The sequence below is a fragment of the Mobula hypostoma genome, chromosome 6 (assembly GCF_963921235.1).
Source record: "Mobula hypostoma chromosome 6, sMobHyp1.1, whole genome shotgun sequence".
NCBI lineage: Eukaryota > Metazoa > Chordata > Chondrichthyes > Myliobatiformes > Myliobatidae > Mobula > Mobula hypostoma.
The window spans coordinates 27053907-27182165 of record NC_086102.1 but is presented as its reverse complement, the minus strand read 5'-3'; the positions used below and the strand labels follow the sequence as shown (position 1 = coordinate 27182165).

Below are 128259 nucleotides of genomic sequence, written 5' to 3'. Positions count from 1 at the left end.
GAAAAGCATGTCAGGAGATGGATACAAGAAAAATTCTATCAGTGGATATCCCTTGGAGTACATTTAAGTCAACCAACAAATGGAAAGAATATGACACAGGTGTAAATCTGCTTAGAGCAGGCCGTGCTCAAAAAATGAGTGACTGTGAGAAGGGGATTAGTGAGGGAGGCCACCAAGAGACCTATGACAACTCTGGAGGAGTTGCCAGCTTCAGTGGCTGAGATGGGAGAGACTGCACATACAACAACTATTGCCCGGGTGCTTCACCAGTTGTAGCTTTATGGGAGAGTGGCAAAGAGAAAGAGAAGATGAAAAAAAACCTCATGAAATCTTGACTAGAGTTTGCCAGAAGGCATGTGGGAGAATGAAGTCAGTTGGAAAAAGGTTCCATGGTCTGATGAAACCAAAATTGAGCCTTTTGGCCATCAGATTAAATGCTATCATCCGAAACAACAAAGTTGATGTCCTGGAGTGGCGAAGTCAGAGTCCAGTCCACAATCCGATTAGAATTTGTGGTTGGTCTTGAAAAGGCCTGTTCGATCATGATCCCTGTGCAATCTGACACAGCTTGAGCAGTTTTGTAAAGAAGAATGGGAAAAAATTGCAGTGTCCAGATGTGCAAAGCTGATAGAGACCTATCCACACAGACTCATGGCTGTAATGGATGCCAGAGTGGCATCTACTAAATAGGGGGTAAGTAATTAAGAAATCAATTATATTGTGTTTAATTGTAATAAATTTACACCTATTTGTAGAAATTTGTTTTCACTTTGATGTGAAAGAGTCTTTTGTGGTAATCAGTATCAAAGAAGCCAAATTAGGTCCACTGTGATTCAATGTTGTAAAACAATAAAACATGAAAACTTCCAAGCGTTGTTGATAGTTTTGATAGGCACTCTATGTTTGGACAGCAGCTGCTTAAGAAGGTAACTCTCCGTCTATTTCTCAGTGTTTGGATCCTAGTAAAGCAAGTGAATACAACTCCTTATGGGACTCATAAACAGAATCAGCTGACCCTCAATGCTCTCCTCAAAAAGCAGAATTTTGTTGTAAATTTAATTGTTATTGAATTCATACTATCCATTCTGCAATTAACAATGACAAATAATTTTAAGTCCTATGTTGAATTTTGGAATTTAAAGTTGCATGTATGTAGGAACTTGCCAAGAATATGAAATCAACTCTCCATCCTTTTGCTATAATATAATTTCAATCTGCCATACTCTGTTCTTGCTACTACCATCGGGAAGGAGGTACAGGAGCCTTAGGACCCACACCATTAGGTTTAGAAACATTTATTACCCTACAACCATCAGGCTCCTGAATCAGCGAGGACAACTTAGCTCACTGCAACACTGACTGGATTCCAAACCTATGGGCTCACTTTCAAGGACTCTGCAACTCATGTTCTCAATATTATTTGTTTATTTTTAATTTACACAATTTGTCTTCTTTTGCACATTGGTTGTTAATCAGGTCTTTGCTTATGTATTGTTCTTTTTTTATGCCTTGTGGTGTGTTGGGCTGAGTTTGTTTTCCGCTTCCTTAACATTTGCCTGTTTTATACGAGGCCAAGTTGCTGGCTCGGCGCTCAACCCAGCACGGATGGAAAGCATGCAAGGGAACAGCCAGATTCGAACCTGCGATGCCACAGCACCACCAGCCTTTGTTTATGCATGTTTTTTTTCATAGATTCTATTGTATTTCTTTATTGTTCCTGTAAATGCCTGCAAGAAAATGAATCTCACGGTCATATATGGTAACATACAGAATATAATTTTGATTTTTCAAAATAACACTTTGACTTTTTGACTTTGAGTTTGAAATAGAAAATGTCCCTGATATTTAATGGCACGGGAGGAATGATTAAATAAAAGAGGTTGCTGAGATAAGCTTTAAGAGGTGACTGATAAGCAAATATTTTATTCCCTTTGTTTTTTTCCCTTGTAACTATTCTTACAATTGTTTTCCAAATTTTCCATCCAGTATAAAATTTTCTTCTCAGTGTCTCTCCTTTTGAAATTGAGGAATGGGTTTTCAATTTACCCATCTGTTAAATGCTCTACTAACCGTAAGTATGAAGGGCTGTCTTTTTTATTAACCTTGAATGTACACTAGCTGTTTCACATTTGGTTTAATTAAATCATTTCCAAGCAGTTACTTAAAAATGACAAGTTGTTCAGCCACAAGAAATGCTTTGCAGTGCAAGGCTGACATTTGATTTTGTGCCTGTTAATTGCAAATTTTATGTAAGAGCAGGCAGGCTAGCATATACAACTTGAAATGAAAATGCCTTTCCATTAATGGCAAACTGGAAGATAGCTCAGTTTGGCTTGGAAATTCTATCATTTAGCTCAATGTTTACATGTGAGAAGAGTCTGAATTTCTCATAAGATATCCTTTAACTGGTTCAGGAGAGAAGGCATTAGATGTTCTTAGATTCAATGTGTTGAAAGCTGAAGATGGTAGATCTGGGACAGTAAGAATCCAGGGATATGAGCATTGTGCATGTTACAGGAGTGCCTCATTGAACAGCATTACAGGTGATTTTTACCTTACTCCTGCCTCCATAAGACTATAATATAGGAGCAGGATCAGCCCATTCAGCCCATCGAGTCTGCTCCATTATTCAATTGTGGCTTAATCATTTTTTCTTTTCTCAACTCTGTTCTCTTGCGGTCTCCCTGTCGCCCTTGACCTGCTTATCAATCAATAATCTATCAATCCCTACCTTAAATATATCCATAGAGTTCGCCTCCACATCTCCCTAGCTGAAGAAATTCCTCTTAATCTCAATTCTGACAAGACACCCCTTTATTCTGAAGCTGTGCCCTCGGATCCTGGACTCTCTTGCTACTGGAAGCATCCTCTCCAAATCCACTTTTTCTAGGCTTTTCAGTATTCAGTAGGTTTCAGTGAGATCCCCCTCCACCTCCCATCCTAAACTCCACTGAGTACCTGTCGAGAGCCATCAAACGCCCCTCATATGTTAAGCCTTTCATTCCCAGTATCTTTGTTGTGAACCTCCACTGGACCCTCTCGAAGGACAGCACATCCTTCTTTAGATATGGGGCTCAAAGTTGTCGCAATATTCAAAGAGTGGTCTGACCAGCACCTTTTAAAGCCTTGGCTGCACATCTTGTTTTTATATTTCTAGTCCTCTTGAAATGAAAACCAATATTGGATTGCCTTCCTTACTACCAACTCAACCTGTACGTTAAAGTTGAGGGAATCCTCAACTACGGTGCCCAAGGCCCTTTTCACCCCTGATTTATGAATGCTTCCCCATTTAGAACACTTTAATTCTTCCTGCCTAAGTGCATATCCTTACACTTCCCTAAGCTTTATTCTACCTCTCACTGCTTTGGCCATCTCCTAACCTGTCCATGTAGTTCCACATAGTCCCTGCCTCTGCAACGCTACCTGCCTCAGCGCCCATCTTTGTACTGTTTACAGTAATACAGCAGTGAAACAGGCCCTTCAGCCCAACTGATCTATACTGACCACAGCTGCTAGCCCCAGTTGCTGATTCAGCCCATTCCTCTAAGTCCCTCCTCTCCAGGTACCTATGAAATGTTGCAGTTGAACCCACCATGAAAATTTTCTTCGCCAGGTCATTCCAGATACTCACGACCTCGTCAACTTCTTTTAAAATCTCTTCCTGTTTATCGTGTATCTATACCCTCTAGTTTTGGACTCCCTAACCCTGGGGAAAGTATGATGGCCTTATCCAAACACCTGCTGATTTTATAAACTTCTGTGAGCTCACTTTTCATTCTCCTGATTTCCAGGAAATAACAATCCAGTGTGGCCAACCGCCCCCGATAATTCATGTCCTTTAATCCAAGCAACATCCTCATAAATTGTCTTCTATGCCTTCTCCAGCTTGACAATGTCTTTCCTAAAACAGGGTTAGCATACAGGTGTGGTCTCACTAATGACTTATATAATTGAACCATAATGTTCCTACTCCTAAACTCGTTAGCTTGACTGATGGAGACCAGTATGTTGAACATCATCTCCACCAACCCATCCACTTGTGCGGCCACTTTCCGCGAACTGCATTTCTACTCCCAGCTACCACTTTCTGAATATTTGACAGTGCCCTGCTATTCAGTGTATATGTCTACCCTGGTTTGAAAGCCCAAACTACATCGCCACACATTTAGCCATTGAAAATCATCCTCGGCCCATCTCTCTAACTGATCTGGAGTTCTTCATGATTTGTTGTAACCTACCTTCACTATCAACAAGACCTCCTAATTTAATAAATTAGCAAAATTCCTAATTATACCATGTACTTTCACATCCAAATCATTCATATACTTTGTGAATAAAAGAAGTCCCAACACCAAACTCTGGGTCACCCCACTAGTCACAGGTTACACCTTCAACCATCACTCTCTACTTCCCATCATCGATCCAATTTTGAACTCAGCTCGTTAGTTCCCCATGTATCCCATGCAACATAAGCTTCCTGATCAGCCTGCCATGTAGGACCCCGTCAAAGGCCTGACTAAAGTCCATAACACTGCATCCACTGTCCTATTTTCATCTATCCCCTTAAGTTACCACTTTGAAAAATTCCAAAAGATTAGTCTGACAACAGCTGTGCACAAAACCATGTTCACTATTGCTGATCAGGCTTTGACTACCCAATTGATGGTAGATCTTGTCCCTCATAAGTCCTTCCTGTAACTTCCCTACAAATGAAGATAGGTTCACTGGCCTATAATTCCTTGGCCTGTCCTTGCTACCCTTCTTAAACAATGAAACAACATTAGCTCTCCCTCTAGTCATCTGAGCTTTGTCAATGGTTAACAACGAAGGAAATAACTTAACAAGGGAAAAGGAGCTGGTGTCTTTCTGGCTAAACTCTTGCCGGGCTTCTAGCCCGGGTACAGGTATCGATGTTTCAATGACAAACTCTGTCATCTTTATCAGGGATGACTTTACAAGGGCGTCCCTTAAGAGGTCCACTTGGTCATGTCCTGGTTTTTGCCACCTTAGTGTGCTTTAAGGCTGAAAATACCTCCTTCCTTGTCATATGTATATAGAACATAGAATAGTACAGCACATTACAGGCCCTTCGGCCCACAATGTTGTGCCAACCCTCAAATCCTGCCTCCCATATAACCCCCCACCTTAAATTCCTCCATATACTGTACCTGCCTAGTAGTCTCTTAACCTTCTAGTGTATCTGCCTCCACCACTGACTCAGGCAGTACATTCCACGCACCAACCACTTTCTGAGTAAAAAAACCTTCCTCTAATATCCCCCTTGAACTTCCCACCCCTTACCTTAAAACCATGTCCTTTTGTGTTGAGCATTGGTGCCCTGGGGAAGAGGCACTGGCTATCCACTCTATCTATTCCTCTTAATATCTTGTACACCTCTATCATGTCTCCTCTCATCCTCCTTCTCTCCAAAGAGTAAAGCCCTAGCTCCCTTAATCTCTGATCATAATCCATACTCTCTAAACCAGGCAGCATCCTGGTAAATCTCCTCTGTATCCTTTCCAATATTCCAATATCTCACTACTTATTTCCCTCATTTCTTTGGCATCCATAATATTCTCCTAAGTAAACACGGAGGAGAAATTGACATTAGAAATCAGCCATCTCCTGCGTCTTCACCCACAGGCAGCCCTGATAATATTTAAGTGTCTCTCCCAAGGCATCCTTTTACTGTTAATATAACTGAAGACGCCGCTGGGATTATCTCGAACTCTGCCTGCCAACCCTACTTGTGTGCCTGCCAATGTCAGAACCACTCAGCACATCTACACGGAGCACTGCCACAAGAAAGCTCATTCACCATCAAAGACCCTCGCCATCCTCTCTTCTCTCTACTACTATCAGGTAGGACGGTAGGGATAACTTCACTCACCACAGCTCTGAACTGATTCTACGATTTACAGACTCACTTTCAAGGACTTTGCAACTCATTTTCTCAGAATTATTTTCGTATATTTGCACAATTTGTCTTCATAGTCATAGTCGTAGTCATAGTCATACTTTATTGATCCCGAGAGAAATTTGGTTTCGTTACAGTTGCACCAACCAAGAACGGAGTATAAATATAACAATATATTTATTCGTTTGGACATTGGCCATTTGACAGTCTTTGTTTATGTGTAGTTTTTTTTGTAAATTCTGTTGTATTTCTTTATTTTTCCATAAATATTTGCAAGAAAATGAATCTTGAGGTAGTATATGGTAACATGTACTTTGATAATAAATTTTACTTTGATATTGACATCTTACTTGCTTCTAATATTTTGAAATTATAACTTCTTTATCAGAATCAGGTTTATTAATCACTGATATATGTCGTGAAATTTGTGGCAGCAGTCCAGTCCAGACCAATTTTTAAAAATAACCGAAGTTACAATAAGAAATATATTAAAAAATAGTAGTGCAAAAAGAGAGTGATGTGGTGGGGTAGTGTTCATGGACAATTCATATATTTGACGGCTTATTTCACACCCTGCAGAAAATTCCCTCAAATTGTACGACTTCATACCAGTCTCTAAAATATGACATTAAATTGAACAGGTGGACACACATCAGTGCTTCTTGGATTTGATGTGATGAAAGTGATGATGTTGCTAAACGGCAGTGATTAGAGTTGTGCCGGTTGATTAAAGAGGCTTCTATTTCCAGTGTTCTTATTGCTTTGCTTTTGCATTGTCTGCTTTTATATTTATCTGTTACATGATCTGACCTAGTTCTCTTGTCTCATTCCTACACAAAGCCCAGATGCCTGCCCTATTGCTTATTGTATTTGTCTGTTGGAGCCCTCGCTGCTCCCCCTGGCGGCGGCGGCGGCGGCGGTGGCGGTGGCGGCAATTACTACAGTTGCATTGTGGGAAGTCCTAGGCCGCAGGCCGGACAACTACCATGGCGACCAACATCGAGGAGATTTTCCGCTCGTTTGTGGTGAAGAAGATCAAGGAGATCGAGGACGAGAAGCACCAGAGGTAACGGCGCGTCTGCTCGATAAATGACGTGGAGGTCAAGAAAGGAGGCGGCACAGTTTTCGGTGCCCCGGTTAGAGGAAGGTCCGCGCGGCCTCCGGTGGTGCGAGCAGACGGTGGCTGCTGCGCGCTACCCGGCCCCGGGCTGTGAGGGGGTAGGGGAGAGCTCAGCTGGTGCTGTTGTTGCTGGCGTTCGGGCCGACCAATCCTCTAGTGGTCCCGAAGCCTGGTGTTGGGTTGGGGAGCGAGCGCGGTGTTGGAGGAAGGTGCTGGTGGGGGGAAGAGTCCAGTGTTGAGGGTGGGGGGGGGGTAGCTGGCACTTTAGGAAAGCATGGGATGGATGATTTGAACACGAAATGTTCTGCAGATGCAACACTCAAGATGATGCAGGAACTCAGCAAGTCAGGCGGTATCTGTGGAGGGGAATAAACATGATAAAGGTCTTGGCTCGAAACATCAATTGTTTGTTTCCCTACAAAGACGCTGCCTGACGCCTGAGTACAGTAATTTGGCTGTCTAGGAGCTCAGGAGAAGGAGTTGGTTCAGGAGAATAACTTAAGAGCTCGGGTGAAAGCGAGGTTACTAGTGACAGCCTGCGATGATCCAGCAGCATTGTGGCAGTTGTTGGGCACCCAGGGCTAGAAATTTGTGGGGGTGAGCACATCCAAATGAGCTCGGAGGATTGGGGCTTTTTCGCCAGTCTGGTAGCCTTAGGACACACCAGGGCATGTGCAATGTGGGTAAAATCCAGTTCATTTGATAATCCTGGTTACTGACCAGTGGGACCCAGGCTATTGGCCTAGTGAGCATTGCCTATATACTACTTCAGTAAGCTCACTGCACAGCCCAGCCATTAAACTTAGAAGGTTGGAAAGCTGAGAGCAGCAAGCCAGAGGGCTCAACATGGAGCTCTTACCATTGAAATCTTAGCTGCTCAAGAGCCTGATGTATGGTACTGGAAAATGCTGCATGCAGTTTGAAAAGAACATCATTATAAAATGGCACTGACCAAGATATGTTTAAGTGCTGCTTGCTGTGTGAGCACGTGGCCAAGTGGTTAAGGCACTGGACTAGCTACCTGAAGGTCATGAGTTCGAGCCCCAGCCGAGGGAACGTGTTGTGTCCTTGAGCAAGGCACTTAATCACACATTGCTCTGCGACGACACTGGTGCCAAGCTGTATGGGTCCTAATGCCCTTCCCTTGGACAACACTGGTGTCGTGGAGAGGGGAGACTTGCAGCATGGGCAACTGCTGGTCTTCCATACAACCTTGAAGACTTTCCAGGCGCAGATCCATGGTCTCGCAAGACTAACGGATGCTGTGTGTCACTCAAGATTTCCAGCAATTGCAGAATTGCTTGTGTTTTTGATTATCTATGGGCCCATCTGATCTCCCTAGTCCAGAGATGATCAAAAACATGAGATTCTGCAATTGCTGGAAATCTTGAGCGACACATACACCCAGACTGCTGGTGGAACTCAGCAATTCAGGCAGCATTTATGGAGGGAAATAAACGGTTGATGTTTTAGAAACATAGAAACATAGAAAATAGGTGCAGGAGTAGGCCATTCGGCCCTTCGAGCCTGCACCGCCATTTATTATGATCATGGCTGATCATCCAACTCAGAACCCAGCCTTCCCTCCATACCCCCTGACCCCTGTAGCCACAAGGGCCATATCTAACTTCCTTTTAAACATAGCTAATGAACTGGCCTCAACAGTTTGCTGTGGCAGAGAATTCCACAGATTCACCACTCTCTGTGTGAAGAAGTTTTTCCTAACCTCGGTCCTAAAAGGCTTCCCCTCTATCCTCAAACTGTGACCCCTCGTTCTAGACCTCCCCAACATCGGGAACAATCTTCCTGCATCTAGCCTGTCCAATCCCTTTAGGATCTTATACGTTTCAATCAGATCCCCCCTCAATCTTCTAAATTCCAACGAGTACAAGCCCAGTTCATCCAGTCTTTCTTCATATGAAAGACCTGCCATCCCAGGAATCAATCTGGTGAACCTTCTTTGTACTCCCTCTATGGCAAAGATGTCTTTCCTCAGATTAGGGGACCAAAACTGCACACAATACTCCAGGTGTGGTCTCACCAAGGCCTTGTACAACTGCAGTAGTACCTCCCTGCTCCTGTACTCGAATCCTCTCGCTATAAATGCCAGCATACCGTTCGCCTTTTTCACCGCCTGCTGTACCTGCATGCCCACTTTCAATGACTGGTGTATAATGACACCCAGGTCTCGTTGCACCTCCCCTTTTCCTAATCGGCCACCATTCAGATAATAATCTGTTTTCCTATTTTTGCCACCAAAGTGGATAACTTCACATTTATCCACATTAAATTGCATCTGCCATGAGTTTGCCCACTCACCCAACCTATCCAAGTCACCCTGCATCCTCTTAGCATCCTCCTCACTGCTAACACTGCCACCCAGCTTCGTGTCATCCGCAAACTTGGAGATGCCGCATTTAATTCCCTCATCCAAGTCATTAATATATATTGTAAACAACTGGGGTCCCAGCACTGAGCCTTGCGGTACCCCACTAGTCACCGCCTGCCATTCTGAAAAGGTCCCGTTTATTCCCACTCTTTGCTTCCTGTCTGCTAACCAATTCTCCACCCACACCAATACCTTACCCCCAATACCGTGTGCTTTAAGTTTGCACACTAATCTCCTATGTGGGACCTTGTCAAAAGCCTTTTGAAAATCCAAATATACCACATCCACTGGTTCTCCCCTATCCACTCTACTAGTTACATCCTCAAAAAATTCTATGAGATTCGTCAGACATGATTTTCCTTTCACAAATCCATGCTGACTTTGTCCGATCATTTCACCGCTTTCCAAATGTGCTGTTATCACATCCTTGATAACTGACTCCAGCAGTTTCCCCACCACCGACGTTAGGCTAACCGGCCTATAATTCCCCGGTTTCTCTCTCCCTCCTTTTTTAAAAAGTGGGGTTACATTAGCCACCCTCCAATCCTCAGGAACTAGTCCAGAATCTAACGAGTTTTGAAAAATTATCACTAATGCATCCACTATTTCTTGGGCCACTTCCTTAAGCACTTTGTGACAAGATGAAGGGCAGATCATGTCTAACAAGCCTGATAGAGTTCTTTGAGGAGGTGACCAGGCATATAGATGAGGGTAGTGCAGTGGATGTGGTCTACATGGATTTTAGTAAGGCATTTGACAAGGTTCCACACGGTAGGCTTATTCAGAAAGTCAGAAGGCATGGGATCCAGGGAAGTTTGGCCAGGTGGATTCAGAATTGGCTTGCTTGCAGAAGGCAGAAGGTGGTGGTGGAGGGAGTATATTCAGATTGGAGGGTTGTGATTAGTGGTGTCCCACAAGGATCTGTTCTGGGACCTCTACTTTTCGTTATTTTTATTAACGACCTGGATGTGGGGGTAGAAGGGTGGGTTAGCAAGTTTGCAGACGACACTAAGGTTGGTGGTGGTGTAGATAGTGTAGAGGATTGTTGAAGACATTGATAGGATGCAGAAGTGGGCTGAGAAGTGGCAGATGGAGTTCAACCCGGAGAAGTGTGAGGTGGTACACTTTGGAAGGACAAACTCCAAGGCAGAGTACAAAATAAATGGCAGGATACTTGGTAGTGTGGAGGAGCAGAGGGATCTGGGGGTACATGTCCACAGATCCCTGAAAGTTGCCTCACAGGTAGATAGGGTAGTTAAGAAAGCATATGGAGTGTTAGCTTTCATAAGTCGAGGGATAAAGTTTAAGAGTCGCGATGTAATCATGCAGCTCTATAAACCTCTGGTTAGGCCACACTTGGAGTACTGTGTCCAGTTCTGGTCGCCTCACTATAGGAAGAATGTGGAAGCATTGGAAAGAGTATAGAGGAGATTTACCAGGATGCTGCCTGGTTTAGAGAGTATGGATTATGATCAGAGATTAAGGGAGTGCGTTCAGTGCATTCAACACCATCCGCCCTGCTCTGCTGGGGGAGAAGCTGACAGCGATGCAGGTGGATGCTTCCCTGGTATCATGGATTCTTGATTACCTGACTGGCAGACCACAGTGTGCTTGCAACACTGTGTGTCCGACAGAGTGATCAGCAGCACAGGGGACTGTCTTGTCTCCCTTTCTCTTCACCATTTACTCCTCGGACTTCAACAACTACTGCACAGAGTCTTGTCATCTTCAGAAGTTTTCGGATGACTCTGCCATAGTTGGATGCATCAGCAAGGGAGATGAGGTTGAGTGCAGGGCTATGGTAGGAAACTTTGTCACATGGTGTGAGCAGAATTATCTGCAGCTTAATGTGAAAAAGACTAAGGAGCTGGTGGTAGACCTGAGGAGATCTAAGGTACCGGTGACCCCTGTTTCCATCCAGGGGGTCAGTGTGGACATGGTGGAGGATTACAAGTACCTGGGGATACAAACACAATAAACTGGACTGGTCTAAGAATACTGAGGCTGTCTACAAGAAGGGTCAGAGCCGTCTCTATTTCCTGAGGAGACAGGTCCTTTAACATCTGCCGGATGATGCTGAGGATGTTCTACGAGTCTGTGGTGACCAGTGCTATCATGTTTGCTGTTGTGTGCTGGGGCAGCAGGCTGAGGGTAGCAGACATCAACAGAATCAACAAACTCATTCGTAAGGCCAGTGATGTTGTGGGGATGGAACTGGACTCTCTCACGGTGGTGTCTGAAAAGAGGATGCTGTCTAAGTTGCATGCTATCTTGGTCAATGTCTCCCATCCACTACATAATGTACTGGGTGGGCACAGGAGTACATTCAGCCAGAGACTCATTCCTCCGAGATGCAACACAGAGCGTCATAGGAAGTCATTCCTGCCTGTGGCCATCAAACTTTACAACTCCTCCCTTGGAGGGTCAAACACCCTGAGCCCATAGGCTGGTCCTGGACTTATTTCATAATTTACTGGCATAATTTACATATTACTATTTAACTATTCATGGTTCTATTACTATTTATTATTTATGGTGCAACTGTAACAAAAACCAATTTCCCCCGGGATCAATAAAGTATGACTATGACTATGAGCTAGGGCTTTACTTTTTGGAGAGAAGGAGGATGAGAGGAGACATGATAGAGGTGTACAAGATATTAAGAGGAATAGATAGAATGGATAGCCAGCGCCTCTTCCCCAGGGCACCACTGCTCAATACAAGAGGTCATGGCTTTAAGGTAAGGGGTGGGAAGTTCAAGGGGGATATTAGAGGAAGGTTTTTTACTCAGAGAGTGGTTGGTGTGTGGAATGCACTGCCTGAGTCATTGGTGGAGGCAGATACACTAGTGAAGTTTAAGAGACTACAAGACAGATATATGGAGGAATTTAAGGTGGAGGGTTATATGGGAGGCAGGGTTTGAGGGTCGGCACAACATTGTGGGCCGAAGGGCCTGTACTGTGCTGTACTATTCTATGTTCTATGCTTCATTCAGACCCTGAAGAAGGGTTCGGTCTGAAACATTGAGTATTTATTCATTTCCATAAATGCTGCTTGACCTGCTGAGTTCCTCCAGCATTTTGTATGTCTTGCAGCTGATGTACCCTGTTATCAGACCCTCCCCAAAAACTTATGATGCTAGTGATCTCTGAGGATCTAACCTGGTCCCAACATACTGATGCAACTGTACAGAAGGCAAGAAGCAACATCTCTATCATTAGGAGCTTGAAGAGATTTGGCTTGTCAACTAAAACACTCAGACTTCGACAGGTGCATCGTGGAGAGCATTCTGACAAGTTGCATCACCGTCTAGTATGGAGGGGGGTTGCTACTGAACAAGATCGAAAGAAGCCGCAGAAAGTTGTAAAATTAAGTTAGCCCCAGGCTGGCTGGTTGCGCAGTGACATCGGTGCCGGACCCAGGAGCAGAGGTTCCTGGGTTCGAAACCAGTCGGGTCCGCTCCCGAGTACGCTTTCCTTCCGTGCCGGGTTGAGTGACAAGATCGCAACTCGACCTCGTAAAATAAAGGGAGAATACTGTGAAAATGTCTCTGTGAGGAGTGGCACACCACACAGTCTCTCTCTGTTCCGTGCCTTGTAAAAAGCCATGAGGATGTTCTACGAGTCTGTGGTGGCCAGTGCGATCACGTTTGCTGTTGTGTGCTGGGGCAGCAGGCTGAGGGTTGCAGACACCAACAGAATCAACAGACTCATTCGTAAGGCCAGTGATGTTGTGGGGATGGAACTGGACTCTCTCACGGTGGTGTCTGAAAAGCGGATGCTGTCCAAGTTGCATGCCATCTTGGTCAATGTCTCCCATCCACTACATAATGTACTGGTTGGGCACAGGAGTACATTCAGCCAGAGACTCATTCCTCCGAGATGCAACACAGAGTGTCATAGGAAGTCATTCCTGCCTGTGGCCATCAAACTTTACAACTCCTCCCTTGGAGGGTCAGACACCCTTAGCCAATAGGCTGGTCCTGGACTTATTTCCTGGCATAATTTACATATTACTATTTAACTATTTATGGTTTTATTACTATGTATTACTTATGGTGCAACTGTAACGAAAACCAATTTCCCCCGGGATCAATAAAGTATGACTATGACTATGAAAAAGACATCATGCACGCACACAGGTGCACACACAAGACTCGCATGCACGCAAGCACACGCAAAAAAAAAAATAAGTTAGCTCCATCTTGGGTACTAGCCTCTGTAGATCCTCAGAAGAAAGGTGACGTCCATGATTAAGGACCCTCATCACCCAGGGCATGCCCTCTTCTCACTGTTACCATCAGGTAGGAGGTACAGAAACCTGAAGGCACACACTCAGTGAATCAGGAACAGCTTCTTCCCCTCTGCCATCCAATTCCTAAATGGACATTGAATCCATGAATACTACCTCACTTTTAAAAAAATACATATTATTTCTGTTTTTGCACTATTTTTAATCTATTCAATTTGCATATATTGATTTATTTCTTAGCTATATTATCATGCATTGCTTTGTACTGCTGCTGGTGGGCACATGGCCAAGTGGTTAAGGTATTGGACTAGCAACCTGAAGGTCGTGAGTTCGAGCCCCAGCCGAGGGAACGTGTTGTGTCCTTGAGCAAGGCACTTAATCACACATTGCTCTGCAATGACATTGGTGCCAAACTGTATGGGTCCTAATGCCCTTCCCTTGGACAACATCGGTGTCGTGGAGAGGGGAGACTTGTCAGGTGCAGATCCATGGTCTCGCAAGACTAACGGATGCTGCTGCTAAGTTAACAAATATCACGACACATGTTGGTGATAATAAACCTGATTCTGCAATCTTTCAACATCTGGTTTTATGGGTATTAATATAGTTGATGTAGTTACTGATACATTTATTCATGTTTCTTTTTTAGAATGGAATTGGCACTATAGCAGTCAGTATATTGCCTCACATGGTAACAAAAAACAATTGAGATTCGTGGTATTAATTGGAGGGGGTATGGTATAACTGCAACTGATGAGCTGTTAAAGTGTTGTGAGGATATTTCTAACACAATGAGTGGGCTAAAGCTATATTTAACTAACCAATGTATGTAAATATCAACTGATAAGACTGATATGGGAGAAGGAACAGTCTGTACAGGTTTTCTTTTTGTATGCTTTAGTTGGAGAAAGAACTACAAGGAAAATAAATTTCTGTATTAATATTTTTCACCCTGTAACTTTATTTTCACTAATTAAAGGGGCACGTGTTTGCTGCACTAATTATCGGGATCACATTTATTATCATTGACTTAATGCAAAGTCATAAAAATTAGTGTGATTTGGAAAATAGAGCGGCGGGGGGGGGGGAGTGAGGGAAAAGTAAGGTAGTGTTCATGGGCTGTTCATAAACCTGATGGCAGAGTTGCTGAAGCTGTTCCAAAGTCATTGAGTGTGAGTCTTCAGCCTGTCCTCCCAGAAACAGTAATGAGAAAAGGGCATGCCCAGGATAGTGAAGGTTCCTTAGTGATGCATGTAGACTTCTTGTGGCTCTGCTTCTTGAAGATATCCTCGGTGGTGGGGGTGGGGGCAGTTGTGCCTGTGATCGAGCTGCCTATAACCCTCCACAGGCTCTTGCGACCGTGTGCATTGGAGCCTCCGCGTCAGTCAGATTGCTCTCCACTATCCATCTGTAGAAATATTTGGTGACAAACTGAGTCTCCTCAAACTCCTAATGAAGTAGAGCTGCCAGTATGCCTTCTTCATGATTACGTCATTGTGTTGGTTCCAGGATAGATCCTCCGAGATGCTGACGCCCAGGAACTTGAAGCCGCTCACCCTTTCCACCACTGATCCCTCAATGAGGACTGGTGTGTGATCTGATATTTCCATCCTGAAGTCCACAATCAGTTCCTGGGTCTTGTTGTTGTTAATTGTGAGGTTATTCTTATGATACAACTCAACCAGTTGATCCTCCTCACCAACAACAATGGTATTATACTCATTTCCTTCTGTAGCAGTGTGGCAGAGGTTTGGAATTTGAACTTAATTAACATATTGGGACTTCAGTTAATACGTGGCTTCACGAGTTAGACGAAGTGAAGGATGAATGCTGCATTTGCTAGTAGAATATTAAGCTGTTGTTGGAGCTTGGTGGATTTTGTGGTAAATTAATCTGAGCTCTATTGTATATCTGATATAAAGATTATAATTTCTATTGTATACAATATAATACTGGGCATATAAATACACTTTGATCTAATTGTGTTTGTGTTTTGGTGAAATATTTTGCCCAACTTTCTTGCTGAGTGCTCTTGCTTTTCAAACTTACAGATTTAGAAGGCACTACTGAAGAAGGGGGACTTACTGGTAGTTTTTAAAGCAAGAAACATGACTAAACACTCTTTAATAACGCTTTTTCTGGGTGTTGGTCTTTTTTATAATTGGGTACTTTCTTGTTTCTTGCTTTGTGGCTGCCTGTAAGCAGACCAATCTCAAGGTTGTAGAATTTATACACATGTTTACAGATTGTTGACAATAAGTTTACCAGCTTTTCAGTGGCAATTTGCAAAAATCTTCAGTCCTGACGAAGGGTCCCGGCCCAAAACGTTGACTGTACCTCTTCCTATGGATGCTGCCTGACCTGCTGCGTTCACCAGCACTTTTTGTGTGTGTTACAAAATTTAGAGGTGATTTTCATCATAACATTTCCTGAAGTGAATCTACAATGTACATGTACAAGAAAACTAATATGTCTCTTCAGTGAGTCAAATTGACAAACCTTTACTGAGGCATGTGGAATCTAAAGCACATTATTCAATGTGAAGGAGAAATCTATAAAACAAATAAGAGAATGATGAGATTTAGAAATGGAAGAAGCAGACAAATGATTAACAATAATTAAAACTCTGAAGAAATAAGCTATTCATCTTTTAAAATTAACTTTTAGTACAGGGGCTCCATGGGTTACAAAGACCTAACTTAAAGGAATCAAACTTTATATAAATTCTCCACTAAAGTTTTGAAGAATATTTCAAGGTAGTATTTAAGAGTTTTGTGGTATTCATTAACAACTGGATGCAATATATATTTTATCAGATTATGGGGAGTGCTAGGGTGAATATTGAATGAATTATGGAAAGTGTATGTAGAGTGATGCGATATGGTTATCTTTAGGAAGTGGGCCATTCTGACTTGTGGAAGAATTGGAAAGGAAGCCTTTGCATAACCCAGGACTGCTTGCAATTGCAATGAGTACTTATAACATTGCATTAGTGTGGTTATCAAGTTACTATGTAACTTGTGGGCAAGTTCACACCTGTGTTTCATAAGCAAATTGACTAGTGAAGTACTGATGCATTGTCGAACTTAATGTTTTCATTTCTCTCCTATGTAAAACTATAACTGTGGATACTGGAAATTATTGCCTGATGTTTTTCCCCTCACAACACCCACACTTTCATCAATAGTTTTAGCATAAGATCCATGCTGACATACTTCAATAATGCTCTTTAAATGAATTATTATAAATTTGCCACTGTTAGTAATGAGACTTACTAATAATGTTTATAATTAATTAATAATGTTTGAGGTTACATTATTAATCCTACATATTAAAGTTAAAATATTGTATATTAAACTGGAAATAGTTCTTTAATGTGTTGGATACAGTGTTATATTGAGGAGAGAATAAAAGTGGAAATGATTTGAGAAAATGTGTCTAATTGTAAAGCTTCTGTCACTTTGGAAAGTGGCTCAAAATAAATTAATAGGTAGAGTTTGCAGATCTTGGTAGATTGGGTAGCACGATAATTATGCATTATTGTCGGTAGTTCAGTGTCATACAGTAGAGAATGTGAAGTAATAGGACAACACATTGGGATCTTTATTATTTCATTAAAGTGGAATGGACATTTGAAGTTTTCTTGCCAAGCTTATTTGAGTTGTTCATTTAATAGTGTAAATATCATCCCAAGTATATGAGTTGTCTTTGAGGAAGTTTAATAAAGCAATCTGTTCTTTTCTCATGATGGCTTGCAGTAAAGCTTTGGTTCACTGTACTTGATACGAGTGAGCATTTAATATTGTCGGTGGAATTGTATTTATCGAGCATAGCTGTTCTGTGTCTTCCCCCTTAAAAGAAAATTCAGCTTATTGCTGTTACACTTCATCTTGTTATTAGAAACAATAGTTTGCATTCATATTGTGCCTTCAACATAAGAAAACATCCGAAGGCTCTTCGTTGGAACATAATCAGAGAAATGTTGGCAGTGAGCAAAAGGAGTTATTAGGATAGGATGAATGACTAAAAACTTGGGCAAACAAGTAGAAAGTCTTAAAGAAAAGGAAGGATGCTAAAATAACATTTTGAAATGTAAAAAAAATAGCTTAATAGAAGAAGTAGCATATAGTTCTAAAATAACTTTGAAGCCCATTCAATTCCGTTGATGCAACACTATCTCTTGATATATGCTGTAAAGTTCCTAATCACCGCATAAAATCATTGTAACTTCAATGCAGTCCTGTTGGAAGGAGTTGGGTTTATAGAATCTGAAGGTTACCCTTCTGTGTTTCTTGTGCATGTGCATAAATGTACATGACTATTCCTTATTTACAAAGGGTTGAATTCCTGGAATATATAGTTGAATTGAATAGTTGGTACTAGTATTGGTGGGTGCAATGCGCTATTCTTTACAACAGAAAATGACTTCATAAATAGAAGTCTGCCCTAAAGAGCACCTGGCATTACAGCACCAACTTGTTTCTAAGTGGAAGAGTTCCTGAGCTAGTATATTTCTATTGAAGTTGCTGTTTCCCCATCACTTAGTGTTACTCACAGAAAAACACATTAAAATGGCACATGCGATAGTTACTGAATTCCAAGAGTTCCTGAATTAAGAGAAAGGATAGTAAGTTAGTTGTTAGTTGACAATTTGAGATCATAAGATATAGGAGCAGAATTAAGCTATTTGACCTATTGTGAATTTATTTTATGGCAATAAACCAGGGCCATGTTGGAAAAATAAAACTATGAAAATGAAGTTATAAACCATGGAGACTGTTGTATCCATTTCTCTTTGCAGAAACATACCTGAGGTGCTGAGTGTTTCACCTTCATTTTTGTTCTAGTTTTGTTTGAAACTGTAGCACTCAGTATATTAGCATTGATGAATCGACGCTTGATCAACATGCATTAAGGTAGCTACTGTATATAATCGTTCTTTTATACTTCATTTGCTAACTGTATGTTGGGGGAACTATCACAATTTGTTGAGCAAGACTTTTTCATTGACATCTGTGTCTCCATTATTTAAATTTGAGTAATGTTTAAACCATTTATCCATCTGCTATAATGTGACAACCTCCCCAAAGTGTGACAACCTCCCCAAAGTGTGACAACCTCCCCAAAGTGTGACATGACAAGTTCTTTCCAAAACCGAAAGTGCAAGACCTGTTACACATGCACAAGCTTTAGTTGTCTTTGCTGGAAAACAATCTGCATCAAACAATTCTGTCCTCACTTGAGATCCAAAGAAAATCACAGAAAATTGCAACAAAATTAAATCAATCGGTATTCGCAAGATGTCAAAGAATACAAATTCAATGGAAACTTCAGATCTTTCCAGGATATTAAAATTAAAGTGCCTTTATTCATGAAAAGGTTGATCTGAGCATCATTTTATGATTTTTTTTACCAGTGATAAGCCACATTGGATGTAAAGAATGAATATTATGTAATTTTTTTAACAAGGAATCATCTCAACAATACAGCAAGATCAAGAAATGGACAGTTGATTTTTGAGTTGAGACCCTTCATGTGGAGTCTGAATGAACGGTATTAACCCAGAGTGTCGAGTGTTAATTTCCCTCCACAGATGCCGACTGACCTGCTGAATTCCTCCACCAGTTTGGTTTTTTTTTGCTTTTAAATAATTTTGTCATAATAGTGATGTGAGATTTTGCCCATGGAAGTACTTGTAGATTTAAGTTGTATGTTATAGGTTTTTCTGTTTCCTTACTTTTCTAGTGGAAAGGTGACCAATGAGGCAAATGGTGAAGTTAAATTGGAGGTGGAGCCAAAGGAGACCGAAGTTGTGGCTGGAACCATTTTGGAGGCACAGATTGTAAACAATAGTGATCATGTGTTATCCAGCTTAAACGAAAAGCAAAGTGATAAGCCTGGTGAGTATCAATGTTCTTTCTCTTCTATTACTAAAAAGCATTATTAAGATTTAAGCAAGTGGATGCACCATACAATATTAAAATTCTGCCATTTTTTTAAAGATCTAATATTTCTTATGATTGAGGGACTGCCATTTAGATTAGATTAGATTCAACTTTATTGTCATTGTGCTGAGTACAGATACAAAGCCAATGAAATGTGTTAGCATCTGACCAGGAATGTAAAGAATAGTGTTATTTACAAAATAACTGCGAATAAAAAGTAAGTGGTACAGCACACAAATATAAAAGTACTGAGACAGTACAATATGGGTGCAATACTACTTAGTGCTGTGATGTGAGGTTCATCAGGGTGACAGCCTCAGGGAAGAAGCTCTTCCTGTGCGTGCTGGTACGAGAGCGGAAGCTCCTGTAGCGCCTACTGGATAGGAGGAGAGTAAAAAGTCCATGGTTAGGGTGAGATGCATCCTTGATAATGCTTTTCGCCCTGCCCAGGCAGCATTTGCTCCTCAGTCTCATGTATTTACCATGTAGTTATTAAGGTTGAAGTAGTTATATGCAAGTATTATCCAATACTTATATATGACTATGCTTTCTCAGCCCTATATTCCACTCACATGCTTATTTGGTTCTTTTAGGGGCACAACAGAATCTTGTCCACTATCCCCTTTAGTAGGGTATTAACCACTCACTGCCTAAAAAGTTACAGAAAGGAAAACTGTTCTTTTGCTGATTACTGTCATTCAACGCTTCCACTGTTTCATGACCCAATTAAAATTTTGCTCTCCTGACTTGCTCTTTCAAAGAGAACAATCTCAGCTTCCATAGTCAGTATTCATAAACTAAACTTTTTCGTTTCTTCAGATCTTCCTAATATATTTCTTCTACACCCACTGTAAGGTATGCACTAATGTGTTGTCTGGAACAGGACACAGTCCTCAAATGTGACAATAACATGCCAAAGATTTCCTGTGGACATAACAACAGTTCCACTTTATATTGTGCTTGTGTGCAAGACAATCCTGGATTTCCTATTAGATTTGACAGCAAGTATCTTCTGTATGAACACAAGGTTTGGGTAGATTTTTTTTCTTTGGGTCTCCATATTTATCCCTTTATTCAAACTGAATTGTGAACTTTAATGGATCTGACAGGCAGCATTGAATCTGTTTTGAAACCTGAACAGAAAAATTATCTTGTATTTCCAGTTGCACAGGATGAATGTAGGTGCTAATGATACAACCTACTTAATATTCTGGCAGATCTCCCATTCCCTCAACCATCCTCTTCTCAAGTGCAAGCTCATTGCATCACATCAACTTGCATCTTTCTGCATTTGAGAAAGATGAAGGATTTGCTGTCATATCTGACACTTTTTTCCCATCCTGATCCCAATTTGCATGATACGAATAAAGAAAAGTACTTGTATCTATCAGAAGAATTTTTACTAGTGATAAATAAAACCAATAATGAATTTATTTGTTACTAATCCAACTGGTACAAGGACAGTTCAGTATGTTGAAAACATTTAGTTTCAATTATTGTGGAATTTCTGTGGAATTCTGTCCATGAAAAATGCATAAACATGTTCTGATACATTTAAAATCTGTGCATTATTTTCTGATTCAAAGGAGATTTGATTTGTTAAGGTTTCAATTTGTACCTTGGCAGTTGTCTGTTTTTATTCTTTTTATTCAGATAATAAAGAGAATGTGACTGTGGACAGCACAACAACAGAACAAGTTAATTGCCCAGCTCTGGATAACAAAGAAGATGGTTCAGCTGCAGCTAAAAAGAGCAAAAAGCATAAACACAAGCATCACCACAAGCACAAAAGTAAGAAGAAAAAGAAAAAGAAGAGGAAAAAAGATAAGAAAAGAGACTCTAGGTCTCGGTCAAAATCTCAAATAAGTTTGAAGTCAGACTCTGACTTAAAATTACGGCCACAATCGCAATCAAAGTCCCCCTCCAAATCTCCTTTACACACTGAATGTAACAGCAGAGTGAGTGAAAATTGCTCCCTTTTGATGAAATCGGCTAATTTTGGGTCAAATAAAAATGCTGTTGCTGAAGCAATTGATGTGAATACAGTTGTACCAGTAAAAGTTGAGAAAGAATGCTTGCTGTCTGAAATTAAGTCATTCTCTCAAGACAATTGTAAGACAGATCAACATGCAAAAGAGAACTGTACTGTTGACACAAATAATGGTAATGAATCTGCTACTACTGGAAATATTTCTGAATTGTTGGCTGCACAATCAACCTGTGAACAAGACCAAACATCTAAATTGATTCATGATAGAAGTTCGAGCAATGAACAGTCTAAATCTAGTCAGATTGTTGAGGAAAATAATAAACGTGATCAACCTGAAGAAAGGAGAACTAAAAGAAGTCGGTCAAGATCTCTTTCAAAGTCATCAAAACATCACAAGTCCCAGTTGCACTCCCATTCTCATCATTCTCCTATAAGAAAATCCCGTGCCAGCTCAAGTAGTAGACATGAATCAAGAAGTTCCAGAAAAAGGCCATCACCAGCACGACATAGATCAAAGTCAACCTCGAGGGAACGAAAGAAGCACACAGAATCATCCCCAAAGTCTAAAAGGAAAGCATCTAGATCTCGTTCTATTACAAAAAAAGAACAACGGTCGAAGTCAAAATCTCGTTCTCCTTTACGGATACGCCACAAATCAAGATCAGACTCTTTGGCAAGGTCCCAATGTCAGTCTAAATCAATATCACGGCACCGTTCTAGGTCCAGTTCGCGTTCAAAACGCAGGAGTAGAACTCGTTCAGGATCTTCCCGGCGATCAAGATCCAGGGTAAAACGATCACACTCACCAAGACCCAAGTCAAGGTCCAAAGACCGGGTATGTCATCGATCAGCTTCCAGAGGATACCTCAGTCAGCTTGTGAGGACACGGAGATCACCTGATTGGCGAAGACGATCCAGATCTCCTTTAAGGAGAAGCACCAGCAGAACAGCTGAACGTCTCACAGATTTGGGTAAGAGGCAGCTTTTTTTTTGGAATACGTAAGATGTTTCATTCAGGCTACATTTTTTTAAGATAAGATAAAACTTGATTTATCCCAAAGAAAATTATTTTTGCAAGTTTGCTCAGTCAGAAATACATACTTTAAAATACAAAATGTAAGCATCGAGGTACGAAAGAAATACAAAAAGTGCATTAAAAAGTAATAGTGCAAAATACAGATGTGCAGTGAAATCATGTACTTAAGGAGAAGGAGTTGTAGTCTTACAGCCACAGGGAGAAAGTGGTGCACCTTGGTGAAACTGTTTGTCCAGTATTTCATGGAGAGGGTGAGAGGGGTTGTCTATAATGCTCCATAGCTTCTTCTGCATCATTCTCTCAGACACAACCACCAGGGAATCCAGTTACACCCCCAGAACGGAACCAGCCTTCCTAACGAGTTTATCGATCTCCTTGGTGTCAGCTGCTCTCACCCTGCTCCCCCAGAAGACCACAACACCGAATAGAATACTGGCCACCACTGATCTCGTAGAACATCTACAGCATGGTACTGCAGGAGCCTCCTTGGGAAGTACAGTGGGCTCTGTCCCTTCTTGTATAAAGCCCCAGTACTTTTAGTCCAGTTCAGTTGTCTAGGTGAGTTCCCAGGTATTTGTAGTCGTGGATGACTTCTACATCCTTTCCTTTGAGAGAGATGGAATGCAAAGTGTTTACACCCCCTGAAGTCCACTCCCAACTCCTTTGTCTTAGTGATGTTGAACTGCAGGTGATTCAGCCTATGTCACTCAACAAAGTTGTCCACTGCTTTTCTGTAGTCAGCCTCTTGACCCCGGCTGATAGAGCCCACAACTGCCGAATCATCGGAACACTTCTTCAGATGGCAGGATTCCAAGTTGTGCCTGAAGTCTGAGGTGTGGATGGTGAACAGGAAGGAGGCAGGACAGTTCCCTGATATGCCCCTCTGCTGCTAATCACAGTACCTGATACACAGCTCTGCAATCTCACATACTGGACAGGTAGTCTGTAATCCAGGACACTAGTAGGGCATCCACCTGCATCTCCATGAGCTTACTCCCTAGTAAAGCAGGTCGTATGGTGTTAAAAGCACTGGAGAAATCAAGGAACATGATTTTCACAGTGCTGCCTGGCTCATCCAGATGGGTGTAAGCTCCTGAAGCAGGAAGGTAATGGCATTCAACGATTATTGGCTGCAGATTCAGAATTAGGTTTAATATCACTGGTATATGCTGTGAAATTTGTTAACTTAGTGGCAGCAGAATATTACTATACATAATATTTTTTAAAAACTATAAATTACAATAAGAAATATATAAAAGTTAAATTGTTCAGAAAAAGGAAAAAAAATACCGAGGTTGTGTTCATGGGTTCATTGTTTGTTCAGAAATCTAATGGTGGATGGGAAGAAGCTGTTTCTGAAACATGGAGTGTGTGTCTTCAGGCTTCAGTAGTTCCTCTTTAAACAGCTATCAGAAATAAGCATGTTCTGGATGATGGGATGCTGCCTTCTTGAGGCATCGCCTTTTGAAGGTGGCCTCTACGCTGGAGAGGCTAGTGCCCATGATGGACCTGGTTGAGTTTTCTACTTCCTGCAGCTTTTCCTGATCCTGTGCAGTGCCCCTCCATATCAGATGGTGATGCAACCAATTAGAATGCTCTCCGCGGTACATCTGTAGAAATTTGTGTCTTCGGTGACATACCAAGTCTCCTCAAACGCCACTGTTCCTGTAGCTAAAAAGACCAAGGTAACGTGTCTGAACGACTGGTGTCTTGTCGCACTCACCTCAATAATAAGCAAATACTTCGAGAGGCTGGTCAAGGATTATACCTGCAGCATGCTACCACCCACACTGGACCCCTTACAATTCACCTACTGACACAACAATTAACAGATGACATAATAGCCACAGCTTTACACATTGTCCTTATACATCTGGAGACAAAGGATGCTTGTGTGAGAATGCTGTCCTTGGACTACAGTTCAGCAGTCAACACCATAATTCCCTCCAGGCTTGACAAGAAGCTCAGAGACCTCGGCCTTCACCCTGCCTTGCGTAGCTGGATCCTGGTTTTTCCTGTCAGATGGCAGGCAGGTGGTAAGAGTAGGTTCCCTCACCTTTGCCCCTTTGACCTTCAACACAGGTGCACCTCAGAGCTGTGTCCTAAGCCCCCTCCTTAGCTCTCTCTATACCCATGACGGTGTCGCCACTCACAGCTCCAAACTGCTCATTAAATTTGCTGACGACACTACACTGATTGGCCTAATCTCAAATAATAATGAGGCAACCTACAGAGAAGTCATCACCCTGACACAGTGGTGTCAAGAAAACAACCTCTCCCTCAATGGCACAGAAACAAAGGAGCTGGTTGTGGACTACAGGAGGAATGGAGGCAGGCTGACCCCTATTGGCATCAATGGATGTGGGGTTGAGAAGGTAAACAGCTTCAAGTTCCTTAGTATAAACATCACTGAGGATCTCACGTGGTCCGTACACGGCAGCTGTGTGGTAAAAAAGGCACAACAGCGCCTCTTTCACGTCAGACAGTTGAAGAAGTTTGGTATGGGCCCCCAAATACTAAGAATTTTCTAAAGGGGCACAATTGAGTGCATCCTGACTGGCTACATCATTGCTTGGTATGGGAATTGTACTTCCCTCAACTGCAGGACTCTGCAGAGAGTGGTGTGTGGCAGCCCAGCGCATCTATGGATATGAACTTCCCACTATTTAGGACAATTACAAAGACAGGTTTGCAAAAAGGGCCCGAAGGATCATTGGCGACCTGAGTCACCCCAACAAACAGTTCCAGCTGCTACCATCCGGGAAACGGTACCGCAGCGTAAAAGCCAAGACCAACAAGCTCTGGGACAGCTTCTTCACCAGACCATCAGACTGATAAATTCATGCTGATACAATTGTATTTCTATGTTATATTGATTGTCCTGTTGTACATACTATTTATTATAAACTACTATAAATTGCACTTTGCTCATTTAGACGGAGATGTAAGGTAAAGATTTTTACACCTCATGTATATGAAGGATATAAGTAATAAAGTCAGTTCAGTTCAACTGTCCTAACTTCTTCATAATTGCATCAGTATGTTGGACCCAGGCTAGATCTTCAAAGATGTTGACACCTCGGAACTTTAAATTGCTCACCCTTTTCACCTTAAGATTAGTTGGTTCTGTTGCCACATAGCTCCAGGGACCTGAACTATTGAACGGTCTGTGGAGTTTGGGGGAATGCAAGTGTTCCAAGGGCTGGGATAGATTGACTTACCATCACTTATACAGTGAAGTCTGGTTAATTGGGGCACATTGGGACTAGTACATTTTGTCCAATTAAATGGCTGCACCAATAGTTTCATAGAAGTAGTTAAAGGCTATAAAAAAAAAGATGGAACTACCATTTAACTAAGTAATATTATTTATTTAAATGAAATTTATGTATTTAAATAAAATACAGAAAAAATTAGAACACTAACAATACTACTACAGTACTATAAAACAGTATTAGTTCTTAAAATTAGTTCTTAAACGGAGGAACTCATCCAGTGTATGTTCCTGTGTTGATTGACTATAAATGAACAAAGTCAATGCAGACATCTAGTGCAGATAATTGATTCAGTGCTTTCTTTGAACCTGATAGTGTTTTGAGTTTGTAGCTATGAGAACCATTTGGCGTGGCCCAATTTTTTTTTAAGAAGGCTTGTTTCATCAGAATTGCAGATACCATCCGCACAAAATTTTTGAAGCATCAGGAAGTTTTATAGATTTCCATGTTTCTGCACTTACAGCATCACCATGTGCTTTCTTGAATTTAATGTGGTGCCAGTTTTCCCATCAAGCCAACCAACTATCTGTTACTTTAAAATCTTTGAGACCAGCTTCTTCTCTAGTTCTACTGACTTGTTTTGCTTTAACATTGGTCCACTCAGACAGACAGACAGACACACACACACACACACACACACACACACACACTTTATCCAGTTACAATGGAAAACTATTAAATGAGATCCTCTTCAACATCTGGATCTGTAGCTTTTCCATAGATGCTGCCTGGCCTGCTGAGTTCCTCCAGCACTTTGTGTGTGTTGCTTGGATTTCCAGCATCTGCATATTTTCTCTTGTTCATGATTGGATTACTACACTGCGAAGCCTCTTCCAGGGATGCTTATCCTGAAGAAGTTTAAATCTTCCCTTTGGTGGGAGTTCAATGAAACCCTCTCTCTCTTCTCCCCCTCTATGATCTCTGCGGCATCCTGACTCTTTGATCACATGTTCACCCAGATCTGCCACCACAGCCATGTATCCTTCCTGGGAACATGTCTTTGCTGCCAGCTTGTACCAGTCATTTTTTTTTCTCCAGTCTCGATGAAGGGTCTCGGCCCAAAACATCCACTGTACTCTCTTCCATAGATGCTGCCTGGCCTGCTGAGTTCCTCCATTTTGTGTGTGTTGCTTGGCTCTGTAGCTTCTTGCTTCTGTTTTTGGGGTGTTCCCTGTTATCCCTTGTGTAATGCCCTTTCTTCCTACAGCTCATCTTGCAGATGTATCAAGTGTGCAATTGTAGATCTCAGTTATCTTTGCTAGGTGACGATGAGTGGTGTTAGGTGGATAGTTTTTAATTTGTTCCAGTAGAGTAATTTTTTCGCCGAGTGTCAAATCTTTTCATGGCATTTTGGCAAGGGTCTGAAAGATTTTAATAAAAATACAAAATTATTAAAAATGACTGCACATTGAATCAGAGCCCATAACAGAAACATATGCAACTGTTTGTTCTAAGTGCGGTGCAGTGTCTAATGGCCTCATAAGTACACGTGACTGATGCTAGTTAGAAACAGTTTGATAAGTTTCCTGTCTCAATTAGTGGCATGGGGCTTCAAATAAACAAAGGGAATCTCGGCTATTTTCTTGATTGTTTTTGTTCCTTGAGTTGTCCCAAATAAGCGACTGCCCTGATTAACCGATGGCCCGATTAACCGATGGCCCAATTAACCAGAATCCACTGTATTAAGTGAGAATCCAGATAGATGTTTTGGCCAATTTACACTTTCAATTGCATGTGCAGCTCTATAGTAGACAGGTACATAAGCAACTTCCCTCCCCTGCAGATGTGTGAATTTCGATTTTCTTTTCCATATCCGAGTTTTTAGGACATATGTTTCGATTGACTAGTTTAGAAGAAATTGACTTGATGTTGCTTAGGTTGTCATTAGTAACAAGAGTTACTGGCATTCCAACATGTCTGGATTCAGTTGAATATCCCAGAGGTAATAGGGGATGGTATGGTTAACTCATAGTACCACTCGTAATTCTTGATCTAATAATAATATTGAACATTGATACCTAAAAATGGGATTAATATAGTTTGTGGTGTTAACGTGCTTTTTTGAAATCACAACATGATGAATTCTTCCACAGAAGCCTGATTTGGAGAAACACAGAATTAGAATGATTTTAAAAAAATAAACCAATGGGTATTTTTCCCCCTTTTGTACAGATAAAGCACAGTTGTTAGAGATAGCAAAAGCCAATGCTGCAGCCATGTGTGCCAAAGCTGGAATGCCTCTGCCAGCAAACCTGAAACCTGTTGTGCCTCTTGTTAAAGAAGTGATCACCAAAAAAAGGGGTTGTTCATCAATAGAAGAATTCACAGAGGTAAATATTTTGCTTTCTTTTTACTGTTTTCTGGCCACATAATGCCTTAGTTATTTGCACTTTTCCTAACTCCTGATACAGGCAGCTTGAGGCTTTAGAGATTTGGAAAACCATGAAGTACAAGATATTGGGAAGAATGTTATATTCATGACTTCCAAAGACCGTTCTGAGTCTGATCTTTGTTCTGTGTAACTATTTGAGATTAGGAACTCTGCACTCATTACCTAGACTTGTGTGTGTGGTATGACTAGAGTATAGGAAGGCATCTAGCTTTTGGGGAGAGGAGAAGGTTTAGCAACATAATCCTGGGAGTAATAGTAAGCCCATGGAAAGGATAATCTCATATTATGTACTTCAGCTGGAGCTTTGCCCAAATCTGCTTGGCTAAAAATGAATTTTATTCCTTGGTCCCTGTCTCTTGTAGGAAGGGAGAAGGAAGGCAAAAATAATCTCCAAATGACATTTGAACAACTGAAAACAACACTGGTTTTATTTTAGTATTCTAACATAGGCATTCTTAACTTCAGTAGTTTGTGAGACAAATTATGAAACTTAAAATCCAAGTTGGGAGAAAATGCTGCCTATGCATAGTATTCCCCCATCCTTCTCAGAAAAGTTGTTTAACAATATATCTCTATCAAATGGCACCTGAGCTTGAGCAATGGCAACAACCAGACAAAAGAAGTTCACAATCATATCAAAAGGTGCACAAGCTCTACATATGTGTGCTTTTGGAATTCTAAGTATTTATTAATATCTGTCAAAAAACCTCATTGAACCCTCTGATTAAATTTGTACGTATACCCTTTGAGATCAAATAGTAATTTTTTTCTGTATGCTTGGATTAATGGTCAAGATCTTGCTGGATTTTGCAGCAGTTCCATGGTGATCTGGCATTATTTGTCCACTTAATGGCAGGAAGTTTGCTACATTGTATGCAGACCTGATCACAAGTGCCAAACTTGTTGATGATTCTGGTGGTGAATCTAACACTACTCTTAGCTCTGAACTTGCAGGAATTTCTCCTGCATTGAAGTTGAGGAATCTTTTTATAGATGGAGTTGTAAACGCACCCATTTGAAAATAGATTTTGTCGTTTCATGAAGAAAGGTAAGAATAAAGTAAGTTACACTTTTTAATTGTGTTTTCAGGTAATCTTTATACATAAAGAACCATAGAAATGTACAGCCCAAACAGGCCCGTGATACATTTTGTCTGTGACTATCTTGCCTATACCATTTGCTGCATTAGGCCCATTTCCCTCTTCCTATCCAAGTAAATGCCCATGTCTTTCATGTGTTGCTTGGATTAAATTCGTATCAGTCATTACTTCTCAACTGTCCTATTGTATTTTTTAAACAACTTTCTTCGCTGTCTATGACTCCAATTTTCATGTCGTCTGCAAACTTTCTAATCATTTGCCCTTTATTGTTATTAGGTCATTTATATTTGCTTTTAAAGAAAGTGCAAAGGTCCCAGCACAGATCCCTGCATTAGACCACTTATTACAGATTTCTTTCACCTCTACCTTCTGTCAACCAGCCAAATGTTCACTATCATGCCTTGGATCCCTTGTGCCTTAACCTTCAGAGCCAGCCTACTATGCAGGATCAAACACAATATGGACAATATCCATATGGACAATATCTACCATGCTGCTTTCCTCCATCAACTAGATTATCACAGAAAAGATCAGATTTATAGGACTAACTTTTGAGTATTTTGGAGGAATTTTATTTTTAAAATGTACTTTTTTAATTGCTAACTGTTCTGAATGTCAAGGAAATTCAAAGGCATTGGGGAAAATTTGCAGCTTGATGAATGGTGAAATAAGTGGTGTGCCTTTGGTGCTGCTGTTATTGGAGATCTGAGCAGTTTGATGAACAGAACTCATCTTAGCCTTTCAGTATGACCCTGATTATATAATGCAGGCTTTGCTAGTTGGGAAGAGGGGGCTTTTGTCCACATGTACTCTTTATATGGAAGTTGGACATCAAAATCTGGGTCTATGTTTTTCTCACTCTGAGTCATACTTAATATAGCCATGAAAATACTAGATAGCTATTAGAAGGAACAATGGCTGTTTCCTTCTCTTCAAACTTCATTCTCCTCACCAATCTAGGGATAGAAGACTGCTCCTGGCAAATGCTGAGGTATTATTTTTGTGCTGAGTTCTCTGCAAACAATAAATGTAGCAATTGCTGGATTTGTTTGCAGAATAAACTTTAAATGCTTTTGCTCATGTTGAAGATTGTTTGATTTAGTTGTAGCATCTATATTGTGTGTTCATTCAATGTGTGTATTTGGATACTTCCTTCTCAGAAATGCAAGAAAATAGTCGAAAGCAGCGATGATAATGAATTGGGTAACAAACCACATCTCTCTGAAGAGGATGAACCATTCAGTAGTCAACCAATTAAAGTTAATGAACTGAAACCCATTTCTTTCAGCTTGAGTGTAAGTAATTTATGCATTAATGGAACCAAGTCATAGGTGGTTTAATTTGTGTTTTATTATTATCCAAGGGGTGTAATCAGCTTAGATGGATGCTCGACAGCTAAAAATAACATCAGTTTAGCACACAGCCATGCACAATTAGATCATGGGCTCAATTCTGAATCAGTGCTCAAGGAGGGTGTTCCCAGACAAGATAACAATTGGCTTTCTAATGATCGGTTTCTAAAGGTCTGTGTTATGTAATCAAAAATCAGTTTCCATCCTAATCATGTTTTCTGATTCCATTGGAAAGTGGACACAAAATGATAAGTAAAATCACAGCTTTTTATCTAGGTCTGCTGCCATCAATGGTTAATTGGCCAGCTCCTCCTTTAATGGAGTCAAATGTCATGAAGAATTTCATTAATGTACTTTAAGGCAGCAAGTGCCCTACCCTAGGAATAAATTTTCTGCAAAATATATAAGCTTAGAAAATTTAAGGTTATCATTTGACTGAATATTAATTTACTTTTTGAAAAGAGTTCCAGATTTCTGCTACCACTCTAGATAGAAACAATTCCTAACTTCTGAAAGGTCTGGGCCTACTTGTCCAATGCATAAAGTTTTTCCTCTGTCCATTATATCAGACCCCATCTTTGCAATGTGAAAATTGTAAATCAAATTGCCCCTTAAACATCTAAATTTGTTGCTTAGCTTTTGATTTACCTAACCTTTTTACCTTTCGTACTTTGGTGATTCTTATTACATACTTTGTCAACTTTTACTATTCAGTATATCTCGCCCAGTCTTATGGGCCTGTGCTAGTTACTGCTTTCTTAAATTTTTGGATTTTTCTTGCTTCTTGAATTATCCAGTGTTTTTCTGAAATTGAACCATTTGCTCTTTTTAAGATTATAGACTGTATCATGTTAAATTCTTTCATATACCCTCTCAAATGTTCTATTGTGGTTTTAGAGATTAGCAAATTCATCCAGAGTTCCATAGATAGTTTTGTTTCATGGAGGTCAGCCTCAAACCCCAGTTCCAAACTGTCTCCTGTTGTTTGTTTCCATTCAGACTCCACATTGATGTTGATTTGTATTAAAATTGGAATAGAGAATTTCACAATATATTTGGGATTGTGAACTAATCTTGGCTCACACTATGATAAATATGATATGTCCTGTTTCCTTGTTAGTTCTGTGAATAATGGGCTAGCTTAAACTGATGATTAGCTGAAGGCTCTGTGGGGACATATCACCTAGTTACTATATATTATTGGCTAATTCTGGGCTTCTACTCTTGCTCACTGCAGCATGGAGGTATAGAATGTGCTTTAAGTCAGATATGCTTGCATCTAATCTTTCAATTGTTACCTGGACTCTACAGAGTCTAGGAATGGTTTCTCATCAAGAGACTGGGAGCACTTTGTATCTGGTCCCCAATTTTTACCAAGCTGACATTTGTTTAAATATGATTGTAGATTTTCTTTAAAATGGTAAATGAAGCTAAGTGGTTTTTGTTCTATTATTTTAGCTAATAATCTTAATTAAACACTTTTTAAAAATTTTAATTTTTTTTGATTGTTTTCTGAATAGCCCTGATAGCGGATATTTAGAGTTGAGAAAAAAAATAACAGCATAAGCTGTCATAGGTTATCAGTATGGTCCACTACCTGAAATCGCGTTGATGCAAATGGCCCATTTAATTTTGCTGTGGCAAATTAGAAGCTACAAGGCCAATAAAAATGGTGAGAAGCTGGAGTAGTATGAGGATATACAGTATATCTGGATGCCCTGTCTCAATACTGTTGGAGCTTTTGTTTCAGAAAAGACGCAGTAAACAAACACCAGAAATACCCTTTTAGTTATAAGGTAGTGTTTTTTATTATAGTCTTTAGGAAATGTAACCTCTTTTACTTAACCCTGCCCCCTCTCCACCCTCTGCTAAAATCAAGCATACCTTTGCTACATGCATATTTTCTGCAATTGTGTATTCTTTCACTTCCACAATTACTGTTGGGGCCTGTGAGCATTGTATACTGGCCCAACTGTGCCATTTTATAAGGGTTGTGGCAGGTGCAACATGGGTAGAATTCAACATGTGAAATTCATTGAACTATGCAAGAAAATTTCAAAATTTACAGATCGATAACCTGTTGGTACTGAATTCTACAAAGGAAACCAACTCTGAGATTGGCTATTTGTTAAGTTTGAACTGATTTCTCTGATTATTTTAGAATTTACTGTTATGTGTTTGTCACACTTGTCACTTCCATTATAAAATCCTTTGCCATTCATATTTCAAATTAGATCTGCTAGCTTAAAGTTGCCACTTTGTGGGGCATTTCTTAGCTTTCTTTAGTTCAAGTGCTTGTTGTTCCTTAAACATTTTGGCATATAGTAATGCTTTCAAATAAACTATCAATAATTTATTTTAAATCTGAAGTTTTTTGATAAGATGATTCATTAATGCCACCTTCTTCTCTATGCCTCACTCTCAACCCACTTTCTTCAGTACTCCATTCCAAAACCATGCAGGCTTAAGGTTTCAATTTGAGTCCACCTAGCACAATCTCATGAGTGAAGGCTTGTGAGTTGGATGAGCTCTAATCTTAGTGGTTGGCAGTTATCAATACTCTGCCTATTTGCTTTTTTAATGTTGCTCCCCATCTACACATGGCAGAGCTAGTCAAAGTCCTGGATTAACACTTCTTGAATACATCTGAATTATGTGAAGCAGTAATGCACAGATACTTGCAATGCATTACTTTTTTATTTGACTGATTTCTAGTGGGTCTTTAAAAACAGTAAATGAAGATTTTAGTGACAATTGTCTTGGGGTTTAAAGCGGATATTTGAGAGATCTGTGAAAGATCTTTGTGGTCCAGGAAGATCTCGGCTGACTTCCAGTCCCTAGTAAATTAGCTCATTTCATTTGGAATGCCAGTGAGGTGTATATATAATAGATCAAAGTCCCAGGAATAAGAAAGGAAGCATGTTCACTATACACTTCACTGACTTGATCACTATCCTGTGACTCCTGTTGTTGTTTATGCCAAGTCCTGGGTACCTGTGCAGATTTGGTTACAGAAAATTATGTTAGCACTGTGAGAATATTGGTGGGAGGAATAAAACTTGTAATCTTGACTCAAAATTGTTTCTTAATATGTTTTTCTGCCATCCCCCAGACTTCTCTATTTAAACCATTGTCCAGCCACCCACAGTAGAAACCTTTTGCAGGTGCTATGTCTGCAGCAATGAAGATTGTGGTTCAAGCTTGGTTCCAGTGAGCACATTGAAATTCATTTTGATACTGAGTTGTGTAGTTTCAGAGAAATCCACCTGAAGCACCTGATACTCGTTGTTTACTTTTCTGAAAATACTCCTTCTAATATGACGGAGCAATGGATCGACTACTTCAGGCTTGTTTTCCTCAAGGTTGGAAAAAAAACATCCAAAACTGAACTCTTCTTCAGATGTTTTATGATACTTCCCATTTAAACCGGAATAAGTAGAAGTAGCTTATTCCAAAGACAAGAGTTGAAGTTGTCCCATGTTTCCCAGGAAGGATCAATGCAGATTCCTCCCTGTTTTGTAAGACACTGATGCAAAAAATATGGCATTGCACTTCAGCTAACCTCAGAAGAATTAAATTCATGTTCTTGGTAAAAGACATACTGCTTCAGCTAGAAACATTACATGATGTGATCTATAGTTTCCAGGTGTGTTTGTGCTTTATTCCTGCTGCTGGAGGAAAAAATTATTTTTTCATATTCTTCAATATGTAATACATCTTGGCAATTGTTTGATACTGCTAGCTTTTTTAGTTTTGTGTCTTTCATTCCAGAACATCATTTGCTGTCATCTCTGTAATAAAATTATTACACTAATATCTTGTGAATATAGTTTTAATTTTCTCACTCCTACCCCACCTCCTCAAAAGTGCTATTCCAGGTTGGTATGTAAACCACAAGTCAGCCATCATGGGTACATAAAGAGTTTGAGACCAGAAAAGGTCATTTTTCTTGAACAGCCCAATCCCAAGTTTGGAAGTTATACACCTTGATGTTACATCTACCTTGATGTATAGAGATGTTGGACCCTGTTTTGTTCCATCTAAGAATTTCAGTTTAGCGTAGAGCACACATGAAGATCAAATCTACAGTGTAGCTTGTTTGTTTGACCAGTTATCAATAGTTATGTTTACCCATTTCCTTTTAATTTTATCTGGATTAAAACTTATTTTTCATTCTCTCTTTTTGAACTAGCCATTTCTGAAGTTTTCACAATGAATCTGCCTTCAGTAAAATGTATCATGTCTTTCATTCTCTCAACTGCCTGGGTGCAGTTGTATCTAACTGATATGTTTTTCCTCAACTTGTTAAAGTTAAATATCCACTCAAGTTATTTAGCAGTAGACAGAATTTTAAATTGTTTATTTCTTTTTTAACTGCTAATGCTTCATTCATCTGTTTCTTTTTGAAAAGTGGCTTTAATATCATGCTTTCATTGTACACCTTCTGGGAGTATGATCGAGTTCCTATGAGGTATGTTCTCCACAGTAGAACTCGCTACATAAAGCTGCTTATTTTCTTCTCTCTCTAAAATCAATTTCTTCATTTTCCCCAACTTTTTCCTCTTAACTCTTTCTCCTGAAAAACAAGACTCAAGTTGTATCATAGCTGCACATTCTTTTTGTAGATGTGACTTTTACCATTTCTTCAAATCATTAGCCCAACTCCTAAGTCCAGTGCTTTATACAAGGAGCACTTGCATGGACAATAGGTTGTGGACTGCAGCTGTGCTGAGGTAATTACCGGTTACTATTACCAGCTCTGCCATTATCGGTGAGATAAACAAACTAAAATCCAGGGAGTACTTATGAGATGTCCTGCTGAATGCCACATTAGGTAATGTTCTTAGCTGTTGAATCATCAGAGACTGGCTATTTCATTTCACAATTGGAAGAATGTAGTCTCATTTCATATTAGTCTTCCACTAGAGTTTTAAAAAATCTTATCACAATTTCAAACTGATGAAGAATTTTTATTCTGGTGTTTAATAACCAAATACTGGAAAATTCCCATCTGGACAATCAGTATTATTACATGGTTGAAATTAGAACCTTGTTTCTACCCAATCTTTTTTTCCCAATTTCAGTCCTGAGAAGTTCTTTACACTTTTTCTTATTGTGCAAATAATAGGGATTTTCTTGGGCTTCCAATTTAAAATTGCATAAATCAGTTAAAGATCTTCAAATTTAAATTTTAGGGTAGATAACTCTGGGATCTTACTTAATATACTGACAATTGGTAAACTGGAAGGTGCTTAGAATTTGTGGGACACCAGCGGGTATTGTTCTCTTTGCAAGGCAGATAAAAACAACCAAAGGTTATCAAAGTATTAATTGAGTTTTACAGAATTGCAATTTTTTAAGTTAATTTTTTTTTATTTGTAAAGTTAATGTCCTCATGGCAGATATTTAAATATACTAAATGTATCAATGCATTCAAACATATTTGGGAAGTAGAAAAACAATGAATGTTGGTAATCTGGAATAAAAGCACACAATGCTGGAAAATCTCAATGGGTTAGATAGTATCTGTGGAGAATAAACAAAATTAACTTTTTAGGTCAATGAACTGACTTCATCCTGAGACATGACTTCGTTTCCCTCACCACAGGTACAGCTTGACCAGTGGAGTAGTTCCAGCACTTTCTGTTCTGAGACCACCGTGTTTGGCTGAATTTTGCGCTATTTCATATCTGAACGCAGAAAGGGGTAGTTTGTTTGACGATGGAAAACATCTACAGCAAGCTTGATTTCAGTCTTGCAGTATTTTTTGCATGCCTTTTTCAACAAGTTTCCGAATGTAGGGAACAAATTCAAAATGTTAATGTCCAACACATAGTTTTTAATTCTCAGCTTGTTCCTTCAGCATCCATAAGGAGTGAAACTAAAGTTTCAGTTTGATACATTTTCAGAGAATCAAAGGAAATTTTGAACAAATTTTATTGGCTTGAGTCATTAACTCAGTTTCATTTTCCACAGATGCTGACTGAATTGCTGAGTATATCCAGCACTTTGATTTTATCTCAGATTTCTGACATCTGTATTTTTTTTATTTTCAGATTAAGAACCCTTTTAATTTTATGAAATAAATTCTAATTTGGAAAGCATAATATGTGGTTCTTCAATTTCTGCATATCTGAGATGATTCCAATGCAAACAACGAATTGAGCAAGTACTGAGTTACATGGATTAAAAATGCTACACATGTATTTAATCCTCTAAACTATCAAGTAAACTTTTTAACAATATATTAAGAAAATCACGATTGTAATATTTTTGACAGTATTTATGTACATAATCCTTGCACAAATGATCAGTTCTTGTTAATAAATCAGCAATTTATTCCACATTTGTTCATTTCTACTGAATTTCTTGTTGCCTGATGATTTTTAGTATAGATCAATATTAATGATCTGCAAAAGCCATGATAGCATGGCAGTTTGCACAACGCTATTACAGCTCAGGGCTGTTTCAAAGTTCAGAGTTCTATTCTGGCGCTGTCTCTTAGGAGTTTGTAGTTTCTTCCTGTGAACCGTGTGTTTCCTCTGGGTGCTCTGGTTTCCTCCCACATTCCAAAGATGTACTGGCTAGTGGGTTAATTGGTCATTGTAAATTGTTCTATGATTAGGTTAGTGTTAAATAGGTGGGTTGCCAGGTGGTACGGTATGTTGGGCCAGAAAGGGCCTGTTCTGAGCTGTATCTCTGTCAAAAATAAAAGAGATGCACTTCAAATAAGGATTTTTCAAGAAAAGCAGTATCATTGGCAAATTGGTTGCACTCACAATGAAAAAGAAGAATACTGTGGAAATCTGAAGTGTAAACAAACTAAAAATACTCAACAGTTGAAATAACATTTGTGAGAAACAAACTTAATGTTAGATCTGAAATGGTAACTCTGCTTTTCTTGGCACCTGTGTCAGGCAGGGCAAATAGCACTTTCTGTTTCAATTGATAAACATGAGATTCTGCAGATACTGGCAATCTTGAGCAAAATACTTAAATGCCGGAGGAAGTCAGCAAGTGAGGCAGCATCTATGGGAGGTAATAAACAGTTGTCATTTCAGACCAAGAGTTGATGAAAGGTCTTGGCCCAAAATGTCAACTATTTATTCCCCTCCATAGATGCTGCCTGACTTGCTGACTTCCCCTGGCATTTAGGTGTTAGTCTCTTAGTTGTTGATTAGAAATAAGACTGCAATTATCTCTAATCGATAGAATAACACTTTGTCTTGACTGCAGTGAACTACCTCGGCCTTAGTTGAGGTAATGTTCTGGCTTAACCATGAAGCAATGTCATTTGTTTATTGGGAGTAAATTTCTAAGCTGTCTGTGAGAGTAAGCTAAGAACTAGCTAGCATAGCCTTAGATGGGTGGATCTTGCATAGTCTATGTGAATGGTGTAAAATCAGGTGGCCCACATGGAAATTGTAGCTAATTCAATGAATTGTGAAGACATTGGTGTTCATATTAAATGGTTGTGTTTTTCTTTGGGGTGGGGTGTGTGAGGAGAAAGATCTGCGGGATACTTTAGTAATACTGTTCTTTTTCTAATGTATGTCAGTGAATTTGATTACAAACTGATGAAGCACTTTTGCAAATGATACCTGTAGTGAAATGGAAGGAAGCCATTCTAATACTTTAGACTGACATGGGTAAAAACATAGGTAATTAAATTTTTATTGGAAATGGACAGTAGATTTTTCATGAATGGTTTTGAGTTTCAAATAGTTGGAATGGCTTAGGACTGATGTGAAAAATTAAAAAGGCATTTGTTGATTCCTAGCAGTCAGCATTCAATAATGTTTACTAGCATTGGTACAACATTAGAATAGAAATGAATGGAGTTGGGTATTTTAAATTGTGCAATTAACTGGTCAGCTGCAGATTGAAACTCAGCAAAATGGTTTCAAAACATGATGCTATCAACTTAACAGGATACGACTAAATTCACTGCATCATCAACACCTGGTCATCATCTGAAATTGAGCTTTAATTTTCACTTTTAATTCTATTCTCCCATATCTGCACTGATCCCATGATCATGCATGTAACAATACATTATACAGATCTAATGTATAGTAATCTGTGGTAAAGTGAGCTTCAGTTTTCGGTTCAAGCCTTGCTCCTGGACTTTCCATGATTTCTAGGCTGATACTGTGGCACAGCTAACTTTGCTGTGTTATTGGAGGCGAGTCTTTTGAATGAAACATTAAGTGTTGAGTCAATGTGTTCTGATGGAGGAAACGGATTCTATGGCACCATGAAGAAAATCAGGGAATATTCCCTGACTCCTGGTCAAAATTCATCCTTCATCCAGCATGATCAAGGAAATTAACTGTAATTTGTTGTTTGTTCAATGTTGTTAAACACAAGTAGAGATTAGCTGTTTGTTTTAAGGTAATAGGCTTTTCTTATCACATTATGAACAATTTATGAGATGTAAAATGGTCATTAAAGGTGCTGTTTAAATGCAAGTTCTCTCTTTATTAATAATAATCCACTCCACCTCAGTGTTTATTTTTACCTTAACATTGTTTAACTGCTTTCCTGGCTCATCCATGACATCCATATCTGTTGACTTTTCAAACTTTATTTTCAGATTCCTCTATAGCCTTGCCCAAAGCTATTTCTATAACTTCCTCCAGATCTATAAACTTTATGTTTTAAACTGACCTCTGGCACATAGCTAGGACTTGAAATATTCTGTATTTTTGGTTACTGTTTTACTTTGACAAAATAGGATATTCTTAGCCTTAAAAAAATAGCATTGATCTGATCTCCAAAATAAATTGCACCCAAAAAAAAAAGGAATTTAAATCTTAAACATTTTAAGTTCATTTATGGTTACATGTTCCTTTTGCTGTCACATTTAGTCTTACTGCCTCACGGACACTACTCTGGTCTCATCACTGATTAGTAAATTCTATCAGATAACCACAAACCCATTAATCTATAGTCATGTTTTGAAATGACCTTAAAATGTGTATAATAATTAGAACATTGCCATCCCAATTTTATTGTTAGGAAAATTATAAAAACAAATTCCCAGCAGGTCTTTGGAAATCAGTGACAACTGGAAAAATCAAGCTTAAGCTAATACCATTTGTAACGGTTCCACCAGCGGCTTTTCTTTGATTAGGCCCTGTGCACAGAGATTATTTTCCCCTCGTGATATTGAAATTCGTTTAATAGCATTATGAGGAAAAAATTATATGTAAAATTAATAGATCCAAGCTGATGCAGGATAAAAAATTAACTTTTTGTGGAAAACAGTAATATATCAATTACATATCCTACTTTCCTCAATGTACAGCTTCCATTCAGAGTTATGAATTGTGCGATGGAATTTGCAGTATTCTTCACCATAAAGCAAATCTCATTTTGCTGTTGTAAGAGTTGAGGAATTTCCTTAGCCAACGGACGATAAATTTGTGGAATGCATTGCCACAGATGATTGTGGAAACCAAGTGTTTGGGTATATTTAAGGCAGAGGTGGATAGGTTCGTGACAGAGTGTAAAAGGTTGTGGGGACAAGGCAGAAGAATGGGGATGAGGAGGGAAAATATATTGGCTATGATTGAATGATGGTCCAAATGATCCAATTCTGCCCTCATGGTCTTTAATCGATGAAGTAGCATTAAAAGGGGAGTATGTGTTGCACATGCATTGTTTTTAAAGACTGATTACTTAAATTGATAAAAGATTGCATAGTAGGGTTATCAAAAAGGTATGGACGAGATGAAGCATTAAAGGAGTTTTGAGAGGTTTTTTTTTACAGAGTTCCTGATTTCTGGAGCTTACTGTCAGGAGCTGGTGAAGTTAGAAACAATTACTAGGTTAAAGAGACCTAAAAAGGCAAGGCATAGAATGATACCAAATATAAGCAAATGGGACAATGGTAGGTGGGCAAAAATGTTGGCATGGACATGCGGAGTTAAAGTCTGTATTGTACATTCCTATAACTGAGATGATTTGGAGTTGCATGTGTTTGTAAGAACAATTTAACTTCTTAGGATGTACAGAAAATAGGCCTTAATTTCAGCTACAGGGACAAATCCAGTTTTGTCTCTCTATAGGCATGATTGCTACATATTATGCAACACCTATATTTCAACATGCTAACCCTCTCTCTCAGTCATCTGGTCAGACTGCATGACCTACAATCAGAAATGGATAAGCAGATTTTTTTTCAGCAAACACTGCAAAGACCAAAGTCTTTGCCTCGAACCCTGTAACCCACTATATTTCTTACCCCCAGTTTCAATTACCCTCATTGGTAACAGTTTGTAACTGGACCAAAATTTAACCTGTGACTTTGGAGTGCAAATCTGCAACATTACAAAGATATAGTATATCCAAAGCCCAACTTACTGTTGCTATGGTTTATTTGCTGCAGAAGCACATATCCATGCCTTCGTTACCTCTTAACTACATTACTGGATAGTCTCTTTTGTTACATTTGTTCATGTTTGACATCCTGTTAATCCAAGCCTATTGACTCACTGGAGAAGCAAGAGACTGCAGATGCTGAAAATGGAGTATCAAACAAGATACTAGAGGAACTTAGCAGTCCTCCCACTGATGCTGTCTGACCCACTGAGTTCCTCCAGCATTTGTATGTTGTACTTGCTGACTCACATTGGCTCTTAGTTAAGTTGCATTTTTATTTCAAATCTGTTATCTGTTCTTCCACATCCCCCCATACGTTATAAACCTGTCCTATCTCTAACCATTTCCAGCTCAACAACAGCCCTGAACATCATCTCTCCTGGATGATCAGCCATGATCACAGTGAATGGCGGTGCTGGCTCGAAGGGCCGAATTGCCTATTGTCTATTGTCCTTTAAATGTGGTATGTAGTTCATCCCTGAACTTGGTCATCTTCTGGAAAACAGCTGGAAAGGTTCCCAAGTTCTGGAATTTCCTTCCTAAACCTCAGTCACTATCTTCCTTTCTGCTCAAAATGCCCTGCTTTAATCGTCTCCTTCAGTGACTTGAGCACATTTTCTTTGATAGCATGAAATGCCTTGAGACATTTTACCACATAAAAATGTGCTATATAAGGGTAAGTCACTCTTACAAAAGGTACTATTATGTGACGGCATCTAGGATAGTGGGAATTGAGAAGTAAGATTTTTAGTCTGTAGTATTGATCTATTTGAAAGGAAAAAATGAACTCCATAATCAAAACACTCCTTAGTTTGGAATATTATTCCCATCAACACTTGGTTAAGCTTAGTTTAAAGGATATTGAGAGAGGAATAACACTCCATAATGTTATTGTAAATCTCTGCCATATTGACAACTCTTCAGAAGAATCTACAGGGCGGGGAGGGGATAGAAAGGTATGTTATGCCAGAGATGAATCAGCAATCTCATTTATCTGCATGAATTAGAAAACTACACAAAAGACCTAGCATAAATTGAATACCTTTAATTAGCGATGACAAAGTAAATGACCAGTCAAAATACACAAAATGCTGGATCAACTCAGCAGGTCAGGCAGCATCTATCGAGGGGAATAAACAGTCGGCTTTTTAGGCTGAGGCCTTTCCTCTTCATAGTTGCTGCCTGACCTGTTGAGTTCCTCCAGCATTTTGTGTGTGTTTCTCAAGATTTCCAGCATCTGCAGAATCTCTTTTGCTTGTAAAAGATCATTCATAACCTTAATGACTGGTGGAGTAAGCTTGAGAGGCCACATCACTTACTTCCCCTATTTCTTACTTCCATATAATTTTCATGAAAAAAAAATGTCCTGACATGTTCATGCTCCTTCAAGCAATAGACCAGCAGTAATTGCAGATGCATGCTGTTTGATGGGCCTGTCTTTGGCTGTTGGATTTAGTGCTTGGAGGGTTGTGCTTAATGAAAGATGCATGCTGTGCAGCTCCCTCTACAGGACGATCAGGAACTGCAGGAGGTCAGGCCCAATGGTCTAGAAATATGATTATTTTTGTTTACTTCAATGCTGTGGAAGTGAAAGTGACCTTTCTCAAGAATGGATCCTCTTGCATTCTCCCCTAATTTCACTGAGCAGTAAGTGATGTTTGTAAGCAAGATGCAACTTCAGCAGTAACACAATCAAAAGTTATAATTTTCTACAGAATACAATACTACTTTTGGACTAGTAGGAAAATTTGTCCACATTTTCCCAGAAATGACCAGTATTGAACTGTGCATCTCCAGTTGTGCCTCATATGGAGTTTTTAATCTTTGAACTCCCTACCCTCTCCCATATCCTGCTCTGCCAATCCACTTGTTTTAGTCCACCTCCATCAATCAACCCAGACCTAAATACCTGATCACTGACCTACCTAAAAATTTCAACCTTCACTCCCAATCTCCACCCATCCTGATCCTCGCATCCTCCAATACCTGGCCCCAGTCCTGGGAAATAATGCAATTCCAAAATTATGTTCTTTTACTGGTGCACCAATATTTCTGAGTTGAAGGATCTTCATAAGCAAGAAACCAGAACAAAGGAAAAAGCAAGATAGATTCATTGATTCAATGACAAAACATATAAACTTCACTTACTTGGGGCCTTTAGCTCCCAGTGGAGCGTAGGCCATCAATGACCTCCTGTTTCCATCATCCTCTGAAGTCAATGGTATGGTTTGAGTTCATCAATGTTTCTGTAATCCATTGTATCCACTGTAAAGGGGATTGGCCTACACCACTGGAGCCCTGTTTGCTGGCCTTACCTATTTCCACCTCTTATGACGGGGACATAGGGTTGGACTTAGAGAAGCAAAGCATATAAAGAAAACACAATATAAAGGAGCAAAAGACTGGATTAAGAAAGAAAAAGTCAAATATTAAAAAACACTACAATAATAAAAATCTAAAGGACTGAGGCTGCTAATTTGTAATAATTTGTCATGCCAGTAGGTTTGACAGATGGTAATCAGAACATCATGTTATTAAAATGGCTTCAAGTGACTTGACAACTTCTAGAGTGAGTTTAGCCTGTGCTTATAATGCAAGAACAGGACTTTCAAGTCACTCTGTGCATTGGAAAAGGAAGCTGATACCAGTGAAACAGAACAAATACAGCTTCTTAATAGTTTGGCTTGGACTGAGAATGAAAGCTTTGTACCTTGGTGACAAAACAAATCACAGTTAGGTTGGCTAAAAGTAGTTTGTCTTTGGTCCTTCATAATTTCTAATATTTGCTTTACAATGACCAGAAATGTATATGTTCTTTCTCAATGCAAATTGGACACAAGTTCTGAATTGTAAAGTATACTTCAATTCTAACAAAGAAGATCAATCACCTCAGGAATTATTTTCTAATTCTAAGTTTATTCATTGACATTCTTTCTTGCTGAACTGTCGATTATGAATAGAGAATAGATACCTCGTGTCTGTTTCCCATGTAGGGGTGTCTAAATCTAGAGAGTGTAAGTTTCAGTTGAGAGGGAGGAGATCTACAAGGAGTTTGTGGGGCAAAAATATTCACACAGATGGGTTGAGTTGCTAGAGGAGGTGGTGGAGGCAGGAACAGTAACAATATTTAAGGTGCATCTCGACAGATACTTAAATAAGTAAGTCATAGGGGGATACTGAATTAATCAGGCAAGTGGAATTAGTATGGATAGGTATGATGGTTGGCATAGATCCAGTGGGCTAAAGGGATTTTTCTATGTACAACTCTATGATTCCATGACCCTAACATCAAACATTTTTAGTCAAAGAGTGCACCCATTTTTATGGTTATACTGTATAACCAAAGTTTGCTGAGTAAAATTTTAATCTGTTATTGAAAATTCACCTTGTTGTGTTGATTCTTCATTTGGAAGAAAACCCCTTGAGGCATTTTTGCAATACTCATATTGTCTGTCATGTTGAAAAGTGAAATAAAATCAGAAAGTGCAGCTTGCGGTAAGATAGGGTGAAACTGGATTAACATTTTCCAGCATAAGTTGTTACAACAAAATTTTAAGACTCTTTCCCTGCCTCTAACTGAGCAGATGGTGCCTGACCTTCTAAATAGGCCAATATTTTCTGCTTTTATATTAAACTAAACAATTTCTAATTACAACAAACTTCTACACGAACATCGGCCCACAGTAATCTGAGAATGTCTCAGTTCGGAGTCAAAATCTGACTCTGATGATCCTTCAAGGTGGGGTTAATCCTAGTTCTTCAACCCTGCTGAAATGGAGTTGACATTAGTATCCACATTAGAGTGCCTCTGTTTAGAAGAAGGTTGCTCAATGTGCTGTTTAAATTAGTGTTGACTGTCCCTTTGTTAGCAGAATGCCACAGTGAAGCCAACAGCAAAAACCCAGGTGGCTCTAACAAAGGAGTTTCCAGTTTCCTCTGGTTCGCAACACAGGAAGAAAGAGGTGCTGAATGGTTATGGACAATGGGTTCCTGTGGAAAAAACCAGTAAAGAAACAACTGATGATGTCTTTCCAGAAGTCAGTTCTCAGGTGAGAATCCTAGTGGATTTATGCAGTGTGTGATTGGGAAACGCATGCTTCATTTCTTTTTAATGGTTCTCAACAAATCCAGCCCAATGAATAGGTGCAAATTTGGTATTTTTAAATTATTTCAGGATAACTTTGAATTTGTTAACTATTTGGTTCTTATTTTACAATCACACCTATTGAAAATCTATTATTTCATTGGTAGAATAATGATGTTATTATATTTTGCTTCATTAACCATTAAATGATAGATGCTGCTGGTCAAAGGATAGAAAGTTGGTTAGAGTTATTGCTTCTTGTCTCTATTTGGGGGGGAGGTTCTAGGCACCTGGCACTGTATTAAATACACTTAAAATATCTGGTTCATACTCACCTCAAGACTTCTGAGCTAATACTAGCCAGTTGGACATTTAAAAAATATATTTTTTTATTTTCAGTATTTGGGCATTGCCTGTAAGGTCTACTTCCTAATTTCTCTTCGCAAAGTGTTAGTGAGCCACCTTCTTGATTTACTTGGTATTGGTTTATTATTGTACTATGTACCAAGAGACAGTGAAAAGCTTGTCTTGCGTACAGATTAAATCATTGCAGAGTGCATTCAGTTAGAATAAGGTAGTTCTTGTGATGAAAGTAATCCCATCCTATACCACAGACCAGAAATTTAGCTGGACCATCTAGTAAATACCATGACGACAATAAATACCAAGCAGATCAGAGGCAGGATATCCTATAGTGAGTCACTTATGTCCAGTCATTCCAAAGCCTGTCCACTATCCAAAAGGCACAAATTAGCAATCTGATTGAGTACTCACCACTTGCACAACTGTAGGGTCAACAACTCTCATGAAGATCGACACCATCCAAGACAAGCAGCTGTTTGATTGGCACATCATCAACTGACCTAACATTCATTCTGTCCTTCACTGTTGCACAGTGGCTTTAATATTTACCATTGAAAAACTTGGACTACAATAACCCAACCAGGCCCCTCCTGTAGCACCTCTCAGACCTACAGCCCCTATTACCAGGAAGGACAAAGGCAGCAGATGCGTGGGGACAGCACCACATGAAATTTCTCTTCCAAGCTGCACAGTATCCTGACTTGGAAATATATTGCTGGTCTATCTAAATCCTGGAATGCTCTATCGAACATTGCCATGGGATTACCTTCACCAGAAGAACTACCTTATCCTAGCACAATGCACTGTGTAATTAATGACGGTGTAGACAGATAGTATCTTTAAGAGGCATTTGGGTGGTTACATGGAGGGGAAGGGCTTGGAGGATAATGGGCTGAAAGTGGCAACTGGGATTAGCAGGGAGGATGCTGTGGTCAGCATGGGCTGAAGGGCTTGTTTCCATGTTGTATTATTCTATGGCAGTGGAGGAACATTGATTCATAATCTGCAAGAGGACATCAAGTGGTAGTCAAGAGGTGGTTCCTTACCCAGGTTTAACCTGATGCTGTGAGATTTCATAGGGTCAAAAGGTTCAAAAAGTTCAAAGTTTCATTTATTATCAAAGTTTGTATCCATATACAACTCTGAGATTCGTCTTCTCCAGATAGCTACAAAACAAAGTACATGAAGGTCGTTCAGAGAGAAACATCAAACCCACTCCCCGCACAAAAAAAGAATGACATTCCAATCATCAACACCCAAGCCCCCTTCCGCCGCACAAAATGAAACAAGAACATCGAGCCCAAACCTTTCTCCCCCCACACAAAACAGAACAAGAGCATCAACCCCCAAAACCCCTCCCCTTGTAGAGCAAAATGGAAAGTAGTGAGCAAAAAACAAAGAATATAAAAACCATAAGTCTGAGAAAGTCCACATTCCATAAACGCAATAGTCCAATCAATAACCCAGAACCACGATAATGTCTTCTCTGTCAATGAAGAGCGAGACACCACATGAGCACAGGGGCCTACCTGCCCGCCACAGTGAGCCACACAGTGATAGGCTGCTCACAGGCTCCTTGGCAGTGATCAAAAGGAAGGCAGTTGGCACTGATCTCTTGCTCGCCTTCTGCATTTGCCTTGATGTCTCAATCTTCCTCGGTGCTTTATCGGCGATAAAGAATGTTTTAATTGGCAAACCAGAGTTGAACATTAGCTCATGCCCCATTTCGAAGTTTCTTTGCCTCAAGTATTGACGAGTGCATGCTCACTTACCAGAATCTTCTTCAAGACAGCCAAGTGCTGGATCACTCAAACTATCCCCAGACTGTAAATTGCAGGCTCTAACAGTCCCAGAAAAATATTTAAGATGGAAAACAGACATAAAAGATGTAAAATAGACTATCTGGAAGACGTCAACTGAGGGAACATTGTATGCTGGCGCCATCTTGACCGGAAGAACTTGAGTTAATATTGAGGGCTCCTGGGCTGCTTCCTCCTGCCTGTGTACCAGTGAACCACTAACTTTGAAGAAGGGACAGGAAATATCCACTGATTGTGATGAAGAGTCTGCAACATTGTCTACCATCTGTCCTGGTATCCTGTTATAAGCACCTATCACTCTCTGTGTAACAAAAAACTCACCCCAGACACTTTCTCTAAGATTTCTTCACCTTAAATGTATATCATAAAAGATTTGATATTTCTACCCTGGGAAAATGATTCTGACTGCCTGCCTCATATATGCCTCCCATAATTTTATAAACGTTATCAGTTCTATCCTCAGCCTTTGATTCTCCGAAGAAAACAATCCAAGTTTATCCAACTTTTTCTTCCAGCTTATGCAATCGGAACAAGGCAGCATCTTAGTAAACCTCTCACGCACCCTTTGTGAAGCTTCCACATCCTTCCTGTAATGGGCTGACCAGAACAGCAGACTTTATTCTTAAGTATGACCTAACCAAAGTTTTACACAGCTGCAACATTACTTCCTTACTCTTATACTTAATGCACTGATCAATGAAAGCAAGCGTGCCTTTACCTACTTTCGGAGAGCTATGGAGATAGACCCTAAGATCCCTTTTACACGTGATTCCTTGAGTGAAGCTATGTAAGATGATTGCTTGACGAGATGATGCCTAGATGTTGGTGTGGAGGACCTTGCAAGGTTAAATGAGCCATATGGTTGTGTCAGAGTTCAGACCCTACATTGATGCCAGAAGATCCATACAGTGCTATTCTTTGTTTAAACAAAGTAATGCTGGTACAAGTGAGCTGCTGACTATTTTATTTCAGATGGCATTAGATATTCAGCTACATGAGGTGGACGTGGAGTCATATATTGGCCATACTGGGTAAAGCTGGGAGATTTCCTGAAGGACATTCATGAACGAGATGGGGCTTTACAACTAGTCTTTCTCATCAGTATCTTTGTACCTCTGTACTTCCCTCTGCAGCTGGACCTTCAACTTCCTAACCGGAAGACCACAATCTGTACGGAATAGAAATAACACTTCCACCTTGCTGACAGTCAACACTGGCGTTCCACAGGGATGTGTGCTCAACCCACTGCTCTACTGTCTCTATGCCCGTGACTGTGTGGATAGGCATAGCTCAAATGCCAACTATAAATTTCCTGATGATACAAGCATTGTTGGCAGAATTTTAGGTGGTGACAAAAGGGAGTACTGGAGCAAGATGCACAGTTAGCTGAGTGGCGTTGCAGCAACAATATTGCACTCAACATCAGCAAGACCGAAGAGCTGGTTGTGGACTTCAGGAAGGGTAAGACAAAGGAACACAAACCAATCCTCATAGAGGGATCAGAACTGGAGAGAGTGAGCAATTTCAAGTTCCTTGGTGTCAATATATCTGAGGACCTAACTTGGATACAATATATTGCAGCTATAAAGAAGTTTAAACAGCGGCTATATTTCATTAAGAGTTTGAGGAGATTTGATTTGTCAACTAAAACACTTGAAAACTTCTACAAATGTACCTGGAGAGCATTCTGACTGGCTGCACCATCGTCTGGTATGGGGGCAGGGGCTACTGCACAAGATTGAAATCAGTTGCAAAACCTTGTAAAATTAGTCACTCCATCAGAAGTACAAGCTTCTATAGTATCCAAGACATCTTCAAGGAGCAGTGCCTTAGGAAGGCAGTGTCAATCATTAAGGATCCCCACCACCCAGGACATGCCCTCTTCATGATGTTACCATCAGGAAAGAGGTACAGAAGCCTGAAGGCACACACTCAGATATTTAGGAACAACTTCTTCCCCTCTGCCATCCAATTTCTTAATGGACATTGAACCCATGAACACTACCTCACTATTTTTTTATTTTTTGCGCAACTTTTTAAAACTTAAATATAACTGACATATATATTCTTAATGTTAGTCAGTTTTTTATCTGTATTTATTCATCATGTATTTCATTGTACTGCTGCCATAAAGTTAACTCATTTCATGACAATGCCGGTGATATTAAATCTGATTCTGATTCTGATCATTGCTATGATAGGTTGGTGGCTTTTTTCCCTAAATAGCAATTATTAATTGAATTTAAATTTCACAAGCGTCTGGGAAATAACTCTGCTACATTTCCGTAGATTACCAGTCATAGAGTCGTACAGTAATATATGAAAACAATCCCTTCAGTCCAGCATGTCCATGCTGAATAAGATGTCTATTTAAGTTAGTCCCATTTGTCCACATTTGGCACATATCCCTCAAATCTTTCCTATCCATGCACCTGACTGAATAACTTCTAAATATTGTTATGTGTTGTTTGTGGTAAACACCTTTACCACGCTCTCTGGCAGCTTGTTTCATATACTCATCACCTTCTGTGTGAAGAGGTTGCTCCTCAGATGTCTTCTCAATCTTATCCTTCTCACTTAACCTATGCTCTATATTTTTGATTCTCTTTTTCCTGGGAAAAAATACTGCATACATTCATTCTATGTATCTATGCCTCATGTGATTTTCTATGTTTCCTATGTTCCAAGAAATAACCTAGCCTGCCCAAATTCTCTCTATAACTCAGGTCATCAAGTCCTGGCAATAGCTTAGTAGTAGCGTGACGCTGCTCGGGAGATCGGAATTCAGAGTTCAATTCTGGTGTCCTCCATAAGGAAATTTGTATGTTCCTTCCTGTGTCCACATAGTCATAGTCATACTTTATTGATCCTGGGGGAAATTGGTTTTCGTTACAGTTGCACCATAAATAATAAATAGTAATAGAACCATAAATAGTTAAATAGTAATATGTAAATGATGCCAGTAAATTATGAAATAAGTCCAGGACCAGCCTATCAGCTCAGGGTGTCTGACCCTCCAAGGGAGGAGTTGTAAAGTTTGATGGCCACAGGCAGGAATGACTTCCTATGACGCTCTGTGCTGCATCTCGGAGGAATGAGTCTCTGGCTGAATGTACTTCTGTGCCCACCCAGTACATTATGTAGTGGATGGGCACAGGAGTTTTCTGTGAAGTGATTGATTGTATTTTTGAAAGACATGATTATATCTAAATGTTAACCTTTTTGTTTTCTACTGAGTTCTTGCATTGTCATTGTCATTCCTTGTAGCTTCAACATGGGTTTCCTCTGGGTGCTCCACTTCCCTCCCACAGTCCAAAGATGTACCAGTTAGTAGGCTAATTGGTCATTGTAAATTGTCCTGTGATAAGGCTAGGGTTAAATCAGTGAGTTCCTGGGTGGTGCAGCTTAAAGGGCCTGAGGGGCCTGTTCTACACTGTATCTATGAATAAAAAAATATTTCTTAAATCTATCTTGCACTCTTCCGTTTAATGGCATCTTTCCTATCTCCACAGTAGAGTCATACAACATGGAAACAATTCTGGTAACATAAACTGCTGTGCCATTGTCAAATAATTGAATGTGGGCTGTTCAGATTTCAATAAAGAGCCAAGAAACAAAGCCTAAAATTGTTTGAAGAAGAAAATGCTCTGCAGTTTATATCTCTCCAAATAGAATGTTAGCATTTTGTGTTCTAGGTTGTGGATATTTCTGCAACAATGAGTGAGAGAGCAGCCGCACAGAAGCGTCTTGTTAAGAATCCGTATGACGTGGAAGCAATGTCAATGATACTCAGAGCACAGGAACAGGTAAGTGGGAAATGGTCTGGTGAATGGTGAGGAGGTGAATGGTGCTCTCTTTCTGAAATGAGTGTTTGGTGTGTGGTCGTCTGAAATCTTGGCTGATACTCCACTGGAGGGTGTATACTACATTGTAAATCACCAGAAAAGCTCTCCATGCCACTGTTGGAAGGAGAGTAGAATTCCTCTCATGGCCTGATCCTCATCCCTCACTCATTTAGCACCAATAGATCATTCATCTAATTGAGGACCTTACCACAAGTCCCTGGTCACTGCTTTCCCATTTGTTTTCTGTGAAGTGATTGATAGCATTTTTGAAAGACATGATTACATCTAAATGTTAACCTTTTTGTTTTCTACTGAGTTCTTGCATTGTCATTGTCATTCCTCGTAGCTTCAATTTCAAAGCAATTTTATCCTTCCACTGTTCACTCACTTTTAATTATGTTTTAACAGTTTACTTTCTGTCTCCTAAATTTTCCTTTCTTGATTTTCATTTTCTTCTGAGGAGTGCTCTATGCTTGCTGGTCATCCTTGGGACCTTGCCTAAGAAGTAATGTCACATATTCAATTCTTTACAGCAAGTGTTGCCAAATAGTTGACTAAGATTACAAAGTTATTATCCACCCACCACGTTAATGTTCAATGAACAACCATCTGAACTGACATTGCTTACAGTAGTTTTTATTTGAATCTGAAATTAGAAGCCTTTCTTAATGTAAATGCAAATATAATTTTAATTGATGACTGGCTTAAACAAATTTCTTTCTAAGTTGTAATTAGATAATGTAAACCATAACTTTAGAAGAGTTCTTTCCAGCGGCTGCTTCATGTTGTAAAAGGTGTGTAATGGATGACAATTCTATTTTAAGTTGCATTGGGAGTAGATGCATAGAGTGGGTATGTAGCTTCTCAGGTTCAGAACAACCATTAAAATGGGCAGCATTTGTATTTTTATTTTTTGCTGAACAGAAGATACTCTTAGCTCCTGCTGTCTGGGATCATCATACAACACACTCATTATACTAAGCATATATGTACTATACATCAATAAGTATTAATAAGGTTGCAACACATCTTTCTAACCTCTGCAGAGAATCATCTGTTGTAATGGATGAAGGTATAACCACTTAGCATTAAAATCTAGCTAATGTAAATTGATTCTCTCCAAGGAACAATTTTATGTGGAGCATAATCATTTTTAGTTTTTAATTTGGATAGCCCGTGTCCCATCTCCCAGATAATTCTTGCATACTCAGATACTCAAAATGCTCTATTTATTTATAGGAGCTTCTTTCTGTTTAAAACTGGATTAATTGTATTAATACTAACAGATTTGTTATTAAAATATTTGATTCAAATAACTGAATGTCTTTGTTAAGGGTGAATTCCAATTCAAAATATTCATATTTGAAGATGGTTTAGAAAAAAATGACTATAGATAGATTTTGGGACAATGAACAAGTAAACCTCTTCAATCAGACAACAAGGCTGTGTATTTCACCTTCATGGTGATTTGTTGAAACAGGAACCATACCAATATTCAAGATCAGATTGGATAGCTGAATGGAGTAAAAACAATTGAAGGACTATAGGCCAGGTGGGAGATAAATGCAGCACAGATAGGTTGAGTCAAATTGATCGCCTCTGTGTTGGAATTTCTGTGCTAATCTTCCGTAGACTGGTGGGTCTGAGCAGCCTTTCTGAGTTGGAGTAAATGTAATATCGTTAGCCCTCTAGACTGACAACATATCAATAGATTTTGAATATTTATGTCAAGTTATTTTGATGTAATTGGATTTACACCAAGTATTCAATGGTTTAATGTGGTTTCAATATATTTTCTTTTTGTCAGATTGATGTGTGGGCTCAGGCAAACTCTCTGCCTGGTCAGTTCACAGGTAGTACTGGAGTACAAGTCTTGACCTATGAGGAATTAACACATAGTGGTCCTCAAGCCTGGATCAGGAAGGTAATGGGCATAGTTGCAGATATCTTTTTATTACCAGCTTTGAAGTAGAAAAGTCTACAACAGTTTAAGAGTGTGTTAAGGGTCAGTAAGGGCGAGGTCCAGAAGAAACTCTTATTGACATTGCCCACTTCAGTTTTCTCTTTAAAAAGAGTTGATCTCACTGAATTAATTTCTCTTCTCTAAGTGGCTGCTGATCTGAATCAAATCTTAAGTACTTGAAAAAGAAGAGTTCTTTCTGCCCATTTTATATTGATTGACATTCTGCATTAAATGGTGCTGTTTTTTACGTGCATCCTATATAGAATATGACCTACAGATAAAGCTCTCTGTAGAAACCTTTTGCTTTTTGTTGATTTCATTTGCTTTGCATGAGGTTATTCTGGCAAAAGTAGAAGAGGAAATAGCTGACTAATAGAGAAAATATGTTGTTATGAGTGGAAAGCTGCTCTCATAGTTCGCCTCAATTTTGAGACCTCTTGGACTGGGTTGAAGCACTTGGTTCCACTGCATTTGTTTCTTGCAAGTATGCTAAGACACTTTACAAGACAAATGCTCTGATTTAAGACAGGCTGTGAAGAAATGGGTAATAAAATGAAAGACAGTGTATAAATGGTAAATGCATTTGAGTCCTGGATTAAATCTCTTAGTTCAATAGCCAGGATTTCTGAGGACTTTGGTAAGAATCTTTAGAAGGGAAAAGATGAAACTTGGCATATTACTTGTGATATTATTATTTACTGCTTCAAAATTGATATTAATCAGAACCATTAGGTTAAACTTAAAGGATTTTTAAAAGTTATGTTATCCTGGGCCATTCATAAAATTATAGGGTTTTAAAGCTCTCTTTAGCCTAACCAAATGTTTTTTTACTTAAGTATCAGTAGGATTCAATACTGGCAGCACAAGTTGCTTTCAGTCTAAACAAGACAGAAATAGTAAAAGGAAGTAATGCTTTGCATTTCTGTATTTCTTTTACAAAATGTTGAATAATTTATGGTTCATGTTTCGCTTCTGTCGTCAATGAGGAAAAAAAACTAATGTCTGTTTCAGTTTATGTTCAGTGGTGTATCCAGTTCACAAACAAGAGATGCAGTTATGCAAAGAGAATTTAACTGAATTAGTCCAAATCCAAATTGGTATGAAACAATTGTTTCATATATCTTGTTTTAAGTATACCATGAATGCGTAAAAAAAACTTATGCCTTTTAGATTTATACCATTTGGCAGAATTCATTAGTGCATTTGATGGTCGTTGGAAATTGTCAAGGATTTTGTTTCCCTCCTAATCTTAACAAATTCTACTTTGAATTTGACGGTTCAACTCCTAGAAGTATGTGAGGCTTGGTAATTTGTGCCTTGCCTGCTGCTGTCTTACCTCATTTGCATCACTTTCCTCTACTTTTGAATTCTGCATTTTTAATTCTTCCTCCACTTTCAGGATTCTACCTTGAGCAGTGTTAAGGGTTGGGTAAAATGGCAAGGATATTCCAAGCTGCTTTCTTCAATGTTTGTAAGGCTATCAAACATCCAGACAATCTCCTTGAAGTTTAAGGTCCTTCATTAAGGGCACTTTTCACCTTCCCATCCATCTCAGTAACCAGAACTGCAATACTTTTTTGCCTGAAGTAGCTCCATAAACTAAAATCTAGTTAACAAGGGTATCTGCTATCATTATGCTTTGATAGTTAAATTCATAAGTTTTTTTCTCTATTAAGTTGTGGAGATCTAAGCTGACATGAACTCTTAATCACCCCTTGCCCTGAAAGTGCTTTGACTTTTTAAATACAAGCAGAAATCTCCCTCAATGTATTATGACAAATCTTATTTGTATATTTAGAAGGTTTCTAAACACTAAGTTTGTCTTTCTCAGGAACATTATATTGTAGGTGTTGCAAATAATTTTGAATAAAACTTATTGTTTTCTATACCCAAGTTTGATTGCGAAACATCTATGAGCAAGATTTTATGTCATTAGTAATTATATACTGGGTTAATGAATTCCAGACCTTGATAGTTGAAAATATGGAAAGAAAATACTTTGTAATAAATTCTTTGTTTTTAGATCTCTTTTCTGTGTAAGTTGTGTGCAGTCCATAACGTAGTGAAATTGGATTTGTGAACTGAATACATATTGAAAAATACTGAAACAGATGTTGATGATAAAAAAATTCTATCATTGCAAAGCAGGTACAAAAGCAGGACGGAACCCTGGGCGACATTGGCTGGGGTTTGTATCATTCTCTGCATGGTTGCCTCTTTCTTTTGTGAGGTTCCTGGAAAATCAGGGCAAGAAGGAAACAGAAGTAAGTAAAAACCATCCAGGTTTTTGGGAGGAGTCTCCTGGTATTCAACGTCCTTGGTTTATTTGAAGAGCTACTTTAAGCTGTTTTAGACAGTTTTTGCATGTGTTCCAATATGTTATTAAAGAAACAGTTTTAAAGTTTCAAATATCCTTCTTATTCATTGTAATGAAAACATATTTAAGTTTTATGGTTTGCTTTAATAAAAATAGTCACATATGTATAAAAACAGTTAAAAGGTTAATTACTAAACCTTTTTCTAAATAAATTAAATGATTCTTAATTCAGTCCTTCAATGAGTTTTATCTTTTTACATATGGAGCTCTTGCAAAAGTTCTTTTAAATTTAAAAGCAATGACCTTATTGAAGTAAATTATATTTGCATGGTTTAACATTTTAATTAGATTTTGCTGTTTTACCTTTCCCTGTGCTGGAAATGATGGAAATGCCTATATGTAAATGTGTTTACTGTGGTGTAACACATTTGTCAGAGGTGGGCCTCAAAACCATTGTGTGGGGGGGGGTGCTTCTTTATGTTTGGAAAGAGGAGTTCATTAAAAGTTAATAATAGTTGCTTTCAGTGTAGCTGAAGTAAAAGCAACAGTACAGTACAGATGGATATCTAATATCTTCCTGAGCAGGATAACTTTTAGTTATAGAATTCGGGGCATCATCTTGATATTCAAGGCAATGGGACATTATATCATCCCCCCTTAAATCTTTAAGAACAATGAAACTTGTTCAAACTTGTATTCTTTATAGAGTTACAAGGTTTGCCTTATTACCGCACTTTAACTCTTATACTAACCATTAAAATTGTACATCTGACTGCAGGATTACATTCCCTTTGAGGTATTAATTGTCCTTTACCTCTACAAGCTGGTAGGCAGAGGGGAAGGGCAAAGAAAGGTGATGGTTCATGATTGAGCTCTGAGCATCGGCTTCACGGTATGCAGATCATTTGCCAATTAAGTCCTTTTAGCTGTCTTGTTGTCATGGGCAACCTAACATAATGTCACATGTAGGAAATACTTCACACGTGTTCCATAGTATCAGCCTCTGCGGAATCCTTGCTCTCCATCTCAAATGTCTTCCCGTTATACAACATGTTACAGGCTATACCAGCCCTGTTATGACTATGCATCTCTGTACGAGATGTGAATAAATTCTGGAGTCTTGGATCAACAAATTTATGGATGACACTAAGATTTGGAGCATAGTGGACAATGAGGAAGGCTATCAAAGCTTGCAGCGTGACTGGACCAGCTGGAAAAATGGTCTGATAAAATGACTGACGGAATTTAATGCAGACAAGTGTGAGGTGTTGCACTTTGACAACCAGGGTAGGACTTACACAATGAATGACAAGGCACAGAGGAGCGGGGTAGAATAAAGGGATCTGGGAGTACATATCCATAATTCCTTGAAAGTGGTGTCACAGGTAAATAGGATGGTAAAGAGAACTTATGGCACAGTGACTTTCATAAATCTGGGTACTGAGTGCAGGAGTTGGGATTTTATGTTGAATTTGAGTAAGATGTTGGTGAGGCCAGATTTGGTGTCTTGTGTGCAGTTCTGGTCACCTTCTGACAGGAAAGACATCAGTAAGGTTGGAAGAATACAGAGAAAATTTACAAGGCTGTTGCTAGGACTTAAAGAACTGAGTTACATGGAAAGGTTGAATAGGTTAGAACTTTATTCCCCGGAGTGTGGGAGAATGAGGGGAGATTTCATGGAAGTATACAAAATTATGAGGTGTTCAGATACAGTAAATGAAAACAAGCTTTTTTTTTAGTGAGGTTGAGTGTGACTAGAACTAGAGGTCTGTCATTTAAGGGAAGCCTGAGAGGGGAGCCTCTTCACTTAGAGGGTGGTGAGAGCTGCCAGTGGAATTAGTGGATGCTGGTTTCATTGCAACATTATAGAGAAGTTTGGATAAATACATGGATGGGAGAGTATTGTTCAGCTAGGGGTTGATGGGACTAGGGTGAATAACAGATTAGATGGGCCAAAGGGCCTTTTTCTGTACCATTCTGCTTTATTACTCTATGGCTCTAAAAAAATCCAGATATTCCTCACCAACATTTCTCAGGTTTGGAGCATTACAACTCACATCTGAGGATGAGTCTGAATCAGGAAGATTTGAGACAGGGATACCTGTTCCAAGCAATTTCAGACTCCACATTTTCCACCGCCTGCAACCTACACAGTGACTTTGCATATTTTAGACAATCTTATTTTCATATTTTATTTGGCCAATGAAAGGCTTTTTTATTGTTACAAAGCATGTATTAGGCACTACACAAAATTCAAAATACTGACCGCCAAGGACTGACTGGCTGACTGACACGGGAACAGGCAGAGAATTGCGGGATATAGACTCTGTGCAGGCAGATGTGCAGTTTAATTTAGCATTTTGTGGTGGAGGGCATATTCTTTTCTATATAAGCTTAAATGAATCATTCCAACATCACTTAATGCAATGAATTCACACTGTTACCAAATGTTCAGCTTTGCAGCTTTTATGCTGCATTCTACCCAAGACCACTAATATCCAAAACTGTTCATTTTATACAAATGCCGACCATGTTTCTTGCTCACATTAATTTGTCCCTTTTTGAGCTATCCTCTTATTGCTTGTTGACCTTCAGTTGTAAGCAATTCTGATCATTTGTTACCAAGTTTGCAGTCTCTTTTACTTTCATAATATTCCAAGTTAAATATTAAATTAATTTCATTCTGAGACCCATTCTGAGTAAACTCTCACCCACATTCCTTTCCAATTATGACTACGCTATGCACAGTCTTTTTGAAGCATGTTTCTTGAAAGCTCTTGTGACTTAAACAATGACTTAATTATTTACAATTGTAATTTGGATTTATATTTTAAGATGTATTATGTAATAATGCATTCCAGAAATTGGAAATTGTGTTGATCAGTGTAGCTGTAAAAGGCTACTTTGACCTCTGTCTACCTGTCTACTTACGAACAGGATCAGTTCCTGAAAGCTGCACCTTTAACTGGAGGAATGGGAGCACAATTGATGCAGAAAATGGGATGGAGAGAAGGAGAAGGGCTGGGGAAAAACAAAAATGGACCGGTAGAACCTATTGTTGTTGACTTCAAGACTGACCGTAAAGGTGAAGATGCTTTGTGGCTTTAGCTCATCAATATAGCATGGAGTAGCATTACAGCAACAACCATTCAACTAATGTTAATGTCGGTTTTCTATGTTAATCATTAAGATTGATGTCACTAGTGTGATAAATCAGGTGTGTGGTTTCCACAATGTTTATGTATTCAGAAAATAGATTGAAATATTTATGGTCAGTTTTGACTTAACGTGTGCTCCTAGTAGAGCATTGCATTGGAAACGATGAAATGAAACGAAGTGAGAGCAGTGGTTTAGGGTCAAGTGCGAAGTTGGGTAAAAATTGTGCATGTTGGTGGGGAGGGAGTGGATCAGCTGAAAAAGATTTGAGAAGCTATGCAATATGAACATAGCCCATCTCTGCTGGCCTCATCTCTTCTGGGCCGGCTCCCTACAGCCCTTAGTTCCTTAATCTTTCAAATATTTATTTCCATCTAATGATCTGTTTTCCTCCACCCTCCAGAGCAAAGAACTCAAGACTTCCGTTGTGCTGTAAAATTTAGCTTACATGATCTGTCACAGCACTTTGTCAATTTCCTGTGCACTTCTCTCTAATTTTCTCAAGTTATTAACTATCCTGTTAGCTTCCTCCAGTTTAAAGCAATGACTACAATCCTGTTTGTGCAATTTGCCAAGACACTGGTCCCAATGATTCTCCGATAAACCTCTTGGTGATTCCGTGCATAACTGGAGGACATTTCAAAATCTGGAATACAGTGCTAGGGAAGCAGTGAGAGCAGAAGGGGACTGGCTATCATCTTGAAAGGGAAACAAGATGCCAGGCTATGAGGAAGGCAGGGGAATGGGTCTGGCTAGTTTGCTCTAGCATAATGATGGTACAGATTCGGTGGTCAGAATGTCCTCCTATATTGCTGCAGCCTTTCTGCAACTTTATTCCAAGACAGATTTTCATCTCCAGCAAATCATTGTGAGCATGGCCAGAGATTTGCTTCTTTTAATAAGCTTTCCATCATTTAGTAGGTGAAGACTGTTTGAAACTCAGCTTAATGTTTCAAATGCTTGGTCATGATCTGATAAAATAATGGCATTTTTAACTTTATATCACAATGTTATTTATTTGTATCCAACATTTATGCCATTTAGGTCTGGTTGCAGAAGGAGAGAAAACACAGAAGAAATTTGGAAATTTCCCCATATTGAAGGACTTGTCAGGTACAAATACACAGCCACAGTGTCATTCATAAAATCTTTATATTTTGCTGCTGACTTTAGGTAGTAGCTCCTCAACCAGAATATTTACAAACTATCAACAATTTTCTTAATAACCCTTTTACAAACACTTTTTTTTGTTTCCTTGGATGGTTATAAAAACCTTTTGGATTTAAGTTAGTTATTGCTTTAACTACAAATTGTTAAATTTTGGTTGCCTGCATTTTATGACAAATTGCTATTACTTTGTTTAATCCTTAGGAAAACACCCAGTTTCTGCTTTGATAGAAATTTGTAACAAGAGAAAATGGCCACCACCTAAATTTTTGATGGTTTGTGACAGTGGCCCAGATCACTGTAAACATTTTCTTTTCAAGGTGAGGAAAGTCATTATTAGCAATATTTTCTGAAGCACATTAATTTGTTATTTACACAACAAAACTACCAGTTGTAAGATTCAATCAAACATATGCTTTTGGATTGGGCAGTAGATTCCAAGTAATGATGTAATAACATTTCGTCTGGGCAGGATTACCAATCTGGAGAATCTTGGAAATAGTATGCCTTTCAACTGTTTTGACCCTTGTACATTTTAGCAACAAGGTTTAATCAAAATTAAATACAAATTCTAAAGTACACAACTTTACATAGCAGTATTCAGGAAGGGCCAAATAAAATTAAATGTAGTAACATCAGTATGAAAGTTGGAATGGTGAAAGTCAGAGCTGGCAAAGGAAATCAAAGGTCTTATTATTTTTGTGATTTTCTCGAATGTGTTTTCCTATAGTATATAAAAATAAGTTCGATTGTATTAAAATGTGCTTGTAAATGAAGATGTAATCATTTTCCCATTTTCATGACATGAACAGAATAGAATTAACATATTTGATCTGAGCTAGGTGGTGAGCAAAGATGAAGCAACATTAAACTAGACACTAAGATTTGGACTGTATATAAATCTTTATTAAATTTTGCCATCTGTAAACAACTGCATCCTTGCAACCATTTGTTAGCGTAAATGTTTTATGTAGCTAAACATTTAATATTCTGAAATAAATTGAAAAATATGGTGAGCCTATGACTACTGCATTTACAGAGGATGATATACATTTTTGTGACAGGTGATGATCAATGGCACAGAGTACAAACCCAGCCTTGCTAGTCCCAATAAGAAGCATGCAAAAGCCTCAGCAGCCACCATTGCTCTACAGGCCATAGGACTTGTTCCAAAAGAAGGTGCTACTTCAGCCACAAGTTCTAAGGATGACCCTCCATAAATTATTTTGCACTACTTTGAAAATTGTTCAGCAATTTTGTAAATAAAGTTTTATTATACTAGCAATTACTTGATGATTATTTTGAAAGCAACTTTTTCATGCACTGTTAAATGGTTTTAACTATGGTATCTGGTTCCTACTCAGGCAGAGTCATTCTGGGCCTAGCCCCCTGCCCATATTCCCTATCCATCTGAACTTTTTCTTGGAGAGTTGGACATGCATATGTAGCTCAGAGCGGGCTTCAGGCACTTACCCGGAGGCTCCATCTCGACCGTCTCGAGAGCTTGCCAGTTTTCAAAAGCTTAAGTATTTTGAAATGCCTAATAGCAAAATATTTAGAGTAAAATTTTAAAACACTAGAAGAAAAAACACTAGGCATTAACTTGACTTTCTCAGATGTTACCAGTTGCCTCGTATACAAGCACTCACTGTTACTGTCATGAAGCAGGGCACTATAATCAAAGTACACCTAACCTGTTGCAGTTCAGCTTCTGGGTTTAACAGAATATCAGACAACTAGCAATCCAGTATTCTGAGATACTGAGTTGCAAATGATAGGTAGAGGTCCCCCTTTCAACCTGCCTGTACAGGTCGACCTTCTATAATCTGGCACCACTGGGACATGAGGAGTTCCTGATTAGCGAAAATGCCGAATTACAAAAGGATCACATTAAGCAATAGCTAAGCGCCTCATCGTACCTTTAAAATATCATGTAAATCAGTACAAGTTAGATAATAATGAAATGTAAATATTAAATGAGTAGCAAGTGAAATTTTAATAGTAATATACTGTAATGGCACAGATAAAATAAAGGGTGCAGGTAAATGTACAAGAATTAACTATTATAGAAAAGTAGAGCACTTCCGCTTCTAAAGTGAGACGTTTAATATACCTTCAGGCAAAGTTACATGTCTGCAAGTGTGGGGTTGTCAGGATCATCAACATCTTCATCTTGAAAAACGAGTGAAGCAGCAGGAACTGGCACAAGTTTCTTCAACAAACTGCTGCTGCTTCCTTGTCTGCTGAATGTTTTTCACCACACACTGCACGAAACTGTAAGCTATGACACTGCTTGAGCCGATGAAGCCAGCCTTCACTATAGTCACAGTCATAATCTAGTCCTAATTCTTCATGAAACTTTTGTTTGTTCCTTCACCATATCTCCAGATAGTTCAACACTTTCACTTACACGAGGATTAAACCACGTTATCAGCACTTTATCTAGTTCCGAACTTCTTCCGTCTTTCATTGTTTTTCTTATGCACAGCTGTTTCTTTGAGCTACTATCAGCAAAAAAAAATGCAGTTTTTCTTTGTTTCTTTATATCGTACACTGTGGAAGAGCCAATGTTGTAACACTCACAGAAGCTTTTCACCGATACACCACTGTCCAGTTTTTTCCAAGAGTTCAACCTTATCTTTAATGGATAATGTGCGGTGTTTTCGCTTCACAGCATGAGGTGCATTTCCTTTACTCACTGGGGCCGTAATAGAGCCAATGATATTAATAAATGCAGGAAAACAAGGAGGAATCATCTGTCTGTGCTTACAAGAGCGCGCCAACACGTGAACAGATCTAGCGCAACCAAAACAATGCGCAGATTGGTATGGTAGCCTGGGAAATTTAAAATTACAGTTGTGCAGAAAAATTGAAATCAGTGCCAGATTATAGAAGGAACTGGATTACAGGTAGTCGGATTAGTGAAGGTCGACTGTACCTGTAAATATAATGTTGGCCAAAATTAAGAGTACATAGACATTCAGTAGGTTTGCTTTTCTGTAAAAATGGAATCAGATTTAGAATCAGGTTTATCAGCATGTGACGTGAAATTTGTTAACTTAGCAGCAGCAGTTCAATGCAGTACATAATCTAGCACAGAAAAAATAAATAAATAAGAAAATCAATTATATTGAATAGGTTTTAAAAAACGTGCAAGAACAGATACTGTATATTAAATAAAAAGGTAGTGTCCAAAGATTCAATGTCCACTTAGGAATTGGATGGCGGAGGGGAAGAAGCTATTCTTAAATCGCTGAGTGTGTGCCTTCAGGCTTCTGTACCTTCTACCTGATGGTAACAGTGAGAAAAGGGTATGCCCTGGATGCTGGACATCTTTAATAATGGATGCTGCTTTTCTGAGACACCGCTCCCTAAAGATTTCCTGGGTACTTTGTAGGCTAGTACCCAAGATGGAGCTGACTAGATTTACAACCTTCTGCAGCTTCTTTCGGTCCTGTGCAGTAGCCCCTCCATACCAGACAGTGATGCAGCCTGTCAGAATGCTCTCCACGGTACAACTATAGGAGTTTCTGAGTGTATTTGTTGACATGCCAAATCTCTTCGAACTCCTAATTAGCCACTAACTTGCCTTCTGTATAACTACATCAATATTTTGGGACCAGGTTAGATCCTCAGAGATCTTGACACTCAGGAACTTGAAGCTGCTCGCTCTCTCCACTTCTGATCCCTCTATGAGGATTGGTATGTGTTCCTTCATCTTACCCTTCCCGAAGGGTCTTCGCTTATTCTTCCAACATTATGAAACTAACCTTGACTGATTCAGGTGATTTTTTTGTCAGCTTGATCTTTCTTTGAATGCTTCTGAAGTTGCACTAGTTTTGATCAGCCTTCCTAAAGAGGTTGAGCACAGTTGACTGGCTACAGTCATAAGCACCATAATCCAAGATAAAAGTCTTAAACTTTGAGATAGAGTATACACAATGGGAAAACATTTACCCTAAAGAACTACACACACAAAATGCTAGATGAACTCAGCAGGCCAGGAAGCATCTTTTCCATAGGTTTTCCATTGATGCTGCCCGGCCTGCTGAGTTCCTCCAGCATTTTGTGTGTTTTGGACAGATTTCGAGCATCTGCAGATTTTCTCTTGTTAGTGTTTCCAAAAGAACTACTGGAAGGACTGGTATTTGTGAAATCAACAGCCTTAGCTCATGAGAAATATTGCATCTAATTATATAGTGGCAGTGAAAAAATGTTAGAACTATTGTTGCACAGGACTAGGATCCATGAAATTATCATTCGATGAATACAAATGATATATCAGACCCTGAATTGTCTGAAGCTTGACTGGCATTTTAACTTCACACATAATGAATGCACAGCAAGTTACCATTTAAGATGTGGATTGTGTTTAGAAATTGAAGTTTTTTTTTAATATAAACTGGACTGACCTACTGCTGACAACTGTCATCTCTCAGCTTTTACTAGCTTTTTCGAAGTTATCAAATGTACACAATATACAACTGAGACTTATCTTCTTACAGGCAGCTACAAAACAAAGAAACCCAAAAGAATCTATTAAAATACTGTCAAACACCGAATGTGTGGAAAAAGTCATGCAAACAATACAAGGAAAACAAACAACACTCAATGTTTTAAAATCTAATACAGTCCAAGCTCAGCCTCCAATGTATGCTTGACCTTTGTCAACTAAAAGCTGGAAATTGAAATAATGGTTTGATTTCTACTTTTCAATTAGATAGTGCATAACATTTGGATGACAAGTATAAGTTGAGAAAGTGCCTATGCTTGTCTGATTAAAGAAAAGACTCAAACAAAGCTTAATTTGAATATTTAATACTTAATAAATAGTCAATTAAGCACTTTAAATGCAGCTGAAAAGGCACTGGATCCAGCAAGTGGAATAACAATATTTGCCCATTGTTGAATATAGATTGTTTAAGTTAAAAACTGACTATATACAGTATATCTTTTCTAGTTTGAGATTTAGAATTACTTTACATTTTCCTTTATAAATTGATTTATGATTAAATCAACAAGCAGTTTGCTACAAACTAAAATGTGCCAGAATCTTAAACTGTATCAGTTGAGATCTAGTTAATCCTCATCCTATTTCAGTGTTAACTGTACACTATATTCACAGGCTAAATAACCAAAACCTCACATTCGAGAGATTAATACAACCCTAAAACTTTGTTTGCTTATTTGCTTTCTCTCTGTGGCAGTGTATGAAAAAAATGACTGCAATTCTTATACCAGTGTTAATATATACCAATATATAAACACTGATATAAACCTTGTTACTGATACAGTTAACTGGAGAGAACATGCATGCCAGTAAATTGTGGGGTTGATGATATGGAAATCATACTTGTCACAATATTTGACAAGGTTGATTTCTAACACATCCAATAGCAGGGAATTATTTAACGAGAAAAGGCTACTAGCTGTTAACAATCTCCTAGATAAAATAAAGCTAAATATAATTTAGACGCATTCTCTAATACTCATAATTTTACCCTAATGAAAAAGTCAAATAGTATTCTATCCACCTCCATCTCCTTTAAATCGAGAATTCATTATCCTACACATTAATAGCCCCTCATTTCCAGAGAAACTGTATTTACCGTAGTAGAATCTCACTGATCCAATGGTTCAAAAAAAAATCCCTTATTTCAAATAGCCTGTAATGACCCAGCATCACAAAAAATTTGAAATGCATTTATTATATGCATTAAAAACAATTTTAAACAACACGGCTAATACTAATGTATAATGTAATAAATAGGTTTGGTATGTGTCATTTAATGTCTATTTTTTGGTCCTCTGCTTCAATCAACATTCATTTATAAAATCCATCTGCCGTTTTCTCCAGCATTTAGTTGCATGTTGTCTCAACATCCATGAAGGTGACTTCTGAGTCAGTCACAAGTCCTACTGGAATTTCAGCAATTACAATTTCCACAAATACCGATAGTCCTTCATTTCTAGATGCTTCATGGAGGATTTTCCAATAGTTGGCTGTTGCATTAGTTGATTCAGAGTTTCTGGGTGTAGACCATAATTAGACAGTTCACCCGAAGAGGGGTCCTGCTAAAACAAAAGGGGATTTGAATGCTCAGCATGCAAATAGTAAATGAAAACACGAGAGTGTAACTGGTTTATATTAAGCAAAGTACATGATCTCAATGAAATTCCACTTCCTAGATGGCATTGAGATAACCACACTATTCGTCACCCAACATCCCAAAGGATCTACATTTAAATTTTGTCTGAAATTCAAGCTAGTCACAAGAGTATGTGTTCCTAAAGTTCAGACATCTTGCCAAGTAAGTAAAGCCATCTAGGGAAACAGCTTATCTATTTGAATTAAAACAGCTCCAAGGGAGAAGTCAAAATAATTACACTGTCATCAAGTGTTTTCTAATATTTAAATATACATTCTTAACATTTAATTTTTTTTACTGACTTTTGAACGGTGCTAAAATATCACACACACACACATCAAGTCCCTGACAGGTAGCAAACAAAGGGCCTGGCTTAACATTGTCCAAGTGTTTAAGGGCCGAGTTGAGATATTTTATTCAGAGCAAGAGCACAGTAACACCCTTTCTGGCCCAACAAGCCTGCGCCTACTGAGACCATATTAAAAGAGCAATTCTGATCCATTTCCACCATTCTTCACTTTTCTGCAATTTACTTTGTTTTAAATCATGTTAACAAGTTACCGTCAAACCTGAGATTCAAGAAGCAGTTTGGAGAATCTGGCACCCAGGGGAATCTTACATTGTCATGAGTATATTCAAAATCTGCACAGGGTCAGGATCAAACACAGATTTCTGGAACCCTGAGACTGTAGCATTATCTGGTGCAACATCACGCCACCAAACTTGAACCATCCAGCTAAAGTTTAATAGGCAAGCTGGTGTACAGAAAATTAGCAGAGTATATTTTCATATTTTCCCCCATTAGTTATGTTCCTTCTAATTTGCAGCAGTATTTATCAAATAATTTAAGCAACAAACATTCTGCCATCACTATTGCTTCCTTAACTCTTGCCTCTACCTGCTTATAGCTGGGTAGTAGTTCCCTTAGTCACATAGTATCTGATCCGATCTACCTTTCTGTTGATGGAACATTTCACAGCTGAGGTGCAGAAAGTGATTCTGTGAAGTATAATACCAAGCCCCAAACTTTTCTGTGAAATGCTTGTAACAGACATGCTGAGAGTGTTTTACAAAGCTGTTGATGCTGCTACTCCCTATAGCTTTGGATCTAGGCTGATGATTACACTATGTTCAATTTCATGCACACTCTTTCCACAGAGAAGCCCAGATCTGCATGCAAGACTAGATTAAATTCAGGTCGGGACTGATAAATGAAGGAACATTTGCTGTGAAATGACCATCTCCAAAAAGATGGAAGCTAAACCAGGAATTTCCTATCCAACAGCTCTGTGGGAATACCTTCACTAAAGAAATAGTAACAGCTCAAGTCGGTGGCTCATCATCCTCAAGGGAAATGAGGAATATGCAACAAAAACTGGCTTTGCCAGTGGCACCTACATCATAAAATCTTCATCTTCAGTTTACCCAAATGAAGCAGATATTTTTTGTTTTAAATTTTGTCAAATGAAGTCTGGAAATAATTATTCCTGTTCTAAAGAGGTTGTTCCAATACATTAATACAGGATGTTTAATTTTGTCAATTCCCACAATTTATTGGTCCTCACCACAACCAACTGTGCAAGATTGTTCTATGTCCATAATCACCTTTTGTTACCAAGTAAGTTTCTCAGTTCCACTCTTATTTTCATACCCAATCACCCTATTGATGCCCCACTCCCACCTTCTCGGCTTTATTTCCCTTTTGTTTCCCATGCCCCATTCCTCTTTGCTAACTGAACCTTTTCCCTCAAAATATTGGCTTTAATTATGCAGTAGTTTCTTTCAGCTCTCCATTCCTATTCTGACCTTCTTTTTCTTTCACCCACCCCTAGATACGTCCAGTGTTCTTGCTTTCCTCAAAATTGTCTTCACCCTTCCTCAACTGTACAGCTTGTCCCTACAAAATTTGACTACAACACAGTATTGCTCTTTGTACTTTTGACTTCAGGAGAGTATGCTTTCCAATATAACTGATACTTCTGACAACTGTAACAGTGAAGAGGATACCAGTTTAAAACCCTGTAAACAGAATGTGATAATAACCAGATAATCTGTTTCAATGATATTGGTTGAGAAACAAATATTGAGCAAAATACAGGCAAAAACTATTGTGCTACAAAATATTGTAAGTAGATCTCTTATTTGCAGCAAGGTGTGCAAAATATTGACTCAGTATCTCATTTGTAAGATGGTACTCCCAATAATCCATTAAGTGTTCTAATACACTTTGCTCAAGTCATTCGTTGGGTTTTGATCCTGGAATTTATTGACAAACCAGAATGACAACTTTGCTCATATTAATTGTTAACACATTTTGTGCATTATAGCAGCTTTACATTGTTCCCCAAATATTGTTTGCACCAGGGCTTCAGAAAATAATTCATACAGAAAACAAATTACATTTTGTGAGCTAAAACTTTGAAGATAAAAATCTGATGTCCTTTACCTTGCCTTCATGATGTTCCAGTTTGAGAGCTACATTAAATACAGAAGTTGGTTCATGTGAGTGAAAGCTGGCTGTGAAGTTTCCTTTCTGTGCTGACTTCAGCATCAGTGTCAGACTGTGTAGGGCGTGAGGCATGATGGGACCAGTGATCTCAAGGCAGTGAGAGTCCTTCATTCCAGATAGATGCTGTGTCCTAACATTAATACTTCTAGCCTGAATAAATTATGAAAAAATATTACTTGTATTGAAAATTCTAAGAAAACAAAATAATGTATTGATAATTTGATAAAAGATGAAATATTAAAAATATACAGCAGTAGGTCCCACAGCAATTGGAGAAAATATTTCAGGCTACTGATCCTTCAGAAAGGCCAGCAACTAGAAACATTAACAGTTTCCATCTCCACAGATCCTGCTTGACTTTTAATTTTCAGTAGTTTGCTTTGAATCCATTTTTTCCTCTCTACTCAAGTTTTGCAAGCTACTTAGCAAATGTCTCCAAAATAAAAACAACAGACTGGACGTCATTGACTAACACCGCCACTTCCAAATGGAACCACCAGGGTTTAAGCAATTAAACAGAAGTTCAGGCATAGTCTGTCAAATGTTCATGTCCCAGACTCACTGAAAGATTCAGAATCCCGTATATCAGTTCATTCTGCTACTGGACTCCAAGGGCCAATGAAAAGAGGTTAAAAGCAGTGGCCATTGTGGGAGCAGCCGTTGCTAGAGTGGACAGAGTTCGAATGTGGAACTGAGGCTTCAGCTCAAGAGGATTTGGCGAGAAAAGGCAGAGACCAAGGCCCCTGAGGCTATGGCAAGGAGGTGCAGGTGAGAACATGCAAGACTTTTTTTTTTAAAGCAGTTAACTAAAAAGACACCAAATTACAACTAAATAAAGTAGCAATGCAGGACAAAGTAATGGATTGTGGCCGCATGATATGGGAGCTGTTGGACTCCATTGTATCTCCTGAGGACTACATCTGCAGAAAGTGCTGGTTGTTTTAGGAACTCAGGCACAAAATTGATGACCTAGAAGTTGAACTTCAAAACACAGGGAGGAGAAGAGTTACCTGAATACTAGAATAGCTATTTCAAATTTGGTCTGCGGTCAGGGACAAGAGGGTATAACTACGAGTGAGGCAGGTAGCAAAATCCATGAGGTAGTGCTGGAGGACCCTCGGCCTTTGAGATTGCCCCACAGGTCTGAGATCGTTGCTCCGAGGACGAGAGTGGGGGTTGACAGAAGGATGAGAAACAGAATCGTGGCAACATCGTTCAGGAGCCAGTCAAGAGGGGAGAAAAAAGGGAACTATAATTGTAATGTGGATATTAATTGGAAATATTATAAAATCGTCTGAGAAAACCAAAAAAAGGTAGTTGGAGCATTAAGCTCTTTCCAATGTTGTAAAATACATCTTTTCGCCATTAAAGTAAGAAATGCAATCATTCTACGGGCTGAAGGGGAAAGATTACTAGAAATTTTAGGTAATCCAAAGATAGCAGTAATAGGGTGAGGAGAGATATCTATATTTAATACCTTAGAAATAATATTGAAAATATCTCTCCAAAAAGTTTCCAAAGTAGGGCAAGACCAAAACATATGAGTTAAAGAGGCTATCTGCCCCGAACATCTATCACAGAAAGGATTAATATGCGAGTAAAAACGCGCTAACTTATCTTTGGACATATGTGCTCTATGAACCACTTTAAATTGAATTAGGGAATGTTTAGCACAAATAGAGGAAGTATTAACTAATTGTAAAATCTGCCCCCAATCATCCACAGAAATGGTAAGCCCCAATTCCTGTTCCCAATCTACCCTAATCTTATCAAATGGAGCTTTCCTAAGTTTCATAATAATATTATAAATCATAGCCGATGCACCTTTCTGACATGGATTAAGGTTAATTATCGAATCTAAAATATATATAGGAGGAAGCATTGGAAAGGAAGAAAGTATAGTACTTAGGAAATTTCTAACTTGTAAATATCTAAAAAAATGTATTCTTGATAAGTTATATTTATTAGATAATTGTTCAAAAGACATAAGGGAACCATCTAAAAATAAATCCAAAAACCGTAAAATACCCTTAGTCTTCCAAGTTTGAAAAGCGCGATCCGTAAAAGAGGGAGGAAAAAATATGTTACCTAAAATAGGAATCGCTAACCCGAATTGATTAAGATCAAAAAATTTTCTGAATTGAAACCAAATGCGCAAAGCATATTTAACTATCGGGTTAGAGACCTGCTTAAGGCGTTTCGAATCAAAAGGAAGAGAGGAACCTAAAATAGAACCAAGTGTATAACCCTGAACAGATTGTAATTCCAATGCTACCCATTTAGGAATAGATAGTATGTCCCGGTCAAGTAACCAAAATTTCATATGTCGAATATTAATAGCCCAATAATAAAATCTAAAGTTAGGTAATGCTAAACCTCCATCTCTCTTAGCTTTCTGTAAATGTATTTTACCCAGTCTCGGATTCTTATTCTGCCAAATAAATGAAGAAATTTTAGAGTCAACTTTACCTTTTTTTGGTTTTCTCAGACGATTTTATGTTTGAATCTGGAGAAAATTAGAAGTAACCTTTATGATTCTTCATTTAAATTTGAACAGATTTGGGGACCTTTTATTCGATATTTTCATTTAATGTAATATTTACCCTTCTTGTTTTTTTTTCACTGTTTTAATGGAGGTCGGGATTGAGGACGTGATTTTAAGTTTAACTCTGTTTGGTTTCAAGTTAGCCCATTGCTTTGCTTTGCTTTTAGGTAGTTGCACGGTGGGTTTTTTTTGGGGGGGTTTTTTTTTTTCTTTTTTCTTTTTTTTTCCATTGATATATATAAAATCTAGTATACTATTATGTTATCTTGGTTTCTTATGCTTAAATTACATTGTTTGTAGTATTTTCTTTTTGGTATTGTTATCTTTTGGAATTTTATTGTACTTTAACATTGTATTAATGTTTATATGGCTTACCTTTTTTGTATACTTACTCAATAAAAAGATTTAAAAAGAAAGAAAGGAAATATTATAGTCAGGGGAACAGACAATTCTTTGTCGCAAAGATCAGAAGTCTTGAAAGCTATGCTGTCTGGCTGATGTCCGAGTTCCTGACTTCATATGACCTGCAGAGGAATTTGGAATGGGAGGGGAATGATCCAGTTGTCATGGCCCATGTAGGTACTAACAATGAAGGATAAACAAGGAAAGAGGTTCTACTGATGGAATTTGAGCAACCAAGGACTAAATTAAAATGCAGACCCAAAAAGGTAATATCAGTGGATTGCTACTGGAGCCATGTGCCAATTGGCACAGGGTTAATAATAGACAGTAGGTGCAGGAATAGGCCCTTCAGCCCTTTGAGCCAGCACCACCATTCACTGTGATCATGGCTGATCATCCACAATCAGTATCCAGTTCCTGCCTTATCCCCATAACCTTTGATTCTGCTATCTCTAAGAGCTCTATCCATCTTTCTTGAAAGCATCCAGAGACTTGGCCTCCACTGCCTTCTGGGGCAGAGCATTCCACATATCCACCAGTCTCTGAGTGAAAAAGTTTTTCCTCAACTCCATTCTAAATGGCCTACCCCTTATTCTTAAACTGTGGCCTCTGGTTCTGGACTCACCCATCAGCGGGAACATGCTTCCTGCCTCCAGTGTGTCCAATCCCATCTTATATGTTTCAATCAGATCCCCTCTCATCCTTCTAAATTCCAGTGTATACAAGCCCAGTCGCTCCAATCATTCAACATATGACAGTCCCGCCATCCCGGGAATTAACCTTGTGAACCTATGCTGCACTCCCTCAATAGCAAGAATGTCCTTCCTCAAATTTGGAGACCAAAACTGCACACAATACTCCAGGTGTGGTCTCACTAGGGCCCTGCATAGCTGCAGAAGGACCTCTTTGCTCCTATACTCAATTCCCCTTGTTATGAAGGCCAGCATGCCATTAGCTTTCTTCACTGCCTGCTGTACTTGCATGCTTGCTTTCAGTGATTGATGTACAAGAAAACCTAGATCTCGTTGTACTTACCCTTTTCCTAACTTGACTCCATTTAGATAATAATCTGCCTTCCTGTTCTTACCACCAAAGTGGATAACCTCACATTTATCCACATTAAACTGCATCTGCCATGCACCTGCCCACTCACCCAGCCTGTCCAAGTCACCCTGCATTCTCGTAACATCCTCCTCACATTTCACACTGCCACCCAGCTTTGTGTCATCTGCAAATTTGCTAATGTTACTTTTAATCCCTTCATCTAAATCATTAATGTATATTGTAAACAGTTGCGGTCCCTCACTGAACCCTGCGGTACCCCACTAGTCACCGCCTGCCATTCCGAAAGGGACCAGTTAATCGCTACTCTGTTTCCTGTCAGCCAGCCAATTTTCAATCCATGTCAGTGCTCTGCCCCCAATATCATGTGCCCTAATTTTGCCCACTAATCTCCTATGTGGGACTTTATCAAAGGCTTTCTGAAAGTCCAGGTACACTATATCCACTGGTTCTGCCTTGTCCATTCTCATAGTTACATCCTCAAAAAATTCCAGAAGATTAGTCAAGCACTAAGATCAGAGAGCTAAACACATGGCTCAAAGATTGGTTTGGGAGAAATGTCTGAATTTGTGGGACATTAGTAACAGTACTGGGGAAGGATCGGGACATTCCCATGGATCTGGGCAAATCACATAACTAGGGCTGTTGATTAGGCTTTAAACTAAACAGAGGAGGTGAGGGGTATGCAAGTTCAACGGCTTGGAAAAGTATGGATGAAGTAAATTACTGTAGAAATACTGCAGAATAAAAAAACAAAGTTTAGAAATGGATAGAATTTAACTTCAGGCAACTTGAGTCAAAATTGAAAAGTGTGGTGAATACTGGACTGAATGTGTTATATTTGAATGCACGCAGTATACAAAATAATGCAGATCATCTTGCAGCGCAGTTAGAAATTGGCAAGTATGATGTAGTGGGCATAGAGTTGTGGTTAAAAGACCACAGCTAGGAGTTTAGCATCTAAGGATACACATCTTATCGAAAGGACAGGCAGGTGGGCAGAGGGGATGGAATGTCTTTGCTGGTAAAATATATAACCATATAACAATTACAGCACGGAAACAGGCCATCTCAGCCCTTCTAGTCCGTGCCAAATGCTTACTCTCACCTAGTCCCATCTACCTGCATTCAGCCCATAACCCTCCATTCCTTTCCTGTCCATATACCTATCCAATTTTTTTTAAATGACAAAATCGAACCTGCCCCCACCACTTCTACTGGAAGCTCGTTCCACACAGCTACCACTCTGAGTAAATAAGTTCCCCCTCGTGTTACCCTTAAACTTTTGCCCCTTAACTCTCAACTCATGTCCTCTTGTTTGAATCTGCCCTACTCTCAATGGAAAAAGCCTATCCACGTCAACCCTATCTATCCCCCTGAAAATTTTAAATACCTCTATCAAGTCCCCCCTCAACCTTCTACGCTCCAAAGAATAAAGACCTAACTTGTTCAACCTTTCTCTGTAACTTAGGTGCTGAAACCCAGGTAACATTCTAGTAAATCTCCTCTGCACTCTCTCTACTTCGTTGACATCTTTCCCATAATTTGGTGACCAGAACTGTACACAATACTCCAAATTTGGCCTCACCAATGCCTTGTACAATTTTAACATTACATCCCAACTCCTATACTCAATGCTCTGATTTATAAAGGCCAGCATACCAAAAGCTTTCTTCACCACTCTATCCACATGAGATTCCACCTTCAGGGAACTATGCACCATTATCCCTAGATCCCTCCGTTCTACTGCATTCCTCAATGCCCTACTATTTACCATGTATGTGCAATTTTGGTTAGTCCTACCAAAATGTAGCACCTCACACTTATCAGCATTAAACTCCATCTGCCATCTTTCAGCCCACTCTTCTAACTGGCCCAAACCTCCCTGCAAGCTTTGAAAACCTATTTCATTATCCACAACGCCAACTATCTTAGTATCATCTGCATAATTACTAATCCAATTTATCACCCCATCATCCCATTATATATTGAAAATATATAATCAAATTCTTAGAAAGAGTCATAGGATCAGATGATGTAGAATCCTTGTGCATACAATTGAGAAGCTTCAAGGGTAAAAAGACTCTGATGAGAGTTATATACAGGTCTCCAAGCAGTAGCCAGGATGAGGGCTGATTACAATGGGAGATAGAAAAGGCATGTAAAAGGGGCAATGTTATGAAGGTCATGGGGGATTTCACTATACAGATAGATTGGGAAAATCTGGTTGGTGCTAAATCCCAAGAGAACGAATTTGTTGAATGTTTATGAGATGGCTTTTTAGAGCAGCTTGTGGTTGTGCCCACTAGAGAAAAGGCAGTCCTGGATTGGGGTGTTGTGTAGTGGAACCAGATTTGATTAGGTAGTTTAAGGTAAAGGAACCCTTAAGAGAAAGTGATTATAATATGAACGAATTCACCCTGCAGTTTGAGAGAGAAACTAAAATCAGATGCATCTGTATTCATTCAAGAATAGAAAGCATGAGTGTGGAGCTGGCTAAAGTTGATTAAGAAAGCAGTAAAAGGGCTGACAGTAAGCAACAATGGCTGGAGTTTCTGGGAGTAATTTGGAAGACACAGGATTGATTCATCCTAAAGAAAATAATAAGAGGCTCTTAGATAGGCATATGGATGTAAAAAAAATGGTGATAAGGGCTATGTAGGAAGGGTTAGATTGATTGTAGAGTAGGTTTATATAGGTTGGCACAACATTGTGGCTTGAAGGGTTGTACTTTGTTGTATTGTTCTATGTTTTAAAATGGAATCTTCAGGATTGTTCTACAATTTAGGGATTTTTTTTATTAGTACCTCAAACGATGCTGTCAAATCTATAGCCACCTCTTTCAGAATCCTATGATGCAGGGTATGTCATGGAGATTTGCCAAGATTTTATCCTCTCAATTTCCTTGTTTGCTCCAATTTTAGTTGTTTTTTTTTTAAAAACGTTCACTGTCATAAGAACTTCACTTTCTATTTCTGCTACATTTGTAACCTCTGCCATGTAGTTCAGTGTATCAGCCATACTTTTAACTACCCACAATTTCCCATTAATGTCAATCTATGTTGTGTTCCTATTTACCAGCCTTTTTTTAAAACATAGCTGTCGGAACTGTGCTAATCATTACCATCGTTTAATTTTCTCGTACTATCTCACCTGCCCACTACTTGGCAATGTTTTAGTGCTCTGCTAAGGAAAAGATGTAATTAAGCTGGAAAAAGTGCAATAAATATTTATAAAGGTATTTGTTTAGACAAAACTAACCTGCAAGCTAAATATTATCAGTCAATATAACAGGTCATGCAAGGCCAATTTAATTGAAATAAAGGAATCACGAAAGAGAACATACTTCATAGCAATTTTTGATTTTTTTTAAAAAACCTTCACAAGATGGGTACAGAGGGGGGAAAAAAACACGGACCAATCAATGGATCAATTTATTGTAAATTGGCAGCTAAGGTGTGTAAGCGGGTTTAAGAATATAATTGGAACTTGTTTTAATCAGTAACTTGGTCAGTGATAGAGGTTCCAAAATAAGCAAAAATATTTTCTTGGGCAACTGGACACAATACTTAAGAGGCATATTGTGAAATAAATACACAAGTTACAGAGTAAAATCTCAAATTATGAAATAGTGTAGTAAGGTTTATTACATGATATTCTACTATAAACACATCTCCTTTAAGTAAAACAGTTAGCACATTAAAGCTCACCTTTAATGTCTGCATTGAGGCTCCTCTGAATGCGACAGGTGCCAAGAGTGTTGGTGGGAGTCCTGCCTGGGGCCCAGCTCCAGCTACTATGGTTTTGTTGTTTATAAGGAAGTTCAACAAAGTAAACGTCTGAGGGCCTTTCACCATTACAGCTGATTCAGGCTTATGATCCATGCGCACAAGGGCGTGTTCCTTACGACTGAATTTTAACATGAAGGAAAAGCCAGAAATCCAGAGATGACAATACAAAAAAAAAGTGAAAATTCATGGTGATGATAATCTGAAACCTATAGTCACAGTAAATCAGATTACCTATTGTTGCTGAATTCAATCATTTGAATTTGAATTCTCAGTTTCCACAGTGGGACACAAGCTTCTCACGATCAACAGCTTGCCCTGTAACAACCACTTAAATATTCCCTTAAAAATTTTGAGGACTCATTGACAGAGTTCATTATATAAGGCTGTCTTATCCCTACATTCTTTCCTCTACCTCTCAGCACTCTTCCCTTTAACTTCATTGCTTTTGCTTCTGGTCATCTTTTATTTTTCAGATCAACCTGTTTTTAAAATTTTCAATAAAGCAATGCCTACTTGGAAAGTAACATGTGGTGTAAACACAGGCAGTTGGAGAGGTTTGGTTGAGAGCACTAGAGCTAAAAAAGTGTAGGAAAAAGCTAGGTCTTTAAAATTACAAGCCTGCTCTCTGACTGCTGGGTTAACAAGGCACTCCTTCAAATCACAAAGTTCAATATATTTTTGCAATGAATATAAACATGTTCATAAAGTAACTCATGCTGAATCAAGTCAACTGGTGGATTAAATTGCCTGAAAGGTCAGCAAGAATCAACGCAAATTGTTATTGAGTTAATAAGCAACACATTAAAATTAGCCTATTTGAAAGGAGCGAAAAAGAGTTGGAATATACAGTGATACAATCTGGGTAGTGTTTTGGGATTGGGCTGAGGATATACACAATATAGTGAAGTTCATACCATAATAGTACTTTGTAAACCTTGACAACAATTCCTTCCTTTTCCTTGGCATTATTTGTACAAGATGGAGCAAGATGGCCTATACTACTCTCCTGGACCCATCTGATACTCCTCCAAAACAGAGTACAAATTAAATGAGTTATTCTATACCAATTTTGCAATACATGACAATCTAATTTTAACTGTTATGCATTCAACAATTAAAACTCTTGGATAATTCATAAATTAACCATCACTATATACAATTTATTATTGTAATCATCAGGAATCCAACATATTTATGGAATGAATATCCTACCACTAGTGAACAGTTTCAACAAAACTGCATCAAGATACATTGAAATAAGTGACTGCCAGTCTGAACTAAATTTACTGCAAGGTTCTTCATTGAGCCTTTGGTGCATCTGCTAAGCTGACAATGTTAACCTTTCCTCTTGTAAAATAATTTCATTTATATTCAGAAGGTCATAAAAATCGCTGATTTACAAGTAGCAATGTAATTGAAGTGAACATGCACTTCTACCCTGTCATTTTCATATTTGCAATAAGGCACAAACCATTCCTTCCTACTTATAAAGAAACCAAGGGGCATATTATAGTAGACAATAAAACTTCTACATTATGAACATTTTAGCTAACATATCAGGAGAAGCTAAGTGAAAATGAAAATTTTACATCATTCTGTCTTCTGATCACTCAAGCTGAAATTCTGTCGGCTCTTCATTCACCTGGAAACTTGGTTTAAAAGGATACAGTTTAATGGAAATAGAACTAGGCTTTCTAACTTTGTCTTGTACACCCATCTCTTTCAGCCAAGATATTCCACCATCATCATTGTCATCGTCTTCGCTACTACCAGCATGTTCCCTACATTGAAAAAAAATATTAAATGCTTGTTAAACATTCATGATGGTAGAAATTAATGGAATGATGTGAGCTTTTTTCATAGTATCAATCACTAATACCCATTGCTTTTTTATTTTCATGTCAGATTTATTTAAATATTAAATACAAATATTGGTGTTAGTAAATAATCCAAAATAAATCTGCATTTACAGTATATGGCCAGATTCCCTTTTCGTAATTGTTCAGTTTCTTTTGAATCTCTACATGTTAATTCATCAGTTTTATTCCTTTCATTAGATTTATAACTTGACTGGCTGAAGCAATTGTATATATGTTTTAATTTCCTAAAAATTATAAGCCAAGGTGAAAATGTAGGGATTGAAAAATTATAGTTCAGAATTTTTGACTCAGAAATAACCTCTTTGGTTTAAAATATTGTTTTGTGACAGTCAAAACAAAAATATTCTACATATCTTATGTGCATAATTTGTAAAACTAATGCAGATTTGCTCCCAAGTCAGTAGCCCCCATCCCCATGCCTTAGCTGCCTCTAAAAAAAAATCACGACTATTTTAATTAAAGCATTAAGATATCCTATTATCATGAAACCCACTTTTCCAAAATATCCATACTATCTTTTCCCATAAAGTAGACTTACTTCTGAGCATCCAAGATTTTCTCCTGTGTTTCAGCATCTGGAATGTGTAACCCCAAATCTGTAGTTTCACCTTTTTTCATTTTAATATTTCTTCTATCTTCCAGTAATGGCAAGGAAAATGTGATCCCTGTGCAAAGAAACAAAAAACTGTCATCAACAAATATATACCCCATCAATATCAAAATGGGCAATCCAATGAAAAGTGTCACTATTTTTATGAGAATCATGTTCTGAACTATGATTATAGCTACAGCATTATACAAATGGATTTATGATCCAGTTGTATGAAGAGGGCTGAAAAAACATGACAAACATTAGAACTGTTATAATTCACCTTCTATTTCAAAATGCGAGGTAGTTTTTTAAAAAAAAAACCAAGGTCTATGTCACTAGAATTCAACTGGACAGGAATTGACCTCAGAGGGCTAATCATCCCTCCCCCACCAACTGCAAGGTTTAACTCATCTTACCTTCATCTTTCATAGCTTCTCTGAGACCTCTTGTTGTAGGAGAAATAACAGCAGTAGGAACAGCACTCCCTGCTATTCCAGCTGCTCGGAACAGCACAGTGAATTGGTATGTGCAGAAGTAGAAATATGGGCAAAGTTTCGCTCGCAGCAGATTATACAATGAACTAAAGCTGAGTGACCTGGAAAAAAAATAAACAATGAAGTAGTCACTTGGAGTAACACACATCAAAGTTGCTGGTGAACGCAGCAGGCCAGGCAGCATCTCTAGGAAGAGGTACAGTCGACATTTCAGACTGAGACCCCTCGTCCGGACTAACTGAAAGAAGAGCTAGTAAGAGATTTGAAAGTGGGAGGGGGAGGGATGGAGCCAAGAGCTGGACAGTTGATTGGCAAAAGGGATATGAGAGGATCATGGGACAAGAGGCCCAGGGAGAAAGAAAAGGGGGAGGGAGGAAGCCCAGAGGATGGGCAAGGGGTATAGTGAGAGTGACAGAGGGATAAAAAGGAGAGAGAGAGAGAGAGAAAAAGAATGTGTGTATATAAATAAATAACGGATGGGGTACGAGGGGGAGGTGGGGCATTAGCGGGAGTTTGAGAAGTCAATGTTCATGCCATCAGGTTGGAAGCTACCCAGACGGAATAGAAGATGTTGTTCCTCCAACCTTAGTGTGGCTTCATCTTTACAGTAGAGGAGGCCGTGGATAGACATATCAGAATGGGAACGGGACGTGTGAAGATATTATTATATTTCATGATAATGTTCTCTACTGAAGGCACTAACATTGAATTTAGAATTTCTAGCAGTTGGACCCAATAACATAATTTGGAAAGACAATCAAATGCAAACTCACAATAGCATTCCATCAGCAATGCTGTTATGTAGTTAGCGCAGCAGTCAATTTGAAAAACTTTTGCAAGATCGAGGTAACCCTTGGGGAAAAAAACGATGCTGACCAGGACAGGAGAACTTTTATCTTGAGTCATGGGTCTGGACAAGCAGGTATGGACAATCATTTTTTTTAAGCTTATTAACTTAAAAATAGTCACAAAAATATTGTACAACTTTGGTTCCAAAAATCCTGCCTATCCAGCACAGAAATCTACATTTTCAAAGTGTAAGACACACAAGAGACTTCAGATGCTGAAATCTGATGGGTCATGTCAGCATTTGATCCATTGAGCTCTTATGGAAAACTGAGAAAAATTGCTTTCACTCCAAATTATGAATACAAATCCCAGAAAACAAGCTTTAGCCAAAATCCATAGTAAAATCCTCGGTTAATTGAATTTTTAAAGTGAAAACAATAAAGCACCAACATACCATTCACTCATTAGTACTTGCTGGAGTTCTTCATCTTGTGCCCATGGATTATTTTTGCCAGTCATTTTCCGTTCTGCACCTATACGAGGGAAAAGTGAGAGCCATGGCAGCGAGGGGTGAAGCCAGTATACAAGATTCTGTTGGAAGGCACAGCGTAAATCTGTGCATGATTTTGGGTCCTATGTAAAAGAAAATGAATTACACTGTCAATAAGGAATTAGTTTTGTCACAACTTAACTTCAGGAATCTGTGCAACACTTATTTGAACTTTTCTTCTTTAAATTAACCCAATATATTAATGTTATTTCATGTATTGCTCACTCCTCCAAACTCTTAACCCCACCTTTTTAAAAGACAAAGATTAGATCAGCATCTGACCCACTGCATTTCCATCTTCTAAAGTGATTAGTTGCCTACAAACACAATAGAAACCATAGAAACTACAGCACAGAAACAGGCCCTTTGGCCCTTCTTGGCTGTGCCGAACCATTTTCTGCCTAGTCCCACTGACCTGCACACGGACCATATCCCTCCATACACCTCCCATCCATAATTTATTCTTAAATGTTAAAAAAGAACCCGCATTTACCACCTCGTCTGGCCGCTCATTCCATACTCCCACCACTCTCTGTGTGAAGAAGCCCCCCCTAATGTTCCCTTTAAACTTTTCCCCCTTCACCCTTAACCCATGTCCTCTGGTTTTTTTCTCCCCTTGCCTCAGTGGAAAAAGCCTGCTTGCATTCACTCTATCTATACCCATCATAATTTTATATACCTCTATCAAATCTCCCCTCATTCTTCTACGCTCCAGGGAATAAAGTCCTAACCTATTCAACCTTTCTCTGTAACTGAGTTTCTCAAGTCCCGGCAACATCCTTGTAAACCTTCTCTGCACTCCTTCAACCTTATTTATATCCTTCCTGTAATTTGGTGACCAAAACTGAACACAATACTCCAGATTCGGCCTCACCAATGCCTTATACAACCTCATCATAACATTCCAGCACTTATACTCAATACTTCGATTAATAAAAGCCAATGTACCAAAAGCTCTCTTTACGACCCTATCTACCTGTGACGCCACTTTTAGGGAATTTTGTATCTGTATTCCCAGATCCCTCTGTTCCACTGCACTCCTCAGTGCCTTACCATTAACCCTGTATGTTCTACGTTGGTTTGTCCTTCCAACGTGCAATACCTCACACTTGTCAGTATTAAACTCCATCTGCCATTTTTCAGCCCATTTTTCCAGATGGTCCAAGTCCCTCTGCAGGCTCTGAAAACCTTCCTCACTGTCTACTACACCTCCAATCTTTGTATCATCAGCAAACTTGCTGATCCAATTTACCAGATTATCATCCAGATCATTGATATAGATGAAAAATAACAATGGACCCAGCACTGATCCCTGTGGCACACCACTAGTCACAGGCCTCCACTCAGAGAAGCAATTCTCTACCACCACTCTCTGGCTTCTTCCATCGAGCCAATGTCTAATCCAATTTACCACCTCTCCATGTATACCTAGCGACTGAATTTTCCTAACTAACCTCCCATGCGGGACCTTGTCAAAGGCCTTACTGAAGTCCATGTAGACAATATCCACTGCCTTCCCTTCATCCACTTTCCTGGTAACCTCCTTGAAAAACTCCAACAGATTGGTCAAACATGACCTACCACACACAAAGCCATGTTGACTCTCCCTAATAAGCCCCTGTCTATCCAAATGCTTGTAGATTCTGTCTCTTTGTACTCCCTCCAATAACTTACCTACTACTGACGTTAAACTCACCGGCCTATAATTTCCCGGATTACTTTTCGATCCTTTTTTAAACAACGGAACAACATGAGCCACTCTCCAATCCTCCAGCACTTCACCCGTAGACAGCGACATTTTAAATATTTCTGCCAGGGCCCCTGCAATTTCAATACAGGTCTCCTTCAAGGTCCGAGGGAACACTCTGTCAGGTCCCGGGGATTTATCCACTTTAATTTTCCTCAAGACAGCAAGCACCTCCTCCTTTTCAATCTGTACAGTTTCCATGGTCTCACTACTTGTTTCCCTCAATTCCATAGATTTCATGCCAGCTTCCTTAGTAAATACAGACGCAAAAAACCTATTTAAGATCTCCCCCATTTCCTTTGGTTCCGCACAAAGCCGACCACTCCGATCTTCAGGAGGACCAATTTTATCCCTTACAATCCTTTTGCTCTTAATATACTTGTAAAAGCTCTTTGGATTATCCTTCACTTTGACTGCCAAGGCAACCTCATGTCTTTTTGCCTTCCTGATTTCTTTCTTATTTTCTTGCACTTCTTATACTCCTCAAGCACCTGATTTACCCCCTGTTTCCTATACATTTCATGCAACTCCCTCTTCTTCTTTATCAGAGCTGCAATATCCCTTGAGAACCAAGGTTCCTTATTCCTATTCAATTTGCCTTTAATCCTGACAGGAACATACAAACTCTGCACTCTCAAAATTTCCCCTTTGAAGGCTTCCCACCTACCAATCACATCTTTGCCAGAGAACAACCTGTCCCAATCCACGCTTTTTAGATCCTTTCTCATTTCTTCAAATTTGGCCTTCTTCCAGTTCAGAACCTCAACCCTAGGACCAGATCTATCCTTGTCCATGATCAAATTGAAACTAATGGTGTTATGATCACTGGAACCAAAGTGCTCCCCTACACAGACTTCTGTCACTTGCCCTAATTCGTTTCCTAACAGGAGATCCAATATTGCATCCCCTCTAGTTGGTCCCTCTATATACTGATTTAGAAAACTTTCCTGATCACATTTTACAAACTCTAAACCATCTAGACTCCTAACAGTATGGGAGTCCCAATCAATGTATGGAAAATTAAAATCCCCTACCACCACAACTTTATGTTTCCTGCAGTTGCCTGCTATCTCTCTGTAGATTTGCTCTTCCAAGTCTTGTTGACTATTGGGTGGTCTGTAATACAATCCCACTAATGTGGCCATACCTTTCCTGTTTCTCAGCTCCACCCATATGAACTCAGTAGACAAGCCCTCTGATCTGTCCTGCCTGAGCACTGCTGTAATATTTTCCCTAACAAGCAATGCTACTCCCCCACCTTTCATTCCTCTGCCTCGATCACATCTGAAACATCGGAACCCTGGAATATTAAGCTGCCAGTCCTGCCCCTCCTGTAGCCAAGTTTCACTAATTGCTACAACATCATAATTCCACATGTCAATCCATGCCCTCAACTCATCCGCCTTCCCCGCAATACTCCTAGCATTGAAATATATACACCTCAGAAGATTTTTACCACTACTCACAACCTTTCTATCAGCGGATTTGCTTGAACTTTCAACATCATTTACTTTCACCCCAGCCACACTGTCAGCTCTGGCACTCTGGTTCCCATCCCCCTGCAAATCTAGTTTAAAGCCTCCCCAATAGCACTTAACAAACCTCCCTGAAAGGATATTGGTCCCCCTGTGGTTCAAGTGTAACCCGTCTCTCTTGTACAGGTCCCACCTGCCCCAGAAGAGGTCCCAATCATCTTGAAATCTGAAACCCTGCCCCCTACACCAGTTCCTCAGCCACTTGTTCCTCCTCCAGAGCATCCTATTCCTACCCTCACTGGCACCTATGTTGGCAAACTGTCTTAAATTTGTATGAGTTATCACAAAAAAAGAATTTGACCTCCCGTTATTAAAAATCTGCCCTTACTCTGTACAGAGGAAAAATAAACAGACCTGATAAAATTCAAACTGAATGCCAAATTTTTAATCAATTAATTTGTGTTTAATAATTCTAATTTCATTGTAGCAAAAAGTACAGAAGGATATGATTTAAAGAATTAATTTAGTACCTCTATATGCAAAGGGAAATCAACTATTGAGGAACGACAGTGTTGAATCAACCCTTTGGCTTCCTCTGAGGCTTTGAGATGATCTGTCCAAGTAAAAGGATGAGGGGATGTGAATAGAGCCCAAGTTTTAACGCTCCAGTCAGCAGGGAAGCTTTCAGGTAAAGTGCATTCAGGTAGTATTCTAGAATCCTGAAAATTATTGAAAACAAAACCATGGGAAATTACTTAAGTTTGTCAAAAAGTCTGTTAAAAATGCAAGTTGTCCCTAATGTAATATGTACCTTTTGACTCTGAAGAACATCTTTTGAACGAAATTACAAAGGAGGGAAAAAAATATTCCATGCTACTCAACAATGCAATTACCATCAAATGATTCCATTAAAAGAACTCATGAGATTATAGCAGTGAATTTTGAATTTTATTTGAGCAGTACAGTGTGGAATAGGTCCTTCCAGCCATGCTGCCCTAGCAACCAATTATCCTACCTGGTATGTCTTTGGACTGTGGGAGGAAACCGGAGAAAAACCATGCACCTCACAGGGTGGTCATTCAGAGACTCCGTACAGAACTGCATCGGAATTGAACTCTGGAACAGCTTGAACTGTAATAGCATTGTGCTGATCACTACGCTGTCAGCTTATTCAGAACAAATTGTCCCTTAATTGTTCCCAACATGAAGAGCACTGATTCATCAGCTGAAGGAGGGGAGGTTTACCAGATGACATGAAATTTGATAGTTTCTGATGTCAATGTTGAGAACACCAAGTGATTTTCCTTCTCTCTAGTATTACTGTTGTTCCACTACCATTGTTAGGCCTATTCTCCAACCAAGAACTGTCAAGGAGTCTGGCACAATTGCCCTTAGGTACCACTCTGTAATCAGGTTGTTGTTTAACTAAACTGTGGAATAGATCTCCCAATTTAGACATTAATCACAGAGTAGAAGTGGAGCCATTGGTCATCAAGAGAAAAACAAAAAAGGTGGGACTAATAATCCAGCATTTTTGGGGATCAAGTGGTACCAAATATGCAAATTTCCCAGACGACTGGATATCATTTCTATTCAGTTTTCTTTCCTGTCACACGATATTTTAATTGTGGTACCTGGTTACAAAGCAGTAAATGGAAAGTCCTGTGCTGGACAAATTTCACCAATTATCTACAGTCAGCCCTCCTTATCCACGAGATCCGCATGCGCGAATTCAACCAACCGTGAATCGATAAAACCTGGAAGTGCTCTTCCAGCACTTGTTTGAACATGTACAGACTTTTTTTTTCTTGTCATTATTCCCTAAACAATGCAGTATAACAACCATTTTACATAGCATTTACATTGTATTAGGTATTATAAGTAACCTAGAGATGATTTAAAGTATACGGGAGGATGTGCATAGGTTATCGTGGATCGGGGAAAAAAAACGGAAGTTCTCTTACTAAGTAAGTCGGAACAGGTACATCAGGTATTATTTAGTGTCAGTTAGTCAAACGTTTGTCTTAGTATGTAGTATATATTTTACCTTTCTATGCATATAAAACACTTAAGAAACGTACGTTTCAGCGCCAGGCTCATGAACAGAAATTCCTGAATTCGATCCAGTGTCAGACCACTCCCGTGCACTCTCCATCCTTGCCGGGTTGATGTGAAGGATCAAAAACCCAAAACCCAATAATTAAACTACTGCGTTGCTTAGTAATAATTGTAGCTTTAAACAGGGCAGGGCTTTTCTCACTTTATCCTTTAAAATTGTTCCGGTCATTGACCGACTGTAGCCTAACGCTTTTCCAATGACCGATGACGTTTCACCTCTTTCCAATCGCTTTATTATTTCCACTTTTATTTTAAATTGCGATCGTGATTATTTTCATGAACAGAAACACTGCAGATTCAGAGCTCTGCCGCCGGGTCCTAATGTCCACCGCACTGAGGCAGGGCAAATAAGGTCTAGGGTTCCGCTGGGTCCCAAGGTCCACCGTATTTGGACAGGTTGAAATAGGGACTTGAGCATCAGCGTTTTTTTGGTATCCGCGAGGGGTCCCGGAACCAATCCCTCGAGGTTAAGGAGGGCCAACGGTATTTTCTTGAAGACTAGTTGATCTTTACACTACTAAATGACTACTGTGAAGCTGGCCTGAATTAGACCGCATCTTGTGCCTCCCCAACACTTACAAATACATTTCCCAGGTCCTTCAATGTGTTCCATCTGAATTGCAACCTCTGGATTCTAATGTGGCATGTTAACCTTTGTGATCCCAATAGCCAAATGAGCTGGCATCCCATTTATTGTCATTTGCTATTCTGGTGCATGCTGAAATATGCACTAATCAACAAAACGTAATGATATACAAAATCTTACTTTATGTTGTACAGGAAATGGTATTTCTTGGGAAAAAAATTTTGCCTCCAAAATGGAATCTTCGTCTCCTAAAGGCAGCACCTATTGTACAGAATGAAGATAGGTATGAATAGATAAAATCTAAGTAACATTAAAGATATACAATTGTATGCTAAACTCCATTGGTTATCCACAGAAATTACCCAAGATTATCCAGTGCGGAATAGGACCTTCAAGCTGCACTGCCTAGCAACGCCCCTGTATCCCAGCCTAATCACAGGACAATTTACAACGACCAATTAACCTACCCACTGGAACATCTTTAGACTGAGAGGGGAAACCAGAGCAACCCAGAGGAAACCCATGTGGTCAGGGGGAAGAACGTCCCTGTCCTTACAGGGAGCAGTAGGAATTGAAAACAGGTTGCCTGTACAGCATTGTGCTAACCACTACACCTGATAAACAACAAAAACAGCAAGGTAGTGTTAACCTGTAACTGAAAAATGAAAAACTTCTCAGGTTTTTAAATCATCTCACGGATGCTACAGTAGCTTTGCGATTCGTGTGACACTATTACATCTGGGTGTGTTCCAGAGTTCTGTAAGGACTTTGTATATCCTTCCTGTGGAATGCACAGGTTTTCACCAGGTGCTCTGGTTTCATCCCAATCCAAAGACATACGTGGCAGATTAATTGATCATTGTAAATTGTCCTATGAATAGGTTAAGGGTTACTTGGGGTGTGGGGTTGCAGGGGCAGAGCGGCTTGAAGGGCCTACTCCATGCTGTATCGCTAAATATTGTTCAAATAGAAGAATGGGTGTATATTGGCAAATCAAAGCAATGAATTCATTGCTCCTTGGGCACACAATTCAGGCTGTTATTCCAAATTAGTTAATTTTAAACCACAGAAATATCCTTCATTCAAGATGTTAAAATGTCTTCATTTACAGGTGGATATAACAAAATCTTATGGCAAAATTTCTAAGGGAAGGGTAACATCAGAATCAGGTTTATTATCACTGGCATGTGTCATGAATTTTTTTTTAACTTAGCAGTATAATGCATTATATGTTAATATAGAAAGAAAATAAATAATCAACTACAGTAAGAATATATGTATATTAAATATTGATTAAAATATTGCAAAACAGAAATAATATTTATTGAAAAAGTGAAGTAGTATTAATGGCTTAGCTTCAATGTCCATTTAGGAATCAGATGGCAGAGGGGAAGAAGCTGTTACAGAATCGTTCAGAGTGTGCCTTTAGGATCCTGTACTTCCTTCCTGACGATAACAATAAGGAGGCGTGTGCTGGTTGACAGGTGTCCTTAATAATGGATGCTGCCTTTCTGAGGCACTGCTCCTTGAAGATGTCTTGGGTACTACAGAGGCTAGTTCCCAAGATGGAGTTGACTAATTTTACAACTTTCTGTAGGTTTTTTTCGGTCCTGTGCAGTAGCACCCCACCCCCCCATACCAGACAGTGATGCAGCCTGTCAGAATGCTCTCTACAGTGCATCTATAGAAGTTTGAGTGTTTCAGTTGACAAACCAAATCTCTTCAAACTCATAATGAAATATAGCTGCTGTCTTGCCTTCTTAATAGCTGCATCAATATGTTGGGACCAGGTTAGATCCTCAGAGATCTTGACACCCAGGAACTTGAAATTGCTCTTCTGATCCCACTATGAGTATTGGTTTGTATTCCCTTGTCTTACCCTTGTTGAAGTCCACAATCAGCTCTTTGGTCTTACTGACATTGAATGCAAGGTTGCTGCTGCGACACCACTCAACTATCTGGTATATCTCACTCCTGTACATCCTCTCATCTCTATCTGAGATTCTACCAACAATGGTTGCATCATCGGCAAATTTATAGATGGTGTTTGAGCTATACCTAGCTGCACCGTCATGGGTATAGAAGGAGTAGAGAAGTGAGCTAAGCACACACCCCAAAGTGCGTCAGTGAGGAGATATCATTATCAATCCACACAGATTATGGTCTTCTGGTTAGGAAGTTAAGGATCCAATTGCTGAGCGAGGTACAGAGGCCCAGATTCTGTAGCCTATGAATCAGGACTGTGGGAATGATGGTGTTAAACGCTGAGCTATAGTCAACAAACAGCTCTTGACATAGGTGTTTGTATTGTCCAGGTAATCTTCAGCTGTGCGAAGAGCCATTTGAGATTGTATCTGCCGTAGACCTACTGTAGCAATAGGCAAACTGACCAATATTTATCCTTTAACTAATACCACTAAAAGCAGTTTAACTGGTCACAATTTCTTTACTACTTGTACACTGATACCTCTACCTGCAAGGATGTCTTGTTACATTTCATAAGCCTTTAACCTAAAATATTTACCACTTCTTTCACAGAGGTTGCTACTGGAACTGCTGAGTATTTCTCATTTGAATAATTTCCATTTATTTAAAAGATATTTTTTCCCAGGGCTGAAATGGCTAGCACGAGAGGGCACAGTTTTAAGGTGCTTGGAGGTAGGTACAGAGGAGATGTCAGGGGTAAGTATTTTTTCCGCAGATTGGTGAGTGCGTGGAATGGGCTGCCGGCGACAGTGGTTGAGGCGGATACAATAGAGTCGTTTAAGAGACTCCTGGATAGGTGCATGTAGCTCAGAAAAATACAGGGCTATGGGTAACCCTAGGTAATTTCTAAGGTAAGGACAAATTCGGAACATCTTTGTGGGCCGAAGGACCTGTATTGTGCTGTAGGTTTTCTATGTTCTATTAAAGTACTTTTGAAGTTAAGTAGACCACATACAGGAAATGCAATTGGTCTGTTAATTTTATGCTTACGCACCTACAATGATCTCTGGTTATAAATAAGTAATGTTGGCACCTCTGTCCTCTGCTATTAGATGCCTTCCTCTTCAGTACTTTATTCTACCCATCTCCCCTCAGATTCTTACTTCATCCCCTCACCTGGTCTCACCTGTCAGGTTGCATTCCCTCCCCTTCTACCACCTCCTTATTCTGACTTCTCTCCTCTTCCTTTCCAGTCCTGATTAAGGTCTCGGCCTGAAATATCCACTGTTTATTCCCTTCCATCAATGCTGCCTGACTTGCTGAGTTTCCTCAGCATTTTGTGTATGTTGTTCAAGATTTTCAGTAGCATTGATTTCATAAAGTTCTGTGGTCTCACTTTCCCTACCCATTTCTTTAAGCCCTACAATGTTCCAAAATATCTGTACTGCTTCAACTATGCTCTTTTGATTATTCCCCATCTTAAAAATCTCTCTTGTATTAATCACCATGACTGCAACTGGAAAATCCAACAGTTCAGAGTTTCCACCCTCAATCCACCTATTAAAATCTACGACCAGAGGACACAGCATCAGAATAGAGCAATGTCCATTTAGAATAGATGAGGAGGAATTTCTTTAATCAGAGTGGTAAATCCATGCCACAGGTGGCTGTGGAGGCCAATTCGTTGGGTATATTTAAGGCAGAGGTTGATAGATTCTTGATTAGTCAGGCATGAAGGGTTATGGGGAGAAAGTAGGAGATTGGCTCTGAGGGGTCTATTTATACTCCATATCTTATGGTCTTTTGAACAGGCTATGATCATCCAAGACTATTGTATTAATGTTTTTTTTTAATTTGTCTGTTTCAGACTTGGTCTGGTAACAGTCTTGGTTATATCAGATAAGTATGATTCTGAACTTCAGTGTATCACTCTGATCTAAACCATTTACCATTCAAGTTAATTTTTAATTTGAAGTGCTTTATTAGCTGCCTTGCACCTTTCAAAACATCAGTTTTCCAGCAACTTTCAAGTCTTATTGTAAACATTCCATTTGACAAGCTTTTACCAGATAGGCAAACACATTTTACAATCTGAAAATGCCAAGTAAAATAATAATTTTAAAATGGGATTAATACAAATGGGTGGTTAGTGTAAATAGACTCAAGATGCTGAAAGGCCCATTTCAGTGCTGTATATCTCTATTGCTTTAATTATTTTATTAGCTGCAAAATACTTTGGCAGTTACTAAAAGGGGTGGCAAGATGTTATAGCTCTTTGAGATTGAAAAAAATAAATGCACTAAACTTAAATATCTATTACTCCTTCCATTGATCCTACCTGAATTTTGTTTTAAAATTTAGGTTTCCGACGTGTACTGGCCTTTTATTTATAGGGAACCTCTCAGGCCTCTTTCAACACATCTCAAAGCCCCTTCCTGCCAAACTGTATTTTGAAGTGCAGTCACTGCAATAATGTAGAAAGGATGAGGAAAGTACACGCTAAACTCCCACAAATACAATCACTTTAAGTGATTGGGGTTTCATGGATATCACCACCGCGCTTAATTCCCCCCCCCTTTACATGAAATAAATCCAAAAAAATGGCACATCCCCTGGAGAAGTACTCGAGTATATTTCTGACTTTTATTATTTTCATCAAAAAATGAAAATAATAGAAAATTGCTGGAAGATTGAAATAAAACAAAAATGCTGAAAACACTCGGCAGTGGAAAGAGAAACGGGGTTAATGCTTAAGATGGAATCCTTAAGTATTAACCCCATCTTCCCAGAGATGCTTCATGACATTTCAGATTTCCAGCACTTTGACTTTAGTTTAACTCTTCCTGTGTGTTGCGCTGATACTGTATATCTGTCTGGAAATGTAGAGGTAAAGAGGGAAATCGTTGTGTGACATCGCCAAAGGTTTGAAAGGTGTACCTGAGGAACCCCTTTGCTCAGCACCGTCTCCTCGGCAGGCCGTCCGCTCTCGGGGCCCGGACTCTCGGCAGGCAGCCCACGGGTATTGGCGATGTTGGCGAACGGGTTCCTCCGGCACTTCTTGCTCTGCTGCTGGTGGCCGGGGCCGTCGGTCTCCGCCTTCTGATCAGAGGAGGCTGGCGGCAGCTCCTCCGAGGGAAGCCTACCGGCCGCGCCGCGAGTCCGCTTTCTCCGCAGCCTCAGAATTTCCGCTGGCTTCTTAAAGCTGGGCGAGTAGCCGGCTACTTGCTCAACCGACATTGTACAGCCACCAAATGGACGGTTTCAGCTCCACGCCCCGACAGATGAAACGACCGGCAGTTTTCCGGCGTCTTAGCCAGGAGTTATTTAATAATTATTAATTAACTCGTTTCGTGGGACTTTTATCGCTGTTTTGGGAGCTTTAAGGAGACTAAACTTAAAACGATCCCTTCCTATTCCTTTTATTAATTCAAAACTAAACTTTAGCTCTTGCTCTGTCTCTCAGTTAAACACCACACATGCGAGCTGGAAGAAAACTTACAGGTTTCGCGGGAGTTCCGATTTGAACGCTTCGCGCCAAGTTAGTGCGCATGCGCCGTAAAGGAGGCGCATCCTGTGGGCGGGGTCCGCACATGCGCACTGCCATCCCCAACCTCAGCGGACGGTCGAACCAGCTCTGTCTAGTAAGTGAGATGGGAAAGGGGTGGCCTGAACGTGTGGGCGGGTCGCATAGTCCCTGTAGCATCCTGTGAGGGTAGATGCCACTGTACACGCTGCAGGGCCAAAGTAGAGAGATGTGTGCAGAGTCTATACGGACTATGAATTCCAGTGTCACACTCTTCGATTAAAACTTTCGTGGGAACACAAAAGAAACAGGAGGAGGCCATTGAAAATGAGGCCTTCTATTTACGTAACTGTCTCCCCCTAGTTTTCAAATTAGCTAAGTCTCCCCTCACCACACCACCCCTTCTCAGCTTGTACATCGCTATTTATGTCACAGTCTTTCAGAGATATATAGCATACAGGCCCTTTGACCCTACGGACTATGTTCCCTCTAATTTGTAATGACTGGTGTGTGCAAAAATCTTGTGCTGTGCAATTTTTTTGCCCAATAACAACAGCATGTGCGCACTGAATAATTTCTTCAATAAAGATTATGAATAAGCCAGTTCTAAAATCTGCAGACAAATCATCATGAACTCCACATTGTTAACACCACCCGCATCAGAAACTGGAAAGGAAAATGTGATTGTGTTCGATTGTGAAATACAGTTAATATGCCAACGAGGTGGAGAGTGACAACCTTCTGTGCATAGTTTCAATTCCTTTGTGTGCCAGTAGAAAAAGATGCGTGCTCGCATGTTCACGCACACCCTAGAGGGAAAATTGCCTACTGATACTTACAGATCAAGATTCCCATCTAAACTAGCACCATGTGATGGGAATACTAATTAGCCATCTCTAATTGCAGATATTCTGTTTGATCCCTCCAATCACCTCTACTTCTTATCTCTTATCTAAGAAAGGTTGTGCTGGCATTGAGTAAGATCTGGAGGAGTGTCACAAGAGTGATTCTGTGAATTAAAGGGTTAATGTATAAGGAGTGTTTGATGGCTCTAGGCCAGTGCTCCCTGCAGTTTAGAAGAATGAGGTGGGATTTCATTATAATTTACCGAGTATTGAAAGGCCTAGATGGACTGGATGTGGAGAGGTTGTTTCCTATAGTGGGAACCAGAGGGTATTGCCTCAGAATATAAGGACATCCCTTTAGAATAGAAATGAGGAGGAACTTATATAGCCAGGGGACAGTGAATCTATGGAATTCATTGCCCCAGACTGTTGTGGAGGTCCAGTCGTTAGGTATATTTAAAAGGGAGGTTGATAGGTTCTTGATAATTCAGGGTGTAAAAGGTTATGGGAAGAAATAAGAAGAATGGGGTTGAGAGGGATAATAAATTAGCCATGATGGACTGGTGGAGCAGACTCGATGGGCTGAATGTCTTATGTCACTTCCCCTGCAATTTAATGCATACTTGTATCTCATCTTTTCCTGGTACTGATGAAACTGTAACTCTGTCATCAATATTGCCCTCACCCGCATCTCCTCGGTTTCCCGCACCTCAGCCCTCACCCCATCCTTCCGCCACCACAACAGGGACAGAGTTCCCCTTGTCCTCACCTACCATCCCACCAGCTTCCGGATCCAGCACATTATCCTCCGGAACTTCCGCCACCGTCAACAGGACCCCACCACGAAGCACATCTTTCCCTCTCCATCCCTCTCTGCTTTCCACAGGGAGTGGTCCCTCCGCGACTCCCTGATCCACACGTCCCTCCCCACGGATCTCCCACCCGGCACTTATCCCTGTAAGCATAGGTGCTACACCTGTCCCTACACCTCCTCTCTTGCCACCCTTCAGGGCCCCAAACAGTCCTTCCAGGTGAGGCAACACTTCACTTGTGAGTCTGTTGGGGTCATCTATTGCCTCCGGTGTTCCCGGTGCAGCCTCCTCTACATCGGTGAAACCCAACGCAGATTGGGGGACAGCTTCATCGAGCACCTCCGCTCCGTCCGCCACAACAGACAGGATCTCCCGGTTGCCACCCACTTCAACTCTGCTTCCCATTCCCATTTGGATATGTCCATACATGGCCTCCTCTACTGCCATGATGAGGCTAAACTTAGGTTGGAGGAGCAACACCTCATATACCGTCTCGGTAGTCTCCAGCCCCTTGGTATGAACATAGAATTCTCCAATTTCCGGTAATTCCCTCCCCCTCCCTTCCCGCATCCCTATTTCACTCTGCACCCTCCCCCAGCTGCCTATCACCTCCCTCATGGTTCCGCCTCCTTCTACTACTCATTGTGCTTTCCCCTATTCCTTCTTCACCTTTCCTGCCTATCACCTCCCTGCTTCCCCTCCCCCACCCCTTTATCTTTCCCCTTACTGGTTTTTCACCTGGAACCTACCAGCCTTCTCCTTCCCACCCTCCCCCCACCTTCCTTATAGGGCCTCTGCCCCTTCCCTCTTCAATCCTGATGAAGGGTTCCAGCCCGAAACGTTGACAGATCGTTTCCACGGATGCTGCCCGACCTGCTGAGTTTCTCCAGCGTGTTGTGAGTGTAACTCTGTTTCTCACTCAACTGATGTTGTATGGCTCTCGAGTACTGTCTAATTTATTTTAGAATTCAAACACCTCCTGTTTAGTTTTAACTTTCAAAGCACATATTCAGTTGATTAATTTGAAACTTGTTATCATTGCAAAACAGAGGCAGTTCCAAATCCCTGAAGATCCTCCAAATTAAGTTATGGAAGACATTGAGTTATTAATCATAGCATGTCATGGTGTATCTAGACTATGGCAGGACAGTCTCTCAGAGTTGAGGCTGGTGACAATTTGGAAAATGATGGTTAGAAAATTGCAGCATTTCAGGTCATAATACATCATTACTAAAACATAATTGTAACTGTTGTAGATGTTGTTAAGCCTCTAATAGACTCTTAAACTTTATGTGGATGATGTAGGATGAGTTACTGAGACCAAGAGGACTGTGACACCAAATACATAATAAAATGTATTTAAAGTTTTGGAGATATTTATGATGATGCTACAAAGAGCTTTAGAAATAAGAGGAGTTAGACAATTCGACTCTGTGCCCATGTACAGCCATTAAGATTATGGCTGACCTTCTACCTTAGCATCACATTCATGTTCTAACTCTGTATCCATTGATTAACAAATAAAAGTTTTCTATTTCTATTTAAATAAACCCAGCAACTAAGTCCCACAGTTATTCTCAATAGACATTTCCAAAGTTTCACTAGTTGTTGACTTGTTTCAATCCTGAATGGTTTCCTTATTTTGAGATCCTGCCATTTTGTCACTCAATAGTCAGGGGAAACATCAGGTCTGTAGCTACCCTGTTTTGTCCCATTAGAGTTCTGTTTTATTGTTCTCACCTCTAATTCTTCCAAAGTCTAGGGAATATAGACACAATCTACTTAATTTCTCCACAAAAGATAATCTTTTCATCCTAAAAATAAGAGATAACTGGTTGTATTTCATTTGTCACAAGTATATCCTTCCTTATATAGAGGCAAAGTATTTTGCACAATATTCGATATGACGTAGCACCAGAGCCCTGTAGATTTCACTAAGATGTTTAACGTACCTAAGGTATAAAACCATATGTTTATGACATCTACCTATGAGAATAATTCACTGAAATTACTAGAGGCTTGAATCTTTCGATATATCAAGCATAGATCATGGTGAAAGTGTTTATTAAGTAAGGAGTGCGTAGGTAGTGTGATTGCATGGATTTATTTCCTTTTCAAAGGGAAGTAATTTTTGCTTAGCACAAGAGATCCTGCATATGCTGGAAATTCACAGTAACACAGACAAAATTCTGGAGGAACTCAGTAAGTCAGGCAGCATCTATCGAAATGAATAAACAGTCAATGTTTTGGGCCAAGATCCTTCATCAGTACTCTCATGTTTTGCATACCTTGAAAGGACATTTGTGGTGTAATTCTTACTGTAATATATATCGCAGTAATATATATATATAAAGAAAGTTAAATTAAATAAGTAGTGCAAAAAGAGAAAGAAAAGTAGTGAGGTGGTGTTCATGGGTTCAATGTCAATGCAGAGGGGAAGGAGGTATTCCTGAATTGTTGAGTGTGTGCCTTCAGGTCCCTTTACCTCTTCCCTAATAATAGCAATGAGAAGAAGGCATGTCCTAGATAATGGGGGTCCTTAATGATTGATGCCGCCTTTTTAAAGCATCGCTCCTTGAAGATGTCCTGGATGCTGGGGAGGCTAGTGTCCATGATGGAGCTGACTGAGTTTACTGAGGCTTATTACGATCCAGTGCAGTGCACCCCCTCCCATACCAAAGGACGATACAGCCAGTTATGTCTTTCATGACATAACAAATCTCCTCAACTTCCTAATGAAATATAGCCGCTGTTATGCCTTCTTTGTAACTGCTTCGATATGCCAGGCCCAGGCTAGATCCTCAGAGATACTGACACCTAGGAACTTGAAATTACTCACCCTTTGCATTTCAGATCCCTCAATGAGGACTGGTGTGTGTTCCCTCATCCTACCCTTTCTGAAGTCCACAATTGATTTTTTGGTCTTCCTGATGTGGAAAGCAAGGTTGTTACTGCAAAACCACTCAACTAGCTAATCTGTCTCCTTCGTGTACGTCTTCCTGTCACCATCTAAAATTCTGCCAACAATAGTTACGTCATCAGCAAGTTTATAGATGGCACTAGAGCTGTACCTGGCCACACAGTCATGAGTGTAGAGAGAGTAGAGCAGTGAGCTAAGAACACATCCTTGAGGTCTGCCAGTGTTGATTATCAGCAAGATGGAGATGTTATTTCCATTCTGCACTATAAAAAATATTTTTAAAAATATAGTGCAAAAGAGAAATAGCAAAGCAGTGTTCGTGGAACATTCAGAAATCTGATGGCAGAGGGAAAGAAGCTGTTCTTAAAATGTTGCGTGTGGGTCTTCAGGTTCCTCTACCTCCTCTCTGATAGTAGTAATAAAAATGAGGACATGTCCCTGGTGGTGAGGGTCCTTAATGATGGATGCCATCTTCTTGAGGCACTGCCTTTTGACGATGTCCTCAATGGTGGGGAGGCTTGTGACCATGATGGAGCTAGTGGAATCTACAACCCTTTGAAGCCTTTTACAATAGTTCAATCTGTGGAATTCTCTCCACAGGAAACAGTTGAGGCCAGTTCATTGGTTCATTAGAGGAAGTTAGATATGGCCCTTGTGGCTAAAGGGATCAGGGGTCATGGAGAGAAGGCAGGTACAGGGTTCTGCGTTGGATGATCAGCCATGATCATACTGAATGGCGGTGCAGGCTGGAAGGGCTGAATGGCCTACTCCTGCACCTATTTTCTATGTTTCTAATAGTTCCACTTAATATCAGAGAAATGTAAGCAATACACATCCTGAAATGTTCGTTCTTCGCAGACATCCATGAAATCAGAAGAGTGCCCCAAAGAATGAGTGATAGTTAAAACGGTTAGAATCCCAAATCTTCCCCCACTCCCCCTCCCATACACAGGCAGCAGCAATAACCCTCCCACACCCCCACCCACTTTCACAAAAAAGCATCAGCACTCTCCACCTACCAAGCATACAATAGCAAAGCCCCCAATAAGGCTTTGTACCATGATCTGCAGTACAACTAAAACTAATCGTTCACCTGATAATTTGATATGCCGCAGACTCTCCCTCTCTCCGCAGTGAAGGGAAAAAGAGGTATCCTTTTTCACAGTGAGAAGGGAGACATAACAAAACAACTTGGTGATTTTAGGTGTTAAAATTCAGTTCCACTACATTCTTTCCCCAAATTCTCCACCTGCAGAATCGGCAACGCTTTCTCCCACCAACGAGAGAGAGAGTGTGACTCACCGAACACAGGTCCTCTGACAGCCGATCTGCCATTCCCAATGTTCTGTTTTCTCCCACGACGCTTCATTTGGTGGCAGTGGCATTGAATCAGCCCGTCCAGAGGGCTGCTAGATATCGGAACCCTGAAGGTGCACTCGTCTTCTAGGCCTCGTCCTTGGGATATCAAAAAGCAGCCAGCCATGAGCCCCCGGGAGCTGGTCCCACCACAGCAAAGAACTGAATTCTGAGTGTAACTCCAGGTCAGGGTCTTCAACAGAACCCCATCCACCCTGAAAAGGAGAAAAAGAGACATCAAAGGTAGAAATTAAGCTGTTTTCGTGGATGAATATGAAGGAGTCTCCCTTGAGTGCCATTGTAACTTCGCCTCCAACTCCAAATCTTATCCTTATATTGGCTCCTCCATGCAACAATACAACCTGTCAGAATGCTTTCCACCATACGTCTAAAATTTTTTAGAGCCTCTGATGACATACTAAATCTTTTCAAAAGCCTTATGAAGTATAGCCCCTATACTTCGTCATGATTACTTCAATGTGATAGATCTTCTGAGTCTTTGACTTGAAACTGCTCACCCTTTCCACCACTGGCCCCTCAATGTGGATTAATGTTTGTCCTCCTGACTTTTTCCTGAATTCCACAATCATTTCCTTGGTCTTTCTGAAAGTGAGTACAAAGTTGTTGTAATACCGCAAGAACAGCGTATGTATTTTGCTTCTGTATGTCACCTCGTAGCCATCAGAGATTCTGCCAACAACAGTTGTGTCATTGGCGAATTTCTAAATGCCATGTATATGTCTGTGCTTAGCCGCACAGTCATGAATCCTGAGATAGTAGAGCATTGGACTATGCACATATCCTTGAGGTGTGACTCTGTTGATTGTCAGTGAGGAGGAGGTGTTATCACCAATCTGTACAGACTTTGGCCTCCCAGTGAGGAAGTCAGAAATACAATTGCAAAAAGAAGTGCAGAGGTGCAGGTTTTGAAGCTTGTTGATGAGTACTGAGGGGATAATGGTGTTGAACATCGAGCTGTAATCGATAAACAGATCCCAAAAAGATATAATAAGGCAAAGCTTTTTGTAGCTGCACACTGTACATCCCTGAGTGTGTATTCAGACTTGTGAACTTCTGTTGGGAGGTGGCTACCACCAACTGGGCAGCAGCACAAGAAGCAAGAGGAGCAAAGGTATTGACTATCACTGCCGATTAACTTAGAACTCATTGGAGAGCTCCAAACAGTATAGGCCATCCTGGAACTTTATAAAATAAAACAATACTCCTAAGTTCCTACCTGTCAAGAAAATAAGTTATATATATTATGAAAAATAATTATAATAGAGCTTAGCAATGTCATGAACACTTTGACCACTTTGCACTAAAATAAACTACATTTTTGTTCTAAGTGTGCTTTCCTGTAAAACTGTGTTTTATTTATGTTTTTCTTGTGAATGCTTCTGCAACTAAGCTTTTCATTACATTGGTGCGTACATATACTTGTGCATAGGATAATAAAATCAATTTTATTGATATAAATAAAATGGACCATGGCTTCCAGTATTGTACAATTCTGTGATTTTAAAATTAAATGAAATAAATAACCAGAAGAACTTATATTTGTATATTATTCTAAGTTGCACTGAAGGTTTTAAGTAGCCTGATTAATTAATTAGTGATAGACAGCACTTTTAAAATAAATAAATTTATTTCCATTTCAGTAACCTTTGAATCAGCACAATGCATTGCAAGACAAATGTTCTGCTCTGTTGAACATAGGTTTAATCCTTGGATTTCCCTGAGTTGCATTTGTCATTGGATGACATTGCTTGGAAGTCTTCTCCATTTTCTTTAAGGTACTATAGGTGAGTTAATTCCAGGGTTTTCTCATGCTTCAATAATTTCCTGCCTTTGGCTCAAAATATTAATATTATTGCCTTGGAAGATTAGGTGATGGAATGCAATCTGAAACTAATTTAAAAAAGATTATTGTTTTTAATGCAATGTCCTGGTAAATCTGCTACTTGGATCCCTGTGTATGACAAAGCATTGAAATAAGTACATAAGACATAGGGGCAGAATTAGGCCGTTAAGTCCATTGAGCCTGCTTCGCCATTCCATCATGGCTGATCCTGGATCCTTCACAGCTCCATACGCCTGCCCTCTCGCCATACCCTTTGATGTACTGACCTGTCAAGAATCTATCAACTTCCGCCTTAAATATATCCATGGTCTTGGCCTCCACCCGCAATCTGTGGCAGAGCATTCCACAGATTCACTACTCTCTGGCTAAAAAAATTCCTCCTTACCTCTGTTTTAAAAGGTCACCCCTCAACAATGAGGCTGTGCCCTCTATTTCTGGATATCCCCACCAGAGGAAACATCCTCTCCACATCCACCCTATCTAGCCCTTTCAACATTCTGTAGCTTTCAATGCGATTCCTCTGCATTCTTCTAAGTTTCAGTGAGTACGGGCCTAAAGCTGGCAAATGCTTCGCGTATGTTAAGCCCTTCATTCTCGTAATCATCCTTGTGAACCTCCTCTGGACTTTCTCCAATGACAACACATCCTTTCTGAGATATGGGGCCCAAAACTTTTGACAACATGCCAAGTGCGGCCTGACTCATGTCTTATAAAGCCTCAGCATTATCTCCTTGCCTTTATATTCCATTTCCTTTGAAATAAATGCCAACATTGCATTTGCCTTCTTTACCACAGACTCAACCTTCAAATTAACCTTCTGGGAGTTTTGCGTGAGTCCTCCTAAGTCCCTCTGCACGTTTGATGTTTGAACCTACTTCCCATTTAGATAATAGTCCACACCATTGTTCCTTTTACCAAGTGCATTATCATACATTTCTGAACACTGCATTCCCTCTGCTACTTTTTTGCCCATTCTTCCAATTTGTTTAAGTGCTGCTGTAATCACATTGCTTCCTCAGCACTACCTACCTTTCCGACTATCTTCGTATTATCCACAAACTTTGCTACAAAACTGTCAATTCCATTATCCAAATCATTGATAAATGATGTGAAAAGTAGTGGTCCCAATACTGATCCATGAAAAACACCACTAGTCACTGGCAGCCAACCAGAAAAGGCCCCCTTTATTCCCATTCACTGCCTCCTGCCTGTCATTCCTCTATCCATGCCAATATATTTCTTGTAATGTCATAGAATTTCATCTTGTTAAGCAGCCTTGTGTGGCACCTTATCAAATGACTTCTGAATATCCAAATAAATGACATCCACTGCCTCTCCTTTGTTCACCCTGCTTGTTATTTCCTCAAAGAACTCTAAAAATTTTATCTGGCAAGATTTCCCTTTACAAAAACCATGCTGACTTGACATATTTTATCATCAGTCTCCAAACAGCTTGAAAACTCATCCCTAATAATAGACTCCAACACTTTCCCAACTGCTGAGGTTAGGCTAACTGGCCTATAATTTCCTTTCCTTTACCTTCCTCCCTTCTTAAACAGTGGGCTGACATCTGCAATTTTCCAGTCTTCTGGGACTATGCCAGAATCAAGGGATTCTTGAAAAATCATGACCAATGCATCTGTAATCTCTTCAGCACCCTCTGTCAGGACTCTGAGATGTAGTCCATCTGGCCCAGGTGGCTTAGCTACCTTAAGACCTTTGAGTTTGCCTAGCATGTTTTCCTTTGTAATAGCAATGGCACTCCTGGTCCCTGACATTCACGGACTTCTGGCACACAGCTAGTGTCTTCCACGGTGAAGACAGATGCAAATACCCATTAAGTTCGTCTGCCATTTCTTTGTCCCCCATTACTACCTCACCAGCATCATTTTCCAGTGGTCCAAAATCAACTCTCACCTCCCTTTTACTCTTTATATAACTGAAAAAACTTTTAGTATCCTGCTTTATATTATTGGTAGTTTGCCCTCATATTTCATCTTTTCCCTTCTTACAGCATTTTTATAGTTGCATTTTGTTGGATTTTAAAAGATTCCCAATCATCCAACTTCCCACTCACTTCTGCTACTTTTATATGCCCTTTCCTAGGCTTTTATGCAGTACTTAACTTTCCTTGTTAGTCACGGTTGCCTACCCCTGCCATATGAAAACTTCTTCTGTGGGACATATCTACCTCCATCTTGTGAACTATTCACAGAAACTTCAGTCATCTCTGCTCTGCCGTCATCCCCACCAGTATCCTCTTCCAATCCACTTGGGCAAGATCCTCTCTCATGTCTCTGTAATTCCCTTTATTCCATTGCGATAATGACACATGTGACTAATGCTTCGCCCTCTCAAATTGCAGTATGAATTCAATCACATTATGATCAGTGCCTCCTAAGGGTTCCTTTACATAAGCTTCCTAATAAGATCTGGGTTTTTGCACAATATCCAATCTAAGATAGCCTTTCTCCTAGTTGACTCAAGCACAATCTGCTCTAAAAAGCCATCTAGTAGCATTCAACAAATTCCCTCTTTAACAATCTGACACCAACCTGATTTTCCCAATCCCCTTGCATTTCAAAGTCCCCCATTACAATTGTGACATTTCCCTTATTACATGCTTTTTCCAGCTCCCTTTGTAACCTCAACCCCACGCCTTGGCTACTATTTGGAGGCCTATATATGATTCCCACAATGTTTTTTTTACCCTCGCATTTTCTCAACTCCACCCACAAAGATTCAACATTCTCTGACCCTAAGTTACCTCTTTCTAAAGATGTAATTCCATCTCTTACCAACAGAATCACACCATTGCCTATGCCTTTCTGCCTGTCCTTTCGATATAAAGTATATCGTCAGATGTTAAGCTCCCAACTATGGCCTTCTTACATCCATGACTCAGTGATGTCCACAACTTTATACCAACCAATCTCTAATTGCGCCATGAGTTCGTCCACCTTATTCTGAAGGCTACGTGCATTTAAATACAGCACCTTCAGTCCTGCATTCTTTGCCCTTTTGAATCTTACCCCTGTGGTACAGTTAAACTCTTTGCTCTGTCTGCATTTGTACCCAGTCATCGGCTTGTCCTTCTTTACGTTCATGTTACACCTATCATCTACTTGTAAACCTGCTGGCTCATCCTCAGCTCTATCAAACTGGTTCCCATCCCCCTGCCATGTTAGTTTAAACCACTCCCAACAGTAAACCTGCCTGCAAGAATATTGGTCCCTGTCGGATTCAAGTGCAACCCATTCCTTTTGTACAGGTCACACCTGCCCCAGAAGAGATCCCAATTATCCAGAAATGTGAATTCCTGCCCCCTGCTCCAATTCTTCAGCCACACATTTATCTGCCACCTCATTCTATTCCTATCCTCACTGTCGTGTGGCCCAGGTAAGAATCCCGAGATTACTACTCTTGAGGTTCTGCTTCTCAGTTACCTTCCTTACTCCCTGTATTCTGTTTTCAGGCCAAACTACCATCCGTGTTTCTTTTACATGTCCACAGAATCGCCTATCTGTCCCCCTGACTATAGAGTCCCCTATCAATGCTGCCATCCTCTTCAGTTCCCTACCCTTCCGAGCCACAGGGCCAGACTCAGTGCCAGAGGCACGGCCGATGTTGCTTCCCCCAGGTAGGTCATTGCCCCCAACGGTACTCAAAATGGAATACTTATTGTTGAAGGGGACGGCCACAGGGATGCTCTCCACTATCAGACATTCCCCCTTCCCTCTCCTGTCGGTCACCAGTTTATCTGTCTCCTGTAGCCTTGGGGTGACTACCTTCCTGTAGCGTGTGTCTATCATCTCTTCTCTTTCCCTAACAAACCGAAGGTCATCGAGCTGCAGCTGCAGTTCCTTAACACAGTCTCTAAGGAGCTGCACCTTGATGCACCTGGTGCAGATGTGGCCATTGGGGAGTCTGGAAGTCTCCCTGAAATCCCACATCTGACACCCAGCACAGAACACTGGCCCTGTAGACATACCCCCATTCTATCAAGAGTTAAGTAAGAAAAAATAAATAAGAAATAAGGAATGAATCTACCTACTTACCTTGCCTCTGCCTATTCTCGCTGAAGCCTTGTTGAGCCAAAGCCTTACCTCTCTGACTCAGACCACTCCAACAATTGCTCCCATGATGACCACTCCGCTAGACAGTACCCCTCTTTTATGGAGACTGGGTTCTTCAGCGGACTTGCATGGGAACGTTTCTACTGTGTCTGCACCGTACTCCAATCAAAAATGAGGGCATTCCAGGTGAATTTACTTCCCTATATAGAACTTATTTTTGGAGTTCTCTTTATGTTAGCGTTAAATTATATGCTATGGCATAAATCCAATAAATATTAACGAGGCTTTGTATTTCACCAAGATTTGCCAGAAGTTTAATGCACGATTTATTCTTTCCTGGGACTCTATGAGACTTAGTGTTCATTTCAGGCTTTGTTTCAAGGGTAAAAGTCAAAAGCAAAGGTTCTTTTTGTCTATAAATGGCTGAGCATGTCTCACTTCAAATGGTAACATTTTGTAAAAATAGAATAATGTGAATAAGCTTAGTGCATCTTAGATTAATGGTTCCTGTTTCAGGGGATTTCTTCAGACTGAATGCAGATCATAAAACACAGCCCTGCTGGATTCCATTAACTGAAATATTTTCTACACATATCACATCTATAGACCTGGAAAGTTTCTCTGGTTTACTCTGTCTGCCTTTGAGAACAAAAATGATTCTACTGCGAATAGCTTCTGGTTACTGAGAATACTGTGTTTATTTTAACAATTCTGGGGAGCAAAAGGAGAATATCAGTCTGAATTAGATTTTCAATTAATCATTGGAAGTTACAGGAAAAGATTTCATGTCCTTTTTAGAGTGGTAAATTTGGAATAATTTTTATTGAAATCTTTCAAATGTCTTCCAGAAGAGGAATGTTACCTCCAACTCAATGAAGTAGATAGTGGTTAAAGGCATGACCAAAAGCATTAGTAGCTTTTAAGCATGGATTTAAAAATAGTGGTGATAAGGCAGATTTAGGTGTCTTTGACATTTTTTAAGCCCAAACAATTTTTAGATAAGTATATAATCCATTGGATGAACTAAGCTGGTCGAGCAGCTTTCATGGAGTGAAAGGAATTGTTGGACAATTTCTTATTCCTGCAGATGCTATTTGACCCATTGAGCTCCTCTAGTACAGGGGTCCACAGACCCCTCCGTTAATGGTAGGGGTCCATGGCATAAAAAAGGTTGGGAATGCTTGCTCTAGTGGACCGTTTATTGCTTTGGATTCCAGCACCTGCAGTCTCTCTTGTTCTCACCTCACCCCCCCCCCGTTTTTTTTAGATAATCTTGGTAAAAGCAGCATGCAGTTGAGATCCTTGTGTTTTTATGTCATTCATTCACAATCCCTTTAGAATGAGTAATCCTGGGAAAATTAAAGGGCAGGAAAAAAATCATCCAGAAATTCTGACAAATAGGAGAAATTATGTTGATAGATGATGTTAATGGGACTTAAACTAAAAGCGACTAATTATTTTGATAGATTATGTTATGGGGCTTAAGTGAAAGGTACTGATTATGGGGCTTAAGTGAAAGGTACTGATTGAGATGAATTTTATTCTAATTATTAGAAAAGGTAAATTGAATTAAAATAAATAGTATAAGCAAGTTGCCTGCTTATCGTCTTAGATCTGGATATTTTTCTTCACAGATACTGCTACAGAAGTACATGACATTTCCAGCCCCATGATTTGCAGTCCAAGACGATTACAAACTGAATAAATTCCTTAACCATTAATGCTAAATCATTATTATAATGTTCTCTTCTGACTGAGGACATCAATAATACAACTAATCGAACATAAATAATTATACAATCTAAAAATATATTAAATTTAGTTTGTTTCCTTAATAATGATGTCAATGTCCTCTGATGCCCATGGATTGGAGAAGAACTCAAGCATTCCAACTGACACTGGTTGACACCTCTCTTCAATATACTGCACTGATCTGTAATTCCTTTCTTTCTCAGAGTCATAGAAAAGTACAGCACAGAAACAGACTCTGTCTTATGTTCTTATGTCCCATCTAGTCTTTGTTGAATCACTTAAACTGCCTACTCCCATTGACTTGCATTGGGACCATCGCCCTTCCATCCATGTACGTTTTACTTATCCAAGCTTCTCTTAAGCGTTGAAATCAAGCTCACTATCACCAATTGTGTTGGCAGCTCATTCCACACTCTCACAACCCTCTGTGTGAAGAAGTCTCCCCTCATGTTCTTCTTAAATATTTCATCTTTTACCCTTAACCCATGACGTCTGGTTGCAGTCCCACCCAACCTCAGTGGAAAAAGTCTACTTGCATTTACCCTATCAATGCCCCTCACAATTTTGTATACCTTTATCAAATATCCCCTCAGTCTTCTACGTTCCAAGGAATGAAGTCCTAACCTATTCAATCTTTCCTTATAACTCAGGCCCTCCAGTCCTGGCAACACCCTTAAAAAATTTCTCTATACTCTTTCAACCTTATTTACATCTATCCTATAGGTAGATGACCTAAACTGCACATAATTCTCCAAATTAGGCTTCACCAATGTCTTATAGAACTTCAACATTACATCCCATCTCCTGTACTCAATACTTGGATTTATGAAGACTAATGTGCCAAAAGCTTTCTTTATGACCCTATCTACCAGCATCTTCACTGACTGGTCATTTATAAAAGCTCAATAATGTTCTCAAATCCAGATAATTCAATTTCAGGCCCAGTAATATGTGAACTTCTTTTCCATCGTGGTCATTGCTGGGCTCAAGCTGAAAATGTTAATGGTTTTGTACTGTAACGAAGTCTAGATCACAGGTTGATAGGCTGGTAAAGAACACATAAGGCATGCTGGCCTTTATGAGTTGAGGCATTGAGTTTAAAAGTTAGGAAGTTATGTTGCAGCTTTATAAAACTGTAGCTCAGCCGCAACTGGCCTATTGTGCACAGTTTTGGTTACCCCGCTATAGGAAGGATGTCGAGGCATTGGAGAAGGTGCAAAGTGGTTTACCATGATGTTACATAGATTAGAGGGCATGTGCTATAGCAAGTTGTTGGACAAATGGGTTGGTTTCTCGAGTGGCAGAGACTGAGGGGAGATCTGATAGAAGCTTATGATATAGATAGGCATCGATAGAGTGAACAGACAATATCTTTTTCCAAGGGCTAAATGTCTAATAGAAGAGGGCATGCATTTAAGGTGGCTGGGGGTGGGGGGGGGGGATTTCAAAAGAGTTGTAAAGGACATGTTTTTACACAGAGAGTGGTGGGTGTCTGGAATGCAGTGCCTTGGGTGATGGTAGAAGCAGAAGCATTCAAAACTTTTGAGAGACATTTAAATATGCACTTGAATGTGAGAAAAATGGAAGGATATGTATATTGTGTAGGTAGAAGGGATTAGTTTAGTTAGCTATTTGAATTCCAATTTAATTGGTTGACACAACATTGTGAGCATGTCCCTGTGCTGTACTGTTCTATGTTCTATATTCTAAAATTTCAAATGTAATACTGAATGCCAAAAAGCTGAAGTACTAATAGATATAAGCATCTTGTTACTTTTTAAACTGCCTTTACAATTGTAAACTTCAGTTCTCTGTCTACTAAAGTGTGGTGGAAATAAAAACCAAATACACCTATATAAAGGGGCAGCTGAGGTGGAGATGCTAGGGCGGTAAGAATACAGAGTAGCTTTACTTATCACATGTACACATTGAAACATACAGTGAAATCTGTCAGTCTGTGGCAACAACCAACACAGACCAGTAATGTGATGGTTGGAGGCCATAAGTGTCATCATGCTTCATCCCATATTTCATCCCAGTTTCATCCCACATTTCAACGTAGCATGCCCACAGCTTACTAACCCTAACTACTACACCTTTGAAATGTGGGATGAAACTGGAGCACCTGGAGGAAACCCATGCAGTCACAGGGTGAACGTACAAACTCTTTCCAGGCAGCAGCAGGAATTGAACCCTGGTCACTGATTGTTGGCGCTGTAAAGCATTGGGGTAACTGATGCAACACCATTCCACCTGTATAGAGAAAATATTATTTGTGCAGGGATTTACATTGGAATTATACCAGTTATTATGTAGCAAATATGTATAAACTTTATTATTTTTATTTTCTTGGTGTTTGTACATTATAGGATGATAAAACTAGAAGGAGACAATCAGTCTGTTGACTCTGTTTTGTTACTCAGGTCACAACAGTCTATGTATTATATCCAACTAAGAGCCCATACATAGAGAAAGAAGGATGCAGAGAAGATACGATTCCAGGTATGAAGGATTATGGTTACATGGAAAGACTAGAGAAATTGGGGTGAATCTCCTTAGAAGAGAAAAGATTAAGACTTAATCTGAAAGGTTTGAGATGTAAGGAGTTTATATAATATACAGGCCAATAATTTCCAATGCCTGAAAGATAGGTAGAGGATATAGATTTAAGTTAATGGCAAAAAAACTGAGGAACTTGAGGAAAATTCTTTGCAATACATTGTGCAATGAGGATTTTAAATGTACCTGTTTAATGAAACAAAAAATCAGAAAATGCTTTAAATACCCAGCAATCAGGCAATTAGTATGGCAACTGAGGGAATTGATGCTTCAAGTTGATCACCTTTTAGATAGTGTGGTGGTCATATATTTAATAATAGTTTACAGAGGAAATTAGCTGAATAGGCTAAAGGTTAAACTAATTAGCAGTGATATTGGAAATGGACAGGGTATGAGACCAACTGCAGAAACCAGAAGAAAGTGACGGATTGAGTGCCCCACCTATAGTTCCATGTGATGGATCAGTCAGATTTGAAGGAAGTTTCTGTTGAAGAACTGGTTAGAAAATTAGATGCCAAGTGTGGAGTAACAGTAGAGACTGTAACATCAGAAAGTGTTTACACAGAATAAATTACTTTTCAAGTTCAGTGATTGTTATATTATTTAGATCAGGGGTTCCCAACCTGGAGTGCATGGATCCCTTAGTTAATGATAGGGATCTATGGTATAAAAAAGGTTGGGGACCCCTGATTTAGATGTTTTGCACGTGGCAAGATGTCACAAGCACTGATGAGATGCTGTCTATGATACGTTAACTTGGTTTTGGTCAAGAGATGCATTGTTTAATTCTGCTATTTCAATGGCAACAAAGAATTTTTAATAAAAAAAGCTGGGTACTTCAGTGTTCTCGTTTATTTCAAATTTCAAGTAGCTGCTGTTTTCTACATCTTATTGCTCTAGATTTCTTCTTGCCCCTCACCTTTGTGTTTGTTCATGTCCTTTTATTCACATTTCTTTCAGCCAGATGATTTGCAATTAACAGATCTTCACCATCCTCTTTCAGCGGGCAGTAGCACTATATGCATCAAAGTCTTTAAACCTCCACCCTATCGCAGGCAAATTTATATACAGTAATAGTAGAAAGAACCTTTGTTTTACCACTAGGGGTAGTAAGTGAACTGTGATTCTTCCACAAGATTAGAAACACAGATTACATCAGGGTACAATTGTAAACATTGATCACTGAAGCTGGGAAATTCTTCTGTTATGCAACTAAATTGATTTCTTAATGAATTATTTTGATCAAAGACACAAAGTTCTATTCAACATTGGGAGGATGTTGCTGCAGGTCACAATGTTGACTACATTAGTGATCCAAATTAAATGCTGCCACCTGATCCTTATGATATTTTTAGACTGACAACATGGTTAAATGGTTTGTGAAATCACTGTACAGCTAATTCTGATAAAGGAAAGAAGACTTGATTGAATGAAAAACAATGAAGATATATTTAGCAGCTTACATTTGGAGAACAGGTTTTTTATTTTCTATAGGTGTATATTCATTCATTTGTGTTGGAGTAAAATATTCAGTGTAAAGAAAGTTGCTTTTAATCAATCTACAAATATCAGGGAAAAAATTAAATTAGCAAAGTAGGAATTAAGTAGGAAAGCTAGGTGTACCTTTTTCAGCCAGAGGTTATTAATATAAACTAATAAAATCATTGAAATTTAGAAATGGGATCAGGAGATCACATATATTCATTCCTTTAGAAAAAAAGTAATTTTAATATTGGGGAAATAGATATATGTATTTTATGTATGTAAATGAAATAATCAAAGAGACAATCTTGTTCCTATGTGTTATTCTAATTTATATGGGCAATGAGATCTCAATCCTATTGATGCCATCATTATTGAACTGAGATGGGTTAAGATAGGGAATTTAAGTCCCTCAATAAGCACACAATGATTTTTTTTGCTTGTCTGCTATGTAACTGGACCCGGCTGGTGGCATAGTGGCATCAGTGCAGGACTGTGGTGTGGAAGTACCGAGTTCGAAGCCAGCCGGCTCCCCTGCACGCATTTCATCCGTGTTGGGTTAAGAGCTGGTGATCACTTTGAAAAACTCACCCGGCAGAAGGCAATGGCAAACCACTCCAACTTGCCTCGTACGCGATTCCCAACTACGTCAGAGTGGCGTGGGAGGAAGTCACTGGAAAAATTCCCGATGCGATGTACCTCTGCTATGTAACTGCATTACATTTTGTTTCTCTGGCCACAAGTAAAATTAATTACAAATAATCTGCATCTACCTGTTCACTGATTTGTCTTTTCTGAAGTGATAGTGTTATCACTACAAAACAAAAATGCTGAAAAGCTCAGCCACTCAAGCCGCATCTGTGGAAAAAGAAACCATTCAACTTTTTGGATCAAGGATCTTTCCTCAGAACCAGGGGAAGGGTTGAAGGGGTGTCAGTTTTCAAAGTAGTGATGGTGGGAAGGGTGAGATGTAAGGCAAAAGACAGTATGGAAACAGAACCAATTAAGGGTGAACAATGTGAAAGTTTGAAGTTAAAAAAAGTTGGCACAAATTCTAGCACACATATTAAACTAGAAAACAGACAATTACTAAAGCACAAGAAGTCACAGCCAACTAATGAGTCAAAGTGCAGACACTCTGCACTGGCAATCCTTTGTGGGTGATGCTATAAAACAAATGGATCCACATTCCCACAAAGAAGTCCTACAAAAAATTGTAAGTGGTTACGATGAAAGGAGTTGACTTGAGGATTCCTTGAAATTGGCCTTTGGACACAAACATATTGATCTTGATTTGCTCTCATAATACATATTACATGACCAACCCCTGGCCACCTTGCAAAAAATTAAATTGTGGAAAGGGTGGTGATAGTGAGGGATGTAGGTAGTGGGGAGGAAAGGATAGAATTGATTGTAGGCTGTCAGGAGACTACAGCTTGATGTGGAGTGGAGTTAAGAGTACCCATATGTTATATTTTGTAATCCAAAACATAAAACTAATTGAAAGAAAAACACGAAGTCAGGAATAACTTGTACATACTATTTACATACTATTTGTTGCTGTTATTTACTGTTGTACATACTATTTATTACAAATTACTATAAATTGCACATTGCACATTTAGACAGAGACATAACATAAAGACTTTTATTCCTCATGTGTATGTAAGTAGTAAAGTCAATTCAATCCAATTCAATTCTTAGCAACATACATCAAAGTTGCTGGTGAACGCAGCAGGCCAAGCAGCATCTATAGGAAGAGGCGCAGTCGACGTTCCAGGCCGAGACCCTTCGTCAGGTCCTGACGAAGGGTCTCGGCCTGGAACGTCAACTGCGCCTCTTCCTATAGATGCTGCTTGGCCTGCTGCGTTCACCAGCAACTTTGATGTATGTTGCTTGAATTTCCAGCATCTGCAGAATTCCTGTTGTTTGCAATTCAATTCTTAGTTCATTTTACCTTTAGTGAGACACGCGCGTATCACATGGTGGCATAACGACGTATGTCATTAATGTACTTTTACATATAACCCGTAATGAATTATTTAAACAAAGAAGCTTAATCCAACAGTATATTTGCAATATGGCGCAGCACATCACACAAACCAATCTTCCGTCCTTGGACTCACTTTACACCACACGCTGTCGGAGCAGTGCTGCCAGGATAATCAAGGACATGACCCACCCAGTCAACACACTTTTTGTCCCTCTTCCCTCCGCAAGAAGGCTCAGGAGCTTGAAAACTCGTACGGCCAGATTTGGGAACAGCTTCTTTCTATCTGTGATAAGACTGCTGAACGGATCCTGACCCGGATCTGGGCCGTACCCTCCAAATATCTGGACCTGCCTCTCGGTATTTTTGCACTAACTTGCTTTCCATTTTTCTATTTTCTATTTATAATTTATAATTTAAATTTTTAATATTTATTATCGATTTGTAATCCAGGGAGCGGGAAGCGCAGAATCAAATATTGCTGTGATGATTGTACGTTCTAGTATCAATTGTTTGGCGACAATAAAGTATGAAGTATTACTCAAATATTACTGAAATATTAAATACACAACACCATGCTCTCTCAATCTCTAGAGGTCAGCTATAAAAAGTTTGCTGAACTATTTCTTCTGAGAACTCCAGAGTTTCTTTAAGGTCTGGTTAAAGTAGTCAATAGCATTCAAACTATTTTTTTTACATAGATGTACAAAAGTTCCTGCCTTAAACATTGAAGCTATCTTTCACTCTTCCTATCATTTCCCTATTTTCCTGTAAACTGATATATTTAGTTCTAACAACACACATCAAAGTTGCTGGTGAACGCAGCAGTTCACCAGCAACTTTGATGTGTGTTGCTTGAATTTCCAGCATCTGCAGAATTCCTCGTGTTTGCATATTTAGTTCTAAATCTGGACTCGTTGGACACAGTACACACTCCTCTACATTGCCAGTCTATTTCATATGCTGTCACCAAAAGAAAAGGCAAATTCCCATGAGGAGGTAATAAGCAATGGCACAGTGATGACTGCCATGTCACATTTTCCAAGTTGCATTTGCAGTTAACTCAATCTGTTCCTTATCTCCAGTGTATTTGTATGAAATATCACAGACAAAGCAAACTTTATTTTAAACTGAGATCAAAACATGGGTTTCCCCTTCAGGTGGTTAGAATATTTAAGAGGTGTAAATGCAGCACCATGATAACATAGCAGTTAATCTGATGCTATTACAGCTCGGGGGATCGGAGTTCAGAGTTTAATTCCGATGGCACCTATAGGGAGTTTGCACGTTCTCCCCGTGACTGCATGGGTTTTCTCTCTGTGCTCCGATTTCTTCTGACAGTCCAAAGACGTACCAGTTTGTAAGTTAATTGGTCACTGTAAATTGTTCTGTCAATAGGCTAGGCTTAAACAGGGGGCTAGCTGGGCGGCATGCCTCATTGGGCCCAACCGGCCTGTTCTGCGCTGTATGTATAAATAAAATAAAGAAAATAAATGATTCTTTAAAAACGTTGGTGAACCAAATTCAGATATCCCACCTCTCCTGGGAGTTCTGGGAGTCTCCTGCATGTTGATAGCAGTTCCCAGACGCCTGCAAATTATGTACAATATCCTGGAAATCAATTTTTTTGAGAGCAAGCAAAGGGGGGTGGGGGGTGGAGAGAGAGAGAAAGAGAGAGAGAGAGACAAAGAGAACAAGTGACAGACGTAGCGAGTGAGTGACAGAGAGAGCATCCTGATTGGTGTCTCTTTGTGCTAAGTAGAACTATCAGTTTTCTCTGTGGGCGGGATTTAGTTGACCTCTCTCTCTCTCTTTCATTGTCCATCAGTTCAGTTTAGTGTCCTACAGCGCCATGGCAGAGTGTTCCAAAAAAAGAAAATATAAAACGTACTTCACCCCAGACTACACTAAAGTCTACCCCTGCCTAATAGTGGTCAAAAATAATGACAGTGTTGCTTGCTGCACTGTTTGCAATAGTGACTTTTCTATTGGCCATGGTGGGTTAAATGACTGTAAAAGACATGTTGAGGTGAGCTTAACAGGTGTCATTCATTCATTAGCATAGTTAACGTTATTTAAACTAGCTGGCTAGCTGCTAAGGAGCTACTCTATTATGTCCTACGTGATGAGACCAAACTCCCTGTAGACTTGTTTAAAGTTGGAATAGAATAAAAAAACGACTCCATGATAGTATAATATAATATAATTGTGAATCTTGTGAATCTAATGTCTTGCAAAATTAATGAATTCATTGACACAGACTGCTATGAGGTTGAGATTTCCAGCAAAATGCTCAAATCTGCCAAGCAAGCCACATCACAGTACAAGGAAAGTTTGCAAAAGAAATAGAAAAGCTATTTGCATTAGCATTTAGTTATTAGCATTGAGACTGCCAACAAAATACTCAACAGGGAATATATATATACATGTGTGTAAATAGTTTCAATATGTGATCAAATAAATTGTTGTGTTCTTTCATAGTCAAATGTCCTGTATACATGCACCCTTGGAGGTTGACCGGGGTGGGGGGGGGTGGGGGGGATCTGGAGTTGCAGGGAGTGGGGGTGGTGGTGCTACCTCCCTGAAATGAGTTTTTGCAGGGTGGGATATCTGCAAATTTCTTTAATATCATACATTATCTACATACATCTTTATTATCTATTCATGTTTAATGTCTGCAAACAGTGACATTAAAGCTGATGGTGTAAGTTATGAGGCTCCTGTAGCTTCTTCCTGAAGACAGCAGCAAGGAGAGAGCATGACCTGGGTGGTGGGGGTCTCTGATGATGGATGCTGCTTTCCTCTGACAGTGCTCTGTGTAGATGGGCTCAGTGGTGGGGAGGGCTTTACACACGATGGACTGGGCTGTATGTTTTGTAGGATTTTCCTTCCAAGGGTATTGAAGTTTCTGTACCAGGCTGTGATAAAGCCAGTCAATATACTCTGCACCACAGATCTATAGAAGTTTGTCAAAGCTTTAGATGCCATTCTAAATCTTCGCCAGCTCCTAAGGAAGTAGAGGTGCTGCCGTGCTTTCTTTGTAATTGCACTTGCATGCTGGACCTAGGACAGGTCCTCTGAAATGATAACACTGAGGAATTTAAAGTTGCTGACCTCTCCACTAATGATCCCCTGATGAGGGCTGGCTCATGCATTGCTGGATACCTCATCCTGAAGGCAATAATCAGCTCTTTTGTCTTGTTGGTGGTGAGCTTCAGCTTTGTCTTTGTGGGTAAAAAGTCATCCATTTGGAATAATTTTATTGCTCTAGCACTGTATTATTATGCCATTATCATGAACAATAGGCTTTAGAAGACAAAGCAATTGCTTGTTTATTGCATTTCTTTAGCATAAATTTATGAGGTAGGTTCAGTTAACATAACGCCATCAGTACAGGTAGTTCTGCATTAAGTCTTTAGTAGTGTGCCTAAGAAATCTTGCATTAATGTGGTGTAAAAACAATTATATCAATAAGAAAAAGGCAATCAAGGGCTAGGAAGTTTCTGACTTACAATTAGAAAGCTATTTTTCCCTGCAGGATTTTCAAAATTAAATGTGTCTGAATAGCTAAGTTAATTTTGTTCCTGCAAGCTAAAAATACTAAAGCCTATATATTCTATTGTTTAATAAAGTATCCTTGCACAAGAATCGATAGAAATGATTGCTTGTCAATCTGCAAGTATCTCTCTTAAATGGCTTCCCGTGGTAAACCTGGAAGCCTGAGTTTTTAAGAGATAATGGTATCTGATTCCTGCAGGGCCGGTTCCCAATTGAAATCATGTTATAACCAAGTCATCTCATGTCATACAAGTAGTATTATATGGGCTGAATTGGTTATAATGCAATTGTTCCCTAATTCATTAGTCAAGTTATATCCAATTCGTATTATGGAAATATGTGTTACAGCTGAAGCACCTGTAACTGTATTAAACATTTCAGTACAGTTCATATAAGGTACTATATTATTATCAGGCTGATCTCTTGGAGTAGAGGAGCACTTGTAAAGCTGAGGTTACAGATGAGTTATAATGTATTTAAATGGCCCAAAATCAGTTGTCATTGCACTCATTGCTGCTATCAAAGAAAGGTGTGGAAAGGTTTTGGGATCTCTTTGCGCCATCTTTTATTAGACGACAGTCCTAATGGGATCTCTGTGTCCAGAAACAATGATGTTGTCAAGCAAACTTTTTTATTCCCAAAAACAAGAAAACTTGCAGATGCTGGAAATTGAAGTAATGCACTCAAAATGCTGGAGGAACACAGCAGGCTAGGCAGCATCTATGGAAGAGAGTTGAATTTTTGGGCCAAGATCCTGATGAAAGGTCTCGGCCCGAAACATCGACCGTTTACTCTTTTCCGTGGAAACTTTTCTATTGTCTACTTATTGAGAGATGAGGGTTTTTTATTGTTCTTCTCAAGTTGGTGGACAGCTGCCTACAGAAATCTCTGCGGTGTCACAGCTGAAGATACTCCCAATGTTGGTTATGGAGTTTCGAGATTTAGATCGAGTGATGATAAGGGAACAGTGACTAATGTCTAAGTCTGGATGGTGTGAAAGAGTGATGATGTTTCCATCCATCTGCTAACCTTGTCATTCTTCCTGGTGAATGTCATGTGCCTACAGTAACCTGGACAAGAAACTGCAGTAAACGCTGTGTGTGCTGGTGGAGGGAAAGAACTTTTAGGGTGGTGGATAAGATGCCAGGCAAGCAGGTTGTTTTGTCTTGGATGGTGCTGAGTTTCTGAATTGTTATTGAAGTTGTGCCAATTCAGGCAAGTGGAGGGGATTTAATCATACTGCTGCCTTTGTAATTCATGTACTCTTGAATCTGCTATCAATTTTATGGTGGAATAATAGTGACTGCTAACAGAACGGTACTTAGTCAGTATGATCAAAAGCATAATACTCACCACATCATTCAGTAGGCTAACATTTTAAGAAAAGTGGAGACAATTTGAAATAGAAAATTCTGGATTTAGTATGTCCAGCAGTATCTATGTAGGGAACATAGTATTCTGTCTTGTTCTGATTTATGCACATGTCTGTGGTTATTTATTTTCCACTGAAAATTTGGAGTATTTTCAGCACATGTTTTTTTATCCTTTTGTATTTTTTCTAAAACACATAATTGAAGTCACAGGTCTAAGGTTAGAGTTAGTACAGCATTTTTTTGTATTGATTTTCACATTTTTTGCCACATAGTTGACCTGGATTTTGTTTCCTCTTTAGCCTGTTTCTATATGCTGAAAGCTGTGAGTATAATTTTAAACTACTATATGCAGCGTGGCTTGCTAGCTGACAATATTTATACAGGAGGTATTTGTCCTATGATTATTATAGTTTCAAATTATAACAGTTCCTTGATCATTGTTACTGTAACATGAATTCTCTGTGGACCGTATCTTACAAGAAGAGTAAAAGTCTCTTCCCTGCAATGGGGTTTAATATTTAGCCAGAGTAGGTAATTGCTGAAGTGAAGTGGAAGACATCACTGCCAGCAGACTGAGGTTTAAAATATTTATCTCAATAATTGGATTAATTCTGGTACCTTATTTAAACCTGGATCCAAATCTAAACACTCCTGTCCAACTGCATCAAGTGCATAGTCTCAAGGAAGACTTGCTCCCAGAATTGTTTCTTCATTTATTTGTTCTTGGGATGTTGATATCATTGGCAAAGCATTGCTCTAATTTGAGTAGACATTTAAGAACCATTTTGATCCATCTGGATTCACATATGGAGAGGATTCCCTCCCTGAAGGATATTAGTTAACCAGATGAGTTTTTACAAACATCTGGTTGTTTTGGAGCTATAGTTACTGATATAAGTATTTATTTTAACTCTAGATTTATTTGAATACTTGAATTTAAACACTCCAGCTCCTGTGTGGGGGGTTAAAATTTTAAACATTTCTGACTAGCTTAGTAGACTAACCTCTTTGTAATCATACTACCTCATTACATTAGCTTACTACCTTCCCAAAGGATGTATTTTCAAGATTCATGATTCGAGATTATTTATAAGACCTTAAGACATAGGAACAGAATGAGGCCATTCTGTCAATTGAATCTGCTCTGCCATTCCATCATGGTTGGGTTATTATCCCTCTCGACCCCATTCTCCTATTTTTGATGCCCTTACTAATCAAGAACCTATCAACCTCTGTTTTAAATGTACCCAATGACTTGCCCTGCACAGCCATCTGTGGCAATGAATTCCACAGACTCACCACCCTCTGACTAAAGAAATTATCTCTTATCTCTGTTCTAAAGGGACATCCATCTTTTGAGGCTATGCTCTCTGATCATAGACTCCCCCACTATAGGAAGCAACCTCTCCATATCAACTCTATCTAAGCCTTTCAATGTTTGATAGGTTTCAATAGGATCTCCCCTCATTCTTCTAATCTCCAGAGGGTACAGGCCCAGAACCACCAAAAGCTCATACAATAACCCTTTCATTCCAGTGAACCTCCTTTGGGCCTTCTCCAACGCCATGGTATTCTTTCTTAGATAAGGGACCCGAAACTGCTCACAATACTCCAAAAGTAGTCTGGCCTTATAAAGCCTCAGCATTACATCCTTTCTTTTATCATATATATATGTGTATATGTATACTGAATGGGGGAGGTGAGGGGAACGTCGACTCAGACCAGGAGAGGCCTGCGTCAGGCATTTTCATGCCTTACAAGGCGCAGATTGGAAGTCTATATGGGGCGCCACTCCTCGCACAGACGAGAGCAATGTGTGATTAAGTGCCTTGCTCAAGGGCACAAACACGCTGCGACAGCTGAGGCTCGAACTACCGACCTTGAGATAACTAGACGAACGCCTTAACCACTTAGCCACGTGCCCAATATATTGAAAGATAAAGTGAAATGCGTGCTTTGGTCAACCCACAAATGTCATGCATTCCAGCACCAAAATAGCATGCTCACAATGCTGATCAGTAGGACACAGGACACACCAAGCAACAAAATAACAACAGTGAAACAAGCCTCATTCGTCCCTCCCACTCACTGACATACACAGTCCTCTAACCCCAAGACATTTTTGTCAGCCTCCAATCTCCAGCAGGTCTTGATTTGGATCAGGGCATGCCAGCACTAGGCCTTCGACTACCCCAGCAGACATACAGAGAATTGTACACATGGGACTCAGGCCAGCAGGCCTTGACATCCAAACTTTCAATTCGACTCCCGGGTGTCAATCCTCGGCATCGACCCAGGCCTCAAACTCCATACATGCCATTGACAGGACCTGAAACACCAGGCCTGGAACTTTGGTTTCGGTGATTCCTGAACCCAGGAGCTCATCGGAACTCATTCCTCCTGTCCTCAGGAAAATGTGACTCCAGAAGCCACTAAGAAATCCCTGACATTTTAAAACTATTCTTTTGAATAAGTAAGAAGAAAACACATCATATGGCAACTTGGCTCACCTTTAAACATACAGGTATGGTTGGAAAGGAATAACGAACAGTAACTTTAGCTACTGTGTCTATAAAAAGTATTCATCCTGCTTGGAAGTTTTCAAGTTTATTGTTTTACAACATTGAATCACAGTGGATTTAATTGCACTTTGACACGAAAGAGTCTTTTTCTGTTGATCAGTGTCAAAAAAAACCAAATTAAATCCACTGTGATTCAAAGTTGTAAAACAATAAAGCATGAGAACTTCCGGCAACACACATAAAAGTTGCTGGTGAACGCAGCAGACCAGGCAGCATCTCTAGGAAGAGGTACAGTCGACGTTTCAGACTGAGACCCTTCGTCCGGACTAACTGCAGGAAGAGCTAGTAAGAGATTTGAAAGTGGGAAGGGGAGGGGGAGATCCAAAATGATAGGAGAAGACAGGAGGGGGAGGGATGGAGCCAAGAGCTGGACAGATGATTGGCAAAAGGGATATGAGAGGATCATGGGACGGGAGGCCTAGGGAGAAACAAAAGGGGGAGGGGGAGAAAACCAGACAATGGGCAAGGGGTATAGTGAGAGGGACAGAGGGAGAAAAAGGAGAGAGAGAAAAAGAATGTGTGTATATAAATAAATAATGGATGGGGTATGAGGGGGAGGTGGGGCATTAGCGGAAGTTTGAGAAGTCAATGTTCATGCCATCAGGTTGGAGGCTACCCAGACGGAATATAAGGTGTTGTTCCTCCAATCTGAGTGTGGCTTCATCTTCACAGTAGAGGAGGCCATGGATAGACATGTCAGAATGGGAATGGGGCGTGGAATTAAAATGTGTGGCCACTGGAAGATCCTGCTTTCTCTGGCAGACAGAGCGTAGGTGTTCAGTGAGACGATCTCCCAGTCTGCGTCGGGTCTCACCAATATAGAAGGCCACGTTGGGAGCACTGGACGCAGTATATCACCCCAGCCGACTCACAGGTGAAGTGTCACCTCACCTGGAAGGACTGTCTGGGGCCCTGAATGGTAGTGAGGGAGGAAGTGTAAGGGCATGTGTAGCACTTGTTCCGCTTACAAGGATAAGTGCCAAGAGAGAGATCAGTGGGGATGGATGGGAGGGGATGAATGGACAAGGGAGTCACATAGGGAGCGATCCCTGCGGAAAGCGGGGGGGGGGTGGGGGGAGGGAAAGATGTGCTTAGTGGTGGGATCCTGTTGGTGGTGGTGGAAATTACGGAGAATTATATATTGGACCTGGAGGCTGGTGGGGTGGTAGGTGAGGACAAGGGGAACCCTATTCCTAGTGGGATGGCGGGAGGATGGAGTGAGAGCAGATGTGCGTGAAATGGGGGAGATGCATTTGAGAGCAGAGTTGATAGTGGAGGAAGGGAAGCCCCTTTCTTTAAAAAAGGAAGACATCTCCCTCGTCCTGGAATGAAAAGCCTCATCCTGAGAGCAGATGTGGCGGAGGCAGAGGAATTGCGAGAAGGGGATGGCATTTTTGCAAGAGACAGGGTGAGAAGAGGAATAGTCCAGATAGCTGTGAGAGTCAGTAAGCTTATAGTAGACATCAGTAGATAAGCTGTCTCCAGAGATAGAGACAGAAAGATCTAGAAAGGGGAGGGAGGTGTCGGAAATGGTCCAGGTAAACTTGAGGGCAGGGTGAAAGTTGGAGGCAAAGTTAATGAAGTCAACGAGCTCAGCATGCATGCAGGAAGCAGCGCCAATGCAGTTGTCGATGTAGCGAAGGAAAAGTGGGGGACAGGTACCAGAATAGGTTTGGAACATAAATTGTTCCACAAAGCGAACAAAAAGGCAGGCATAGCTAGGACCCATATGGGTGCCCATGGCTACACCTTTAGTTTGGAGGAAGTGGGAGGAGCCAAAGGACAAATTATTAAGAGTAAGGACTAATTCCGCTAGATGGAGCAGAGTGGTGGGAGAGGGGAACCAGTTACGTCTGGAATCCAAAAAGAAGTGGAGAGCTTTGAGACCTTCCTGATGGGGGATGGAAGTATATAGGGACTGGATATCCATGGTGAAAATAAAGCGGTAGGGGCTAGGGAACTTAAAATTATCGAAAAGTTTAAGAGTGTGAGAAGTGTCACGAACATAGGTAGGAAGGGACTGAACAAGGGGGGATAAAAAAGTGTCGAGGTATGCAGAAATAGGTTTGGTGGGGCAGGAGCAAGCTGAGACAATAGGTCTGCCAGGACAGGCAGGTTTGTGGATCTTGGGTAGGAGGTAGAAACGGGAAGTGCGGGTTGTGGGAACTATAAGGTTGGTAGCAGTGGATGGGAGATCCCCTGAGCGGATAAAGTTGGTGATGGTGTGGGAGACAATGGCCTGGTGGTCCTTAGTGAGGTCACGATCGAGAGGTAAATAAGAGGAGGTATCTGCGAGTTGTCACTGTGCCTCGGCAAGGTAGAGGTCAGTACGCCAGACTACAACAGCACCCCGCTTATCAGCAGGTTTTATAGTAAGGTTAGGATTAGTGCGGAGGGAGTGGAGAGCAGAGCGTTCGGAAGGAGTGAGGTTGGAATGGGAACAAGGTGCGGTGAAATCGAGACGGTTGATGTCCTGTTGGCAGTTGGCAATAAAGAAATCCAGAGCAGGCAGAAGACCAGAGCCGGGTGTCCATGAAGAGGAGGAGGGTTGAGAACGGGAGAAGGGGTCATCGGTGGGGGTCCTTGCCGAAGAAGTAGGCTCGAAGATGGAGCCGATGGAAGAAAAGTTCAGCGTTATGACGAACGCGGAACTCACTGAGGTGTGGGCGAAGGGGGACAAAGGTGAGGCCCTTACTGGCCTCACTTCCGGGTGGGGGTGCGGGGGTGGGGAGAATACATTTTATAGGCACTTGTATGTCAAAGAAGGTTGTTATATGACACAGCTAAAACTGATGAACATTATAGACAATAGACAATAGGTGCAGGAGTGGGCCATTCGGCCCTTTGAGCCAGCACCACCTTTGAGAATATTCTTGTCAACTTCTGTTGGGGAAGTCAGAGCCAGAGTCCGCTGGAGGCCCAGAGGCCTATACTAGTGTTGGAGGACTGTTTGTGTGTGTGTGTGTGTGTGTGTGTGTGTGTTTTTTGCTGTTGTTGTTTTGTTGCTTGTTGTGTTCTATTGAGTGTTGTAGGCATGCTATATTATTAATGCAAAACTGTATGTTTGGCAGCACATGTGATAAAACATAGAAATCTATAGCACATTACAGGCCCTTCAGCCCACCATGTTGTGCTGACCATGTAACCTACTCTAGAAACTGCCTAGAATTTCCCTGGCGCATAGCTCTCTATTTTTCTAAGCTCCATGTACCTATCTAAGAATCTCTTAAAAAACCCTATTGTATCCACCTCTACCACCAGTGCATTCCACACACCCACCACTCTCTGTGTGAAAAACTTACTTCTGACATCCCCCTTGTACCTACTTGCAAGCACCTTAAAACTATGCTTCCTCGTGTTAGCCATTTTAGCCCTGGGAAAAAACCTCTGACTATCCACACGATCAATGCCTCTCATCATCTTATACACCTCTTTCACGTCACCTCTCATCCTCTGTTGCTCCAAGGAGAAAAGGCCAAGTTCACTCAATCTATTTTCATTAGGCACGCTCTCCAATCCAGGCAACATCTTTGTAAATTTCCTCTGCACTTTTTCTATAGTATCCACATCCTTCCTGTAATGAGTTGACCAGAACTGAACAGTGTACTTCAAGTGGGGTCTAACTAAGGTCCTATATAGCTGTAGCATTACCTCACGGCTCTTGAACTCAATCCCATGGTTGATGAAGGCCAACACACCACACGTCTTCTTAACAACATTGTTAACCTGCACAGTAGATTTCAGGGTCCTATGGACATGAACTCCAAGACCTTGCTAATCCTCCAAATAAATAAATGAATTTGAATCTGAAGTTGGCTTTTGGCTTTTGCTGCCAAAATTCCCATCCCTTCCTGCTGGGTTTAAATGGGAAGCTGCTGAGATGCTCAAGGACAAGAAAGAGTAAGAAGTTAAAACTTCATGATCTGGACGGTGGTCTGTCCTAGTGTTGGGTTGGAAGTAGTGTTAATTTAGGAACTGTGATTGGAAACATGAACGACTAGAAAGTACATGGTGAATACAGGATAGGCAAAAATATAATGTTAGCCTGAAATATTTCGACCCCTTTTCTCCACTTTCCCATTCATTCCACATGCTATTATGTTCACAGTCCAATATATTTATTTCATCTTTTTCCCATTAATATGTTCTCTGGAACTAGTCACTCAGATTGTTGTACACTTAACCACAGAGACTCAGCACAAATGTTCAACAAGAACAAGGTTTTATAAATGAGCTGTGAACTGATGTGTTCTGGCAATGATTTGGTAAAGTATGAAACTCTCTCTAACAGTTGACTATTACATGAAAGTGTTTGTGTACCACCACCGTTTTCAAGGCAGAACAGGAAGTTCTGAATAATGCTGCAGAGTGGTATTCCTTTTCTTCTGCTTTGCCTTCTCCTGGGATTGAGAATGATTTATGTCTACTCACGCATGTGACCAATGTGTGAATTGCTTATGGGGCGGGTAATAGCTCATATGGCTAATATGGGTAGTTAAGGATGTGATCTCTTGATGCCTGTTCTCAGAGTTCTCAATAGCATTTTCGTTGCTCCCTTTTTAGCTGTCATGCACTAGTGATTTCTGAGAGTCAGTGCAATGATGCAGTTCTATTGAACACAGCCTTGAACCTTTTTCTTTGTTTGCCTTTTCTGATGACGGAATCCAGAATAGGTGTCTTCTTTGGGAATCTGCTATCAGAAATAAAGATAAAGATTAGCTTTATTTGTCACATGATCATCGAAATATACCATGAAGTGTGTCATTTATGTTATGGATTTGCTGGGGGCGGTCCGAAAATGTCACCGTGCTTCCAGCATATGAAACACGATGAGCCTTAAGTGACCAAATGTGTGTAACTAAGGCCTCAGCACTGGCTTGGGAGAGATACTCATAATTTTTTTTTATCCATACAGTGGAGGGTTTTGCAAAGGTATTATTGGTGGAATTTTGAGGAGTCTGCTCTAGGTCATCCAAATTTCAGATGTACAACATAATCAAAGGAGATGAGTGGGGCAAGTTCTTTACATAGATAGAAGTAGCTGTCTGGAACGGGCGGCCTGGGGTGGTGGTGGAGGCAAACACAATGGAGGTGTTTATGATGCCCTTAGATATTGTAGGTACATGAATGAACAGAGAATGGAGGGGTATGGGCATTGTGCAGATAGGAAAGATTAGCTTAGTTAGTCATTTAATTACTGGTTTAATTAGTTTGGCATTACATTGCGATCTGAAGGGTCTGTTTTTGTGATGCGCTGTTCTAGGTCCTACAGTGGAGAGTTAGAGAGTGCAGTGTGATTGAGCAGTAGGGCACTGATTCAGTCCTTTCTCTCAGCTCATAGAGAAAAAAAAACATACTCATGAACTGTTCACACTGAGAAGGAAGAGTGTAAGAGCAATCTTCATCAACCAAGTTTATTTGCCTCCTTTATATTCACTCTCTGAGGAAATAAAACGTGGTGGCACCTAAAGTTATAGAGCACTGGCGGATATGTGTTAAACGTAAGCTGCAACATAATCTGATGTGAGAGCTCTTGTTATTCAACGGCTGTAGTTGATGAATTTAGCCAAAAGTTCCCTAGTGCACAATTTTAAAGGAGTTATTAGCTATTTTAAAATAAACAGGATAGCAACAATTCCCTAAGTACACAAAACAATTTGACTCAACCTTGTTAAGCAGTGTGCTATTGGTAGAAATTAAACCCGAAAGGAAGAGCAAGATATGCATTCCAAAGCTGTGCTAAAGCCCGATTCATAATTGTCTTCCTATCAGTAAAAACAGTCACTTCCACTGAGTAAAATAAAACCTCAGGAAAACATTCCTACATCAGGATGTCTAAATATTTTTACAATGGTATGGTTTTATTGTGATAGTTGGGTGGTTGAGTGGACCCTTTTTTTTAACTCACTTTCTTGTACAATTTGAACCCAGATGTGTAAACCATTTTATTGAGGCTTTGGTGTAAAGGTGCTTCTATACTACAGGAGTTCAGTAAAACTGCCGTTAACATGACTACAATTGAAGGGTTTCAAAATTAGCTGAGTAGACAATTGAGTATTGCATACGTGGACTAGTTTTGATGCTCAAGACCTCTACATGGGAAGGATCAATCATTACTAATGATATTATCATAGAGCAGGAACTCAGTATAGATTGTCACAATGCCTCACACATCATTCCATCTGTTGCAAGAACACACTGCTTATGTCTCTCTTGGTTTCTGGGGGATTACTACACCTTCTTCTCATGTGCCCCCTGATGGTACACAAAGCCCTATAACACATACTGTTTATGTCTCTCTCACCACTACAGGGAAAAAAATCTTTTACACAATACCCTCACATTACCACATGCTTTTGGATACCTTCCAAAATCAGCATTACTGAGGAAGCTAAAATGTACCATTAAGCTTTGCAGTGGCCTTCCAGAGAGGTTGATGGATGCAAGCAAACCTGAAGCAGTTTAAAAGACAGTTGTGGAGAGCATAGGTTAATTGGGGTTCAAAAACTAATGCTTGCTTGTTGATTTCTAGGAAATTAGAATTCATGACTGGCTTTCTATTATTTAAGGCACTAAGCCTGCCTGACTAATCCCACTTGCGGAATTATAGACTCTACCTGGAGTCGACAATTTTGTGTCTGAAATTGCAGATTTTGAAGTATTTCTGAGCCCTTTTCGAGTCTCCCATCTGTTACGCAAGTCCCAATGATCATTCTGCTTTTGGAGAGCCATAACTTTCAGTCAGTGCAATGACACAGACCCTCAGAGCTACTTTTCAATGGTGTGGAATGATACCACTCTGATATTCCTACATGCGCTTTAAGAAAGCTCTTGAGGCATTACAAGGGCAATCAGTCCATTCAATAAAATAAATGCCTCCCTCCTTGGGATGTGAAGTACGTGGTGCTAAGATCCTTGCCCATTAGAATTGTACTCCAAGAGTTTCAGAGCCCTAATCTATTCAATTTTAAATGAGGGGCTTTTAAATGCTACATCAGTGCCAATCAAAAAGAAATAAAATGATACCTCTGGATTTTTCTCCATATTTATTAATTATTTACTTTCCCTTTTGCTACAGTTAGTATGTAGATTGCCAGTGACTCTGGTTCAAATCTGGAGGAAGCCACAACAAGAAGGTGGAGTTGGATCTTCCCCTCATCTGGTCTCACCTATCACCTGCCAGCTTGACCTCCTCCCCTCCCCCTATCTTCTTATTTAGTATTCTGCCCCCTTTCTTTCCAAGTCCTGATGAAGGGGTTGGCTCCACTTTCCTCTCATGTCGCAAAGTCATGCAGGTAAGTGAAATAACTACTGTTGATTACTCACTGTAGGTGGGTAGGAGGAGGATTGCGAGGAGTTAATAGACACATAAGAGAGAATGGATTATGGGCAAGTTAGTGGGGCAATGGAACTGCGTGGGTTTCTCTGAGAGTCTTAATAGGCCAAATGCCCTCTATACTATATGAGAAATATAACACAGCGCATGGAAATAATTTTCCATTTGATCTTCCCCTGCAGTTATTTTCCTGACTTAAATCCATCTGTTGGATCTGAGGAGGATGAAATTAGTCTGGAAATTGAATGCATGCTTGTTTTTGTGGTTGTGGTTTAAAGCACATCCCAGCAACTGGATTTGAACTCTGAAGCCTGGAATGATTGTTATTATTTTATTAGGAACTCTTTATTAATAGGATTAAATTGCAGAGGTTTACCTAAATTTAAGGCACCTATGAGTAATTCAGCTATAATGACCTTTATACCCAGCTTGGTCATACGACCTCTAAGGTGAGGGCTCATTCAGTAAGAAAGTCATCAGTGAACTTAGAGGCAACACAGTGATGCAGCTAGTATCAGAGCTCCATATCAATCCTGACTGCTAGTGATATTCGTCTGGATGTTAACCCTGTGACAAGATGGATTTCCTCCAGGTGCTCTGCTCTGCTCCCTCATCCAATGACATGAAATTAGTAGGTTAATTGGATACTGTAGTTTGTAACCATGTGTATGTACGTGACGGAATCTGAGGAGACTTGATGGGAATATGAAGGAAATAAAATGTGATTAGTACGATGGGTTCTTGATAGTTAGAGTGTACTGGGTGGGCTGAGTGGCTTGTTTCCATGCCTTATGACTCCTGAGAACTGACCCATACTTGCTTTTCAAATTGTGTCTCTAGCATTTTCCCCAAGTGGCCACTCTCTGTGTAGGAGATATCAATGAGGTTATCAGTGCAAAACCTAATCCTGCCCTTGCTAGGGAGATACTGGATAAGTATTCTGCTTCAGTCTTTACTGTGGGGGACACAAGCAGCATGTCACAAATTCAAAAGTGTCGAGTTTCGGTGGGAGGCAGAAGTGATTGTAGTTGCTATTACTAAGGAGAAGGTGCAACACAGTAGTGTGGTGTCACAGTGGCAGAGTAGTTAGCAATCACTTTACAGAACCAATGATCACGATTGGGCTTTAACTCCTGCCACTGTCTGTAAGGAGTTTGTATGTTCGCCATGTGACCAAATGCATGGATTTCCACCAGGTGTTCTGCTTTCCCTCCACATTCCAAAGACATACAGGTAGAGTTAGGATTAGTGAATTGTAAGCATGCTACGTTGGTGCTGGAAGCATGGTAACTCTTGCAGGCTGCCCCCAGCACAGTCCTTGCTGATTTGATTGATGTAAAACAGTACATTTCACTGTATGTTTCAATGTTTCGATGTACAGGTGACAAATAAATCTAATTTTTAAGGTATGTGAGAAGCTGAAAGGACTGAAGGTAGATAAGTCGCTTGGACCAGATGGACTACGCACCTGAAATAGGATTCTGAAAGAGGTAGCATAAGAGATTGTGGAGGTATTAGTAGTGATCTTTCAAGAATAGTTTTGGAAGACTAGAAAATCACAAATGTCACTCCATTCCTTAATGGAGTTAGAGTCCATTATTAAGGATAGGTTTCAGGGTAGTTTGAAACAGGATAAAATAAGCAGAAGTCTTCATGATTTCTTAAGGAGAAAACTTAACTGACACATCAATGGAATTCTTTGAAGAAGCAATAAGCAGGATAGATAAAGGAAATCAGTAGGCGATGTT

At 39.8% G+C, this 128259-nt stretch overlaps 2 protein-coding genes and 1 long non-coding RNA gene across 10 annotated transcripts; 2 read left to right on the top strand and 1 right to left on the bottom strand.

Annotated features, from left to right (window-relative positions):
- Positions 1-6847: 6847 nt before the first annotated feature.
- LOC134347881 (protein SON-like) lies at positions 6848-61166 on the top strand. Of its 6 annotated transcripts, none has more exons than XM_063050445.1 (12): positions 6848-6983; positions 19423-19577; positions 21276-22583; positions 28096-28253; positions 30576-30710; positions 45026-45202; positions 51116-51226; positions 53073-53189; positions 58483-58630; positions 59746-59814; positions 60073-60188; positions 60933-61166. In XM_063050445.1, exons 1-12 carry the CDS (start codon positions 6904-6906, stop codon positions 61086-61088), a joined length of 2730 nt encoding a protein of 909 aa, XP_062906515.1. In that variant the 5' UTR covers positions 6848-6903; the 3' UTR covers positions 61089-61166. The 6 variants fall into 6 exon arrangements, with proteins under 6 accessions (XP_062906515.1, XP_062906514.1, XP_062906516.1 ...); XM_063050444.1 differs by having other exon boundaries at positions 45023-45202; XM_063050446.1 differs by lacking the exon at positions 53073-53189 and having other exon boundaries at positions 45023-45202; positions 60933-61165.
- A 3530-nt stretch (positions 61167-64696) lies between these two features.
- On the bottom strand, positions 64697-98683 carry LOC134347480 (protein downstream neighbor of son homolog). Of its 3 annotated transcripts, XM_063049805.1 has the most exons (11): positions 98458-98683; positions 97886-98154; positions 86738-86818; positions 84384-84572; positions 80536-80714; positions 79215-79393; positions 78745-78871; positions 77994-78107; positions 76246-76444; positions 68464-68676; positions 64697-65943 (listed from the first exon to the last, which is right to left on the bottom strand). In XM_063049805.1, exons 2-11 carry the CDS (start codon positions 97916-97918, stop codon positions 65803-65805), a joined length of 1455 nt encoding a protein of 484 aa, XP_062905875.1. In that variant the 5' UTR covers positions 97919-98154; positions 98458-98683; the 3' UTR covers positions 64697-65802. The 3 variants fall into 3 exon arrangements, with proteins under 3 accessions (XP_062905875.1, XP_062905873.1, XP_062905874.1); XM_063049803.1 differs by lacking the exons at positions 97886-98154; positions 98458-98683 and adding an exon at positions 91421-91995; XM_063049804.1 differs by lacking the exons at positions 97886-98154; positions 98458-98683 and adding an exon at positions 91421-91995 and having other exon boundaries at positions 64697-65940.
- LOC134347482 (uncharacterized) lies at positions 92106-106598 on the top strand. Its single transcript, XR_010018171.1, has 3 exons — positions 92106-92124; positions 99659-99744; positions 105514-106598. It is a non-coding gene; the product is annotated as an uncharacterized LOC134347482 (long non-coding RNA).
- Positions 106599-128259: the final 21661 nt, after the last annotated feature.

What these genes read in the sequence shown, in the direction of transcription:
- LOC134347480 (XM_063049803.1), bottom strand. Translation starts at nt 91,720, where the DNA reads ATGTCGGTTGAGCAAGTAGCCGGCTACTCGCCCAGCTTTAAGAAGCCA. An exon ending in ATTTCCCTTTGCATATAGAG is followed by an intron (nt 80,715 to 84,383) that starts GTACTAAATTAA and finishes TCTTTTACATAG; the next exon opens with GACCCAAAATCATGCACAGA. An exon ending in AAAATCTTGGATGCTCAGAA is followed by an intron (nt 78,108 to 78,744) that starts GTAAGTCTACTT and finishes TTTTCAATGTAG; the next exon opens with GGAACATGCTGGTAGTAGCG.
- LOC134347881 (XM_063050444.1), top strand. Translation starts at nt 6,904, where the DNA reads ATGGCGACCAACATCGAGGAGATTTTCCGCTCGTTTGTGGTGAAGAAG. An exon ending in TGAACGTCTCACAGATTTGG is followed by an intron (nt 22,584 to 28,095) that starts GTAAGAGGCAGC and finishes CCTTTTGTACAG; the next exon opens with ATAAAGCACAGTTGTTAGAG. An exon ending in CATATTGAAGGACTTGTCAG is followed by an intron (nt 59,815 to 60,072) that starts GTACAAATACAC and finishes TTTAATCCTTAG; the next exon opens with GAAAACACCCAGTTTCTGCT.